The sequence below is a fragment of the Acipenser ruthenus genome, chromosome 9 (assembly GCF_902713425.1).
Source record: "Acipenser ruthenus chromosome 9, fAciRut3.2 maternal haplotype, whole genome shotgun sequence".
NCBI classification, from domain to species: domain Eukaryota; kingdom Metazoa; phylum Chordata; class Actinopteri; order Acipenseriformes; family Acipenseridae; genus Acipenser; species Acipenser ruthenus.
Window position 1 is genome coordinate 16,402,818 of NC_081197.1, and position 144,179 is coordinate 16,546,996.

The window sequence follows — 144,179 nt, forward strand, 5'->3', positions numbered from 1 at the left end:
TTTAGACTTGACTGCACCAATAACACCTAGTTGTCGACAGCATTTTGCTGTCGTTCAGATTTATTATTAGCAGGTTGACCAATTAAAAGTTTATGCTAATGAGGTATTCGTTAACCTTTATCTCAATTTGTTTAAAATATTCCTTCCGGAAGAAATATGCTTGGAGCTTAACGACACATGTCAGTTGTCCCATATGAATAGCAATGGACATTAAATAAGTGGCTATGATTGTTACCCCTTTATGAATAGACCCCATTGAAACTAAATAAACAAATACAATAAACATGTACAATATTATAATATTCAAATTACTCAAGGTGTATATAAGACAAGCATTAACTGCCATTATATTACATTTGGATATCCATTAGATCATTTTCTCTCAGAAAGATATCCAGGCTGGTGGCATGCACCCACACATTATAACCTTTTCAGTGCTTTTGACGAGAGGTCACTTAATTTTACTATCTCCCCTAATTGCTAAACAACAGTGGAACACTTCCTACATAAAAAAATAAAAATAAGTGCGGTCTCTTTAAAAACACACTGCCTCGAACTGGCCACGTGGGGTCCCTTTTTGATCATTTTGGGAAGTTGAAACCTCAAGAGGTGTCATAGCCAACCATGTTTTACGGAGATTTTAAATACAAATGCGCAAAGTAACAGCCATGGCACATCTGAAGATTATTTTTCAGCAATCTATTTACAGGTATAGCTCTTAGAAATATATAAAACACATAATAGAAATTATCTTTCTAAAAATGTCTTTTGCTAAATACATATTTGTAAGTGTGCAGGATTTGACATAGCTGTTTCTTAAACACACGCCATAATAGACTCACAAGTTGCTACAGATTTCTGATTTTCTGTCCGTTTCTATGTATTATCTCTGTACCAGAGCCTTTTGTGTTAGTAGAACACTTGTAATATAACAAACGTTCAGGAAAAAAAAAAAAATCCAATGTAAAAAGACAAGGTCAAAGCAATTAACTGCAGAACCTTCATGTTCAATATTTCACTGAAATATAATTCCTTTTTTACTTTTTTCTTCCATTGCCTACTGTGCACTTGTAATCACTGGTCTTAGTCATACTATACTTATAGGTACCTTTAAGAGCAGAGCTCTCTGTTAGCTGTACAGATCAAATTGCCAGGCATGATGAATTGACTTGCCTGCAGCCCCTGAAACCATTGAGCAATATGACAAGTGTGAAATTAAATCAAGGAGACAGGTATGCTGTTAATATATTATTCTTTAACAAGTGTTTTCAAATGTTTTCAAGTTGAGAAAGACTTCTCGTTAGTCAAAGCATCTAATAAGTTTTAGTAACTTACTACATTTACTACTGGCATACGAGCCCAGCTGCTCCACACAGTTTATTAGAAATGACTGTTATTTAAGGCAACAACTGTAATGGTTTTGAGATAGGATATCTCAATCCTTTGAGATAGGATATTTCTTATCCTTTTAACCGTAAAATAAAAAAGAACAGTACCTGGTTGTTTAAGAATTGTATATATTAAACATATTGGGCTCTTTTCTGATTAAGTGCAATTGCAAACGCATTGGTTAAAGTCAATCACGTTTGACCCACAGGGAGTGGCTTCTCCAAAAGTGTGTTTCTGATGAAATTAAAAACCCTGCACAAGCGCGTTTAGTGGCGCACTGACAGCATCCAGCCAATCAATGCTGAGTAGGCTGGGGAATCTGCTATCCAATCAGGGCCAGGCAACAATCCCTTTAAGAGACAGAATGCGCGATCTTAATGATACCACGCCGCAAAACTTATGCTGACCCATGGCGATGGGGCAGGCGCTCTATAACGGCACAAGACATGTCTTCAAAATAGCGTTTCAGCGCAGTGTTTTTATTTTTGTTTTTGTTTTGTTTTTTTACGTCTTCGCTTCATTTATGCACCACAGTATTGGAGGCAAGCTTCGGTCACACTTGCACTCAGAATATAGTCCACTATGATTGGAGTGGAATGTACAGGTATTTGTTCTCAATAATCACTCTGCTGTTGTTGTGACTTTTGACATTACAGCCTTATCATTATGAATGTCCCTACAGTTGTAGTTGGTGTTTTGTCTGGGATACAACTCTGTAGTTGTGACCTCAACTACTGAAAGGGAATTGGAAACTTCACAAACATACATTGTATCCCTGCATTCTTTTTATAAGTGCTTCAACGTTTAGATTTGCTGATGGTGATACAGATGATGAATATAAACCATCTTCCTGTGTGTTTTCCAGTGGAACTTTGCTTATTAATTTTGTGCAGTCACATATTAAAGATAACTGCTTTCTCTCTGTGGCTGCACTTCAAAGAACCTGTTTATCTGTGACACATCACAATGCACATTCCTGTGATTTTACTGGCACTGGTTTACTGCACACGAATTATGTACTTTATGAATGAAAGTAATCCAATGTTTCATTTCATGTTTTTTATTTATTTATTTATTTAAATCTGACTGAGAAACCTGCTTCTGAGGATACTTTTATTTTAGCTGTCGTCCGGTCCGTATGCACTGCTTGCCGTATGTTTTAAATTGAGTTAAATACAGGGTTTAGATATGTTACAAACACTCTTGCGGGTATTTGGTATGTAAATGGAATCCCAGGCATGAATTCTGTAATCCCAGACATGAAAGCTGCACCACCCTATTCCAGGTCCGTTTCAATCACAGTGTTCAAAACAGCAGAACTGACCCACTCTGCTTGATGGCTGCTTGTGAGTGTGTATCCAAGACTGCACAAGTTATTTTTTTCAGAAAAGTAATGACCATTTTGGGGAATAGACTTTGTCACAAATTTCTCTGCCAACTTCTCTGATGGAATTAAAAGCAGAGTCTGGTCCAATAGAAACAAACATAGCCTTAATTATTTTAAAATACAAAAATGACAGTACATTAAAGAAACATAAACCCATGGCAACGATTAAGTGTGAGAGGTTAAGAAACAATACTGAAAAGAGATTCTGGTTGTGCTCCTTGTTTAGTTTTTCTCATACCTCCTAACTGTCACATCTTGCTTACAAACATGATACACAATAAGGTGTTTGGAATTCTACTACTGTTGTTGCACCAGTATGTGCTCAGAAAGAATATGATTGAACAATCTCGACATTCTTATTAACTTTCCTTCAGCTGCAAAAAACACACTTGCCTTCAAACCATTACTACACATTTTGTCCCTTTGGGTCAAATGATGTCGTCCTTTTCCTTAATGTTGGTCTTATGGGGTTGAAAATGTAGGTAATTTTATAACTTAACCACTTCAACTCCAGATGTAAAAATGAAACCCCTTCCCAGGTACAAGATTTTGAAAACAAAAATAATAATGTTTTCAAACCTGTAATTGCTATAAAATGTTAACATATGAATAAAACACAAATAAATGACCTAAACTGTGTTTTTCATGAACCCTTTATGCTCATGTGTACTACATATCCATGTTCAATATAGAGATAAAAAAAAGTTTATTTTTTATTTTATTTTTTTATTTTTTGTTTTAACAATGAAAACAAAAATGCTGCTAATAACAATTATAATCAGTAAACAGTAATTATCAAATAAAAATCAAACAACATAAAAACGTGTGCCATTATCGACTTGCTCTGTGCCATTTATTGAAATGTTCAATATAACAGAACCCGGGGTTGCCTTCGCAACCACTGCACATTTTTCTTGTGTCCTTTGTTTTGTTTTAATTTTCATAGCAGACCCTGCACCTTTTTTGCGGTCTCTGTTTCCTTTGTGTTGGAGGGACAATCACAAATGCGTGTACAGGGCTACTTTGTGCAGGCATTGTGATGGATCTAGCTGCCGCCGACACCTGCTTCATTGCCTTGTACCCAGCGCTGTGTTTTGATAGTATTTCGTCACAGCACTGCCATTTCAAACCAAACACCTTCCTGTTTGCAGCTGGCTTACCTGTGAAGCAGCTGCATGCTCTTTTGTTTGTACAGTCACAAAGGTAAGTGATTAGCTTTTTGGGAACAAAAGCCAAAAAGCACTCCAATGGAGAACACAAACTCTCAAGTTCCACGGCAGGGTGCACATGTGTGGAGGCATCAAATGATGGAGGACTGGCATCATAGTAGGGATCAGTAATAAACACCCAGTCCCCTGCTGCTCTTGGCTCCACATCCTCTTCATCATCATCGCTGAGTGATAAGTCAGCATCACTGTCGCTGTTATCGAAATCCTCCGAACCAACTTCGAAATCTTCATCACTCCTGTTGTCGCTCTCCACGTATGTTGCCATGTTTAGCTTGTGCTAAAAACTATATAAACTACAACTAAACAAGTAAAACTAATAATAAAACTATATATATATATATATACTTGTAAAAGTTCTATGGCTTCCCGCAATATATCTCAGTCTTCTAAATGCCCACAGGTAGATTGGAATCGCTACATAACACGCAATTGGATACAAATGTCACCTGACCCTCCCCTGACTTTCATTGCACATTCCACAGTATTAGCACTGCCTTAGGGAATGAAACCTGAAACGTTAGACTGAGAAACCGCTCATAGAAAAGAATGGGAAACTTGACGTACGCATGGTACTGTAAGTGGGTTTTCATTTGATGTACATGCGTATATCATGGTGTTGAAGTGGTTAAGCACTAATAAATATATACTGAATAACTGCATTTACATACAGGCCCAACATAACTGTGGAAATGAAAATACTTACTATTCACCTAATAGAGCTTATTGGACTGCCAGGTTAGCATTATTCTTCTTTTTAGAAGGAAAGAAGCTACAGCAATATTTACTAGTTTTGCTTTGCTGAGTGGCACTTCACAATTTCTAATGATTTAAAGGTTGCACAATGTCAAATGTCACATTTAGTGAAGGGGATAAAGCCAGAGGTTTCTTCTCATGTGGGGGTTTTCCTTTTCAGCAATAACTGCTAATGCAAGACAATTACAGTCACTTAGAAGATCAAGACTTTAAACACTTGTATTGAGGTGCTGGCTTGGAATTACATTTGAAAATGTGCACATGTTACATAGCAATTACTACTGCAAGTAATGATTTAGTACCTACAGTGTAAATACTGATTAATAAATACTTACATGGATGCAGTTTGTTGCAGGCTCTGTGGAGCTTACATTTGTGTGACATGATTTGGGCCACCAATGTTTTAATAATGCCTAAAACTCCTGCCATAATGTGTTGTCTCATAATGTTAGATTAGATGCACCAGTTTAAGTTAGTAGCTAAATTAGTCCACAGGTCATGGTTTTCAAGGCATCTATTTGTTTATCTTCTTGTGTGGGCCTAAACTGTAAACCGAGTAGAGAAATCTGATATATTTAGATCAAAGGCAAAGCCAACTGTACTGTACTAAATCTTGGCTCTTGTTTGAAAAATGTGGGGGTTTGACATTTTCCATTTTCAGACTTCCTAGTCTTTCATTTAGGCAATAGGGTTGCACATAGCTTTTTTACAGCTTAATTTGATTCATTTGTTAATTAATTTTGCTAAAAATTCATTCAAGTACATTGGACTACAATAAAAATACAATTGCTTTGTCCTTAGGAAAAGGGGAAAAAAAGGCTCTTACACTATAATGGTACAATGGTAAAATGTTCTTAATCCATAATAAGGATTATGGAACCATATCAGAACGATTAGGGGAAGGTTTTATCATATTGTTTCTTGAAAACTATTCTACACAAATAAAGGCAGTGGAAGATATGAATTCCGAGGTCAACCAATGGATTCCAGGGGCAGCAGTGTGGAGTAGTGGTTAGGACTCTGGTCTCTTGACCACAGAGTTGTATGTTCAATCCCAGGTGGGGGATATTGCTGCTGTACCCTTGAGCAAGGTACTTTACCTAGATTGCACCAGTAAAAACCCAACTGTATAAATGGGTAATTGTATGTAAAAATAATATGATATCTTATAACAATTGTAAGTTGCCCTGGATAAGAGCTTCTGCTAAGAAATTAATAATAATAATAATGAGAAGTGCTTGGGATTAAAACTAAGAAGGGTTAATGAATAAATTTGTAAATGATAATTGTGTATTAAAGGAAATTAAAAGTTTGGTTTAAAATAAATATTATTGTGGAGGAATAATACTTGGGGCCTTTGGACTCTGCAGAAGTTACTGGAATCAGGGTTGACTCCATTCTGAGTTAATTGTTTGTCTTCATGTTTTGGTAATTATTCAGTGGTGTAATTGGTTATGTTTTAAATGACATGTGTATGTGGGGGTTTAAGGAGAGGGGGTTGTACGCGTTTGTTTGGTGAGTTGGAGAGCAAGCCAGTGGAATAATAATTATTATTGTTGTGCAAACTGGAAAATGAAATGTAAAAGGTATTTGGATAAAGAGATCGGATTACGATTTGGTTTTGGAAATGAGGTAACAGGCTTAGCCTGCCTCGTAATTAGAGAATAACAGTTCTGTTCAGATAGGACCCGACACCAGGTTAGGTTTTGTTTTGTTCATTTTGTTTTTTTGCTGTAAACAATAGTACACTACGCCGTTTTCTGGCATCCTGGTCTCAAATTGTTTATTTGAAGGAGGGAAAACTGTGACAAAGAGCCAATCTGTCACAATGATTGATATATGTATATTAATCAATTAACTGATGTTTGTATTGTTATTGTTGTAACTATAGGTTCAGTTATTAATGTTAAATGGTGAAAAAATCCCTTTGGTTTATTTTAAAAAAGCGTTCTTGTTGAAAAAATAACTCCTAAAGGTAGAATATAATTAAAAATAAAAACACTTACATTTTTCTTTTATTTTGTGCATATTTTATGATCTTACAAAAAAAAAAAAAAGTTTTGTCAGGTTAAAATGTAGTGATGTTTTCTGACAAGGGTCTGGAAATAAAAATACAAATAAATTCACTCTACTGTTTCTTATAGGCTTTTTATAGCACTTTAAAGATAGTTTGGTAAAAACTGTCATAAAATGCTTGGCTATGGAGTCACACTTGTGGCAAAAATGGTTGGCAGTAAAGGGGTTAAAGAAAAGCAGAGCTGGAGAAGCACCCCGGGGAGGAAGGCGTTTGAAGATTGGCATCATCAGAACCCTGGGGGACTGGGCCAGCCGGAGCGGGCACAGCGGGGTCAGCGGAGGCTGAGGCAGCAGGTCCAGTGGTGGCAAGGGTAGATGAATAATGTGGCGGGTGAGTAACCATTTTAAATTAAATTAAGTACCTTTAAAAATAAGGACTTGATTAGAATCTGCAGAGCTGTGTAGCAAGACACAAACTAAAAAGCAAGACAGACAATAAGGGCGTGACCTGGGGTTTAAATGTTGGCGGGACAGAACATGGGGGAGGAGCCCTAGCTACTGCCCCCTGAACCACTTTTCTAGGTAACAATAAGATATGAGCTTGACCTTTTACTGGCATTAAATGTATATGTAGATGCTCCTGGATTCACGGAAGTTCCCAGATGCCTTATTCTTTAAATGAAAAGTAATATACTTTGCCCCTGAGATTTCATTAACATACCAGATGTTTGCTGTAATATGTGTAAAATTACTTATGAGACATGTAGCAAATGAAAATGCTTGACAGGTAAGATGTATTTTCTTTACTAGAACTTCTTTAAATGTCTGTTGTTTTGGTTTGGTAACTCAACAAAAAAACTGGCAAATGATGCTTTGGTTAGAGACTCTTGCCCTAAATATCTCCATTCTGGAATCTGTTGTTTATTTTGTATTTTTGTTAATCCTGATTCCACAATTCTCTGCTGAAATAAGCCATCTGCTCATTTTGAGGCCAGGATGGGTGAAAGTGAAATGGAAATACTGAGGCACTGAGTTAAATAGAGTTCTTCAATTTCCCTCTCTTGACAGATGGTATACATTTTAATTTCCCAGAAACAGACTATAATTGCCTGCATGTGGCAATGGAAAAATATATCAAGGGGAAACTGTGAACGTAGTGAAAGACCTTTTGAAAAATGATGGGAGGCCTCTTCATGGAGAGATGCCTGGTTTTCATTTCTGTAATCAGGTTACACATGTGAAAGCATATGAAAACAAAATGTGGACGTTCTTTAAACACTACAATGACATTTTGAATCAATTACTTGAAAGCTTAACACAGCTTTGCTGTATAGTATGTGGTTTCACGAAACCAAGTCAGTCAGTATAGTGGACCAGAAAATAGAAGTTTAGGCTTAGGGTGGTGAATGACCAGCATCCCCTTCCATACTGATCCACATTCAATGTTTCTCAGCAGAGCCTGCCAAAGCGTGTGCTTGTTAATTAAAATCCACAAACTGTACCCCCCTAAGGATACACAGTAACTCAGCATAAAAGAATATGGAATACAAAATAAATCTACAGTTCCTCTTTAAAGATGAATAAACTTAATTTTTCCAATAAGGGCTTTATTTCTAATAAACTTGCAACATTTTTTTCCCTCTGTTTCACGATTATACAAGTAACCTTTTAACTGCCACGCAAATTGAACATTTAAAAAAGTAGATAGAAATGACATTTTGCACTATTAAAATCTTTGTTAAAGTACTTTACATACTGTGGCAGTGGGGCAGGGTGAAAGCCCTGCCAGTGAACATGTGTGTGTGGAATATTGGGTGGCAGGGAGTAGAATTCCTCCCTGCAGAAGCCACAGATGATCACGGGTGTTGGAGTGGAATAGTGATAGTGATGGTGATGGTGAAGGTGCTGTGCGGTGTGGTTTGTTGTTTTTGTATTTGTGTGCAAGAGCTCTTCAACTGCAGCTTTCTGGTCTCTGAGTCTCATTGCTGATGCTACCCGATCACACATACACAAAACATCACATTGTTAATGGAATCTAACATATGAAACACATCCGCTGCAGTGATAACATATAGATTTGGATGAGAAACTGGAAATCTGTTACAAGCAGAGAGTTTTCACAAACAGAGCTGTCAAATAGTCACTAACACATACTGTACGTTCATAACAAATTACATTGTGTGAAAGTTGATTTGCAATGTGTTTTATTTCTTTTTTAGGGTTATACTTACCGTTTTAAATCATTTCTTAAGTAGCTTGCTGTAAAAAAGTTATTGCAGAACCAACATATCTGTATCTTAAGCCTGCCTCCATTAAACCTGGTGTTATTTTTTTGTAGGTTGCACACTGTTACAACTTTTGTGTTTAACAATATTTTTATGACAAGGGCTCTTGACAATGGCACATTGACAGTACGATGACTAGACCTCTCATCAAAGGCACTGAAAAGGTTTAGCAAATCTCTTGTCAAATGAGTTTTGAAATAATTTTTTGAAAGGCAGAAATATTGAGGTGGAATTCTCTTCCATATGGTATGGTGTCGCTTGAATACTCACTGAAACCTGACTGACAAAAGTTTCTGCTTATGGTTGGTTGTTCAGAATTAGTTGTACCGTATATCCATGCAGTATATTTCAATCTAACATAGTATGCATACAGATACTGTATCTCATGCTAGCTTTCATAATTTGATAAGACATTTTCTACAGTCATACATTGAAATGTAAAACTAAACACAAGACTCAGTCATCTTGTTGGTAACCATCTCTAAATGATTTTATTAGAAATAAGCTTAGTGGATTCTTGTTTGGGTTACAAACATAACTGTAAAATCTTAAAAAGCTGGATTGGTATTGCCATGAATAAAGGAACTAGCTGGATAACCATTGCAGCCTCTTTACAGCCTGGAACTCGCCGGGTCCCTGGCCAGTAGGAGCCGCTGTAGCACAGTGAGGTAACTCAGTCCCTGCTTTTAATACTACAGTGATATATCTGCAATTAGAGCATAGCCTGCTGTCCTTTACTTGAATTATCTGTAGATGGAACCAAATGGCATCATTTCAGCAGTGGTATTAGCATGCTACAAATAATAAGCAGTTTTTTTACTGTACAGTATTTTTTTCCATGTGGAAAACCACTTATTTTCAACTGACCCCATTGTGTCAATTTAACAAGCAAATTAGGGAGCATTTGACTCTGTTAGGGCTCTAAGTATTATGCTGCTTGGAGCTTACAGAGATCACAGAGACATAGACTTATTAAACTGGAAATGTATGCTGCAGTGTTCTGAAGGGAAAGGGAGGTAGTTGGCAGCCCTGAATAACAACCCTAATAAGCAACTTACATCAGCCTGATGAAAAAAAACACTTTGGAAGCTCCAGGAAGGGAACAAGCAAATGAAGGTACAGTTATTTTAACTTTATACTTTGCTTTTTCTTGCATCCGTCTCATGACTAGATTTGCTTGAGGCCTGATTCCGTTTTTTTTTTTTTTTTTCCTCAGGAACTGTCTGAGGTCACTACATGCTTTTCGAAGGGTACTATGAATATCCAAACCTTATGCACTGCTTAAGCTTTTCATCAATGAACCACAGGATACAGCGCAATTGGCACTGGGCACCACTGGGCTAAGGATTGTAGGACATTACTAAATGCTCCCTCGTCCCATAAGATGGAGGTTTTTCGTATGTAAGCTTTAGGCTTGCTCTTTGTACAATGCCGTGTATAACTAAAACACTCAAGAGCAGAAGCCAGTACAGTTTTTATAAATTCAAATTATTGTAGCTGTGCTCATCTTCAAAGTGTTTCAAAAGACACAATATCATCGGTGAAATTGATATTTCCTGTCAGAGCATGTCAAATGTACTTGAATGAATTAACCTGGATACCACAATGAGTAGTGCTGGAATTCTGTCTATAATTATGCAACCCTTTCAGAAAGTTGTAGGGCTTCCACTCTGCAAGCTATTTAAATTGTACTAGTGGTATACATAACTGTCTTTGTGAAACCAAAAATGGTAACAATGCAAGGGAAATGTAATGGTTTGTAACTAAACCATTACAATGCTACAATGGTATGTACCATTGGTTGATAAAATCATTACCAGTGTGCTGCCGCATGGACCACTGTGCAGTTTTGTTTCAAATCCATTGTGTTGCTATAATGCTGTGTTGTGCTAATGGTTCTGCTAAGGTTTATTTTGTGTAATACACTGGTAACCCAATTATTTTTAACATTTTCTCTGAGGGGGTGTTGGTCCACAATACCAATATTTAGTAGGTGTGTTAAAACAGAATTTATTTACAAATGTGGTAAAATAAAAACATACATTTACACAAAAAAATGTGTATGCTAATAATATACAATATACATTATCATACACCAACAGTAAACTAAACATACTGATAGACTTTACCGCCCTCTCTTTAGGACTCTACAGTCCATAGTGGCCCTCTACATTCCAATACACTGGTACTGCACTTGAGATCTCAGATTATTGCGCTTTATAGTTAAGGCAAGAAAAAAAGAATACTTTGCTCCACAAGAACAAGGAAACATTGGTATTATTTCTGTTGATGTTGTTGCACAAACTACTACTTGACACCACAGACAGTGAAGAAATTAGTTAAAATATGGATACAATACAAGGATATGAACTACTTAAGAAATTGGTCCTTTAAAACGACTTTTAAGAAGAAGCTATAACTCTGTGCACATACTTTATTTATAAATGACCATTGACATCTGCAGGCTATGTGGCATTCCAACTTGGTGTCTAATGTCCTGGTTCAACGCAAAGTCCATTGGACCTCTTTTTTGTGGCAAGCCAGCCCATGTCTGTAAATTCAAGATGAGTCCCATAAAGGGGTTGCCAGGCAACCCGTTTTCTTAGCCTAGGCCTTCTTCATTGTTGGGTCTTGCTGACTTTTCAGACTTTAGTAGGGGTAGTGTTTCTGCTTCTTGCCAGCAAAACATGCCAGCCATGTGCAAATTAACATTGCAGCAGCTGCTCCACCGCCAGTGCAGTAATAAGCCCAGCCAATCTGACAAGTACCTAAAAGACAGTGAACAAGGTAGGTCAGTAAAATACATATTCCCCTGCCAAGGGTATACTATAAATAACTAATTACATCTGTCAGTACCATGATGAAGCTGGACGTGACAAACAAATGATTTTCATTTTTGTTGTTTTATATACGGGTATGCCACTTGCCTAAGTTTTTGAGCTACAATTTATTTCATTTAAAAGGAAATATGCAAATCTATAAAAAAAAACTCAGTTGAATACAGCCTGAGGCAGTCATTAAAGGGTACATAAGCACCTTTTTATTTTATTGTGTTACATATTCCCATGTATTACTACAACTGTTTACGTAAGGTGTGAGTATTGTTTTAATTATTATTTTTTTTTTTTTACATTTTGACCACTTTTATAAACTTTTAAATTGCATTCCCTGCCTCAAGATGCCTTCCCATGAACCGACATGGACTTCTCAGAACTACATTTCCCATCATCCTCCTGCTCACATATTTAACTGAGATGGATTTACCAGTGAGCATAGGCTAAAGTGGTTTAGAGTGCAAATGTTCTTGTACAGAATATCCAACTAAAGAATCAATATTCCATTATTTTGTAACTTGATACAGCACTGTGGCAATGTGCCCCGTCCCTGTGTGCATTTGTGTATGTTGCGTGTGTAAATGTTGGTGTATAGATTGGTACACGGGATATAAACGGGTCTGTGTTTCACGTGTATTTAAAGTGTAGATTTGTATTTAGGCACGAGGAGAGCACAAATCACTTCACGTGCTGGTTAAATGTAATATGTGAGCACGGGGTTGCACAGAATTAATTCACGTGCTGGGATTCAAGTGAATAATTAATTAGTAATTGAATCCCAGCACAATAGTATATATAGACGCACATTTCTTGCACTCAGGGTTAGGTGTTCAGTGAGTGGAGAACGGGATTGGAGACGGAGGTAATAATAATAAGAATAGTAACGTGTTTTCACTCACCGTGTTTGTTTGTCTCCGTGCACCGTTTGTCTGTGTAGTCCGTTTTGTTTGTCTATTTATTTTGGCGTGTAGTGCCGTGTCCTGTGTTTTGTATTCCGTTGTTTTCAAACCTTTTATTTGTTAATAAACGCTGAGTGCAGCCATTGCACTCAGCTCATCACAACCACTGTCTGTGTGTTTGAATTCCTGTCTGGTCTGACGCAACCCACTCTGGCCGTCTTTGTGACACGTGGTGTCCTGCGTGGGATCGACAGCGCCTCCAGGACTCAGGCCAGAGCAGGAACCGCAGTTTTGGAAAAAATAAATAAATAAATAAATAAAAAAAAAAAAATGGCAGAAGACGCCATCAAAGTGCGGGACTGGATGCTGGAAAATGCTGGGCTGGAGGCCCAGTCTATACCAGTAGTCGTCCAGTTCCTGCAGTTTATGGACAGAGAGCGATGGGAGGCTTATGCAAGGGAGCAGACCGTAAGCACCTGGGAGGAAGGTGTGGGTTTGGTCCTCAGCTACCTGGAGGCAATTATAAGTGGAACAGCAGCCCAGGTAGCAGTCCCACCAGCAGAGGAAGAATGCCTGCTGTCCCCGTCTCCACCAGCAGAGGAAGAATTCCTGCTGGTTTTGCCTCCACAGCCCAAACGGGAGGAGCTTGAGTGTCCACAGCCCAAGCGGGAGGAGCCCGAACGTCCTACGCCTGAGTGGGAGGAGCCCGAACGTCCTACGCCTGAGTGGGAGGAGCCCGAACGTCCTACGCCTGAGTGGGAGGAGCCCGAACGTCCTACGCCTGAGTGGGAGGAGCCCGAACGTCCACAGCCCAACGGGGAGGAGTCGGTGCGTCCACAGCCCAACGGGGAGGAGTCGGTGCGTCCACAGCCCAACGGGGAGGAGTCGGTGCGTCCACAGCCCAACAGGGAGGAGTCGGGGCGTCCACAGCCCAAAAGGGAGGAGTCGGTGCGTCCACAGCCCGAAGAGAGGGAAGACGGGGCTTCCACAGCCCTAGGACCCAAGCTGCCAGCAGAGGGTGAATACCTGCTGGTCCCACCTCCACCAGCAGAGGGTGAATGCCTGCTGGTTCCACCTCCACCGCAGTGGGAGGACTGCTTGCCCCTCCCACCTCCACCAGCAGAGGGTGAATACCTGCTGGTTCCACCTTCACCACAGTGGGAGGACTGCTTGCCCCTCCCACCTCCACCAGCAGAGGGTGAATACCTGCTGGTTCCACCTTCACCACAGTGGGAGGACTGCTTGCCCCTCCCACCTCCACCAGCAGAGGGTGAATACCTGCTGGTTCCACCACCTCCAGGAGCAGAGGAGCAGGAGCTGCCTCTGCCTCCGCCACCACCACCGCAAGGAGCAGAGGAGCAGGAGCTGCCTCTGCCTCCGCCACCACCACCGGAAAGAGCAGAGGAGCAGGAGCTGCCTCTGCCACTTCCAGGAGCAGAGGAGCAGGAGCTGCCTCTGCCTCCACCACCGCCAGAAGCAGAACAGCAGGAGCTGTCTCTGCTTCCCGTACTTCCACCACGGGGAGTACGGTGGCCGGAGCCCCAGAAAGGGGAGCTGTCGGCCACGAAGAAGGGGGAGGAGGTCTGGAGACCACCAACCCCAGCAGCAGTTTCGCTGCCGGAGATCGTGGGGGAGGTCCGGAGACCTGCTCCCACTGCAGCAGTTTCGCTGCCGGAGATCGTGGGGGAGGTCCGGAGACCTGCTCCCACTGCAGCAGTTTCGCTGCCGGAGATCGTGGGGGAGGTCCGGAGACCTGCTCCCACTGCAGCACTTGTGCTGCAGAAGAGACTGTGGCCGGAGCCCCGGAAGAGGGAGCTGCCGGCTACGAAGAAGAGGGGAGGTCAGGAGACCATCCCCCAAGCAGCCTTTCCGCTGCCAGGACTGCCCCTGCTGAAGGAGTCAGTCTGGGAGCTGTCGGCACGTCTGCTGACAGCATGGCCAGTAGCAGCCTGGCTACTGGCAACATTGCCACCTGTGGGCCCCTGGAAGCCTCCCTTCCCAGCCCGAGACTTTGTCCTGGACTGCTGGATTTTTAAGGGGGGAGGTGGCCGTTGAGGCCATGTGTGCTGCGCACAAGGGGGGGTATATGTGGCAATGTGCCCCGTCCCTGTGTGCATTTGTGTATGTTGCGTGTGTAAATGTTGGTGTATAGATTGGTACACGGGATATAAACGGGTCTGTGTTTCACGTGTATTTAAAGTGTAGATTTGTATTTAGGCACGAGGAGAGCACAAATCACTTCACGTGCTGGTTAAATGTAATATGTGAGCACGGGGTTGCACAGAATTAATTCACGTGCTGGGATTCAAGTGAATAATTAATTAGTAATTGAATCCCAGCACAATAGTATATATAGACGCACATTTCTTGCACTCAGGGTTAGGTGTTCAGTGAGTGGAGAACGGGATTGGAGACGGAGGTAATAATAATAAGAATAGTAACGTGTTTTCACTCACCGTGTTTGTTTGTCTCCGTGCACCGTTTGTCTGTGTAGTCCGTTTTGTTTGTCTATTTATTTTGGCGTGTAGTGCCGTGTCCTGTGTTTTGTATTCCGTTGTTTTCAAACCTTTTATTTGTTAATAAACGCTGAGTGCAGCCATTGCACTCAGCTCATCACAACCACTGTCTGTGTGTTTGAATTCCTGTCTGGTCTGACGCAACCCACTCTGGCCGTCTTTGTGACAAGCACCCAATAATCTAATTCTTCTTTTAAAATAAGATTAGGCTCTCTCTCCAACATTTTTACTTTGTTTACATTCCACTTACTTGCTTCAACAGGGTCTGTTAATGTATGCACATAACTCACATCGTCTTACTGGTTCTGAATAAGAATGCCTCTACTGGTTGCTGTGTTGGATACATTACAACACAGGCAACTGCATTTGACAAGTGCCTGAGACATTACAGGTAAGTGGTATCTAGAATAACAAACACAGCAGATCTGCTCAAAAAGGTACTTTGCCCCTTTTTCGACTCTTCCTAAGCTGCAGTTAAAGTGCTGAATTAAATCTCACAAATCAGCTTAATATCGAGCAAGCATTTTACTTTAGCATGTGGTATTTAAGTTGGGTCTTCATATTGGATCATATTAGAGCTATATTTTGTACAGGTCAAAAGTGAATAGCTATTTGAAACGAAATATATATATATATATATATATATATATATATATATATATATATATATATATATATATATATATATAAAAACAATAATATATTGTATTACTACCTTTAAAATAAAGCTGAATTGAATCAATCTTTAAGAAGAGTACATTCAGGTTTTATAAGTGATAGAACGCTAACAGTTTATGAATACATTGTTGTAATCCTTACCCAATTGAAACTGGTCTGAGAGGTTACTGCAGGTCTGCCTGACTTCTTCACTGTCCCAGCCCAGAGGATAGAGAGCACAACCAGAGCCAATCAGCAAACCTGCAAGACCAAGAACACAACATCTTTATTCCTGTATACCAGTTGTCTGTGTGATTTGAGCACAAATTCCATATGACTTCTTCTTTCCATCAATCACATTCCTCACATAACACTTGGAAAAGAAATGTCCATGTTAAACACAGCTGTGCTTAGCAATGGCCTGCTGTGCCACCTTACTGACCCACACACTAACGCACAAACACATTCCAGTGTTTGGTTGAAATTGTTCCTACTTTAATCATAGTTACAGGAATGACTGATATATCAAAAGTATGTGAAACAAAAACTTGGTACTGTACTGTAATTATTAACCAAAGCAGAGTAGTCAATGCAGAAGTTTTCCAAGCTCTGCAGTAACCAGCCAACAAACATGCTTGTTAATTAATTTGTTTATTTAGCAGACGCCTTTATCCAAGGCGACTTACAGAGACTAGGGTGTGTGAACTATGCATCAGCTGCAGAGTCACTTACAATTACGTCTCACCCGAAAGACAGAGCACAAGGAGGTTAAGTGGCTTGCTCAGGGTCACAAAATGAGGCAGTGGCTGAGGTGGGATTTGAACCAGGGACCTCCTGGTTACAAGCCCTTTTCTTTAACCACTGGACCACACAGCCTATTGTTTTTAATGAATGCATTTTTTATTTTTAGCCCGGTACAGTGGGGTTCTACAATATGAACCAAGTTTGGATGAGCAATAAGAGTGACATTATTAAGGTGTCATCAGCAATGGCTGTGGGTGAGACATGTATTGTCCCTTTTTTCCCCCACATACCCCTTACTTATAGTACTAAATATATTGGTATCCCTGGATAGCTAATCATCTTCTCTTATATATATATATATATGTGCAAAAGATGTTAATGGAAAGTGCAGTGTTACACCAAAATGTTATCTTTTTGAGGAATGTAAAATCACTAAGGGTGGGGCCCCTTGCTTACTAAATATCTTAGTATCCCTGAATAAATAATTGGAAAATATGTTTATTAAAAATCTATAGGTGTAGTGGTACCCCAAATATTATCAATTTACTGCCAATGCAGAATGACTGTGGTCTGCAATGGTCAATGGTCAAGAATTAAATCACATTGACTTTTGCTTGCAAGGTTTTCAGGCAGGAAATCTATAGTATCATTAATACAGTTCCTAGTACATTAAGTACAACTGTACATTAAGATACAGTTAAGCAGTATCTATCACAAGAATGTAGCAGTTATAATTGTTTTCACCTTTCCCCAAACAATGTGGTGACATGCCTGTAGTAAAAATCCATACAACATTAAACAGGATATTAGAATATTTTGTTAATTTGCCGGATGGTTTTGGGTGAAGCAAAAGAATATGAGATGCCTTTCGTCATGAATGGAATAGTTTTCCATTACATACTGTATTAATCCCACACACTACTAGAGAATTTGTATAGATCAAATAGGGATATGAAATACAACTGTTCATCTTAACATTTGGATTACATTTACCATTTTTGAGGCCTACATCTGAACTTCAACCCACCATCAACCATACCTTTCAAGTGCAGAAATAGGTTATATATATATATATATATATATATATATATATATATATATATATATATATATATATATATATATATTGTGATGATGTGTATGTACCAGACAGTAATTTGGAGGCTTTAGGACCATGGGGGGGTAGCCACACACTGTGTTGAAACAAATGTAACAAGTGTTTAATTGTATAATTAATCGGCAAATGCTGATCAGATGGAAGTGATCAGGTTGGGGTTAAAAAGGGTTTCAGTTTGTGTGTTCGGGGAGAGGGTTGAAGTGGTGAAACAAGCGTGTTGGACAAAAGGTTTTCTTGTAACAAAATAAAGGTACGGCGATCCTTGACAACGAAGTTCTGGACGGTGATTTGGCTGAGGTGATTCTGGGAATTAGTTTAAACAGGGGAACAGGCTTACCCTGCCCTGCATTAGTTAGCTTTTCTGTTTCTCAGTTTAGTTAGCGCCTGAAGAAAGGCTAGGTTTTGTTTTGTGTGTTTTTGTTTGAACAGTTTGCTAAATAAACGTACGCCACGGCGTTTAAAGAGCACTACCCTTGTTTCGTGTATAATTAAAGTGACAAACACCTGTTGGAAAGAACAAAGTACTTCACAATATATATATATATATATATATATATATATATATATATATATATATTTTAACTGTATATCACCTTTAAAGCAACTGCAGTCAAAATACCACAATTATAACGAAATAGTATTTTCATAATACATTTGTATGATTGTTCAAGAGCATAAATAAAGAGGTGTACTGGTGGAATTATTATTTGACCATCACAAACTCTTCAGTGTTGCTGTGTGTAATTAAGTAAGCTGACTTGATTGTCTTATAGGTCTATAGGACTGCCACATGTTAACACTAACAGAGGATTTTAATGGGAACACACTATTAAAATAATACTTTAATCATATTATGACAGGGTGCCCCGCCCCTGTGTGTATTTTATGTTTTATATTGTATGTGGTGTGTTATTGTTGGTGTGCATATATTGGTGCATGGGGTATACATTGGGCTATGTAGCACAAGTGATTTAAAATGTATATTTGTATTTAGGCACAGGGATTGCACAATCACTTCACGTGCAGAAAAAATGTGTATTAGTATTTGGGCATGGGTGTGTCACAAAGTAGTTCACGTGCAGACTGTGCTGAGATTCAACTGAATGATTGATTAGCAATCGAGTCTCGGCACAGCTGCATAACAGAGTCAGTGTTTCACACACACAGGGTTGGGTGTACAGGACGAAAGGACGGGAGAGAGACGAGAGTAAAATCTATAAACTAAAGCAATTGCTACTCGTACTGACATAGCTCAGCACCATACTAGTTTGTTTAGTGTTCGCCGTGTTTTGTTTGTTTGTCTGTTTTGGCCATCATGCCTTTTGTTTTGAATGTTTGTTTTGTCTAAATATTTACTTTGGTTATTTAATAAATTCGTGCACCAGCGCTTCAATCCCTGCACTGTTGTCTGTCTACTTCCTGGCCTGACGTCACCACACGAGCCAGCCTGTTCACACATATTTAAATATTAAATAAGCTTATTGGTAATTCAAGAGTTCATAGAAAATAACACCAAACAGCTGCTAATAAGCCTTGTGTATTTCTATGATCTTATCATAAACCCTGATAGAAATGCTATATAGAGGCTTGAATACAGTTAAACCATTATTGGGTTTAATCTCTGTTATGAATATTTGAGATAGCAACTCTGTTGTCCCTGTGTCAGCTCTGCAATCCGATCTAATAAGTCACTCAACACTGAGAACCCATTCTGGAACACGTCCAAAAGGTCTGCTGGTAAGTGGCATTATGGCCACACAAGCTTAATCCCTTTCAATTTGCTTTCCCTTGCTATTTTACATGGAAGTGAGAGCTGATAGCACTGCTGCAGGAGTAGATTATTTCTGGTCACTGGTTATCACATTAAACATTACACAGATAAGGTAGAGAGTTAATCCATTCTGTCAATATGTGGAATCTCAAAGCTACCAGACATGTCCATCTCTATGCTTTTGATGCTTGGCCTTTCTATGGAAAGATGGGCGTAGATATAAATAATAATGCATTTTGTACCTACAGTGCAAATATATTGATGAAACTGCAAGGAAACTAGGTACACTACTGTTTCAGCTACAGCATTTATCTTCCTCAGTGTTTTTTTTAAGGCAAAAATAGAAATGTGCTCACCTAAACTTCATTAACAAGCCAGCACATCCTTTTTCACTGCTGAACTGGTTGTTATCCAGTGTTAACAGGAAATAACTGTCTTTGTCACTGCATTGTATAACACAACTGGTGAATTTCAATCTTGTTTAAAGTTACAGTATGGATGTTCTGGTGTTGATTATTTTACGTCTATGTTGAAAGCTAAGCAGCAAAGCCTGTTTTTAAAGTTGCAGTATTAACAGTACTCATGATGGGATGGTAAAATGTAGTTTGCAACAAGGCTTGGAGTTACCACAAGTGATTATAGGGGGTGCAAACACGACTATACTAACCTGCGACTGGTATTGACTTTTAATGGTAACACGGGGCTAAACAACAACTTTTACCACTAAATAAATACTTTTGATAATATATCTTGTTGATTTGTCCTACTAATCTCTTAATCACCCTGAACATATAGTACAGTATATAATTCTTCAGGTTTTCTTAAAGGAATATTGGAATTTGCTTTATATATAAAAATCCTAATCGTTCACTGATTTATATGAATTTCTCCCCAACTGAACCTAATTATGTCTTTTCAAATAATACACGGTAATACATATTTGTTCCCTTGCGTTATAACCTGAAAAAACTGTTTTTCTCTCTCTCACTCAGCACAGCAGACCTGCTCATATTTTCCATCTGCTAATTTCTGGCTTATATTTAAGAACATCTGTCCCAGAAGAATGGACAAATAAACACTGGGGCTCTATGCAATGTTTAAAAAAGGCCAGGAAGCCTGGTTACACTACAGATGTTCCCTGTTGTGGCTTTTCTCAAGTACAAACTGCTATCAGCATTAGCTGGAAATAATTAAAGACCCACATGGATCTAGATTCAGAATGAATAATTCATTTTTTTTTTAAATGACAGAGCAGCTTACTTTATAAAGGATTGGAATATTTGAGAAGTTCCTTAATGAATACTGTTATGAAAGAAGAAACCCATCTCTGCTGTTTACACAACTACCACAGAAACATCAGTCTTAATAAACTTCAGATTGTAACTTTTTATGTGTTTTTTCAAATTCATTTTTTGTATGCCTTCAATAATAACGTAGTAACATTTGAAGCTCAAGATCAGCTTCAATGGTACAATACTTTAGTAGAGTGGTAACACTGGCTTTCAAAATAGGTTTTATTTTTATTTTAAACAGAATCATTTTATTCTATAATCAAGGCAAATTATTCTTAAATGGGTCTGGAAGTTGAATGGTCTTACTGCTGCCAACAAGCAAATCTATGTCTGGTACTAAAATGATCTAATGGGACAGAAATGCCAAGAACAATGTCCATTTGTGTGTTAATAACTGTTAGTATAATGAAGGTCCCCATGCTGTAATTTGAATCCATAGATTTGCCAACCAAATGACCATTTCAAGATACATAAAGTTGATTCTGATACCCTTAAGAACTTGCTTAGGCAAAAAATAAATAAACTTGGTGATATTCATTCCCTTCAGAGAAAAAGGGGCTAAATACATGGGGCAATCATCTGAACCCTGCCTTTGCACATCCTCTTAACCAAAATAAGTGGGGGGAACTTTCCAGCAACTAATCTTTCCTTTGTTCCTGTACATTTAGACATCAATCTGGGTATAGTAAAAGCAAAGTCAACCTACCCTGTATGCATAAAATACGACACCATTAGAGCACCTTGTCCATCAAATAGAAACCCTGCTGTTCTATTCACTGCTTGATGAAAAGAGAAACTGAAATCAAGTCTAAGTGCAGACTGACCATGACTAACTGTCAGTCTGCTGTCACCTTTATGACATGAAGTCAGCATAATTAAAGACTGGGTACTCAGTGTTGGATCATACTGTCAATGTTTCTTTCCTGTTGGGTACTTCAACAGTTTGTAATACTTAACATGTTACAGATGTGGTATATGTGGGTACATGAATAAGGTCAATAACAGCAACAACAAGGATTATGTAAAAAAAAAAGCAATAAGAATAACCCTTCCAGGCCTACAATATACAGGGACCTCCAATCACGCATGCCAGTTCATATCAAAACTAAGGATGTGAAAAGAAATGAGCATTTAAAAGCGATTTAAAAATTCTAACAGTCTGACAGGACCCTTGCAGAATACCTTGCCTTCACCTGAGCTTGAAGTTAAAATAAAGCCTGGAAAACGACATGATGTACAAAAATGCTGAGGGGCTTGTTATTGTGTTAAGGTACTGTAAGAACAGGATGTATAATGGCTTAGTGAATATAAGAGTCGGTTAAATAAATTGGTACTGCAACCAGAATATGCAAATAGCCATGACTAGTTTACACTTCAAGTATTTTGATTCCAATTTGTTTATTGGTTTATAACTATACCTTAAAAAACCTTGTTTACAATAACTGGTTACAGTTATACCTTAAAACCCCCTTACTAGACTTCCCTGGTAACTCTTTAAAAAGTAGCAAGTCCAGAACAGGCGATATTTATTTTTTATTTTTTTTTAAATTTAGTCGTCGCCAATTATTTTTACCCCGGTTTTCACCCCAATTTAGCATGCCCAATTATTATCTGTATCCCCGGCTCACCGCTCGCAACCCCCCCGCCGACTCGGGAAACGGAGGCTGGAACACGCGTCCTCCGAAACGTGCTCCTTCCAAGCCGTCATTTTTCGCGCTGCAGATCCACAGCAATGCCACAAGACCTATAGTGCCGGAGGACAACACAGATCTGGCGGCTCCGCTGCAGAGACACAGGCGCCCTATCGGCCACAGGGGTCGCTGATGCGCGGTGAGCCGTGGATTCCCCTGCCGACCTAAGCCCTCCCTACCCGGGCAGCGCTCAGCCAATTGTGCGCCGCCCCCTAGGAACTCTCGGTCACGGTCAGCTGTGACATAGCCTGGATTCGAACCTGCGATCTCCAGGCTATAGGGCACATCCTGCGAGGAGCGCCTTTACTGGATGCGCCACTCGGGAGCCCCCAACAGGCGATATTTTCAATTCTATTTGATTGAATTCTGTCAGCATAATTTTACCCAACAAGAAGTTGAGACCAGACGCTGGTCTTAATATTTTCAGGAAAGCATTATTTATTTTTGACATTGTGAAAAACGCACTGCAATCTACAATAGTGTAAATAATCTTAAAATGTTACAAACTGTTGACAATGATACTTAAAGACAATATTCTGTTGCTTTCCAGCCAGCTCAAGCCTGAATTGCTATGAAATCCTTTATTACAATTTCTTCCTTACACGCTATCTGATGCTAGGGTGTCACCAACAAAATGCACTGAGTTCTGCTCAGCTACCTAATAGACTGGTACAAAAGTACCAGGACTGGTATTTAACAAATAGATACAGGCTTATAATAAATACAGATATTATATGCAGCCTATTATAAATTATATGCACCTGGCATGCTTAATAGGAATTGTACTTATTATACTTGTATGAAGTGAACTACTTTAAATAGCGGTCAATCCTGTAATATATTGGATAGTTCAAAATACATTAGGAAGTTTGAATGAATGCAAAAACCTGACAAAAGTTTTGTGTTTCTGTACTACACACTACATGTATTTCGCCCCATAAAAAGGTTGCAATTTAGTTTGAGTTATATAATCTTACAGCATACTTGCAATTACAATTTGTATCTGCAAAGCCTCTGGGGACTGCTGCTAGTGTAATATATTCATGCTGAATATTAAATGAAATAAAGAATTCTCTTTCATGTTCCAAGTTAGAGTGGAAGATAAAGAAGCATATAATTGGGTAAAACATGAATAAGGCATAGGATTCCACAGTGCGGTTACATATTTAGGAAGTTTGTTACCTTATAAGCCAATGTTGAACTTATCACCTCAATAGCATGTTTATTTCTGTTTTGCTTGCTAAGCTAATACCTATTTGGGTCACAGAGTAATAGGGTCAAGCTTGTGCCCCTGATCCACAAGATGTGCTTTCTGAAAAAAATACACAGGAGAATAAAATATCACATACTATGCAGGATTGTGAGTCACTGAAGCTTTAAACAAATAATTAATAAGGCTCATCAAAACTCTAATGACAGAGTAGAAAACGATAGGGTTGCGGATGCAACCCCGGGTTCCCTGAAAGAGAAAATAACTATCAATGTATGGGATATTGCCGTCAGGCAGGAGGGATTGGCTGAGCTGTATAGCAAAGCTGCCGATAGGCCTCCGCACGAGCCGCCGTATAAGCCCGCCCCCCTGGGAGCTTACAATACGCTGCGCGTGGAGACTCACTTCCTCTTTTGCTTCAGGCTGTGAAGGCTTCCGAAGCGACCTCGCAGCTTGATGGTTATTTTCTCTTTCAGGGAACCGGGGTTGCATCCGCAACCTATCGTTCCCTTTCAAGTCGAAAATAACCAAATCGCGAGGGAGCATTCTCGGCAGTAGGACAGACTTACGCCATAACGCAACTGCGTAGGCAACACATCTACACACATGCGGAGCTGCGCCTCAGCGTCTATGCTCGCAATGACACCTGTCCTAAGGTGGAATAGTCACACCATATTGACAACCACTCTATATGTCCGCAACCTGAGGCGTCATAGAGTGTAACACAGATGCTCCAAATGACGGAGCAGAGGATTCCAGTACATTCAACCGGTAGAACCTCGTAAAAGTATGCGGTGTAACCCAACTGGCTGCAGCGCAAATGTCAGACACCGGCACCCCTCTAAAGAGGGCCCAGGATGTTGCCATACCCCTAGTGGAATGTGCCTTCAACTGCCCTGGTGGCGGAAGGCCCATAGAATCATATGCTAACTTAATAGCATCCACTATCCAATGGGAAAGGCGTTGCTTAGACAATGGCTGACCCAAAGTCTTCGAACCATGGCATATGAACAGCTGTTCAGTTTGCCTCACAGTCCTTGTGCGGTCAATATAACAGCTCAATGCCCGCACAGGGCACAGCATGTGTAACCGCTCTTCCTCTGGGGAAGAAAAAGGAGGAGGATGGAACGCCATCAACTAGACTGGTTGGTTCATATGAAACGGGGATATGACCTTGGGTAAAAAGGCCGGATTTGGACGCATGGAGACCTTAGAACCGTCTCCTGCGAAACGAATACATGATGAATGCACCGAAAGTGCATGTAACTCGCCCACGCGTTTTGCTGATACCACTGATAGCAAAAACGCAGTCTTCATAGACATATCCACACTGTGGAGAGGCTCGAACGGTGCCTTGGTAAGGGCTTCTAAAACCACATCAAGGCTCCATGACGGTAAACTGGTCGTCCTTGGAGGCCGTAAGCGTCTTGCGCCTTTCAGGAACTGAGATGCCAGAAAATGCGTACATGGCAAGCCGATATGGCGGCTAAATACACTTTAAGTGTAGAGGGAGATTTCCCTTCATCTAGCAGCTTCTGCAGAAACTGTAATATCACTGCCATAGGGCAGGAGACAGGGTCATGGCCCTCAGCCAGACACCAACTCTGAAACAATTGCCACTTATACACATACTGCGACCTAGTAGAGGGCGCTCTCGCACTCTGAATGGTCGATATAACTGCCGTCGAAAGCCCTAAGGCTGACAAGCGCTCCCGCTCAGGGGCCAAGCCCATAACTGCATGAGTTTGGGGTTAGGATGCCATAGTCCTCCTTGGGCTTGGGACAACAGGTCCGCTCGCAGAGGGAGGTCCCTCGGGCGACCGTGCAACAACTGCAACAGACTCGGGAACCATATTCTCCGAGGCCACCGAGGAGTGATCAGAATCACTGTCGCTTGCTCTACCCTGACCTTCTCCAAGAAGGCAGGGAGCATCGGAATCGGTGGAAATGCATACAGGAGCCCTGGCGGCCATTCGTGAGCCAGTGCATCGACTCCTAGGGGGCTGTCGAGATCCTTCACCGAGAACCATAGGGGACAGTGCGTGGTCTCTCGCGAAGCGAAGAGATCGACTTACGCTGTGCCGAACCATTCCCAAATGCACTCTACCACCCGAGGGTGAAGACGCCATTCGCCTGCAAGATCTGGAGATCCGCTGCGTAATTGACTCTGCTCAGTAGGTGAACCGCACGCAGAGAGGCTAAACGCGGTTGTGCCCAAAGCAACAGCCGTGTTACCATCCGGTGAAGACCGGGGGACCGCAAGCCGCCCTGGCGGTCGATATACGCCACTTCCGTGGTGTTGTCTGACCGCACTAACACCTGCTTGCCTAGAAGCACTGGCAAGAAGTGCCGAAGGGCGAGGTCCACCGCTCTGAGTTCCAGAGCATTGATGTGGGCTGACCTCCAGGGTCCTGACCACACTCCACGTGTCCCTGTCCCGTTCCAGACTGCTCCCCAACCCTGGTTGGAAGCGTCGGTTGTGATGACTTCCCTTCGGAAGATGGGACCCAAGCGCACGCCCTGGCGGATGTTCGAAGGAACTTTCCACCAGCGTAGCGCTTCCCAGCAGGTTCGGGATACCCTCAACCTGTGACGCTTGTCTCTCCGCGGATGCAACGCGAAGGCATTGAACCAGGCCTGCAGTGGTCTCTGGTGTAGTAAGCCCAAGGGAAGGGCTTGTGAGGCGGCCGCCATCAACCCCAGCATGCGCTGACACAGCTCCATGCTGACTGTTTCTCTCAACCTGAATAGAGAGAGGCAACTCTTTGTGTCGACAGGGTCGCTTCCATAGACACTGAGTCCAGATGCAGACCCAAGAAATCGGTCTGAGGCGGCTCTTCTCTGAATTCACCTTCAGACCTAGCCGCTGGAGATGGTCTGTAACCATCACTGTGTGCTGTGCCAACTGCTCCTTTGACTGCACGCAGACGAGCCAGTCGTCCAGATAGTTCAGTAGTCGGACGCCTTGAGCCCGCAAGGGAGCTAAAATGGCATCCATACACTTCTAAAAGGTTCGAGGAGCCAGAGACAGGCCGAATGGCAGGACACAAAACTCGTAGACCCTGCTCTGAAATGCGAACCGCAGATACTTCCTGTGACCTGGACAGATGGGAACGTGAAAGTCCACGGTGGTGAACCAGTCGCTGTGTCGGACTGACTGGATGATGTGCCTGTGCGTTAGCATCTTGAACGATAACACCCGCAGGTATTTGTTCAGTACACGCAGATCTAAAATAGGACGGAGCCCGCCGTCCTTCTTGGGCACCAGGAAGTACTTGGAGTAGAACCCCTGGTCGATCAGAGCAGGGTCTACTTGTTGAATAGCATGCTTCCTGAGCAATGCCTGTATTTCCACATTCAGAGCAGACGACTGAACCGAGTCCTTCACTGCAGTTACCGCCACACCTCGAAAAGGTGGGTGGTTTTAACCGGAACTGAAGGGTGTACCCAGTGAATATAGTTTTGTGCACCCAGATGTCGTCGGTGCAATGTTGCCAGAACTGGAGCTGTGGGACAGTGTAAGGGTGGGTCAACAGCTGCCTGGGTTCCTCAGGGCTGCTTTGGCTGTGCTCGTCCAGAGCCCCGAGGACACTGTCTGCCACCTCCTCTAGGGCGCCACCCTGTGCGCTGCGGCCTCCCAATTGGGAACTGGCCGCGCGCTGCTGTACTCGCCGGGGAGGTCTTAGTACCCCCTGGGCGCGGCTGGTGCTGCGGTGGTGTCCTACGCCACTGATGCTCTTGTGGGCGCTTGGGCTGGAAAGGCCTATGCGGCCACATCTTAACCAACTGCTATGATGCTTCTCGAGCCTTAGCCGTGCGTTGCAGCATCTCCTCCACCGCTGGGCCAAATGTGTGCCCCGGTGTAATAGGAGCATCTAACAAGGGAGCTTTGTCAGGCTCCTGGACTCTCGCCTGCGAGAGCCAGAGCTGTCGCCTGGCCACTACCAGGGACGCAATGCTCCTGCCCTGAGCCCGTGCGTTGAGCTGGGCTAGCTTAACCAAGAGCTGAGCAATTAGCCCCAACTTTCACCAGCGTAGCTTGATAAACGGAGAGGAGGCTGGCCACATTGGACAGACTAACCGCCTCTGTAGCCGCCGAATAGCCCTTCCTGAGGTGCACCTCAGTGATCCTGCACTGCTTGTTAGGGCACGCAGGATCCCTTGTCAGTCCGGAGAGCGTTGGTGTCTTCACCAAGGCTGCGAATGCAGCGCCAACTGGTGGAAAAGACGCCAGACCAGCCTTGCTCGCTCCCTGCATAGTAAAGGCGGAAGCCTTACGCGAAGTTGCCGAGGCGGATGCCGGAGTCCCCCAAGTGGACTGCACCTCCTTGATAAAATCGGGGAAGGCCGGGAGCACCCTGGACACCCTGGCACCGAGCGTCGAGGTGCGTGCACCGAGGCACCGAGCACCGAGCGTCGAGGTATATGGGAAAAAAACGTCTTTTTTATTTATTTATTTATTTTTTTTAAGGACTGCAGCAGCACTACATAACAAGCTGTAAATGGGCGAAAACCCTACAGCGAGTAGCTGCAACAGCAGACTACACACTGGGTCTAGCAGCAGGCAAGACCGAGGCTGCAAGGAGTTGCGCGGCCTAAGCCAACGCGCAACGCGTCCTCTAAACTCTATTCTAAACTAAAACAGGAAGAATAGACAATACAAAAAACCCAAAATATGCACCAACAATATTAAATATAATAATAATAAAGAAGACGGGCACGAAGACGCCAGGAGAACGCAATGCCGTAGCAAAGCGAGAGGAAAAATATATATATCAAAAAATGAAAATATATACTTTTGTAATGCTCAACAGAGCGAACACTGAAATAAACTCGGAGAAGGGGCAGTAGCCAGCTTCTCAAGCTCAAGGCTGAGGAGTACAATCAGTGAATATAATTTCTCAGAGAGAAAAAACTTACCAGCTCAATCCTACGAGGCTGAAGCAAAAGAGGAAGTGAGTCTCCACGCGCGGTGTATTATAAGCTCCCAGGGGGGCGGGCTGGGACTCTGGACAGCTGGACTCGAACCGGCAATGTCCAGGCTATAGAGCGCATCCTGCACTCTAGCGAGTGCTTTTACTGGATGCCCCACTCGGGAGCCCACAGTATTCATGTATTTGACCTTTTTTTCTGCTTGATGAAATTAAAACACCGTTCTAGTATATAACATGCCCTCTGAATGGTGTCTGTCAATGTGGACTAAGTCTGCTTTTTCAATGTCCTATACATTCAGTCTGTCTATTTAAATTTAGTATAGCACATAACATTGTTAACAGCAATTAACAGCATGAGGCAGTCCTTACCAGACTAGAGCCCTTTTCTTTAGGTTCTATTGCTTAAATCTCATCTTGGTATAAACTAAGATGGTGTTTAGAAACACTCTTAAAACATTGTTATCTGATGTTTCAGCTGAAAACCATTGTTGTAACTGCTGCTAAGCTGCAGTAAAGGAGCTCCAATCATAGCCAATACAAAAACCTTCTAGCCAATCATGGATCCATGAGGTTTTCAATGTGTGTTTTAATGTCAGTTACATACCATCATCAAGTCCACTTCTTCCCATATTGTTTCTTATATTATTAGACATTCAATGTCACGTTAATGTTCCTGTGTACTGGTGCAGTGATATCTTGCTGAACAGTTCTCTAGTCTAACTAATATGATTTTGTATTTGCCTTTTCTGGAAACCCAGACATGGAAATGCATTTCTATAGACTCACGATGAATTTAATTTTATTAAAACTTCCTCTAGGATACAGTATGTCACATCAGAGTAATTATCCATGCAGTGTTATTTACCCTGCAAATGTTTTTACACCAGCATTAAGAAGCAAGAATCATCTCCTGTCCATCCACTGACTGACTTCCCCGAATGCTTACAAACAGGGTGTGGAGATTTAAAGCTAAAGCAGTCCAGTAACAAATCACTATGAATTACTATCAGTTTGTTGTTGTTGGTTTTTATTTGTTAACACTTTTATCTCAGCGCTGGTCCAAATGATGAGGAATTGGAAGCAATGTTAACACTGTCAACAGGGTGATGAGGTGGGGAAGGGCTGTGCAATCTGCAGCAAAGCCTGTTCTCAGGATACCCTTTTCCTAGGGTTCATTCCCTGCCCTATCTTTGAAGTTACAGATCTTAACCCTGAGAATGACGATAGTTCAGAGTTGTTTTTTGAACAATTGTTCAATTGCCTGCAGTGGCTATTTATGAAATGTTAAGTTGATCCTAGTGCAGAGGTAGATAATGTGTGGTAGTTCTATGCTTGAACTGATGTTCCTTGCAACACTGTGCTGTCAGAGTGTTTTTGAGTCTATCCATTATAAAAGTTTACCACAGTAAATTTGTGCAGTCATTTTTCAATTTTCCCATGCCTTTGCCATAGGTATGCTTTCCATTTATCCCAGGTCTGTTAGGTTTTTTAACATACTTTACCATACCTCTCTGTGCATCACAGTACTTACTTATGCAATACAATGCTTTCACTATGCTTTATTCCACTTTGCTATTCCATAAGTATGGTCATTTTTTATAAGGGAAGGTAGGAGACTGGGCATTCAGCTACTAGCGCTCCAAAACTTTAGAATCCTTTTCCAGTAGGGATTCAACCTGGCTTGTTGTTATTATTGAACGTGTTTTTAAATTCCCTGGCAAGATATTTTAAGAATTTCAGTAAAAGTATGAAGGAATTTATAGGGTACAAGAAATATATGGTGAACAAGGGCAATTAGCTAGGGATGTATGGTTGCTATGGGTTGCTAAGGGCCTCTCTTTTTATCTAGGAAATAATGTTGCTGTGGGTTGCTAAGGGCCTCTCTTCTTATCTAGGAATGTAGGGGCTGTAGGAGGCAAGTAGGGGGTGGGAGTGTATATGTAGTGTTATAATGTTAACTCAGCACAGTTGGAAGACGGAGGAGAAAAGCTATCATCGCCAACTTTCCGGAGCTAGCAGCTATTGGGAAGTATTAACCTGTTATCTGTTATTCTGTATTAGGGCTAGTTCATATACTCTAGTAGTTCATATACTCTAGTAGTATGTGCATTTCTCTGTTTAACTATTTACTTGTATGTGTTAATAAAACCTGATTACTCTGACTTGAAGTTGTGTGTGGTGACTGGTGCTTTCACTCTCAGTGTCTCAAGAATTATTAAGGAAACAATAGTTTCCTTAATAACAATAGTTGTCCCTGTAGGCCATGTTTTCTTACAACTAGTAGACACCATTTCATCTGGTTTGCACTTGAGATTTCTCTTTCCACTCTAAAATCTTTTTTATTCACACTACAGCAAAGAACTGTCAGCCAATAGCTAATAAGTGATTACAGGTGGATTCACAGCTTCTTGAAAATCATCATTTAAGGTTATTGCATCAATGTCTGGCAGCAGTAGGAAAGTGGGAAGGTCCACATATTTTGTTCCTTTCTCACGCTGATAATATGTTTAACTCTGTTTTCACTTTATTATAATAACATTCTCAAAAAACTGTAGCATATTTTTATCGTGGGATTGCTTTGCCTGAGTTTCTCTAGAAGCTGTGTGAAATGTTACTGTCCACCCATATTTTATGTAAATTCAAGTATATTAATACTTCTGAAGCATCAATATATTAATAAGTGTGTTTATGCAAAATTGCAGTTGAAAAACAATGTATGTTTATTGGGTTAGGCTGCATCTGGCAGTAGTTTTATAAAGAGAAAGCAATGCACTGTTGCATATTGTATTGCTAGTCTGCAATACTATAATATACAATATACAGGGTGCCCCATAAGCCAGGCATCATAGGCATCATTGTTAATATTGCTTGTTTGAAATACCATTGCCCAATAACTTTATAAATCTGTTTCTATCATGGGCCCCATTCCTCTGCAATTGTACTGTATTTAGTAATGTAACAGTGCTGTCAATAAATCATCTAGTTGGTTACCATAACAACCATAATAACATATGAATTGTTTACAGAAACACTGTGACTGATAGTGGGCAACTCATGGTTTTGTATTTGACCAAGTGTGCGAGTGAAGTTATACAGACGTGCTCAAATTTGTTGGTACCCCTCCACAAAAAACGAAGAATGCACAATTTTCTCTGAAATAACTTGAAACTGACAAAAGTAATTGGCATCCGCCATTGTTTATTCCATATGTAATAGAAATCAGACTTTGCTTTTGATTTTTTATTCAACATAATATTGTAAATAAGAAAACAAATGAAAATGGCATGGACAAAAATGATGGGACCGCTAACCTAATATTTTGTTGCACAACCTTTAGAGGCAATCACTGCAATCAAATGTTTTCTGTAGCTCTCAATGAGACTTCTGCACCTGTTAACAGGTAGTTTGGCCCACTCTTCCTGAGCAAACTGCTCCAGCTGTCTCAGGTTTGATGGGTGCCTTCTCCAGACTGCAAGTTTCAGCTCTTTCCATAGATGTTCGATAGGATTCAGATCAGGACTCATAGAAGGCCACTTCAGAATAGTCCAATGTTTTGTTCTTATCCATTCTTGGGTGCTTTTAGCTGTGTGTTTTGGGTCATTATCCTGTTGGAGGACCCATGACCTGCAACTGAGACAGAGCTTTCTGACACTGGGCAGTACGTTTCGCTCTAGAATGCCTTGATAGTCTTGATAGATTTCATTGTGCCCTGCACAGATTCAAGGCACCCTGTGCCAGGCGCAGCAAAGCAGCCCCAAAACATAACCGAGCCTCCTCCATGTTTCACTGTAGGTATGGTGTTCTCTTCTTTGAAAGCTTCATTTTTTCATCTGTGAACATAGAGCTGATGTGACTTGCCAAAAAGCTCCAGTTTTGACTCATCTGTCCAAAGGACATTCTCCCAGAAGGATTGTGGCTTGTCAATATGCATTTTAGCAAATTCCAGTCTGGCTTTTTTATGTTTTTCTTTCAAAACTGGAGTCCTCCTGGGTCTTCTTCCATGGAGCCCACTTTCGCTCAAAAAGCGACGGATGGTGCGATCAGAAACTGACGTACCTTCACCTTGGAGTTCAGCTTGTATCTCTTTGGCAGTTATCCTTGGTTCTTTTTCTACCATTAGCACTATCCTTCTGTTCACTCTGGGGTCGATTTTCCTCTTGCGGCCGCGCCCAGGGAGGTTGGCTACAGTTCCATGGACCTTAAACTTCTTAATAATATTTGCAACTGTTGTCACAGGAACATCAAGCTGCTTGGAGATGGTCTTGTAGCCTTTACCTTTACCATGCTCGTCTATTATTTTCTTTCTGATCTCCTCAGACAACTCTCTCCTTTGCTTTCTCTGGTCCATGTTCAGTGTGGTGCACACAATGGTACCAAACAGCACAGTGACTACTTTTCTCCATTTAAATAGGCTGAATGACTGATTACAAGATTGGAGACATGTGTGATACTAATTAAAGAAACTAATTAGTTTGAAATATCGCTATAATCCAATTATTTATTATCTTTTCTAAGGGGTACCAACAAATGTGTCCAGGCCATTTTAGAATATCTTTGTAGAATAAGCAATAATTCATCTCTTTTCACAGCTTCTTTGCTTTATTCTATGACATACCAAAGGCATGCAAGTATACATGATAAAATAGCTTTTAATTTCATCACTTTTCAGGAGGAATGAAGCATTATTTCAATGAGCTGTAAGGGTACCAACAAATTTGAGCACGTCTGTATAATTTATAAAGCAAGGGATTAAAATCTGAGGTTTTGATAGGGTCACACATAGAAGCATGATATGGTTGGCACTTGCACGTTGCAAACATATTTTCTAGAACTTAAAACTCTTAAGAATGTTTATATATGTATTCACTATGTTAGTTTAAAATTGTACTCTTAAAAAGTTTATATAGAATGTTTACAAACACTTTAAAAAATTTATGAAATGGGCTGCTTTTATGTGGTTCATATAATGTGAAACATACATCATATACATATTCCAAAAAGCAATTGCTTTCCCACGTGAGATTACCGTACAGACAAAAAAAGATAGTAACAATACTTTTATTCTGTAAATACTCATCCTGACTTTCAATACACACAATAGCCTTTAGTATGTGAAATGCCTTGACCATTCCAAACAGTTTTGCCGGTTGAGGCCTGTAATGCAATACTTTACTATATATATATATATAGCCTTTCATGACATTCAGGTGGTCCAGTTTATAATTCAAAAGTAGAATGGAACTTGAATAAGGAACTGTGTCTTTATAAACTTAGTGAAGGTCAAAGATCGGCAATAGACCACTGAAGAGTAGACTCTATTGACTGCATTCTAGCTCTGTGAAGTGGTAGCATACACCCCACAACAGCAACAATATGAAATCTCAGTCACAGTGTGCCTCATTGGACAAAAGCATGACAAAAGGTTCTTCTTGGGAATTTGAGTGAAGGAGGAGGTAGGGTTTTCTTAACTTTTTTGCAAGTGCAAAGTTTGCACCAGTTTTTCTAATATATTCAATAGTTTTTTAGTCTTCTGATTGACTGTCCACTATATGCTCAACAGTCACTGAAGATATCATTTATCCATTGAGAGATACCACTGATTTAGAGGGATACATGTTCAATGCATTTACTCCAGTCTATGAATACATACATTTTTTAAATGTCAGTATGTGAAACTGAGAACTGTGCTGAATACACATTGAATGATATTACTGGTAAGAGTTGATTAAACTGGAGTAAACATGGCCCATCCATTAGTTTAGTAAATAAAAATGACTGTTGCAAAAATTATAACTAGGCAAACATATTCCACTGTCAACTTGGATTTAACAGGAAAATGAAACTAAGTTATTTGAATTGGGCTTTCCAAAAATGTATAGATTTGCAAGAGGTCGGAGGTAATGTCATTCCCTTGCAAACACTACGCTGTAACAGAAGACCAAATCTGAATAGGTCAGCACTCCCAACGTACTGTCTATGAAACATTCACCCAGATTCAACCAACAAATAAAAAAGCCTCTGGTCCTCAGTTAAATCTGCTGACTCATGGCAAAAGCCAGTGATGCTTGGAGAAGTGACAGTTTATTAATTAAACAGTGCAGAAGCTCATATCAGGTCAGGCTTGCCCAGGCTCTGACTGCAATCTCTCACATTTTTAATAATGCTTATCTGTACTGCTGATCCACATGAGTCTTTCCTTTGTGTTGCTCCCCAGCTGCACATACCCCTTAGCAACTATCTTCCCGGCTCTCATTAGGGATTTCAGTCAAAAACTTAAGACTACAACGTCTGCTCCAACCGATATTACATTATAGTCACAGTAAAATTCAACAGCTGTGATTTTTTTTCTTTCATTTTAATACTGTTGACACAAAATTCCTCAGAAAGCTTACTCCATAGTGAGCTTATTGACTGAACATTTAAGCTAATCCTGTAGGACTGTGCGGGATCTGAGTGCCCTGCAAGAGGATGTGATGCTGGAGGGGGTACAATCCCACTTTTAAACCTCTTCGACATAAACCTCAATACCACTTCTTAAACTGGCTTTAAACGAAGCCGATAATATTCTGATTCTAATAAATCAAGAGAAATGAATCATAGGCACAAGGTGAAAAAAAAATACCCCATTTAAGATACTGGTAAAGCTAATCTACTGCTAGACTCTTATTATTATTATTAGTGCAACAAATGTATATTGGGTTATACATTAAAAAAGAACATTCTATAACATAAGGTGGTTGTGATTATTTTATGAGGCCTCATATCATCATCATGATCATCATCTTCAGCCTTTTTCAATCCACTGCTGGATGAAGGCCTCCCCAAGATTCTTCCACAAAAGCCTGTCTGCTGTGTCTCTCATTCACATTGCTCCGGTGTCGCTTTATATCTCTTGGGATCCAGTCTAGTATCTCCTTGGTCCAGCGATGGTCTGTTCTTCTTGCTACATGTCCGGCCCAATGCCATTTTAGTTTTTTCGCTCTTATAATAACATTGCATACTTTTGTTTGTGCTCTTATCCATTCCTTCCTTTTCCTGTCTCTTCTTGTTATTCCCAGCATGCATCTTTCCATTTTTGCATTGGGGGTCCAGGTTTTGCATCCGTAAGTTAGCACTGGCAGCACGCATTGGTTGAAGACTTTCCTCTTGAGGCATAAGGGTAGTTTCCCTTTCAGAACCATGCTCAATCTTCCAAAGACACTCCAGCCCATTTTTGCACTTCTGTCGATTTCGCACATTTGGTTCTCCATTGCCAAAACTAACTGTCCTAGCTATACGTAGTTATTAATGTATTTAAGCTTGATCCCATTGACTTCAACTGCCTGTGGAGTGGTATATTTATTGAACATGACTTGAGTCTTCTTCAGGTTCATTTTCAAACCCACTTTGATGCTAGCCTTGTGTAGTTCTTGTATTCTTGTTTGTAATTCTTCTTGGCACGTTGTAAATATGAGGAGGTGATTCAAGTAGGCTCCATTGATCTTCAGCCCCTTATTTTCTCAATCCAGTGTTTTGAAAATGTATTCTAGGGTGGCCATGAAGAGCTTTGGGGAAATCGTATCTCCTTGATGAACTCCTTTTTTAATCTTGATAATGTATTTGTTTTAATGGAGTCTTACTGTGGATGTTGCATTCTTGTATATGGTGCTGATCAAGTCTCTGTACGTTTTCTAAATTCCTTGTTTTTTCAGAGAGCTTAATACAGATCTTGTGTAAACAGAGTCAAAGGCTTTTTCATAGTCGATGAATCCCAAGCAAATTTTTAGTTCGTACTCGTTGCTGGATCACTTGACGTACAACTTAAAGATGATCCATTGTGCTAAATCCACTCCTGAATCCTGCTTGCTCATTTGATTGTGTCGAGTCAAATTTATCTTGAAGTCTGTTGGTGAGTATCTTTCCATCAAACAGTAGGAAGGTCACTCTTGAAATCAGGACTTAAAGGATGTTTTGCAGTAAGAATACCTCTGTTAAGAAAGGGGAACAAGACTAAAAGGCTAAAATATGCATAATAACACAGAAATTAGACTATGGAACAATGGTCAAAGGTGCTTTGGACTGTTGACGGATGGACAATGACACCTGTGCCTTCTGACAGTTCTGTTGTCAATTCAACGCTTGTCTTCTTTCTATTCCTTAAGGATATTACCTTCAAGTATTGCTCATCCTTGTCAGACAGCTTTTTGGGTCTTCCAGTCCTGGGTTTGCAAATTACAGATGATGTTTCTCTGTACTTGTTGATTATGCTTTGGATACCACACCTTGAAAATCAAGTGAGGTGTGCTATTTCACTCAGTGTTTTTCCTTCTTTATGCAAGTCACGGTTGCTGCTCATAATGCATGTGAGTAGTAAAATGCAACATGTCTAAGATTTTTGCACAGCAGTATGTGTGTGTGTGTGTGTTTTTTTTATTTTTGTTCACGTGACTTTACGTGAATTACTAAACAAAGTCGCTTCTTTTTACCTTGATGTCCTGATTGACTTGCTGATTCTGTTTCACCTTCTTAATTATTCGAACACAAGAGCAAGCAATGGCATTAATCACTTCCCCCAGATGCTAATTTAACTTGCTTTTCGTTCTCACACTTGCCTGGGAACTAGCTAGCTTCCAATGTGTCTGTTTCGTGTTGTGTTGTTCTTTAACTCTATTTTAACAGAATGTTCTCATAATTAGGATGTAGCGGCTTAAGACTTAAAGGCAAATCTTAAAAGGAAAATAAACACTGCAAAATTCAAGCCATACTTATAGGAGTATGAAAACAATGTGTGCGGTAATCGAAAAATATCTTATGCTTATACTGGTGTTGGTTTCAGGATGCAATTAATCAACACGTACCTGAAAGGCAGACACAGGCATTGAAATTTGCAAAGGATTTAAAACATTTTGTGTGACCTGAGATAGGCAAGCATTAATTACTTTCACAAAATAATTTGTTTTGTAAATGTTATTAAATTACATATTTCCTTTTGTTCATATTACATCTTCTGGCTTTTACAGTGTATGTAAGACATACATCATTACAGGAAAGCATGTCAGAGACAAATAGAAAATTCATAAGTTATGGGCCCTCTTAAGAGACCACCTGTGTTAAGAGGCCACTATTAGACTGTCCCTTGAGTGGTCTCTTAACACAGGTTTGGCTGTACCTTTATGTTACTGAACCCGGTCAGCTTCCAGACAGAGTTCATTACAAAGTACAAGTAGTAAACTGCATTATTGTCAGGGTGTTGAGTGCTCAGGAGAATCCATTGTGACATCTTTCCTATGTTATGCTGGATAGACATATGCGTGTGTGTGTGTGTGTTTTGCAAAGTAAGCTATACCCATAAATAAAACCATAATAGGTGACCTTGCTCATTACCGGTCCTGCTCATCAAATATTTAAACTGGTCATTAATGGTAACAGAATATACCGGAAACTATGGACTATAAAAGACACAGGGGAGTAGAACAAGGTTATCTAAATACCAGACTGGCACCCTCTCAGCCTTTTAAATGTGCTCTTGTTGAATCGATACCGCTGTGGAACCTCCTCAAACAGATCAGCCTTTGCCCTTTTCACTTTGTGCTCAGTAGGGATCTTTTTAACTACAACATAGCTGTTGCTGTACGGGATACAGGCCAGGCAGGCAGGCAGGTGGTGGGTTATGGTCCACAGCACATCATCTAACCAGTAGCTCTATCAGATTTTGACCTATTTGTGAAGCAAACAAGCAAATCAGAAAGGAGAAGGGGGCGGGGGGGCGGGGGGTGTTGCAGCTGGCAGACACCCTCACACTTCTTCCCAGCACACTCTGCCACCTGCCTCCCTGGAGAGTCCTGATGGCTAAATGGACTCAGGCCCCCAGGGAGCCCTATAATATACAGAAGATTCGAAGAACTGCGGCTGTTATTTCCATCAGTTAAATTACTAGATTATAAGAGCTGTGCATACAAGTATACTTAAGTGTGTGTAGGCTTTGCTGTGGGGTGTAAGTGAGTGTGTTGTAGTTTTGTGAATGGGGGGGTACACAGTGTCGACAATTGCATGTATGAAGGATGAGAAAGGTGTTATTCGCTTATTTTTTATTAATATGTTAAACCTCATGGGAAAGCCATACATTAAAATGTTCGAACTTGCCTTTTGGCGTATGGATCCAAATTGCTTTATAGTGGCCACATGTACAGTAGTCTGTACTGTACCATTATTATTTGTTTATTTAGCAGACGCCTTTATCCAAGGCGACTTACAGAGACTAGGGTGTGTGAACTATGCATCAGCTGCAGAGTCACTTACAACTACGTCTCACCCGAAAGACGGAGCACAAGGAGGTTAAGTGACTTGCTCAGGGTCACACAATGAGTCAGTGGCTGAGGTGGGATTTGAACCGGGGACCTTCTGGTTACAAGCCCTTTTCTTTAACCACTGGACCACATAGCCTCCATGGTCTACATTTTGTGTTGGGTTTAAGGAATGGACTGCATTGTTAAGATAATATCATATCTGTACATAACCTACAACAGAAAAGAGTCCTTTTAGAAGTGTTATTCAGTTTTATTGCCTATGGTGTTCATTTTCCCTAATTACAACTTGATATTAAGACATGTACCTGTATATGTGGATATTCTGTTTTTGTGAGCTTTGTCTTATAATGTTTTCCCACAGTAAACACATGTAAAGTGTGATAAAGCTTAGTTAAAGCATGGTAAAGCATAGGGAAGCATTGTATTAAAGAGTATTATAAACTATAGTAAATGCTTAATATAACCATGCAAAAATACTGAAAAAAAATACTGCAAAAAGTACTGTCAGCCACGCCCCCTTGGTTAGCGAGTGCAATCGCATTCTCTCCAATCCGCGATTGCCACATCGCTTCCCGTCTGGGGTGATGACTTGGTGTACCATGGCTCCGCCCCCTTTCCAGATAGCCGACTTCCACCTTTCCCTGGAATGAATTGTCAGACCATCCAGTCTGGGGCACACTGTTCCTGTTCCACAGTGTCATCACCGGTCGGGAGGGAGATTTGTAACCAAGGTTCACTTTCTCTGTCACAGTGTCCAATGCAGAAAATGGGTTTTAAAATATGTAGGCAGAACATTAGGGCTATGAATACATTACACTGTCAGGGAAATGTTGCAGATTGGTGAATAATACCGCAGATTGGATTATAGAATACAGATGGAACCGACGGCAGTCCCAGTTTGACATTGGAACGAGATGAGACTAGGATTTGAGACTGGCTTCATGGTGCAAGTGTAAATTTGGCATTAAACCACCCTATTTGATCTATGTGGTTATTTATAACCTTTCTTTAGGCAAATAACTCTGTTTCATCAAATCTGAGATTCGCACAGTTGCCCAGAGTTTCCAACTTCTACAATTATTAAACAGGGAATTCTGGAAGCCTCTGCAGTGACAAGCAACTGTGTCTCCGTTACGTGTGGTCCATGAGGTGCTGTGTATTCCTGGGCATGCCATGAGACGTCTCACTATTCCATCTGTTAAACTGAAAGGCTTTTTTCATTTTACTTGTATTCACCTGAACTGGATTTCCTTTTGAGAGCAATCTAACCAAAAACATATTTGCTTGGCTGAAGACTGTAAGCCAAGAGATTGTGCAACAAAATTCCTGTTCAACTATGTGAACCTGACCATGCACCATCACCGTTTCTGTATGTTGTTTGTTTCCCCCCCAAGATATACAACTGAAAGCAAGAAGATCTCATGTGGCATCCAAACTTGGCAAATCTGAGTTAAAAAGGATCTTGCACAGAAAGCATATACATCTTTTTTGTCTTACTGAACTGTACTCTCACACAGAAGACATCCGAGTAAGATAAGACCTGAACTCGTCACTTACGATAGCCCCCTGTTCGCAGGACAATCACATTGAGAGAGGCTGATGCGACTTTGCTTGCCATAACACACTGAAACCTCATGAATTGTGAATGATAGAAGGTTGTTTTGAGAAATGTCTTTTTTTCTATTCATAGTCATTCAAAACATCCACAGCTGATTTTTAAAAATAAAACTGTGCTATAACTCAAGCTCCTGTGGTTCACCACACATTGTAAGGAAGAGTACAATTATAACCGCCCAAGTTATAACACAGCACTGTAAACATCTATCACCCAGTTAGCATGGCTTTGGCTAGCACCCTCTTTTTATAAATCAACTTCTGGCAGAATCGCCCAATAGCTTCCCATGAATGATGTCATTGGGAAGCGCATGTTCCAACAGAGAAACATGAAAGAAGTTTCTGATAGTGGTTGATATAAGTTTCTGATAGTGGTTCAAAAAGAGAAATTAAAAGCTTATGTGCTCCAGTGCTGTTATTCCATTCTCTATGTGTACCCACAAACCCCTGTGATACTTGTGTGGCTCAGTGGTGAGAGCTCTAGGTTGTTAAGCAGAAAGTCAGTAACAGGTCTAGTAATGATACAATTCATACATAATTCTGGAATTCTGCAGCTTTGGTTTTGTTTGGACGCCACTGGCTTCCAGGAAACTACTGTAGTGTGAGTGCGACTCGTCCTTTTTTAGATTCTGGTTAGGGCCCAGTGTACATTTGCTGCGTTTACACTGGCACCTCGAAGCCGACTCAGGTCCAACTGATCGCGGAGATTCTTATTTTTCACTAGCGTTGACTCATCTTAAATATATACTACTTGCAGTCTATGAGAAAAATGGTTATTCGTTTAGGCAGTGTTTGACACAACATAACGGTTCCTGACCCATTTGTTATGTGAAGGATTTCACCTTGAGTAAGAAGTAAATGTGCTGTTTATTACTGTAATAATAAAGACCCTTTTGTTTTCAAAAGAACTTTATTCTGTTTCTTCACCAATATTATCTCACCTTGTATATATACATAATTGTATGACGCATAAGTCCTTTATTTTTAGTTAAAATAAAAGTAGCCACAGGAATACCGGAGAAAAAACATTTACTGTATACAATTGCAGTTAAATTTTATTTTTTCAAATGAGCCTTGTTACAAATACTACTACTGCAAATGAATAAATAATAATAATAATAATAATAATAATAATAATAATAATAATAATAATGTTATATAAGTACACTATCTAAATTGTTTGTAATTAATATTTTTTTAATATATATATATATTTTTAATAAAGCTTTCCTACATACTAAAATTCTGAAGTAGAGTAGTTGTCACACACAACTTGTCACATGCCAGAAGGCCATTCTGTAGAAAAGCTTTACACAAAGCTGCATTGTAATCAGGCTCTGAATGTACAGACATAATTCAGTCCTAGACAGATTGAAGAAGTGCCAAGTTGACCATTTAGAAGTTTACTCGCCAAATACAAAATGCTATCGGGATATAAAGCAAACAGCAAACCACTGCTAGAATATTGAGCAATTGTTAGTACAGTACATTTTTTGTATTTATTATTTATTTCTGTTCTATAAAAGGTTTCTCACTTCTTTGTCCCAAACCACACAATTCAGCCAGATGGCACACTATTATAATCAAAATACTACAGTATGCATCTTATCAATAATTAAATTATTTTTTTCACTACGTAAGATTAGATAATTTTGCCATATGTGAAGTATACAGCAATTGCAATAAAGCGTACAACCAAAAGGAATAAATATATGTCAGCAGTTGACACTAATAGACTGATTGTTACTTTATAGGTCCCTCTACTACAGCGTCTTGCAACCTGTGCTCCGTGGACCACTGGTGGTCCATGAGTAAACTCTAGATGGTCCGCAAACAACTCCCAAAATTTGGTTATAAGAACATAAGAACATAAGAAAGTTTACAAACGAGAGGAGGCCATTCAGCCCATCTTGCTCGTTTGGTTGTTAGTAGCTTATTGATCCCAGAATCTCATCAAGCAGCTTCTTGAAAGATCCCAGGGTGTCAGCTTCAACAACATTACTGGGGAGTTGGTTCCAGACCCTCACAATTCTCTGTGTAAAAAAGTGCCTCCTATTTTCTGTTCTGAATGCCCCTTTATCTAATCTCCATTTATGACCCCTGGTCCTTTTTTCTTTTTTCAAGTCAAAGAAGTCCCCCGGGTTGACATTGTCTATACCTTTTAGGATTTTGAATGTTTGAATCAGATCGCTGCGTAGTCTTCTTTGTTCAAGACTGAATAGATTCAATTCTTTTAGCCTGTCTGCATACAACATGCCTTTTAAACCCGGGATAATTCTGGTTGCTCTTCTTTGCACTCTTTCTAGAGCAGCAATATCCTTTTTGTAACGAGGTGACCAGAACTGAACACAATATTCTAGGTGAGGTTATGCAGTTGAGCAGCACAACAAACAGCTTGTGATCGCGTAAACACGATCATACTGAAGTGTCATTCTGGGCCTGTGATCGGGTAAACACGATAAACTTGTTTCTGCCGAGCAAGTCAAAGAAATGAAGTTAACGCATATCATTGGATAGTGAAGGAATTACATTTTGCTGCCTGCTTGTTTGTTTTTTTGTGTGACACACCATTATCACGTATAAAGAGAATAAACGTGTATTATGTCATTGCAGTCACTCAGGTGAAACAATGTCTTGTAATCTGCCCAAACATCAGTATTTTTCAACAAAACTTTCAGGAAGTTTAATGTTGCTCTAGTCATAGAATAACCCATTTTTATACATTTATCTCTAAGAATACATAAAAAAAAAATACTTAATTAAAAAAAGAACACAAAATATCATGTTGAAAAAAGAAAAGCAAAAAGTTTATATGGTTTCTGAAGTACTTTATAGTGTTCTGAAAACAAAGGACACCAATTCCAAGATGCTGTTGTTTTGTTTTGTTTTTGTGAATTTTTCTAGGAAGAAACCCGGTCCTAGGGGAGCATCCCATTAAAAAACACTTGGTCCTTAAAGGGTTAACCACATTATATATCATTATACGATATGTATGTAGTCTGCATGTTTCCCCTTTATCTGTTTTTTTTTTATTACGGGTGTGTTTATAAATTAATATATTACAGCTCCCTTTGATGCAATACCAAGCATTGGCTTCAAAGCAGCCAGTAAAATTACAGACCTATTTTTAGTCAGCATTATTTAAAAAAAAAAAATCTTCACCTAGCATTCATGTAATTGCACATCTTTGCTCATTCACTGCTTGTGTTCACTGTTCAGGAAGTATAAAAGCAGCACAATGCATTGAATATTCCTAACACGATTGGAATTACTAAATTAAACAAACAAACAAAACCATTCAAAACCACACAGTTTTAGTACTTTTTGTTTTCAATAATATAAAATATGTGCTTCAGTGTTGCCAGGGATATAGGAATATCAGTATTTCCATATTATATGTTTTTAGAGAGGTTGCTGCATATAGTAAAAGTGAATGTGAATCAAAAATAGGCTATATTTGTTGCTTGACTTGTGAACTGTACTGTGGTGTGAATGATCGATTTCAGCTCCATGTTATTATATGGGTTTATTCAGCCAGATTTAATATCTCACAAGACTATATGCCAAAATGAAAAGCTTATTGATAGGAAATAGTGTACAGTCTGTTCTGATGCTGTCATATTTAGCCAAAATGCTATAAATCCTATCGACTGTACACCACCAATCCCATTCAATTTACACATCACAGCCCACCAGAAGTGGTAAGTAACGTACACTTTCCAGTCATTTAAGAAAAAATTTAATTGCTTTCCACCCACCTCGTCTTTGTATTCCGGTGTGTTTTTTTATATGTACATCGAGCAAAGCTGGCGACTCAGTGAGTGTAATAAGTAGCGTTACAAATAGATAAATTAATTTGCTACACAAAGTAACGGTTGCGGGGACCAGCGCTGGTATTAACATTTACTGGATCCGATGACGAACCAAACCCTAGTGCATTAGTTTCAAAAATTTGAAATAAATTAAAACAGGAACTTTGCCATCAGCAACTTTCAATGCATAAAATGACAACATTTATTGATGGTAGCAAAGATTCAAGCCCAGGAATCTCATTAAGTTAGGTACATTATATAAATACTTTACTTTCTTCATGTACTTATACATATACAAATTAGTTTCAAAATGCTGTTGTGAAGAAATGCGTGGCAAGTGGACTGTGGGAAAAATCCAAACACCAAGGTGGTCCCTACATTGAATAAAGGTTAGGAACCACTGCTCTACTAGCTCAAACCTCTGAACGCTACCGCTTGTCTGATAGGTCTGTCAAATACGGTACCACAAGCATTCTGATCTGAATGCACCGCAGTAGCTAATTCTGTATTACACCTACACAGGACACAAAGAAGCGAGTGTATGCGTGTGGTACTCAAGATAATAAAAAGGTTTTCTTCAGAAGTCGGGCAAGCTTTCAATGAACCTGTAGCTACATGTTTACTTCCTAGAAGATTGTAAACCATTGAAAAGCAGTGGCCTGAAAAAAAAAAAAAAATGAATACATGCAATCCTTAATATGATGTGAATGAATCACAGAAGCATTGTGTGACACTGTTAAAGGAAACTAAAATGTGGAAATAAAAGATGAAGCTTTTATATATCATAGAATACATGTCAGGGATTCTCTGCATGACAAATTCATCATTCACACAAGGGATTGGTCCATGTGCACAGAACTCAGTGTGCTTCTGTTACAGGCTAGGCATGAACTGGTGACCACGTGCATCTTAACCATTATGAAATAGAGACAGGCTTGTCTGCATATGGAGTTCTTTTAACCATGTCATACTGACAGGGGTAGAATCCGTAACAGCATCACATTTCCTATATAATAATTACAGTTGTAAGTTCTACAAGACTATTACAGCAACAATTCAAGATGGTGCTCATTGCATGTCCCCTATCCCACCAATGCTCTGTATGTGATTGCCCCTCAAATGCTGATGAAGTACAGCAACACCAATCTCTCTTCAGCAGTTAAAAGAATACAAAAGGGGGTTCAATGGTGATGACAAATTACTCAGTTACTTAAAACATTATCCTAAACAAACCACATATATAAAAAATAGTAGGAGATCAATACCCAAATTAAACAAAAATGTATTTAAATTTGCATGGGTAACACATGAGACAAAAATGTTAGAGGCCAATGTTCTTATATAAAAAAGCCCACATAAATAGAAAAAAAATATATAAGGGCAGAAAAATGTACACTTGCAACTTATGCCCTTTAAAATGGATTTCTCGGTTTAAAATTTAAAACAGTCCTTGCATTTCCATTGTGAATTAGAGTGGGGCGCTATACTCATGTCAACAAAAATTTTCATCACAGGTTTACTGATCTGGAGACGCTGTGCTTGTGGAAAGTAACAAAATAATTGTAATGTTCAAACTGCAACCAAAAAGCTAAGCATTACAATACATTATATATATATATATATATATATATATATATATATAGTAACCCGGCCAGCACTCACGGTCGTTCGTTTGCCCCTTTTAAAAGGGGACCCAGGACACAGGAAATGGAGGTTGCACTATTTTTAATAAACAAACAAAACACAAACAAAAATAAACACCTAGCTCTGTGTTGGAGCACTGACTATACAGTCAGGACCCTGACTAGCTCGCAGGACCACTAAGCCGTTTACCTGCCAAAAAAACACACCAAACAGGTTTAAGACAAAACAAAAAGGTTTTTACACTACCTTTTCTTCTTATACACTTGAGCGTACTATCAAGCAGGCTTCTAAACACACCAGCAGCCCTGAACAGACTGGCTGCTTCCTTTACATACCCTGCACCTGGCTCTAATTTACAATGATCACTGAATCTCTCTCTCTCTCTCTCTCTCTCTCTCTCTCTCTCTCTCTCTCTCTCTATATATATATATATATATATAGATATTCACTTTAAGTATTGTATGTAAGCCTCAGTAACAGTATTCTGTCACATTAGAGTTCAGTTTCATGACAATATTATACCAGTTTTATGCCTCTCGTAAAAATGATAGAAGAGATTTCAGGCAGTAACCTCTATGTGCATGAAGGGTGATTACTAGCCATGCACAGCTCACTTGATTTGGGTTTGATTTTTGCATTTCTTTTAATCATTAATTTTCTCCAGCAGCAATCACTGCTTACTGTTTTGGAAGAAGTCACAAGCCACGATAAGTATCAAACATTCAAATTGGTAAGAAATGGCTTTTGAATCTTGCTGACCACATGAGACAGGCACGACTCATTTATTCAAATCTTGTTCTCATTCATTTTACCATAAGCACATTAAATTCCTTATGGTTGCTCCTGTCTTGAAAGCACCATGTTTAAGTACGAGGACTAACTGAACCCTTTGCAAATTGCCTGTGAAAAACCTCCCAATCTTCCAGTTTTGCTTTATAGCCAAAAGTAAAAGAGCTGCGACCGGCCAAAGCTCAAAGAGTTTTATCAAAGAGAAAGCCCATTTAGCATCTCACTGAGAGAATGCTCACGAGCCTCAAGTAAAATCTCATTTTGTTTTCTGCCTCTTAATTGCCAGTGGTTCAGGGCAAGTAGATTTCAACATGCTTTGTATTATTGTGTGAATTTGTAAACAGAATGTATGCCATCCATTACAGTGGAAACAGCCTCCATTTATAATTCGCTTAAAATCAACTCTCAAGACCCACTTGTTCTCTCTTGCTTTCCATGCTCTTTAAGCCTGATATCTGCTATTAGCTGCTGTGTTGCTGCTACTATTTCATGTATTATGTTACTATCATGTATTATGCACTTTCCACTGTATTTAATGTATTATGCATTTTTTTTTTAAACTGTATATCGTGTATTATGCATTTCTCTGTATTTAATGTATTATGGATTTTCTTGTTGTTACTGCATCTTGTAAAGCGCTTTGTGATGGTGGTCCACTATGAAAGGCGCTATATAAAATAAAGATTGATTGATTGATTGATTGATTGATTGATAACAGCAAAGCCAAGGAGCTGACAGCCAACCCAAGGTGGCAATGGTTCAAAGTCACTGAAAGGTAGTGAGGGGATCTGTGTAAAATGAGTTCTGCACAATACATATTAAGAGGGTGTGTTGCAAAATGGTTACAACGAACTAGTGATTTGTGGTTCAGCCACTGTATGTGTTCTCCTCCATGTCAGATGCAACACTGTGTTACGCAGTCCTGTAAATAAATAATAACCTGTAAATGCTGGACAAGTTCATCCCCCAGGGCCTCAATCAACTCAATTTTCAAAAAAGAAGCCTGACAGCTAAGCAAGGCCAATCGTCACTAAAAGAAGAAAAGTAATTCCACCAATTACCTCCTTTGTGGACCATAAGTGGACACTAGTTAACCTTTTGAAGAAGGGTTAAAGTCAAGGGTTAATGCAAGCAGATTCCTTGCATGCCACAGCAAGAGTGGACGTGAGTTTTCACAGGCCCTATTTTAAAGCAAGTGCAAAGGCAAAGTAACATCTTCAAAGAGGAGGAAATTAGCAATAACTAGGAATGAGAAGAAATGTATTGTTCTAAGAAGTTTACTGCTAGTTTTATATACTGTTAAAAATATCTTTTTAACCTTAAATGGTAGCATTTAAGGTTAAATGCACCTTAAGTGCTTGATAATTAGTGCCTGATAATTAGTTCAATTGAGACCAATAGCCTGATGCTTGTAAGTTTACCATATTTCCAGCAATAATCATTTTTCTTACTTACGGTAATATACTGAACATATTAATCAGCAAGGTTTTAGGAATAATTTCAAGTAAAAAAAAAACTGCATTCAAACAGGTGTGGCGTTATTTTCCGGGATGTGTTAAAACGTGGTCCACCGTGTACTGCGCTTGCCCGGGCATGCACAAATGATTTTGGCTCAGAAATGGGCTTTTTAATATCAAATGGGTTCTTTTTAATATCATTTTTTTTCATACTTCAGCAAATCTATGTGACTTTAACTGATGAGCAACACATTGGGCTGTCTAAAATTGTAAACATATACGATTTTGCGGGTGGACTACAGTTTGTCTTGTTCATAGTGATTTGTGCAGTAGTCAATCACAGCACTTCCGAATCAATTTGCCCTTAATTAGAGCCTTGTATGGCTGGAGATCTAATTTGGTCACAGCGATAACTCTGAGCAGTACAGCCCTGTGTTAGCTAGTTAATAAATGCTTTTCATGCCATTTTTCTTGACTGTTCTACCCACCGCCCCTGCATGTCTTGGATGGTATCAACAAAGGTATTTATTTTTATTGTTTATTTAATTTACTTGAAAAATAACAGCATTTTACACATTTTACTATTACTATTTTTGAAATTGTTTGTAATTTTAAATAATGGTAATTAGCTTTTCTCTATTCATGGCATGCTGTTTTTATTCTGATGAGGAGACTCTCTAAGCCTATTTCTTGCAAACGGCACGTAGTAGCGTAGTTCCCAGCAATTCTCCAGGTGGAGTCCAGAGGTGTTTTTTTTTTGGTTTTTGTTTGTTTGTTTTCTCATAGGGATGCAGTACAGTATACTGTAGTTGCACAAACATTTTAATATTCTGTATATATTTAAAGCAAACATACATCAGTAGCCTATTCAATACTTTCGCTATCAGTGTATATATTGAAAAACCAAAAAAAAAAAAGTGGTACATAAACTTGCACATGCATTAAAAGACTTGAAATATAAACGTACCACCTTTTGACAGCATACCATTTTCTGACCTTACACAGATCATGTTTTGGTATGCGTACCACATTCTGACAATGTATCACTTTCTGGCCCTACACCGACTTGTATTTGACTGGCTAGAGTGACTGCTTTTATACAGCTCTTTCCATACCACTCCATACCTTATGCTAGTGAACAATTGAATACAGTCAGCTAATTACAAATCAAGGAACACATGTTTTGCTGAGTGCAATACCATCATGAGAAGCACTGCCTGTGTGGAGCTGAAGGTTAGATACATGACTAACTTTGTATACCTTATCAGAACCTCATAATCCTTGCCGGTTTTTTTCACATCACATTCAACAGGAATGTGTTTTCTTTATAGCAGAACCTGTTAAAATTTTAAAATGAGAAACATTGACGTTACCATGACAATAAATTGGAAGCCCATGTTGCCAGGTCCCAAGGACTCGACTGTATTTCCCAAGGGGTTAAAAGTTAGCAAAACAGGAAGTTATATTGGCTTGTGTTTTATTGTATTGGATACCAGACAATGACTGTGTTCAGAGTAGTAACTTTCATGCACAGTAACAACATCTGGAAACATTTGGGCATAAAAAAAAACTTAAATGTCTACACCTGTGAAGACACTGAAATATAAACAGGAACCTGATAAATTTTTATTTTTTTCCCTATGGACACTTATCACTTATCGCTTTACTTGCTCTTATCTGCCCCCTATTTTACTGCATTTAATCCTGTACTTTAGAGTACTGTAATCTGTCGCAAGTGTTATTTAATCTGTAGTATTTTCTATTTGATTATATTCTGATGTAACTATCACTGACACTGTTATCTGCTCCGTTATTGAATGGTATTTTGTTATACTTGTACTTGCTAGAACCAAAGTCATTGTATTTTTATCTTGCTCCTAACTGTATTATTACTTGTACTGTGATTCTTGAAATGTATTTTTGTTTATGACTGTAAGTCGCCCTGGATAAGGGCGTCTGCTAAGAAATAAATAATAATACTATGACACTATAGCCTGAATGTGACAAGTCTGCCATGCTTGAAATCTTGATCGATAGTATTTATCTCGGTTTATGACAATTCTCTAAATATATCGGATATATATTTTTTAAAAGACTTTTCTTCAGAGCATTAAACGTAACAGAATGCATTACTCATGGTCATGACACCCACAAAGATGAGTTTAGTCTTAATACATTTCTATCTGACAGGATGTGGCAAACTGGATGCGAGGCTCTCAAAGCAGCCTGCTTTGAACCAGAGGATCGTAGTCAACACTTGTGGGCTGGATGTTTGCTGAGCACACATGAGACTGAAGGCAGATGTTTTGTAGCTTCAGTATAAAAACAAGGTTGTCAACAGTGGTTACTAATACAGATCTATTGTAGACTGAATCTTGTTTCACAGATTTTTTTTTATTATTAGAGGTATACAGAATTTATAGGCCTCACACATCATCCATTTCTTTCTTTTTTTTTTAAATTTCCAACCAACTCGTATTTACAGTCTATTATGATATGAATAGTTTTTATTTATTTTTTTGTAAATGAGGCACATAAAATGATTGATAATAGCCATAATCATGTTGGTTACCGTCAACTAACAGTATCGTAATGCAGAATAACCAAACTTGCATTACTTATTTAGCTGACAAACATATCTGATATCTTTAACGTCTATCTGTTCATTGGATGGCCCTTCTAAACTTTCATTTTGGTGTAAAAACCATTTCTATAATATACGCCTACTTATCTATTTGATTCAACCATAGTCTAATGGTGCTTTATTATTTTTAAAACATTTATGAGTTGGATAAAAGATTAATAACAAGTCCAAGGTATCAGGATCCAATTAAAAATGACCGTCTTGCCTCCTCTTTCTGATAACATCTATCTTCTGATGTGGGGTGAGTCGCTGCAAACACAAAGAATTACAGCAGATTCACTGAAGAGACATGAAAGGGGCTGGGAGACTTAATGGCAAACATAATGAAAAACATGAAAATATAGAGAGAATACATAAGGGGTTCTTCTTGTAGTATATGGCTTTTATCCCAAGGGTGAGGGGGGGCACTGAAAACTCACAGAAGGAAGGCACAAGTACGATATCAAAGGGTACTCCCACATGGCAAAAAAGTAAAGATCCTCTGGATTCATAGCATTTTCATGTTTCTCGTTCCATTTGCAGTTAAATCTCCCAGCCTCTTTCATGTCTCTTCAGTGCCTGGCTGCCAGGCTTCTGGAGTTGTTGTCATTCTTTGTGTTTGCAGAGCTTCATCCCACATCAGAAGATAGATGTTATCAGAGAGATGAGGCAAGTTACTAAAAAAAAATAAAAAATCCCCAAATTTGCTTATTTGAAAACACATGCAAAGGTCACGCTCTTGACAGGCTTTGACAGTGTATCATTTGCTGGGTACATTCATCGTAGCAGTTACAATCTGAAAATGACTATAATATCAGTAGCAGAATGTTGCACTCATGTAACTGGGCCAAAGGCCTTACATGCACAGTTTCAGGACAGCAAAAGTGCCATTTGTGTTTGTAGTTGTTAGCTATATTATACATGTATAGCATGTATGTAACACTTCATTATTAAGCTTTTAAAATCCAAATAGAACTCCCTCCCCAATACACAATTTGTTTATAATTAATTGTTCGGTGAATCTTCTAATCATGCATTTTCTCCGGTATTCTTTGCTCGCTTCCATGATAAATAAACTCAACATGATTAGAAGAAGCCACCAAACACTTACAGTATTATAAGAACATTTGATATGCATACAAACGTGTGAAGGTGAAAGTGTACATAAAGTGTGGGGGGAGTCTGACAACATTAAATACGTTTAGGCAAAATCCATGTCAATGATCTCGATCACATTCCTAGGGGTCTGTGTGCCCTGTATGCCTGTTCTTCGTTCTTGTGTGGATGAGACACAGGTGATAAATGTCAAAGACGCATTGCAAATCTGCAATCACCTAAGTAAACTTTATTGTAATATCTGATATGCTGTTTTCTATACCAAGATTTCAGTTATATAATTCAAATAAAATCTACAGTAGAGGTCAGCTGTCATATAATGTACGTTTGCAGAATTCAAATAGGCTACATTGTATTTATTGGTAGTAACATTATACTTTGTGCAAATAACGGTATATCATTTTAGCAATACCACATAGTTCTGTAAGGTTATAAATGGTTAAAACAAGTGAATACATTTCCTTCATAACCACAAGTATAGAAAAGGCAAAAATATTTTCATAACTACATAACTAGGTTGTCTGTAAGAAATTAGTCCTGTACACTCTCTCTCTCTCTCTCTCTCTCTCTCTCTCTCTCTCTCTCTCTCTCTCTCTCTCTCTGTATCATCAGCTGTTAATTAAACCCCCGCTTTTCCAAGTGCAAATGAACTTCTGATAAATTAACACGGATTTGCTTTTAAATTCCCATGCAAACAAAAGAAATAGTCACAAGAAGCACTGCTCGTTAAGATATTAACATTATTTCGTAAATCAACATAATTTCAGAAATCACATTAGGACGATTATTTAATAACGAAATAGGCATAACGACTGATTGAAAATGCCAAAATCAATGCTGCATACCGAGTTCCTGATTTACACTGGAGTTATCATTTACGGCCTTTTGATCCTGCCCCATGTGTCTTAGCTTAAGGCTTATTAAGTTATATAAGACTCCTTTAGGGGGTCCATTTTAAATAATTGATTCCATGTGCCTGATTAAAAAATAATAAGTTTTATCAAACCCTGATCTTCAATCCTGTCTAAATCATCCAACTCTTTGAGAGTACCCCATGTGGAATAATCTGGGATCATTTTCACATATGCATTCCCATTGTTAACACAGCTGCAGCAATGATTCCTTCTCAGCGGTGAACTTTGCCTTTCTTATTATTACTTCTCTTTCAAACTGCCATACGCTGTTCTCACAGAAGTGAAGCAATTATGTATGAATGTATGCGCCGCATACTAAGTATAGTCTATACAGACAAGTGAAATACATACTTACCCTGCTAAGTAGTTTTGTGTTTTTTTCAGGTGCTGCTTTTAGAGAATATCAAAATATTAAACAGAACTTTCAAGCTGAAAACGTGTGTACCTTCATTGTATGGCCTATACATAGAAAATAACCTTTGCTATCAGAAAATTAACTAATTTGAAATAAAGGTGCACTGAATTGATTTTATAACTGAATAAATTGAAATTCTACAAAAATGCTGAACGATAAAACTTCATTTTTTGTGCCAACAGCAGTAAGGGTTGGTAATAAAAGCAGCATGGGTTTTAAGAATAGACCAGAATATCCTGTCTGGCAGTGTTCCTGGGGTTATACAATTTAATTTTCTGAAAATTGCATTGGGCACAAAAAAAAAAGTTTCTAGGTTTTAAATTGCTGACACACACAGTGCAGTGTATTTAATGTACTATTTCATGTATTATGTTACTATCATGTATTATGCACTTTCCACTGTATTTAATGTATTATGCATTTTTTTTTCCTGTATATCATGTATTATGCATTTCTCTGTATTTAAAGTATTATGGATTTCTTGTTGTTACTGCATCTTGTAAAGCACTTTGTGGTGGTCCACTATGACAGGCGCTATATAAAATAAAGATTGACTGATTGATTGACTGTAAATAGAAACATCTGCATGTGTTGTAATGTGTTGTAATGTGTAATGTGTTGTTAACATGCATACAGTATCTCTGACGGGTGATACTGGACCACAAAATAGGTTACCATGACTTACTTTCACAGCATGTAGAACAGCTTCTCATTGTCATTGACTACAGTTTTCTAGATTTTGTAAATGCGCGTTACAAGCGTGGAGCGCCTGGATGGGGTAGGCCCGTGTCCGTTTGGCATGATTAGCATCGTTCCATGGGTATAAATGCATCAAATTCAAGAGACACAATGAAGAATCGTCATCTTACTGAAACAGACATACATCTCCTTATCTCCTGTTGTCCCTTGGCAAATCTCATGTTACGAAATGTACCTCGTACTACATCAAAACACATAACGTGAGGGCCAATGAAACTCTTTATACTTAAAATGTGTATACATATAAATTATAAAATCAATATATAAGTTGATATACAGTAAATATCTCCAGACAGTGGCTGATAAACCACTGAAATCTCAACAATGACCTGAGCTTTCAGTTTAGATCAATCAATAAACCCTTTGTTTACAGTCCTTAAAAAGTAGTTGGGTTCCGAAAAATACAGCGTTACACATCCCCACGTGTTGCTACAACTGTTTAAATTACGTACCTGTAATTTTTCTTTTCATTGTTAACATCCTGACAACTTTTTACACTTATAACTTTAAAGTCTGTTTCAAAGCTTTTTTCAAAATGGCCGTATAACGCTATATTTTTCAGAATCCCGCTACTCTTTAAAATCATACTATTAAATCACACACTTGGACAATATTTTAATACAAAACACTTCTCTTAAAATAAGTATAGTAGTTATAGACTTTATTTAAAGCAAGTATTAACTTATGCATTCATTTTTTGTACAAATTAATTGAATTAGTAGTCCTATTTATACACCTGCTTGGAGGACTACTGGAGAAAAAAATTGATGGGTGAATAACACATTTTAACACACAAACAGTAAAAATGCTGTAAATTAAATGTTCTAATTTAAAATGGAACCAAAATAAACCGTGCAGAGCACACCATTCAGAGCCCACTGGTCAACAAAGACCATCATGTCGCTAGCGGACTCTGCATGAGCGTGCGCTACAAGGACCTGGGACCAGACCAGTAGCATATTGTTACAACTTCAGCACAGAACTTTAAGGAAACCCTTCAGCGAATCTTAATTGAAACATTTAACAATTTATTACATTTAAACATCCTTGGAGCTTAAAAAAAACAAAACAGAGATGACCAGTAGAATGCTCCACATAGTACACCTTACATACCTAGTAAAATTGGAAAGTTTCTGTAATATCATTCTAAAATCTTACAGTTGTTGTAGACACACTTTCTAATGCAATGCGTGTTTAATTAGTGGTAAGTTCTTATGATGCATGTTATATTAAATATTAGCCTACTCACGCCTTAATTTCCATAAAATGACACCCACTGGTGGGGCACTTAGAAGTTTGTTGTAAACTCTTGTCAAAATAAAAAAGGACAGGGTCAAGGGAATAATAGCGTGACAAGCATAGCGTGCTACCTCTATTTTCGTTCTAAATTTAGCCATCGATTCCTCTCAAAAAGAAACTAATACAATATTTCTTGCATAAAATGAAAGACTTCAGAGTGTAGAATTTGTCTACTTTTAATATTATACAGTGTCAAGAAAAAGTTTGTTAACCCCAATGATAATTATGGAATTTCCATAGTTTTACTCAATAAGGTTCATATTAACCAATTCCATGTCTTTTGAAACAAAATGATGTATGAATTAGACAAACAATGAGTAATTGAGATTCAGGGTATGTGAAAAAGTAAGTGAACCCCTGGTTTTATCAGCTCAATTAAGGGGATAATTAGAATCAGGTGTTTAAATAATTAGGTAGATCTTCAGGGGTGAGTTTGGAAGGCCCCACCCTATGAAGATCAGAAAAGTTTGCCAAAGAGCACATAGATGATCCACAAGACTTCTGGAACAATGCTCTCTGGACAGACGAGTCAAAGGTAGAACTTTTTGGCCTCAATGAGAAACGTTATGTTTGCCGAAAACCAAACACTGCTTTTGAACACAAGAACCCCATCCCAACCGTCAAGCATGGTGTTGGGAGTGTGATGGTTTGGGGCTGCTTTGCTGCCTCAGGACCTGGATGGCTTGCCATCATTGACACCATGAACCATGAATTCTGCATTGTATCAGAAGATTCTAGAGGAGAATGTCAGGCCATCCATCTGTGAGCTGAAGCTGAACCGAAAGTGGGTCATGCAGCAAGACAATGATCCTAAACATACAAGCAGATCTACAAAAGAATGGCTGCAGAAGAAGAAATTCTGCATTTTAGGATGGCCTAGTCAAAGTCCGGACCTAAATCCCATCGAAATGTTGTGGCAGGACCTGAAGCGAGCTGTCCATGCAAGGAAGCCCTCAAATGTCACCGAGTTGAAGCAGTTCTGTAAGGAGGAATGGGACAGAATTCCTCAAAACCGATGTGAGAGACTGACCAACAGTTACAGGAAACGCTTAGTTGAAGTCATTGCTGCTCAAGGGGGTGCCACCAGTTACTGAATCTAAAGGTTCACATATTTTTTCACACATGGATATTGAATGTTAAATCATTTGTGGAAAAATAAATGTTGAAAAAGTATCATGGTTTTGTGCCATTTGTTTAATCAAGTTATATTTTATCTATTATTAGGACATAGATTAAGATCTTATAAAATTTTAGGTTTGAAATATGTGAAAATCCTAAGGGGTTCACAAACTTTTTCTCAGCACTGTACATCTTTTTACCTCTTCTGACTACAATCCCTTAAAGACAAAACTCCTCTCTTCTAAGAATGAATCCTTTGATTAGAGAAATCTGCATACTGTAACTAGTAAAATGTCCATTGTTATGAGTCTTTGGTTCCTTATCTTTGTACTGCATGTTAATGTGAAGCTTTTCTGGGGACATCTCTAAAAGAGGAAGTACAAGCTGTTCCAGAAGTACTCCAGCTGTGTTTACAAGAGGCATTCCTTTGTAAGAGAGTTTATTGTTTGTAATTCCTTATGCTTTAAGTGGTAAAGGTGTGCCCTTGACAGAAATGTACTGCAGTAGCACAACATGTCGCAGTCCACAGGTGTACTTTAAATTATAGTGATTTACCCTCTCAGATATGATTGATTGGGTAAACATAATAAGGATTTACGTTTTAGACAAACTTGTCAAAACCACAAAAGAACATCACAACCACTTAAGTTCCCCAAAAGTTAACGGCAGCAATTATAAACACAAATGCTCCTGGCAAACACATTTCTCAAGACGTATGCCAGGCAAAGATTAGAATTATTAATCAGGCATTTTAGTGCAGTTACACAGTGTTTTATTAATAAGGTCCACATTACAATTTGATGTCTATCATTTTTATTTATGGCTTTTAAATGAGAATTCTGCATCACGGCACACCATTTTGTAGTCAATTGAAATAATCCGCCTCCCTAATATTTAACAAAAAAGTTATTCAGTTCAAGGTCTCCTCAGATGTGTTTTGAATGTCTCCCTGTTCTCACAGTTCTCATTCACCAATAACTTTCAAGACTGCTCTGTTTTAAGATATCAAATGATTGTCCAGGTCAGACTTCCAAAGAAGACAGGAAGTTCCAGTTAAAGATACTGCTACTGATACAAAACAGTCTTTGTTACATAGAATGCCCTTTAATCTCTTTTTTTAATAATTTGAAAAATTCTCTTTTCATTGTCTCACAATAACAACTCAATTCTTTGTCACTCAGACTACCCTTTCATCATTTACACCATGAATTTGAAAAAGAGTGTAGCCCAATTGTTCCAGATTGTAAAACAGAAGACCGAAGTGTGGATCCCCCCCTCCCCCTGCCCCTGCCCCCCCACTATGTTAAAGCACAGACAGGCAGGCCTCCCTGACTGAGCTCTGCAGAGTGCTTCAAAGCCAGCACAAGGTAAAATGAAGGGTTGAACATTTTGTAAACAAAAATATGGGTCCAAGTTAAGCAACTGGCTTTCATCTGAGGAGGTGCTTGAATTATTAAGGATCAAAGGCCAGACCGATTGTGTATTTCTCAAGCCTCAGCGTGGCAGAGGATGTTCACGCAGGATCGGCCCAAAGAGAACAACACGTTTCTCTTAGCAACTTTGGTAATGTGATAATTAGAATACTTCAATAACTTCAATACTTATGAAGAAAAAAAGCTGAAACATCTCAAATTTACAAACCGCTGCTTTTAATTATTTTGTTGACAGAAAACAAGACAGATGGCAGATGGGATGCTAAGACAAGCAGATACGCAGTGATAACTGAGAGTGGGCATGTGGCAGTCTGGCTCGCAGTGGTGAGGGTGATGACGTCACGGACCAGGAAGTAACTGAATCACAACAGTGGATGGCGGGTGAAGCTGAGTGCAGTAGCACTCAGCGTATTTATTAACAAACAAAATATTAAACAAACCAACAAAACACAAAACAAAAGGGCACGAGGGCCAAACGAATGAACAAACAAACAAGTAAGTGACGTGCTGGGTAATCCAGCACGTTTTAGCAATTGTTTTCCAAATGTGGCTTTCTCTCCTCTCTCCGCTCTCCCGTACTCTCCTCTACACTCTCAACCCCAAATGCAGAGAGCTGCAGGTTTATATACTCTGGCCGAGGGATTAACTAGTTGGTAATTATCTTATTATCCCCCGGCCAGAGTCTGCACGCGTTTGGTAAGGATGCATGACTGTCAGCTATTTAAATAATCAGTAGCTGATCAGCCATGCATCCTCACGGGGTTTTTAAATAATAATAAAAGACGCGGCGCTTTTACCCGCGCCGCAAACAAAAATACAAATAATAATAAATAGGGGCGGGACACTCCGCCACACATGCCCCCCCTTGTGCGCAGCACACATGGCCCCAACGGCCACCTCCCCCCTCAGTCTTAAAGTCCCGGAAGAGGGGGAAGCAAGTTACTTCTGGGGGGTGGCCATGGTGGAATCTCTGGCACCCCCCCATTCTTTGTGGCCGGCAGCTCCCTCTTCCGGGGCTCCCGCCACACTCTATCCTGCCGCGAAAGTGCGGCTGGGGGAGCTAGTCTCCTGACCTCTCCCCCCTTCTTCATGGCCGGCAGTTCCCCTCCGTGGGGCTCCGACCACATGATCTCCAGCCGCGAAAGTGCGGCTGGGGGAGCTGGTCTCCTGACCTCCCCCTCTTTCTTCATTTCTGGCAGCTCCCTTTCATGGAGCTCCGGCCATCGTGTAGCGACCCCAGGCGAAGCAGGATCCCTGGCGACCCCAGGTGAAGCCGGACCCTCGACGACCCCAGGCGAAGCAGGATCCCTGGCGACCCCAGGCAAAGCAGGATCCCCGGCGACCCTAGGCGAAGCCGGACCCTCGACGACCCCAGGCGAAGCAGGATCCCTGGCGACCCCAGGCGACGGCAGCAGCAGCGGACCCTCGGAAGGCGACGGCAGCAGCAGCGGACCCTCGGAAGGCGACGGCAGCAGCAGCGGACCCTCGGAAGGCGACGGCAGCCGCAGCGGACCCTCGGAAGGCGACGGCAGCCGCAGCGGACCCTCGGGAGGCGAACTCGGGAGGGGAGCCCCTGGCCATGGAGGCGGCAGCGGGAGCTCCACTTCTCCCTCGTACCCTGTGTCCTGTAGAGAACAAAAGGCAGCCCCAGGCGATGCAGAACAGCCATCCCCAGGCAATGGCGATGGTGGGAGGGGAAAGCAGTCCTCCCACAGCGGCTGAGACGGAACCAGCAGGTATTCACCCTCTGCTGGTGGAGCTGGGAGTGGCAAGCAGTCCTCCCACGGCGGCTGAGGCGGAACCAGCAGGTATTCACCCTCTGCTGGTGGAGGTGGGAGGGGCAAGCAGTCCTCCCACGACGGTTGAGGCAGAACCAGCAGGCATTCACCCTCTGCTGGTGGAGGTGGGAGGGGCAAGCAGTCCTCCCACGACGGTGGAGGCGGAACCAGCAGGCATTCACCCTCTGCTGGTGGAGGTGGGAGGGGCAAGCAGTCCTCCCACGACGGTGGATGTGGAACCAGCAGGCATTCACCCTCTGCTGGTGGAGGTGGCGGAGGCAGAGGCAGCTCTTGCTGCTCTGCTCCTGGTGATGGTGGAGACAGAAGCAGCTCCTGCTGCTCTGCTCCTGGTGGTGGTGGAGACAGAGGCAGCTCCTGCTGCTCTGCTCCTGGTGGTGGTGGAGGCAGAGGCGATGGGGCGGATGCTGGCCACTCAGAGGGAGGCTGTGGCGGTGCTGGCTCCCTCTGCTGTGGCGGCTGGGCTGGTGTGTGCCGTGCTCCCTTCAGCAGCATAAATAGAGGCTGCTGGGGAACACCAGCATCCTGCCCTTCTCCCCCCCAGAAAAATTCAGGGGGTTGAGCCTGTAACTCCTCCCCTTCTGGCTCTTGGGACTGCAGCTTGGGTCCTAAGGCTGTGGAAGCGCAGACTTCCACCTCTTGGGCTATGGACGCACCGACTCCCCCCTCTTTGGGCTGTGGATGCACCGACTCCTCCCTCTTGGGCTGTGGACGCACCGACTCCTCCCTCTTGGGCTGTGGACGCACCGACTCCCCCCTCTTGGGCGTAGGACGTTCGGGCTCCCCCCCCTCGGGCGTAGGACGTTCGGGCTCCTCCCACTCGGGCGTAGGACGTTCGGGCTCCTCCCACTCGGGCGTAGGACGTTCGGGCTCCTCCCACTCGGGCGTAGGACGTTCGGGCTCCTCCCACTCGGGCGTAGGACGTTCGGGCTCCTCCCACTCGGGCGTAGGACGTTCGGGCTCCTCCCACTCGGGCGTAGGACGTTCGGGCTCCTCCTCCTCAGGCTGTGGAGGCGAAACCAGCAGGCATTCTCCCTCTGCTGGTGGAGACGGTAGCGATGGCTCCTCTCCCTCTGATGCTGGAGACGGTAGCGATGGCTCCTCTCCCTCTGCTGGTGGAGACGGCAGCCATGGCTCCTCTCCCTCTGGCGCTGGAGACGGCAGCGATGGCTCCTCTCCCTCTGGCGCTGGAGACGGCAGCGATGGCTCCTCTCCCTCTGGCGCTGGAGACGGCAGCGATGGCTCCTCTCCCTCTGGCGCTGGAGACGGCAGCGATGGCTCCTCTCCCTCTGGCGCTGGAGACGGCAGCGATGGCTCCTCTCCCTCTGGCGCTGGAGACGGCAGCGATGGCTCCTCTCCCTCTGGCGCTGGAGACGGCAGCGATGGCTCCTCTCCCTCTGGCGCTGGAGACGGCAGCGATGGCTCCTCTCCCTCTGGCGCTGGAGACGGCAGCGATGGCTCCTCTCCCTCTGCTGGTGGAGACGGTAGCGATGGCTCCTCTCCCTCTGCTGGTGGAGACGGTAGCGATGGCTCCTCTCCCTCTGCTGGTGGAGACGGTAGCGATGGCTCCTCTCCCTTTGGTGCTGGAGATGGCAGCAGCAGGGTCTCTCCCATATCCGCAGCCAGGTAGTTGAGCACCATGGCTGCGATGTCTGGGAGGGATGCTGGGTGGTGTTGCTGTTCCCAGGCCTCCCAGCGCTCCCCATCTCTTGCCCACAGGAGGTTGATCACTGCAGGGAGGGCTTCCTCATAATCCCTCCCCGGCTCCACCAGCCAGTCCCAGACTCCCTCAGAGGAGAGTGCATTCGTCCTCTTTGGAGGATGCAGGTCCTCCCTCACTGGATGCTCTGGCTCCTCTTTCTCCTGCCATGGAGGGGGTTGGTCAGGTGCTATGTGACCCACCTCCCCAACAGCGAAGCACCACTCCTCACCTTTCAAGCAGGTGGGGCAGACGTCCAGCATGGTTGAGCTACAGTGGGACCTGCGACCGGCCCCACGCTGCTGTAGCTGCTGCTTCCTCCGTCCGCTTCTTCCCATATTTTCTTTTTTTTTTTTTTTTTTTTCCCAAAAAACACACAAAAACACTTTGAAAAAAAAACGAACAAAAAAAACGAGCTTTTCTTTCCTGGTCCGGCTATTGGAGGCGTTTGTTTTGTCCCACGCAGGACACCATATGTGACAGTCTGGCTCGCAGTGGTGAGGGTGATGACGTCACGGACCAGGAAGTAACTGAATCACAACAGTGGATGGCGGGTGAAGCTGAGTGCAGTAGCACTCAGCGTATTTATTAACAAACAAAATATTAAACAAACCAACAAAACACAAAACAAAAGGGCACGAGGGCCAAACGAATGAACAAACAAACAAGTAAGTGACGTGCTGGGTAATCCAGCACGTTTTAGCAATTGTTTTCCAAATGTGGCTTTCTCTCCTCTCTCCGCTCTCCCGTACTCTCCTCTACACTCTCAACCCCAAATGCAGAGAGCTGCAGGTTTATATACTCTGGCCGAGGGATTAACTAGTTGGTAATTATCTTATTATCCCCCGGCCAGAGTCTGCACGCGTTTGGTAAGGATGCATGACTGTCAGCTATTTAAATAATCAGTAGCTGATCAGCCATGCATCCTCACGGGGTTTTTAAATAATAATAAAAGACGCGGCGCTTTTACCCGCGCCGCAAACAAAAATACAAATAATAATAAATAGGGGCGGGACACTCCGCCACAGGGCAATATTTAAGCCTTTATTTCCTGAGACCGAAGAGACCAGAAAGACCCAAACAATGTGATTTCTCTTCACCTCCCTTTTTTCTGGAATGAGTTCCTTTTGTTCAGTCGAATCTGTTTCTATTTCGGGTCTGTGCGTTTCACGAAAAAACACGTGTGTAGCAAGCACTACGTGAACAGTGCTTTTTTTGCCTTGACAATTCTGTTTCCTGATAAATACACATTCTCCCACCATTCGAGAACTGTCTGTTTATATACCTGCAAGTTTCATCACTGATAAAAGTCTGTATTCCAGTCCGCTCTCCATACTTTATAGCACACAATGCGCAAAGCATATTTAAAATGTCTAACAGGTAACTTTTTACAAACTCTCCCTTATAATCTAGAAATAACCACCATAACTTGATCTGCTTTGCTGTTTTTTTTTAAATTTATTCCTAGTTGACTTTTTTAGCAGTATTTCTGGAGCTCTGCCTGCTGCAACAGCAGACCTTTGTCTCTCTTTAGTTAGAACATTATTTTACAAAGTAAAACAAAGAAGTCAAGTAGGCAAATGTTTTGGCTAATGCCACCATTAGAGCACTTACTCCTTTACTCTAAGTGTACAGTAACTGCGCCAAAAAGCAACTTTTCTTGTCCTTAAAGGACAGCTCTTACTGTAACTGTGCCACAGCTCAGCCCTCTCTCTCTTGCTTTATTGTTCTGCAGGTGTCCAACAATACTCTACACCTCTCAACAGGATTCAACAAGATATTTCCTCATGCCAGTGCTTCTTCCCTGTGACCAGATGGCAGGTGCTTCCACACTGATTATTTATAGGTGGCAGTTTGTTCATATTCTACCTACCTAGCAGTAAAAGCAGGTCCTGAGAGTATCACATTGCAGAGCTAGGATCCTATCCAACACCCCCTTTACTTAACACAACAGTGATTATTAGGCACATCCCTAAACAACTGCAAGTAGTTTGATTGAATGCTGTTGTGACAATCCTCTGTGATATAACCTTCGATAGCCCCCCAGATCAGCAGAACTGATCTTTTAATTTTGGTTTGGTTTGGCTTGGTTAACAGCCAGAAATTAATTTCCAGTCCTAATAATAAGTCTGTCCATACTTTGAAGTCTCCTTCTTACCATAATCATACTGAACACTGTATGCCAAACTTAGACATGAACATCTTCCAAAAAGTCAAGTTTAGTAGCTAAACCGAGTCTACACCATGGATGAGTAACAATGATCTAATGTTTCCCTTTATAATAGTATAAGAGATTTATAACAAATTAGAGAAACATGCCCTAAAAAACATGCTTTTTAAAATATAAATCAAGGGAAGAAACTACTGCGAACAATTCAACTTCTTCCTACGATTAGTTGTTCTTGCTAGTTTTGTACCATTACAATTCTGTAATTCTTCTATGAAAATACTGCCTTTTTGTATGTTAAATTACAAGTTGCTTATATTTATCTTTTCGACAAACTGGTTATGTGGTGGTATAATAGAGAGGGATTTCTGGTTGCACTATTAACAGCTGTGGCAACAAAATACATTAATCGGTGAAGGTGATCACTGCTACCCTTTTTTATTAATTATTATTTATTACACATTGGTTGGTCCTCATTTACAATCTTGGTGCACCATGTGCATAACAGCCAAGGTGTGATATTTCATGCTGCATCAAATGCGTGTTTGTCACTTCAGGTTCAATACCAGCCCACATCAAGCATCTGTTCAACCAACTGTGCCTAGGAACATTTTTAGAGGTTTCAACCGAGTCAAGACAGGAGCCAAGGAAAGTCTGACAATCTACTTGTCTAACCAAGAAAATCTTCTTCTTCTTCTTCTTCTTCTTCTTCTTCTTCTTCTTGGACTGAGACAAATGGTAAAAAAGAGAAACTAGTAATTTCACCAGCAACAATTTTTACAACAGGCTTCTTTGGATCAGGAGCCAGTGGGTTTAATCCACGTTCCAAGGCAGACCTGTGGTTCTCAACTGCAATACTTTGCTTCAACTTGGACTTGCTTCAACTTTTTTACTGTGTAGAAAACGGATGAGCAGTTTAGTATAATGTTGGTAGAAAAAAAACAGAGCCTCAATCAAATGCTATAAATTAGGGCATCAAAGCATTGTCATTGCATAATAATTTACAAACTCCTGTTGGCTCAGCTTATTTATTGACCTCCTTTCTTTACTACAAATCTGTTTTCATTGAAAGTTGCCAGGGTAAGGCCGCCACCTGCGTTATGGACTATCCAATAGCGTAGTTCCTGTTAAGTCTGTTTTTTTTCTCTGTCTGTGAGTTGTATTTTCTGTACATTGTTCTGCCAAGACTCATAAACAGGGTTAGAATACAATTATATATCTAGAATAAGCTTGCTCTTATACATGTATTCAGATTTAAATGCTGTCTTTTGTCAACGTTGGAATCTAATGTTTATATATGAAACCTGAAGACCTAAAAAAAAGCAGGATGTTAATCAAATTCTTGTTGTCACATATTTTATTGTATTAGCTGCTTTTTTAGGAGGTCTTTAGGTTTCATATTGTGGGCAGGTCCCTGTGTTCAAAGTATGATTAAATAAAACAAATACTTTTTCACAATTGCTTCTGATACTATAGATAGAAAGGAAACAACAAGCCAAACTAACTGGCAATATTGCTACAGTACTGCTATAAGCTAAAGGTTTCTTTGAGGGGAACATGTTTGTGTGAGAGGGAAAACAGTAAGAGTGATTAGTCATGCTTCCATTTCTAAGATAACAGCTTGATTTATCAGTAGTGTCTTTCCGTCGCTTACTGGTGGCAAGCTCAGGAAATGGTTCTGTCGCGTGTGGTTGGATTGGTGTGGAGTACCATTTCATCTTCTAGGAAACTGAGCAGCCCTGTCAGCATTGCTCCAGAGATTGATGAGGGCTGTTCAAGCATCTTGCCCCTCGGCCTGTTCATCAGCTCAGAAAAGCACAGTCAGCAGGTGCTTCGGCGCACACTCTTTCTGAGACCTCATTATGCGCATGGGAGAGTCTTCTCAATCTTGTCCTCCCATCAGATTTGGAGAAATGGCAACAGCAGTGGCAACACTATCCTCCTTGGGCCTTGATCATCTTTCCAAGAGCCCCTTGAAAGTCGTTGTCTATGGCAACAGGAAAGCTTTAATCAGAATACCAGTCATTTTACTACTAACTCTCCATTTATCATTTATTAAAATTAGATTGGTTTGTGTTCCCTTTGTGTATTTAACTCAGTACCCCATACTGTTACTGCAAAGTGTTGATCAAATGGATTAACAAGGCTTTGACAGAAGAAGGACCACCAAATTAGTTATGCTGTAAATTCCCAGCTGGGGATGAGCCCAATCTCTCTGCCCCCCCAGAATGAGTATGACAATTTGAACCTATATAACATGCATCCAATATGCAACTTGTGTCAGAAAACTTACCAAAAATATAAAAAATGTATTGGAATCTGGAATCTAGCAAATTCAAATTAAATAGAAAATATAATTAAATGTGATACTCTGACCTATATAAACATGATTAGAAAAATGACTGACGAAATACCAATGAGATGTAGGTTTAAGGAATCTCCTCTTTTTAAGGTAATCGGCTATAGATATTTGTTTTATTATTAATTTATATATTTAGTGTGTCCAATTATAATTCTTGCCCCGATTCTCTAACAATTTAGAATGCCCAATCGTTTATCTCCTCATCGCAGCAATTCCCCACATGGCTCAGAAGACCTGAGGATTCAGTGGGCGTCCTCCGATCCCATGACCAAGCCAGCTTCCTTTTTTTACCAGGACCTCAAGAGTGGATGTCAGAGAGTTACCAAGCTACCAAGGCCAGCCCAACAAAGACCGGCGTACTTCGCACAGCCAGGATGTGAACCTGCGCTGGATGACTCACCCTGCTCCGCACAGCCAGGATGTGAACCTGCGCTGTACGACTCACCCTGCGCACCCCACGGCTGCGTTTCTACCAGGTGAGCCACTCACGGTCCCCTGGCTGTAGATCATTTTAATCTACAGTATGTAAGTCTTGCTCAAGGGCAAGAGATTCAAGCCTTGAACAACAAGCCTTGAACAATTACCGTATCACTTTCTGTGCTAGTGTGGTAAACTGACCATACTCTTATTTAGAGTGTCTGTGTTGTTCATGGTGAGGTGATGTACAATGTGTAACTGCCAACAGATCATCACTGAAAAGGTGGATGTTTACCAAGTGGGTTTTTATCGATATAAATCTTTTGAAATGGTTATAAATCTGTTGGCCTCCTTTACTTACTTTGTTATCTTTTTAGCCCATCTTGGCCCATTAATAATTAAAAATTCCACGCCTCCAGGTCTACACTACAAACTCAACTTGAGAAAAGCTCAGATTTGACAACATTTAATCCAACTGCATTAATATTTCACAGCAGGTGGGAAGATACTTGGTCATAATTAACATCAAGCCTTTACAGGTGTTACAGTTATCATAAGCTGCTGCAGGGCTGCTGGCTTCTTAGGACTCCCAACTGAGGGCTGACAAGTCTAGTGGAGGAAACTGACTAAATAATTAACTAAATCCTGTTTGATACTTTAATCCTGCTTATTTTCTTTCTTATTTAATCAAGATTGGTAAAGTCTGGTTATTGTGTTGGTTTATCATTTTTAGGACTGCACTCTTTTTAACCCTTTACAACAAAAATTTTTTGACACACCATACCCATTCCACCCAAGCATTCATTAATTGCATCTTGCATGGTATAAATTATTAATTTGACTCAGTATCTCATTTTTAGAATGACATATCATCTACAACTAGCTTTCCAGGTGGTGGTAATGATATTCAATGATAGTGGCATTGCAACGGCAATGTAATGGTTCTGTACTAAAGGGAAAATGGTAACACTTATGAAGCTATAATTGTATGAACCATTGGTAGAATTATATCATAGTGGTATCATGACACCAATAAGTACTAGAGTATAATATTGAATTAGTATATAATAATAATAATAATAATAATAATAATAATAATAATAATAATAATAATAATAATAATAATAATAATTTTGGACAACTGTTTCTTGTGGCATTTTTTTGTTTGGTGTTTATGGGGGAATTGTTTTTAAACTTTGTAACTCTGAGGCCTATGGTAATCACTGTGTTGTCTGTAGAAAAATAATTCACAGCTTGCTTGCTGCAGTGAGCTGCCAAGAAAAAGGATATAAAGTTAATTAAATCTGGGTACGCAAGGCTGATATTTAAACATTGTCTCCTTTCAGATACAAAACACTATTTTATACCTGTAAATACAATACCGGCGCAGGCGTCTGCTCCTGCAGTTGGCATTCCCTCAGCCAAATAGGTGGCTCCAGCACAGAGGTATGGATTGTTTTCAGATGTGGAGGAGTGAAGGGGTGCCTTGGACCTGTTTGTTTTGGGCAGATATCCACAGGAGCCAAGCAAGCTGATCAAACGAGTTGACTGAAGGACTATAGAGCTTTGGACTGTGGTGGGCATGAGCTTCCAAAAGCTTGGGCTCAGATTCAAACCCAGCTTGTTATTATTATTGTTGGCTGAAGAAGTTCTTTTTAAAGCTTGTATCTCCCTGTCTCTGTCTAAAGCCCAATTTTCCAGACACTCACTAAATTAGTTTCTTCACATTGGCAGAGCAGGTTCAGAGCTTCTTTCGCATTCCCATATTTTTAACACAGATCAAATTAATTAAATGTGTCATACACATAATATATTTTACAGGACAAGACAATAGAAAAGATGTCACTGGCTCAATACGTTTAAGATGTGGACAACCCATTAGTTAGCTTCCTCACACAGTTCTACAAACTGTTTAATATATCGGGAATCCAGGAAGTGACAATCGACTCCAGGATATGTTGTTACCACCCACTGCTTAGCTAAGAAAATTGGACCTTCCCATATTGGGAGGTCAGTGGAAACACACCAGCACTGTACCTGTTGAAAACAGTGAATTTACTGACAGTTTCTTTTTCAACCAGCATGACCAGGTTGGTGTTGAATTTCCCCCCCGGGTTTTGTTGCCCGTGACGATGTAGAATTTTTGAATTTACAGGCTTACCACCCTATACGTAAGGGAGCCGAGACTGTGCACTTAATATATTAAATACCTGTCTGGAAACCAGCCCTATCTGTATATGTTTGTGTCTCAGTTCACTGTCCATATGTGTGTGTGTGCCTCACTTACCTTCTTTACAATGCTCTATAAAACGTTACACTTAACAGCAAACATGTAATTTATATGATATGTTGTTTCATAATAGGTCAATCCAATCTGAACAGATGTCAAAAGCCTGCCAACTTATTGTTTATACACCCTGTCCCTTTAGAAGCACCGCATACAAAGTATGCAAGCGATGGAGCAAAGTCAGACATTACAGTCTCCAGATAATATCACACTGAAAGTACTAAGGAATGTGCCACATTCCATTGGGTTGCTGTAGGCTTTGGTTGTAACCAAACAAGTCACAAATAAAGACAAACACAAATGCATACATGCCAACAGTCCCTATATGGTCGGGACAGTCCCAATTTCCTAGTAAATGCCCCACGTCCCAATGCATAGGAAGAAAGTCCCGATATTTACCCATAGAAAACAAATCATTTATTCTGCACAGTAGAGTTAGTGAAAACCACATGCTGTGCTCTTCGTGCGGCTGACACATCTGCTGATCACTAACTTACACAAATGTAAGAATGCTTCATTTTGTCTATTTTTACTGTCATGATGGTTGTGTGGTGTTGAGTTGGGAGGATACGTCTATTATATGATAATGAGTGTTTTTTGCCCCCTCCCATTAGTAACATTGCAAAGTGTGGTGGAGCAAAAGATCAGTAAATATTGATAGACAAAGTGAACATGGGTTCATTTTCCATGCTGTAACTGCAGTTTAGTCCATAGGAATTTCCTAGAATCTAAACTAAGGGATTTAACACATAAGCTGTTTTGATGTGAAACCAGTCTTGGGTGCTCGAGATCTGTCCTTGGCGTCGAGGCCAGCTCGAGGACATTTTTTCAGGTCTCGTCCTTGACCTTGGCCTCGGGGGTGTGGCCTTGGGTGTCCTTGGTCCGAGGACTGCGAGGACTTGGGTGTTTCAAACTGGTCATGTGTAATTTCTCATAATGATTGCTAATTTAACTTGAAAAAAGTTAAATTAATGTGTGAGGGGGTTAATTACATTTAATTTATCAGTTTTGTTTCAAAGTGTTTGGTAGTGTACTGCAACACGCACAAGCTTTGCTCACTGTAGCTAATCAGCGCACGGTATTTAGAAAAAAATGGTGATTGACACTGGGCATAACCAATGAACTTAAACCTTTAATTTTGTGGCAGAAAAAAATATATGGTACTACATTCATGTAAAAATATTTGTATTCCCACTATGGAGATGCCACACTGGACTCGAGGACGCCTGTGGTATAAAGTGTCACAGTTATTTTTATTATTTATTTTTTGATAATGTCCACTGAAACCAAAACTGTTAAATTTGCGTATTCAAAATAATCTCAAGTGAAGTAAACAGATGGAGTGCAACATGTGTAAAATGCAAGGAGAAGATAGCTGAGACCAAAGGGACTACGTCTGGATTAAATAAGTAAGTATTTTGTTTAATCTCCCTTTATATAAAATGTATATGGCTTCAATAAGTAGTCAATGACCTGTGCAGCATAAAAAAGTGAATAGCTACTTGTGTAGTATCCCAGTTTTAAGTAAATGAGTTACTATTGTTCATACAGTGACTCCCATCATACTAACTTATTGCTTATAAGTTTTATTAGTTTTACATTAGATTTTAGGACTTTATAAAGTTGCAGATGAACTATCTTTGAAAACGTACTGCTAGGAATCTGCATCAGTATAGTTAAACTTTTACTGATGGAGTAAAGTGTTTACAGTTACTGTGTTTTTCTGACTCTTTTCCAGGATATAATTGAAAAACTGTTTTTGTTGCCAGTAACACATAAACTGAAATTGTTTTAACTTTTGAGTACCATTCTAATAGAGTATATTCTGTACAAGATGCAAGCCTTATCTTAGTGTTGACCAGAAATGGACTGTCCTTTTTGGAAAACAGCTCTTTCACAATTTACAATTTACAATTGTAAGAGTTTGATAAAAACTGTCTACATTTACCCCAACTTATCCCAATTAATAAAACTGCATGTTTGACTGTAGACTTGTCTTTTGAAATGCTTGTCATTGACCTTGACTGGGCTTGACTTTAAAGGCTCCCGGCCTAGACTGGCCTCGACCTAAAAAGGCTCCAGCCTTAGCCTTGGCTTGGCTTTGTGCTCCTGGCCACGACTTCAGCCTTGACCTTGTGAGTCCCGGCCTTGAATCCAAGACTGTGTGAAACAGAGGATTAGGTTTCAGACTTGTATTAGCTCACTTTTTTTTTACTTTTAGTACTTGCCCTACAAACACGGGAACCTTTTCTTTTGGAATGGACACCCCCTGTGTTCTATTGTGCTAAATAGCAATTAAATAGTTGTTGTTGTTTTGCTTACAAGAGGTAACAGTGGCTTTTAGTTTGAACACAATGCTAGCAAGTTGTAAGTTTACAAAGCCAGTTAAGCTTATGTACCTGCCTGATTTGGTTGCTGTAAGATGACAGGTGTGTGTAATTAGGAATAAACTAGCATGTTTGAGAGATTCTGGTTTCTGTTACATTCCAACCCAAACCCATCTTGTTCTTTTTTTTTTCTCAGGGGATTCATTTTGTTGCTGTTTCCTGTCTGTAATGGTTGTCAATAAATTAAGACGCCCAGACCTAACAGTAGATAACTACATATTGTCTCTTGACCAATGTGCGCATTGGAAAGCATGGTATCCAATATCGGGCAACCACCACACAGACTTCTCTCAGCTGTGAACCTCAGTTACTGTATATACCATCTTGTACCTGTTTCAGAATAGTTTAAAATACATTATCAGGTCACAAAAGACAAGTATCCATTTATGACTGTAATTTCATATAATCTATATAATCAATGAAAAAAATAACCTGGAAACATTCCAAAATAATAATTCAGCAAAAAAGCTAAATAAAAGCAAACGCAAACATCACCATAAGTCACGAAAGAACCCAATCAAGTGCTGACATGTGGGATTAACAATGATCTACCCTGGAGAATCAAAATAAGATACTGTAGAAGAGAAACAGAGAGAAACTCTGATCTGTTTTCAATCTGAATCCAGTTCCTGAGGTACTTTGAATTTCTGAATAATAGATGAAAGCCTTCTCATGAATGATTAAAAGCCACATTATCAGCCCATGTAACTTAGTTGGGATGAGCGCTCAATACTACATGCCTGTTGGCATCAATTATATACAGACCCCCAGTCGGAAACACTCACACAGACGCCTTTCAATATAATCATCCTTTTATTAATTTTACTATAAATAGTGTGTCTCTTTGGTTGACACCATCGAGGACATACAGATTAAAAAAACATTTTGTTCTGTATAGAGTAATGCCCTCAGCTGTCCCAGTAACAGCTGTAATACTCACACACAACAAAGGAACATTTTTAAGTGACACCATATCATCATGATGACCCATCAAAACTTTTTTAAAAAATAAAATACATACTTATTTTTTCATCTTTAAATTCTGCATCGACTTGGTAGTGGTAATTGGTATATAAAAATGTGGGTATGAACATTTGTCAGTTTCTGACATACAAATGGTAACAATAGAATGAAACAATAAACACTGATAATACCTCAGTTCCTGACATGGTCTGCTAATGGCTGTGATAACATTTCTTTAGGTTAATTCTGAAGTGTACGCCCCACATTTTGTCCAGTCGGTCAACAGAAACACAAAACGCAGACTGAGCTAGCAACCAGTCTCCACCCAGAAGTCTTTCCTGATAGCAAGTACACAATACCAGGGGTGTTCTGATTGTAGGGTTTGGTCAGATGTAAATAATCTGTAATTATTATGGGGTTTAGGACCCACTCCAGTAAAAATAACCCAAGCTACATGACTGCAATTTACTATATGTGTTCCATAAATTATTCAATAAAATTATGAACACTAGAAAGACTGAACACTAGAAAGAATGAACATGTTGTTTTCTGACAGGGTAGGTCAGATAAACCCTGCTAAGTACAAGAATCGACCCGGCCATTGGTTAGGCCTTTGTTCTCTTTTTGAACCCAGCTGTATTCATCAGCTGCAAATTAACATGGACTGACAATAGACATTATTCTTCCGTCAGTTATTTTTTACAAAGCTCTGATATTTGCCTAATATCCACCTGGAGGGGGAGGGGGGCGAGCAAGTAGTAATTCACAAATTACCATCAATAGAGAGATGAGAGATGAGAAGAGGCACTGCTGTTACAGTCATTGCTGTGTTCTATGTTATAAAAACTCTTCCTTTACTGCAGACATCAAAGCAACGACAGTGTTGTGCTCTTTTTTTATATATCTGATATGATTGTTTTTATTGAAGTCACTCTGTTTGCAGATACCCCCTTAGAATAAGTGGTATATGGTTTTGGAATTCTACAGCATATGAACTTCCATTACTTATTATTGAAAAGTGTAATGATTTAGTCAGTGCATCGATTCGCATGCACTTTTCCGAATACAATTTATTTCCAGGTAATTGAATTAGGCCCCTCTTTGTTTGTTTTTAGTTTTTAGTTTAATTAGGAATACTGTGGCGTAATGGTACATGCTACCTCATCCCTTCTAGTGGTGTCGGTCAGCCTCTCATCCATGGTCAGGACCAGATCATGAAAGTGAGGCTCTTAACACCAGTGGTGTATAGTGTTGTATTTAAAATATTCCAAATAAAGTTAATAATAATAATAATAATAATAATAATAATAATAATAATAATAATAATAATAATAATAATAATAATAATAAAACAAGAACATCTTCATATGAACAGTGACATTGTTGCTAATGTTTATAAGAAGTAAGATTTTGGAAGCAGAGGTTGATAAAAGATCACTTTTTTATTAAAATAAGGAATAATTTCCTTAAAAACTAGACTAAGTAATATAGACTTAGTAATAAAAATAACAGAGTTAAATCACTCCTTAAAAGAGCTGTCCCTTCCCCTGATAATTAAACAGAGTTCTGCTCATCAGCCATGATCATCTCATGTCTTATCCCTTTGCGCCATCATGGCCCAGGCTGATCAAAAAGAGCCTGAATCCCAGATTCCAGGGATGAAGCACTCCCTCCTCCTAAGTGAAGGAGAGGTCCCTCAGGAGAACTGTTGAGAAACATTAATGGCAGTCAAGTGTGGGAAAAGCTTGTCCTTGCACTTGGTGATACATTTTACCAGCCCTGTATCACACTTGTTTTTAAAGTTTACATTTCTAAATTAATCACAGAGCAATCAACGATGAAAGTATGTACAGTGTGAAAATATCTCTACCTAACACAGAGAAATGTGCACAGCAAATAAAGATGTCAATAAAGAGGAGGTCATTGTTCAGAGGTTTTAATGTGCTAAGGCTTTTATTTTCCTGGGATAATAAAGACCTTCCCCTTCGATCTAATTCACAATGAATGAAAAAAACTGGAAGTCAAACATTTACAGGTCACTGCAAGGTCAGCTGCAGAGGTGTGACACAATGTGATCTTTCACCAGCCTTGATGTCAAGTAGTGAAATGGCCACCAGTGTGTATTTTTTTATATTAGTTACTGCAAACTTTAGATAATGAAGCGTTTATATAGCAATAAACCACAGGAAGCGTAGTCAAAACATAAAAGTTATTTCTAAGTACTTCACAAATATGTCAGTAACAAACATTTCATAGAACTATTTCAATGTGAACTGTCAAATACAGAAATGATCTAAGACTTCAACAGCAATGATTATAATATGATTATGTGTGATGTGGGCCCACTACAAACACATACCCCTCTCAACTATTTTATATTTCATTGCATTCATGTGTATTCATAAACAGCTACAGTCTTCCCCATCTCTACCCTTTTTACTAGCACTTGGTTCAACACATTTTCCAACACAAAATGAGAGGCTCTCAATTGCTTCATCCAATTGCCAGGCAACAGCCCCTTAGACAAGCGGGTTGGTAACCAAGCTTGTAATGCAACTTATGAATTCAATTCAGGGTTCTCCTAAACTACTAAATGTAAACTTATATATAGAGTAACTTATACAGTACACTTGGCATCTTGAAGTTACAATTTAAAGATGCAATCAGTGTTATAAATACAGTTATACATGACTGATTTTGTATTTTACCAAGACCTTGAAGAGGCACCTCTGAAGAGCAGCCAAATGATTCAAACAACCACAGTGGCCTAGTCCATTTGATAATGTATGTAGATTCTAGTGCTGCACGTGCACTTAAAGGAACTTCTTAGTCCAGGAGACAAATGTAATACGTGGTGAAAGGATGACCTGGGAGCGACACTCACACCAAAAAGGTGTGAAGCCGACTGCAACAATAGAAGTGACGATCCCTTGAGAAAAACAACAGTATATCAAACAGCTGATTAAATATTTGGAATCCTGAAACAAAAATGTGAATAAAATGGGAGACTGCCTTGCCAAAGTACACCGGAGAGTCAGTGTAATTCCACTCGTTCTGCTCTCCACGGTAAACAGCAAGCCTTTGTTCTCTCGTTTTACAGCAGCCAGTCCAGCTCTCATGGTAACTTGTGTTTTGGCTCGGTCACTGGCATGCATCTTTTTACAATGGATAGCAGAAAAACGAGGGCCAAGGCACTAACTCTCCTGTGATCAATGGCACAAGACACTGGCTACACAAAATAGCTGCCAGAGCAGGGGCAGAGACTCATTGAGAATGGGTTAAGCTATGGCCTTCTGTGTCTCAAAACCTCATATGTAAATTCACTGAGCATGTTACATTATGATTGACCCTCTTTTTTGAATATTTTTAAATATATTTTATAACAATATTTTGTTTAATCAAAAAACAAGTAGGTTCAGCCAATACACGAATTGTAATGTCAATGGCTGATGATAGCTTCAAAAGTAAAAATGTCAAAATAGGTAAACATTTATAGGCAAACTATTTTCTAAATACTATGCCTTCTTTGCCTTTATAATACCGTAGTCCATCTTGTATCCGACTGCGGTGGGACCAGATTAAGTGTGGATATGTAAAAAGTCGGATAAATGAATCCTGTTTTAAATCCCATTATACACAGCTGTAACAATTACTAGGCCTATATTCACACAATTATTGTTTTGAGATTCAACTTTTATTAGGGCGCTTCCCTAAATCCCTTGTTTAGAAATCGTATTAATGCTTGTGACAGGGTAGCCATCTGCCGTGTGGGTGCATGCACTTAATGAAGGTTCTGAGTGATGAGATGATGAGGCAGGAGATTGAGACGGAGGTTGAACTTGATACGCCCCGCAGGCGAACAAGATTTATTTGAATATCAACACACTGAACAGCTCACGTGACACTACCAGCAATGGTAGCACACGGAGTACATACAACACAGTGTACAAAAACATTGCTCTTATCTACAATCTCTGAACTAATCTTCTTAGTTCAATAATAAACGAACTCTGGCTACTCGCCAGGCTGTTGGTGGTTTTGACTTGCTTACTCACTCTTCGGTATTCAACCATGGTTATGGTTCTCTCTCACTCACTTACTCACCCTCACTCTTACACATACACACACACACACACACACACTGTGCTGAAGATCATGGCGGATAAACGGTTAAACCGGATATGTGACAGACAGATACACAACGGATTACAGTAATTAGAATTAGAATGAAAAATGTGCAAGATTGATGTTCAAGGACCTTCTGGGGTTTTTAAGGTTAACAGAATAATGCAGTATGTGTGAGTGAAAAATAAAGAGCCAATGTTACACAGCTAGAAATCTAGTATGTCTCTACTTGTGTGCTTTCCAAGCACAACACATGGTGACCTGGGTGCTTTACGCCATTCAGTCCTGGGCCTCTCTCAAGCAGAGACTAGCAATTGTGCCAAACTGCGCAGTGGTTTTGTGGCATTGAATAACGACCACTGCAGAGAGCTAAACAGGCCCCCAAACTCATTTAGTTTGTGATTTCAGTTGGGATTCAAAGCCATGCCTTGTCCAAGGATGAAAGATGTGAGAGGCTAGTGAATTAGACTGTTGAACCTGTGACTAATCTACAAGAGTCGTACAAAAAAATAACAGTAATAACAATTCAGCTGCTTTTAAAAGTGTAATGGGCTGTATAGGGGCACCCTTGGTTAAAATAACATATTGTTGCCTGACAAGGAGCACTACATCTTAAAATGCCTGTGTCGAAATGGGTGAGTACAGTACACCAGCCTGCATTCCTTATGGTTACATGATTCCCCAGACAGACAGGCAGGCAGGCTCTCAATGCAAACCGAGAACCCTGGTTCACTTTTATTAAATTGTTCCATTTCATTTTGGAGACATGAAGTCTGCTTCCAGGAGCTGCCCCTATCTGCCAGGCTTATTTAGAATGGGACCATTTGCCCCTTTGAAGCAGGTCAACTGAAATGGGCTTATTTCCAAACACTGTACGGTAACTATTTTCTGTTGGGGGCCAGCACTAAAGGAATAATTGTACTTTGAGATGTAACTAGGAGTTTGTACTCTAGGAGGGTAATTACAAAATGACAGCCCAATAGCTTCAGAGCAGCCCTTTAAAAGCCATTACTTGAATAGCCACCATAGTGAAGAAAGGTGCAAACCAGGGAAACCATCCTCCTTGAACTGAAGCAAGCTTAACTAATCCTGGGAAGGTCAGGAATAGCATGCTCTGAAGCGATTTCCTGTACAAACAAATGTATGCCACATGTGGCATCAAAGTCTGTAGAATATTATGTTGGTGCCTGCTTAAAATCCATCCATGTTAAACAAGTTTTCAATGAAAATAATTTAAGTTAGGAAAAATGATTAGGGGAAAGAGGGGTTTGTTCAATGAGAGAATTTGAAGCAATGTACATTTGAACAGAATTAACAAATCTATATTTTAATTCTCCCAATTTTTTTTTTCATGAAACATCTACACTGATTGGACCAACCTGCAGCTGAATCCCACAATGCATTGAAATTTAAGCAAATGTAGCATGTTTGTTACTTGTCACAATAGGTTGCACACATATGCAGGCTGAATTCGTCATGAGTTGTGCTTTCCGGTGGTGTTTTTCTGCAAACGTTGCCAGTCCGGGAACACCCGGGATACTGCCTTGATGTGCACGTTGGTCAATGCAGTCACTGCACATTAAGGGACGAGCCAGTTGCAAGCCTTTTGTGACTGAAATCTTTCTTATGATTATTTCTGATAAATCACTAATATTAGTATTTCTGAGTGAACCACTGGTAAACTGCATTTAACACAACAAATCATAAATCATTGCATATAATCTGTGATCTCAAAGCAACTGGTTGCTAGTGTTTTTACAGCCTTCCTGCTATTCCTCTGTGTTTGCAATGCCTTGTAATGCCTATCAGTTACTTGTAAACAAAGTGACAGGCTGGTATTGAATACTCTTGATGTGTGAATGTAACACTTTGTTACTCATTGTGCTCCAGTTGGGAAAATCTACCAACATAAGACAGAACAAGCACCATCGATTACAGGAGCAGCACTGCATTAGATGTGCAACTCAATGCCCCTTGGTTTTGCACAGCTAAGTAATTTGGTGTTATACTGTTGGGAATAAACTAAGGTAGTCAATCATTATTTAATTATAAGCAGTGACAGACATTGTTTATTCATCAACTTGTGAATACAATGCTAGTCTATGCTTTATGAAGGACAGTCATAATACCCATTGCTTAAACACACACAGGTTTGAAAACAGGTACAACTGCAATGTACAAAAATAAAAATAAAAAATTGTTTAGGACAAAAACTACAAAGCTGAAAAGGGCTGTTGTCCGAAACGTCCTGAAATAAATTATTTTTTAATCATTTAAACCTTTGTTTTCAAACACCTTTTCATCCAAAAAAGAACTTCTGATACTCTTTTTGTCACAATTTGATTAGTGGTTCACTAGATATATAAACATTTAACACATTGTGTTCTCCAGATACATTATTGTAGAAAGTGTGAAAAACAAAGTATCTAATAAAACAAAATGTAATGGATATATTTATTTGTCGTAACACTGATAAAGTATTTGAGGTACAATGTTACACTGCTGACAGATATACGTTTTGTATTAAAAAAACAATAAACTGCCTCATCTGGTTCATATCTTGACTTGCAATGAAATCTGTTGATTTATAGGCTACATCACATTGCCTTGGCATCTCAAATAGCATGTACAAAATACCCTGGAGAGCAATGTAATAGTCAGGAGAGACCTAATAACACAAGAGCAAGCATGCCCAGTGCTAATGAACTAATTCCAGTGATAATGAAATAAAATGAAATGCAATAACTAGTTGACTCAAAATAATTGTGTTACTTTAAATACATTTTGTATTGCATTGTTATGTTGTTATTGAATGGGTTTTTATTATATTAAACACAACAAGAGACAAGAGGGTTCTCTGAGTAATAATTGAGTCATGCACCAGCTCCACTATATCACTGGAATAATGAGTATTTGTGTCAAACAGGCCATCCAGTCGAGTAGGAATTAAAGATGGGTTGGATTTAATTTCCTCTTTAAAGAAACATTCTATTTTAAAATAACAAAACACATACAATGTGCCAATTACTGTTTAAATCTAAGGTAGACAAAACAGATTAATGGGGATCTGCATTTGCCACAATGCTTGTTTGTCTTCTGTCTGGTGACTATAAAGGTTTGTTTTGAGCACACATTTACAGAAGATAATGGATAATGCACGTTTCATTGATTGTTATAATTCTCACCCATTTCTTGCTACCTCACTTCCTTATATCCCCCTGCATAAAGGCCAACCCCAGTGCTGATATTTTAAAGGTGTAGCTCACATTTCAAACACAGAGTAACTGATACAAATGTCATTTTATGTCCTAAATAACTATCACAGAGACATTTGTACCTGGTCTAGCACGTCAGTTCTAGATAAACTACTGGAAAATATGCTTTCTTACTATCCCTTTACATAAACAGTTTTTTTTTTTTTTTTTAATAGACAGCTGTTTTACACACATTAGCATTGTCTGGAAGTGAAGCAAGCCCAGTCAAATGCAAACAAAATATGCCACTAACTGCTGTGAAACCTAATAAAACAGAACAGTTTTCCTGGACTGAGCTGCCAGTCTTCATTTTAAACAGAAGGCCTGCATTGGCAACACCAGCCAAGCGTGGGAGGGAATGATAAAACAACAGGCCTGCTTCACTAAGTAAAGAGCAAAACATTTTTTACGCACGGAATTACTGTATAAAAACAAAAATAACTTCTATTCCTCCTCCAGACTTCCTGTTTTGGCAGTAAAAAAAAAAAACCTGATGATCCTCCGCCTTCCAATCCCTGCTTCCTGCAATCTCTGGTTTGGATTTGGATTTTGTTCTGGCCCAATAAACACAGCAGCTGAAACCAACCAACTTCACTCTGACCCAGCCAACGACAAACCCGCGGCGAGCTCACTCGCTGTGAAAACACATTCCATCGGACATCTGACATCCTATCAGCATATACTGTTCGTGCAGACTTGGGGGAAGCTGCATTGTCATTCGTAGGGGTTATGTAATGTAAGGAGGCTGTGTGGTCCAGTGGTTAAAGAAAAGGGCTTGTAACCAGGAGGTCCCCCGTTCAAATCTCACCTCAGCCACTGACTCGTGTGATCCTGAGCAAATCAACCTTGTGCTCAGTCTTTTGGGTGAGACGTAGTTGTAAGTGACTCTGTAGCTGATGCATAGTTCACACACCCTAGTCTCTGTAAGTCGCCTTGGATAAAGGCGTCTGCTAAATAAACAAATAATAAATAATAATAAGTTAGAAGTCAAGATATTTAATTAATAACAGGTATCTCATAAATAATGAATTACTGTGAAATGCCAGTAGTGGCATCCTTCTTACTAATTTTAATTGAATTGAATTGTAATTGTTAGTATTTTTTATTTCTTTTAACTAATGTTTGATATTATTGTTTTATTTTTGCTTATTTTGTAAAGCGCTTTGGGATGGCTTGCCATGAAAGGCGCTATATAAAAATAAATTGATTGATTGATTGATTAATGCAATATTTAGCATTTTGTGTACATATTGTACTTGTGGATTAAAATGAATAAATAATGAATTGTGGTGGATATCCCTCTGTTATAGTGCTGTTCTGTATTGTGAATTTTTACAACGTTTAGGGTTTTGTAATACATTTTCCCATTCATACAGAACCCAAACCTGGGCTGCCAGTGCTCTAGAGTGAATGTTCAGAAGACGAGAACTCATACATTAGTAGATCACCATGACCTAGATTCTGATGCCTACATGAACTGCTAATGAATGCCTGTAGTTTCATCACAAATGGATGGCTGTTTTTTACCTAAAATTGTAAGTGTGACACATATTTGGTTGCCTGATTATTGACTAGATATCCTAATATTTTTTCTGTCTAAAACAATGAGAAGAAGTATGGTACTGCACTTTTATAAGGGAGTCTCCTGGGCCCCCTTGAGAAGCATATGCCCTGGGAAAGTTTCCCTGGCCTCCCTGCCCTCTGGGCTTAGCTCAGGGACATGCAAAATAAAAGGTAGTCATGCATTCATACATTTGTGCCATTTTTTTTCAAGGCATAGAACAAACAGGAAACCATAAGTACATTTTGGAGAGGATTATAATTACACTACATTAACAAAATAACAGACTTTCTGGTTCCCTGCATGACATACCATACTATTGACACAGACTTCAGCACTTCCTGTCTGACATTCTATTGCTGGTGTTATACTGAGAAATTCATTATATCAGAATTTCAGACAGAACTGACTCACTGTGACCTTGGCTCGCTTGACCCCCTCGTGCTTCAGTCCCAATCAGCAGCACAACTGAAGCAGAAGCAGAAGAGGACTGCTATTTGCAAATGAGACATTTTACCCCAGATTCTATATACATCCTCTGTTAAACTGTGATGACACATGGCTCCTTTTCATAATCCTGACAGACAGCCGCACCAAAATATAAACAGCATTACAATTATATTAAGCGATTTTCATATCAGAAAAACTAAACCTTGGGGCAACTTTAAATGTATAATGTTTTAAGTAATGCCAGTGGTACTAGCAAAGTTATGAAATATAAGGGTGTACTCTACTGACCCTTGACAGCCAGGAGAAATTGAGTTAAAAGCAACTATTGTAGATAGTTCTACTGTGGATAAAACCAGACAGAAAGGCGTCAATATGCCCCCAGTTAAACTGGTATTACTTGGGTATCCAGACTTCCAAAATACTCAGCTCTACTCCTCTACTGTACATTAGATCTGTTTGCTATGCCATTTGCTGGATAAAGTACAATAGGCTCATCCTGCATGTTTAAGAGTGGTTCAGAAAAATTTTCAGCAGGGTTTAATAATTATTATATTGTAGAGAGCCAAGGGATACCGTACCCCCTTACAAAGAATACAGCTAAAGGGATCAGGGTGCTTTGGTTGCAATTACAGTAATCCCAGATGCATACAGCGAAAAAACAGAACATTAATGCAATCATTTTGTTGTTATTGTATACAAATGGTCATGTTAAAAAAACTTTCATAAAAAATATGTGTGTGGACATTTTTTTTTTAAGTCATGATGGTAATAAGTGCTCTTGTGCCATAACTACATGTCTATCTAAGGACAATGGAAGAAGACATGATCATTTAAACAAAGTGTGGTGGGTTCCTGATGGCTGGCTGTTTGCTCTCATGCTCCAGTGACAGAGATTGGAACTTAGGCCTTGTTTCCACTGCGGGCCGGGACTGGTGCTGGCCGGCCCTGACCAGCCCAGCCCAACATGGCCAAACTCGGAAGTTCTTGTCCTGCATCATCAGGTCACGGGGGGATTGTGGGAAAGTATTGTGCTGCGTTTTAAAGAACCCCGTAGTAGTAGAAGTTCAGAAAAAAAAGCCTGATCCATGGATGCTGTAATTGAAAACAGTTTCGTCGCTATTTTTATTTTCGTGCTTTACGCGATTGCAGACAGCGTTCTCAAGACCCAATTTTCTGAACCAAAAAGAAGACGGATTGAAAGCGAATCCGATCGCTCTGACGGGAGCCATTGTAAAGGGTTCAATGTTTTTCTGTTCCCGTCAGCTTCCTAAACAAGCACACGGCTCCCTGCTACGTGATAACGTAGTTCCTCTGTCAGCAGTCTGGCCACATCGGGTACGATAACGCAAAACAGACCAGTAAAACCGCCCGCGGCCGGCCAGGGCTGTTGTGGCCGTCAGTGGAAACGAGGCATTAAGCCTGGGACACACATGAGCGACACAGCACCGCATGGAAAAGGCAGCATTTTACTGTGCATATCGCTCCCCATTTATTTCAATGAGCCTGAACTCACATTGACAAAAAATACCGTAGCGGAAAGGTTTCGCAGCAGCAGAATTTTAGAATGGCAAAATATCAATATTTTGCAGCAGAGACATTTTCCTGCAGCTGCAACTCTAACTCTAACCAATCAGATGGGTGGTTTGGGATTACATGCTACATCATATCCGGATGGATACGTCAGCATATCCATCAATACGATTTGTGTGATTACTTTATACTACTTCATCGCACACATAAGTAACAAGACATGTTAATCCCAAACTACATTCAAAACATTTTGGCCTGGTTTTATTTGGTGCCTGTTAGGGGTAATATTGATATTTAATTCTGTAAGAACATAAAGTTAAGGGGGTAAAATGAAGCATAATGAAGGGTTGCCCTACTAAATGAACACCTCTTTCATTGCTGTTTATTTAAAATGAAACTAAGAAATCTCAAACACAGCGTGAAGCAACATGTACATTTCAATTTTGTACCCTTTAAATAAGATCACTATTCATGAATGAAGGTAGCGTTGAGATGATGGGAAAAGATGTAGGGACATGCATCCGCTGTTTTATGTGTGTCCACCAATTCTGCAGTATAGCCCCTCTCCACTCCCCGCTTGCGGTGTCGCACCTCTCATGTGTGTCCCAGCATTTAGACCAGTGGTCTCCAACTCCGGTCCTGGAGAGCTACTGGTTCTGCTGGTTTTTATTTCAACCAAGCTCCCAGTTACTTAACTACACCAATTATTGGCTTAATTAGTCAAGATTAACAGGTATTCCAGATCTTTAGCCACTGATGATGTAAAGACACCTATAAAACCTGCAGGATAGGGGCTCTCTAGGACCAGGATTGGAGACCACTGCTTTAGACAGTCAAAACTACATGGCAGTGAGGAGCACTGACCTGTCAGCCGATTACTCCTAACTACATCACCAGCATATAGCTCTTTACTCTTTGGTAAGACCACCATGCTGAATTTACCTAAATAACATGGTTGGATTTTTTTTTTTTTGTCGGTCCATAAACTATTCCAGAAGTTCACAGTCTGTTGGGAACCTGTGGTTTTGGGAATCACTATTGGCCGATGTGCAAATTCTAGGTTTTCTCTGAACAAAATACATGTTTGTAAAGGGTTTGTTTTTCGTAGTATAATTCATGTTGGTCCCTAATTTATAGGAACCACGTAACAAACTACATAACGGGTTGTTTTTGTTTATTTATTTATTTACATGTACATGTATGGGATTACACCCTAATACCCAAGCCAGTCCGTACTGCAAGCAACTGTTTACGCTACTGCCAGCACGTGCGCCCTCTTGGGGCTAAAGCATGCATGGTAGCAAAACAGTGAACATTCCCCAAAACAAAACTGGCTACTGGCACTGTGGAAGCAGTTATTTTGTACGTGGTGCACAGACATCACAGCACAGCGAAGAGCAGCTATAAAGCTTTAAGACGGTGATCCGTTAAAGAACGCGTCGCTAAAGCATGCACAGTCTGTGACAACAGAAATCAGTGTTTTGGCAATGCAGCGACTTATCATTGACTGCCTAATGTTAGTGTGGTAAACCACAATGTAAGCTTGGACCTGATAAAAGGGCAGGCGAACAAAAATGGTATGCTTAGTGTTGTAACTCAGAAGCGTTTTCAGCACTCCATGTAAAAATGATCTATTGACCTTGCATGTCATAAATTATTAATTGTTCAAACCATTAGCGCTACGCATCGTCTTTCGTTCTTAGGAAACATTTAATACAAAGCCATTAGTCACCCAGACCAAATACAGTATATAATACGACTATATACAGTATAGCAAACCCATGACAATGTACACGTATATCAAAATACATCACCCGTAACCACCAGCATTTGTTCTGTGTATAGTCTGTCAGTTTTTAAACGGTTAAAAAGCCGGGATAAAATGTCACTTCATAGAAAGAAAAAAAGAAAAATAAATAAACAAGAAAGAAAGAAAGAAAGAAAGAAAGAAAGAAAGAAAGAAAGAAAAATTAAAACAAGAAAGAAAGAAAGACAAAGTTTTTTTCTTACCTCCAACGAACTGCATTCCACCCGCTACTCTGCCAATTGTCCTGGAAATGAGTTCTGTGACACAGCAGCCCATGATGGCAGTAAGCGCCACCAGGAGAAGCAGCCCGCAGCCCACCCCGGTAACTATGGTACAGATCTTCCACTCCAGGCTCGGTATGCCCTGGAAAGATGCATACCTGCCACACTGCTCCACCATTATCGTCAGTTGCCTGGTCTCATCCCTTACTGGGTACGAGCACCTCCGGAAAGTGCCAAAGGACACCGGCTTATCCATTTGTGACCCCAAAAGCCAGTAGGGCATAAAAAATCCAACACAAGATGCCGCTGCACATAGAAGTGAAAGGAGTGCCCATATGATCCCCGCGCACGTCAAGCTGGATGCCATCTTCTTGCTTTCTTTAAATGTATAAGAGTATTAGTGGCAGGTGTTAATGTAATCCTTTTGAATCCTCGCGTTGAACTTTAACTTGTGTATCCCGGTATCTACCATGAAACGCACACCAAGCTCTTTGATGTGTGATAATCCCTGTAAAATGAATGCAATATTACTACAGGCAGAGTATTATCTTTTGCTCTTTGTGTCAGCGAACCAAGGCAAGCTGTGCATGTTTTGTTAATACTGTACATGCTTTTAAAAAGTAATTGATGTATCCTGTCAATAAACATCGTAAAGACTGTAGCCAGCTGCATGGTACATGATTAGTTGTTGAAAATAGTCTGCACCCACTTGAGTTAGAATATGACAATACGATTCTTGATTATCAAAGTCCCACTCTAAAAATGATTCTTCAAATATTATTAAGTGACTGATCTTTTCAATTGATTGATCCCAATAGGTTTTCATTATCTCGTCTAGACTCATTATCATCAGTATCATAGTGACCCTAAGCAACAACACCCACATTGCCCGTAACTTTTAATGAATAAGAAAGTTTAAAGAATAGACTAAATGGTTATTTAGAGAAGTGGCTTTGTTAAGAGGCATCATATTGATATAGGTTTAAATGATAATTCATTGTCCATTTGGTTCAACTGCAGTTCCAATTTCAGACAGGATTTGTCTGGTAAGAACTGCAGAATCTAAATTCACGTAGAGCTGTAAAACGTATCCAATTGCTAACGAGAGAAAAACAAATTTACTGTGTATACACTAAGTACGATACCAGTGGTTCCGTGGCTGGAGTCAAGTAAGTCACCGGTATACAGCAGAGTAGTATTAGGACTTTACCAATACATTAATAAAACTATGGCTAAACATTTCACACAATCATCAGTTAGACTCGAAACTGGATGTATTTTCTGTACTTACATGTTTAATCTCCTAGATACACTGGTGAAAATAATCCGTTACTCGTCTATTCTCCGGCAAAAAAGACCACTACAGTAATCCAAAATGTTCCAAATCCACACTCTTGAAAAATTGTCAATACGGCATCATTCAAATAAAAAAAAAGAGTGAAGTTTAGCTCTTCCAAGCGAGATATTGCTGTGTAGGAGACCTCAGACGACAATCAAACTGTAAATGTAATTATCCAAAGGCAGACAGTGGGCGAGAAACCCCTCCTCTCAAAACGACCCTCTGGAGAAAATGTTGTAACACATTCCTTGAGATGAGATATTCGAGAATCTGAAAGCTGAAATGAGAATCCGTCCCACACTCACAGGGGGCCCATCAATCACTGAATTCTCCACCCAGGCACCGCCTACCCTGAGTGAGTCCCACTACGCTCCCAAATATCACGAAGAGGGATTCCCTTAACTGTGCAGCCAGCCAGGAAATACCTTGTACCAGTACCATGTATCTCTTCTTCAACCTGGACTGCCATCCCGTTTTTCTATAGTAAAAAATACAGATAACCAGGAATTAAACAAAAATATATTTATTAAGCAACTTTACATTGTACATTAAACTACGGGTTTTTTCTGGACTAGCTAATATCAGACTTTACAGATACGCAAATATGACTATTACTGATAATAATAATAATAATAATAATAATAATAATAATAATAATAATAATAATAATAATAATACAATCCCCTTTGAATCTTCAGCTCAGGATTCCATGCCTATATGCCTGACCGACCAGATGTATGTATGTCGGTATCTCTGTCTCTCTATACACTAATTCATTTTAATAACTTCAGTATTTTATTTTTTTTGGTTTCCGATTTTATTAATTTAAGAAAAACGGTATACAACAACAACAACAACAACAACAACAACAACAACAACAACAATAATAATAATAATAATAATAATAATAATAATAATAATAATAATAATAATAATAATAATAATAATAAATAGTATAGTGGCTCTATAAATATTTTGGCAGCATGTGCCATTCCAATACACAGTAACACTGCGATAAGCTGTGGTGTACTGCAGTAAGTTGGATATTTACTGTATTCTCATTCTTAATAATATTAACATAGGAAGTTATAAATATAAACCCCCACCACCAGAAGACCGCACTTTTTTCAAAATACCTGGAATTTAAACAGCATTGTTTGATTTATTGGTTGCGCAAGTAATACCATTAGTAAAGTCCTATTATTGGGTGTCATTTTCAAAACAGTTTGTGAAACCTTAGTCTTAAAACTGTTTCCAGCAGAAAATGTTATTTTTCTACTGAATTGATAATGAAGCTATAATGGTAATACTGTAGTTAATAATATTAAATACTGTAGTAAATAATATTTTTAACCCCTTAAAAACCATTTGGATCCTGGAACTAACAAAAACTTACAATATATATTTTGTTTTATTTCCATTATGTTTATATTTCTGGGAAATTATGTTTGCCAGATTCCCCTCTCACTACCCAAAATCAATATAATGAAACAAACACAGAAAAACATCTCAGAGAAAGGCTTTGACAAATGAACACATTACATTCAACAGATTGTATCAGTGAATAAGATAATGCCTAGGATACACAAGGCACTTGTAACTGATGAAATATGAGATAAGAAGCACACTTTCATTAACCACAGCCCATTGGAAGCTTGATTTCTCGAAGGGCTCCCCAGAAAACTGCAAATCAGAAATACACACTTTCCCTATAAGATACAATATAAACAAATGGATCAGTTAAATTATCTTTGTATCTGGGGAGAAAACACACTCAATACACCCAAAAAAAGACATTCCAAAAACATAAATTCAATGTAAACCCTTTACAGGTATTGCCATTTTATACATAACATTATTTGACAGAAAAATGTATCAGGATATATTTAAAATATTTCATATTTATTATTAAAACCCTGTAGATAAATGGCTGTGTCCTGGTACCTGCTGTACGTCTGATTGCAATTGTACCATTGGGATGAGGTTGAACTACAACCGCACGTGATTACCAACCAGGAAGCAGCAGCCAACTTTTCATTTTGTCTTTGTTATATATCTGGATATCATACCCTCCAAGATCCTCACAACTTGATAGTGTGTACCGCACTTTGAAACGCGCTTATATCCCCAGTAGGCTGACAGTGACTATGCTTGTTGTGATACAACTCATCAAAAACATATTTTAAAACGAACTGTGCCTAGATTCGTCTGTCAAATGTTGGAGGTTATGGCATATCCAGAATTAAAGTATAAACAGCAAGCAAAGAACCAAAATTTTGTATTACATGAAGTGATAATGTTGCAAGTGTAATATAAAAAGCTTATGCATTTGTCCTCCCTATTATGTAAACATAGACACAAATATTTACCTAATATTTTTTGGCTGATAGTTTTCTAAATATAGTACAGAAGTATACAGTATATCTTTTGTTTCTAATTTGGGACCTTTTCAATTTCAATAATTTCTGTGCAACTCATAATTAGGCCAACATACCAGCATTATGGTTTCACTTCATGTCATGGGATAATGTCATTGTGCTGGTATTTTGAAGTTGTTACTGAAAAAAAAAAACTGTGAAACTGTGTGCTCAGACCAGTTAATTTTTTAGTCTTACTAACCATCTTAAATAGAATATTAATAGTTATTATCTTCCCTGTGCTACATCAAATCAAAGATCCATTCTTAACTGTTTAGTACTGCAAACAGAAACATCATAGAGTCGGTGTTGCTACTGCATGCATTTCCTCAGATTCTTAGTTAACAATGCCTAGGGAGCACATAAAGGGCCCTGCTATGACCCAACTGATAAGTGTTATATGTCCCATTCTATTTATATTTTTATTTTTAAAAAAAAATATTATCTTACCTGTACGTTATCTTGCTAATTAATTATCTTAATCAAAGTTTAGCCTTGGGTTTTAACAAACTGCTTTGTTGAACTTTAGCCATGTTTTTGTCTTTAATTTAATTGAAGGGAATCTGTGCTCGTTTAAAGTAACAGTTATAACATAGTGAGTGCGGCATAGTCAACTATAATAATAATAATAATAATAATAATAATAATAATAATAATAATAATAATAATAATAATAATAATAATAATACTATTTGCTCACTCACATGCATTGATTTAGTCACAAGCAGGTTTACTACCAAATGCTTGGTAAATCTGGCTCAATGGGTCCTGTTTCATATAGTTGTATTTACTACAAACAATAAACAGAAGCAGGATAATGAAGGACAATGTGCTACTTATTTAATAAGAAGAGAGGGAACAAGAACATAACAACAACCTAAAAAGATTAATTCTCAAACTGAACGCAGTAGGGATTCAAGGAAATGCATGCACATGGATTAGGGAGTGGTTAACATGTAGAAAACAGAAAGTACTGATTAGAGAAGAAACCTCAAAATGGAGCAAGGTAATCAGTGGTGTACCACAGGGATCAGTATTAGGTCCTCTGCTATTCCTAATCTACATTAATGACTTAGATTCTGGTATAGTAAGCAAACTTGTTAAATTTGCAGACGACACAAAAATAGGAGGAGTGGCAAACACTGTTGCAGCAGCAAAGGTCATTCAAAATGATCTAGACAGCATTCAGAACTGGGCAGACACATGGCAAATGAAATTTAATAGATAAAAGTGTAAAGTATTGCATGCAGGCAATAAAAATGTGCATTATAAATATCATATGGGAGATACTGAAATTCAAGAAGGGAACTATGATAAAGACCTAGGAGTTTATGTTGACTCAGAAATGTCTTCATCTAGACAATGTGGGGAAGCTATAAAAAAGGCCAACAAGATGCTCTGATATATTGTGAGAAGTGTTGAATTTAAATCAAGGGAAGTAATGTTAAAACTTTACAATGTATTAGGAAGACCTCACCTAGAATATTGTGTTCAGTTCTGGTCACCTCGTTACAAAAAGGATATTGCTGCTCTAGAAAGAGTGCAAAGAAGAGCAACCAGAATTATCCCGGGTTTAAAAGGCATGTCGTATGCAGACAGGCTAAAAGAATTGAATCTATTCAGTCTTGAACAAAGAAGACTACGCGGCGATCTGATTCAAACATTCAAAATCCTAAAAGGTATAGATGTCGACCCAGGGGACTTCTTTGACCTGAAAAAAGAAACAAGGACCAGGGGTCACAAATGGATAAAGGGGCATTCAGAACAGAAAATAGGAGGCACTTTTTTACACAGAGAATTGTGAGGGTCTGGAACCAACTCCCCAGTAATGTTGTTGAAGCTGACACCCTGGGATCCTTCAAGAAGCTGCTTGATGAGATTCTGGGATCAATAAGCTACTAACAACCAAACGAGCAAGATGGGCTGAATGGCCTCCTCTCGTTTGTAAACTTTCTTATGTTCTTATGTTCTGTGTTCTAAAGCAGTTAGAGATACGGAACTCAATTGCTTAGTTGCGTGTTTCCAGTCGGAGTTCAAAATGTAGTTCCTTCCTAAGTAGACGTGTTTTGTTTTCAAGATGGCTGACATTAAAGCAGAGATTCCCTCAGATACTTCAAATGTCAGTAATAACACCAGCAATGCGACGTCTCAGCAAAACAACCCTTTATCCAGGAAACTCAATAAAATATTGGATACGCGACTGGACAATGATAAGGTAGGAGACTGCTGCGAGATGTGGTCCAGCTCAAATTGAATGACACACCTGCCACTCACAACGCTCCTTAGCAGATTATATTGATTGCATTACTTTAGTGTTTATTTTATTATCTAATGTGCATATTTAAAATGTAATTTAAAATGCACTTGTGTGATGTATATACTGTATATTTCCGCAGCTGTCACACCTACACTATCCTGCACCGCTGCAGGAAGCTTTTGAGAGACATGGCTCTTTACATTTTGCATGGCAAACTACGACTGTACTAGTGACACGTGTTTACTCAGGCAACTGTGTTCAGGTTGATTTATTTTTTTGATAGTTTTTTTTTTTTTTTTAAGTGACAGAAATAAGATGAATATTATTATTTGTACACCGCACGAACATTTTCTGAAATGGGTTGACCAATGCCAGGATTTACGTAATTCATCGTTCTATATTTCTCGTCCTAAAAGTAAAACATGACAAGTAATTGAAAATGCCTGGCACATTCGTACTACGTTTTAGTTAGAATTATATCAATTCAGACTGGAATTGTCATAGTGGAGTGCAAGATTGTAATCACATTTACCCCGAAACACCTTTTATAAAGGTTTATCACGGTATCTTTGCAGTTTAACCATGCTTTTGCATTGATTTTTACCCTGGTGTTCCATGTTTCTTTTAAATGCTTTAACCTTGCTATTCTTTACAATGCTTACCTATGCATTACCATGCTTTTACTATGCTTTATTACAGTTTGCTATGCTTTTAGTAGGAGACATTTTCTATAACGGACCCCAACACCCTGAATATGCATGTAAATAGATTTAGTATAGTTTTAGCAAAAATTACGAACAAATATATATATACACACACACACACCCATCTACAGTTTATTGCAGCGTTCCACATACTTTATATTTGAATCCGGTAACTTGTTCTCATTTATTCAGTATAGCCAACCCATTTTTATTCTTATTGACATGCAGTGTGGTTGCCATAAAATGGGTGCAAATAAATTAAGGGTCTGGCATCTCTTGCTTAATTTAAATGCGCTACAAAATACAATATTGTGATAGATAGATAATAGATACGTTTCAGAGTCAATGAGAAGCTCCACTATGTGGTGTAAAGAAAGTAACCTGTAAATATGCTTTTTTTTTTTTTTTTTTTTACAGGAAATGTTGGAAGCTCTCAAAGCCCTCTCTGTCTTCTTTACTGAAAACAGTTTACGAACAAGAAGAAACTTACGAGGAGACATAGAAAGGCGCAGTTTATCCATTAATGAAGAATTTGTTCGAATATTTAAAGATGTCAAAGAGGTAACTAAATGTTTTTTTAACACAACCTTAAACAATGGCCATGGCCTTTTGAAGATGGTGGGGTTATAGTCCATATCATTACCTATTATAGTAGCAACATTATCATTGGTCATCTTTTAATCTATTGTTCAGCTAGGTTATTTACAGGTTAGAGGGCTGAGAGTGAATGTTGTGTGTTGGGGACTGTCTTTCCTCAAGGACTCCTCAGGGTCGATTTTAGAAAGCATTTTACTGTGGACTGTAGCGCACAGTTGACTGTGTTCCCTTTAAGACTTTCATTTAGTTAGCCACTGTGGCTAACGTAACTTAGCATTTTTTAACAACACCAAAGAACAGTAAAGTAAACTGTAAAACTGTTTTATTGTACACAATACAATAAACATATTGACTATAACTGTGTCCAATAACCCTCTCCCCTAAACACCACACTCACCACAGGTTTCCCTAAACACAAATAATATAGGTGAGCTTTTCAGCTTCCAATGCCAGCCTGAATGACATACAAACAACACTCTGTCACTGGGAGAATTCATAATATAGGTACTGTCTGCCTTTTACAACTTCACAAGGCCAAAATAATAGTTTTACTACATGATTTTTGTGGGCATTTGTTTACATTATTGTTAAGTATAAACATTTTGTATAAACTGGTTATAAACATACTGTTTCAGCAGGACAAAAAAGGTGTATTTTATTTTTAAACACGTAGATATTTAAATGTCAGACCCTACCCTTTACTTACACATAAACAGTATATTTAAACTGTATTAAAAAATATGCACTATAACTCTGATTCCCATTTAATCAATACCAAGCTTAAGTCACACATGAAAAATGTACTTGCAGATTTCCTGAATTCAGAATTGGTTTGCAGAGATATTCATGTACTGCACCTTTACATTATTTTGACAGTGTCGCAGTTTTCTTTCCACTGCAGAACGATAAAGCGAAACTGCCAGTAGACAGTGCTATAAGTGTATGGTAATATAAATGCCTCCCTGACCAAATGCAGCTCTAGTTACACAAGCTTGTAATATTAAGTTGGATTGTACAGCTACGACTGTTTAAAAAACAGTTTTTTGTTTACAGTGTTTTTTCACCTGGGACTACTGACAGTAATGTTACACCGATTCCAACATTAAAACTCAATAAATCACAGTCAGATGAATCCTTCTTTTTCATTTATAATTATTAATTGTTCCTCTTCCGAATGTTCTTGGAACCATTCTGTTACTATTTCCAAACTATATTTCAATATATTTTTATATTTTAAAGAGATCGCAAACAGTGACTGTGACTATCACAGTCATATTTTTGTTTCTAATTTAGAACCTCTGTCCTGCCAAACAACGTTGGTGCGTATTTACATAATCAAGCTAAATGGCTTTCATTGGGCAAAATGAAACAAAACAGTGTGTATTGATTCGTCTACCAGCACACGTTCAAAGTAATCATGCTGGCATAGTCTTACACGAGTACATTTTTCAAAGCCTTCGCCACCATGGCGACCTTGGTGAAAACATGCTGCTTGTGGTGACGTGGCGAGCGGCTAGAGGGAATGTAGGTTGTTGGATTGTGTGGTGAAGTCTAGTTCAACGCGCATGGTTCCTCACCTCACAGAATATCAGCCTCTGTTCAAAGAAGCTTTTTTTTCTGAAACACACATCAAGAACACTTGCATTGGTTTAGGTTACCATTGGCTGTAATTGAGTGCTGGAGTGCTCATTTTTCATGTACAGTGAAACCTTCCTTAAAGGCTACCTACAGTAGGCTGCAATTAGTGTCATATATTTACAGTCCCAGTTCTATTAACTTCAATATTTGGGTGACCCCACTAATAAGGCCACATTGTGTTGGTCCTTTGACTGGCCTTAATAGTGATTTCACCGAATTTCAAGAAGAAATGATTATATATTCAGGGTTACAGAGATATTTAGTAAGAAATGGGCCATAGTGAGTTTCTCCATTTTTTTACTGTAATATGAAATTCAGTGCACTTAAAGCCTTAGAAAATCCAGCATTCCATACAAAAATATTCTATTCAAAAAATGCCTTTTGAAAATCGCCATTTTGTTCATGCAATACCGGTATGGTATTCTATGATGTAGTCTCCGCCATATTCAGTTTCTAATTCTTTTTATTTAAAATGTCCTGATTTAAAACATAATTTTATCTGTTAAGAAAATATCATTACCTTCTTGAAATTATTCTTGTTAATATTGTTCTGAAGCTGCATGCACAGCCTGGTACTGAACATGATGCTGATTTTATTTTAAATCAGAATTATTTCGGTAAAGGAAGTTGTATGAGTTTGCTAACCCACTGCCTCCACACCTACTACTACAGTGCTAATATCTATCTCATAAATCATTTAAACTGGCAACTTTGTATTTTCAATGCTGTGGAAACTTTGCCTGCACAATCTAACAGCACCATTTACTTTGACCTCATACCTAAGGTGGCTGCAATATTGGACTCATATGACTTTTTGGTTTTCAGATGATAAAGATCTAATGCTTCGAGATCCTGGCTTCATACTTGGTACACATATGTATTCTGTGATGACTTAGGTCAAGCAATTCAGTGAACCCAATCCTTTCACTGCCGCATTGCTTACACCCCTTATAAAAGTTCACCACAGTATTGTTGCAGTTTTCAGAGGTTGTGTTAACGCAAAATTTTGCGTCCCAGACGCAGAATAAATCCATTGGACTGAAAAATATTTTGTCTTGCGTTCACTGGACGCACAGAATGGAAAGGGACGCAGACATGCATATTCGTGGTAATGCGTACCATCCAGAGTGTAGTCCTGCCTTGCGCCCTGTGTCTGCCGGGTTAGGCTCCGGCTCACCGCAACCCTCTATAGGATTAAGCGGTTGCAGATAATAGATGGATGGATGGATGTTTTATAATTAAACTAATTAAAAGCTGTTAATTGCAAAACAATCTTTGCTTTTACCTTCATATCTTGCCTGAGCCTAATTCTGGTCCCTTTAATTTTATTTCAAACAGAGCTGACAAATTATGTGAATTGTTCACCCCCGATCCTACTTCTAACTCACATTTCATTTTTGCAGTCGCCTAATTTAACGTTGTGCTTGTGTTATTTTCCGCACTAATTTAACAGGAAAGCCCTTACAGATGTTTATTTTTGTTTTTTTGCTAAGCAGTCAGCATCTTCAGGGGATTTTCATGAAGAAGATTGCTCATCTGCATCTCAGCCATCTACTTCTGACTGTACGAGTACTACAGTGACCAAAGCAGTTGCAAGCAGTAGTAATGCACAAAAAAGCAAATGAAAAATCTGTTATTATAATTTTGAATGGGACATGAAGTATCCATGGCTTGTTTATCGAGACAGCAAGATGTACTGTGTGTGAAAGAGCTGCTGGGCAAAACAAAAAAAAAAAAATATATACTTTTTCAAGATTCTTCATTTAAAAGACACGGCGATGTTGTTGCTGTTATTGGAATGCAGAAAAATATTAAAACACACGTAGATGAAGGCAACAAACAGTGCTTAGAATCCCGTCTCGTTGTCATGCGGTCTACTGTTAATATATAACAAAGAAAAAAGTGTGTCTGTGTTCATATGTATATCTATACACAGACAGATATTTTTTTTTTTACCTATGCTTTATTACACTTTGCTATCTTTTTACTATGGTAAACTTGTGTAAGTGGCATACCATATATACTGTGGACCACAGGCTTTGACATAGTGTCTTATAGTTTGTCCACAGTTGATTCTCTCAACAGAGTTCCATTACAGGTGTACCCCACCTTTTCTGTTTCAGTGACAAATTCTTTTAACCTTTTTCACATTTCCATTTTATTTAATGTTAAATTTGATATTGCAGTGCAATGGGGTTTGAGATCACTGCAGGAAGAGCGATTTAAAAAAAAAAAATAATAAAAAAATTACCATAACAAGTGAACTGGCTTTTCTTTTCCGTACCACTTGGGGATGTGTAACGCTGTATTTTCCAGGACCCCGCCACTTGCTCTTTAAGAGATGTTAAATGATATTACTTAAGTTGTTTAGTTCTAGTTTTGTAAATTGAAAAAGTGTTTGTGACGAACACAAGGGATTTTTATTTTTTCTTTAATTAAAACTTTAAACTTTAAATCTTGTATAAAGGGCCCCAAAGGACATTATAAGATTGACTGGTGAAATATCATCGTCATCCTATTGCTGCAAGGTGAGCTGAAAAAAATAAATCCCACAAATAAAAAAACCTTTTTGACCAAGGAGAGAAATGTAGGTTAACTTTAAAAATCGGTACCTCGGATATGCAAGTCTGGCAAGCTGGAAAGCAAGATAGTGTTTCTCAAAGGAAAAGATTTTGGTTTAAAAACAACAGAGGTTAACTGTTGGTTTAGCACAAACACTGTCCCTTTCTTAACTGTGGTGTCAGGTGGCCTTTGCCTTTCTCTTATTTCTCAGGAGCTTGAGAGTGTGCACGAAGATGTCCAGGCCATGAGCAACTGCTGTGAGGATATGACAAACCGTCTAAAGGTAAGAATGGTGGAGACCTTAGTCCTGGAGGAACTGCATGCTTGCCTGCCTGCCTGCCTGCACACACAGTGAGACTGATAAGGCTAGGCGCCCAGTAACACTACCCTCTAGTCCCACATGGCATTCACATTGACTGCTTTTCTGGCACAGCTTATGTTACAGACTGAGATTAAGATAAACAATAATTGGGTTTTTCAGTTTCCCTTCTTCAATGTTGTAATATTTTGTAGTGATGAGGCTTCTTATTATTCATGCTGTGCTCCAGTTTATTTGGCAGATAGTCTACACCTTTTTCAGGGTTTTTATTTTTCAGCAGTACATATCTGGATTTATTACTGAAGGTCTGGATATGAATCCGGCGTAAAGGTATTATGTAGAATCAACCTAAGCTTCAGAATCCTCAACAGCTGCTCAGGTCAGGGTTGAGGTGCATTGGTAGCTTTTCTCTTCAGGTTTGCCTATTGCCAGTGCTGCTAGCGCTTCCTTTAAAAGCACTATTACAACAACAACTGCAGTGACCCTACATGGGCAACTATTTAGCTTATGCATACAGCCAAATTAATAAGCCAAATAACATGTATAATATAGAAAGCAATTAAGAAATGCTTGTACAAAATACAAAACAAGGTTAGTATTTGCAAACCAGCAGAACTAGCATGCACCATTTTTAGGTTTAGGCTTGTATTGGAATGTAATACAGAAGAGGGGTGGTAAACTGCAAGTATTATCATTTCAAGTTATTAGCAGAAGACACTGCCCAGACATTAATTGTCTGGGCAGTGTTCCACGGCACATTCCTAAGTGTGCTGCTCATTTTTAGAAAATATGGCTAACACTTTGGAAAGTAAGCCTGTTGTCCTGTGTATCAGTTTATTCTGGGGGTACATTTCCACACAAATTAAATTACTATGGAAAGGGACTCAGGCTGTTACTGCTTGGCATTTTACGGACAGGGTTAAACTTGAAGCGTTGTGAATCTTGCATGATTAAAGGTTAGAGACTTACAGCTGAAACGTTTGGATTATCTAAGTGAATCCAGCTGCACCCAGAGCCAGTGAAATAATTTGATTGAAGTAAAAGTACACAGCTTGGAAGAAATCTAAGAGGCCTGTTCCAACTTCCTTTAGAGAATATACTCTAATCCATCCGCCAGATTGAAAAACTTTTCATTATAAAAGTCACAGATCATTATCAGCAATAAAGATATTGAGGAGAGCAACATTTTTCATGTCATTTCAAATCAGGTCCAGGACAAGGTCAAGGATAAGGAATCATTACCTGATTGTGGCACCAAGTTTTAATAGACACAAATCAAGGCTGCAGAAGCTCTTCTAAAGTTGCCGTGTCTGCTTTTTGCAAGGTACATTATTCCCAGTAAGACCGAATCCATAACCCATTGAAGGTAACAAAGACTCCCATTGCTTATTGTGACAGTGTAGCGTCATGGCCCAGGCTGGCTACCGGCAGGAATTAGACCCAGAGACAGAAAGCTGCAGTTTAAGTGCGTATGCGCATGTTTATTAAACACAAAAAGGAACAGGAACAAACAAAACACGGCACATGTGCCAAAATAAAAGGTTTACACAAAAGAACACCACACTTGTAAAACAATACAAAAATCATAGCACAAACATTCAACCAACAAACAAAGGATTTCTGGTTCCTCCAACGAACGGCTCTGGAGATGCCAGTGGCTCCTCCCCTTTTGGCTCTCGGGATGACAGCGGCTCCTCCCCCTTTGGCTCTGGAGACGGCAGTTGCTCCTCCCTCTCTGGCACTCGGGCAGGCAGCACCTCCCTTTCTGGCACGGGCAGGCAGCACCTCCCTCCATGGTGCTGGAGATGGCACTGGCTCCTTTCCTCGCCTCCGGGAACAGCCTCTCCTCCCCTTCTTTCGTTTTGGGGCAGGCAGTTTGGACTTCTCCAGCCTTCGGACAGGCAGCTTCTCGTCTTTCTCTTGGAATACCACCACGTGCCCGAACTCCACGAAAGCATCTAGCTTGTTCCTTGAGGCCACTGAGGTCCTCCAGTCTGCCATCCCACTGGGTTTGGGATGCGTCGGGGTTCCAACAAATCCAGTGATCCGTTTTAAACTGCAGTCCTGCTCTGGGTCAATATTCCATGTGGGTAGCGTCACAGCCCAGGCCAAAATCAAAGGTTTAAACAAAAGAATAACACACTTGTAGGCTGGGCGTTAGCCTTCACTACCACGTTGCAAAACAATACAAAAATCACAGCACAAACACTCGCCCATTACCTAATTGGGGAATGGCTGTGATTGCTGGCAGGGACAGATTTAACCCCATCCCTGCCAACCTTACATTCCAACACACACACACTATATACATTAAGGGCTTTTGCACTGCCACTTTTATTAATGTGAGTCATTGCAGGCTTTCCATTGTGCTTTATTTAAAAGTGAATAGTTTATGGTGTTTAAAATGCAATGTGATTGTATTTGACAAGTAAACAATGCTCTAGAAGCTTTTTAAAGCCTTGTTCAAAACGTTCATCTGTAAATTCTGCATGCAGAATTTTCCATTGCCTCTGTCCCACTTAATCCTTTCGCTTTTTGGCAGTTCCTGTCACAGTATGTTAAGGATTCTGCTGAGTTTTCCTTATCAGCAGCAAAATTCCATCCTTACAAAAAAGTGCTTTCAGCGCTGAACATTCAGCTAGTTTCTACCACCCGGTTGCAGTAGGGTTTTTTTGTTGCTAACTTTGCTTTGAAGTAAAAGTACAACATCATCATTTGTATTTCAGCAAGACAGAATTAACATATAAGATTAATTTTCAGACTATAACAATTATATTTATCTGGGTCTTTCAAAATTGTGCCCAACACCATTTTTGACACCATTTACTGAAAATTCATAGTAGCTTAGCAGTTGAGGAAAAACTCACTTTCACAGCAATAGTCACATGTTTGTTTACTGACTCCAGTCTCTTTGTATTTTAAGGCTGCAAAAGAACAAACTCAAGATCTGATGGTGAAAACCACCAAGCTTCAGGGTGAAAAGTAAGTTATGCAAGTGCAGTGGCACGCTAACTCTACATATTTTTTCCATAGCATGGATGCTAGAAAGGCTGCTCAGTTAAATTCCAGTGATAGTAAGTATAACTATGGTGGCCCTGAAGTGCAAAACACAAATGCAAACATTTTTTGATTTTGTGTATTTTAATTTGCATTTGTGTTTTGCACGGCAGGACCACCATATATAACCCCTTTAAAGCGCAACTTGGTATTGGGTATAAAATATAACAGTTATCTGCTGCGGAGTCACTTACAATAGAACCTCAGTTTTACGTCTCCAAAGGACGGAGCACAAGGAGGTTAAGTGACTTGCTCGGCGTCACACACAGTGAGTCTGTGACTGAGCTGGGATTGAACATGGAACTGCTTGGTAACAAGCTCCATTCTTTAACCACTGGAGTCTGGGTACTATTCAGGTGTCTTTGGATTTCTCAACTGCTCCCATCCTTAGGATCCCAGTAGATTTGGTTTCCACTTTATCTGGCAGTTTTTGTAGCATGAGGAATTCTATTTTGCAAGTCAGCCTTTCTGATGGTAGTTATTTCTTCTAGAACAATCAACTATTGTTTGCTACAGTGTTTTTTTCACATGTTTTCCATGATCCCTCCATGCTAACTGTCAATTAACAAATTAGTATTCGTTCTTCCGTTCAGTTTCATGTCAGTGCTATAGATTCGTATTTATATTTTGATTTCAAACCTCAGTCTTTGATTTTACATGTTTGTTTGTATTCACCTGATGTTATCAGAACTGTGTGACGTGTGAGACATTATGCATTTGACGTGGGTGACTTTTCATTAGCCAACTACTTGACACTGTAGTTCTTTTAAAGGTAACAATCTTTAAAGTGTGCCCACCTGTTGTGAATAAACTGCGTTTCTGTTGCTTTTTTCTATGACTTTAGTCCGGCGCTTGTTGTTGGTGTGGAAAGCAAACTCATTATAGAACAGACAACTATTTTTTTTACATGTGGGACTAGACCAGTTCAGATTCACAAAATGCACTGAACTACTCCCAAGTGAACTTGCGCCATATGGCCTGTCGTTGTACGGACAAATCATACATTATTATGTTCACTGATGTATGAATCCCCCAATAAGAAAGGGTGATATTAATATGATCATTTATTCCCTGCTTGCTAGCAATGGAAAACACATTCAGCATTATTCATATTATTTACATTTTTTGTGTTAATTTAGGTTTTGTTTTCTTTTTTTTTCTAAATTCCGTTTGTTTGACGGAATCATTTATTTCCAGTTTTTTTTTTATCCATTTAAGTTTCCGGTTTTGTTAACGATTATAACGCTGGTGATTAGCCCCTCATGTTTTAGCCATTAGCTTATTCGTTTTTTTGGGGGGTGGTATTAGACTTTTTTGTTCCGTTTTCTGTTACGTTTAAATGGGAACTTCTTGCAATCTAATACCCAACATTAAAAAGCCTGAAAGCATCATGTTTGCTTTTTAGAGTTTATTATTACTCAGATATGTTGTACTGTATTAAGAAGAAAGGGCTGGATTTGCTGAAATTGCTGCAGCACAAATATTGTGAGGGTATTATTACATTCGGTAAACTGAAAGCAAAAGAAACTTAGCAGTGATTACTAAATAAGTAGGCTAAATGACCGCAATTTAAGATATTAATTACCCTATTGATCACAATTACCATATTGATGAGGTGAGGTTGTAGCACCTTTTAGAACTGACCGCACATTCATGACAGCCACATAGATAGGAGCTGTTTCACATGCACAGGGGTTTAGTAAACACTGTATGGTTGCGTTTAGGGTCAAACTTTGCTCCCAAAAAACAGTTGCCTCCCAAACGATAGTAAAATCCAACCCAGTGTTTGTACACAAGATGCAATCTAGGGAAAAGGGTGCAATGAAATGAAAAAAGCCTGGCATCCAAAGTGTTAAAGAACCCATGGGTCTGCTTTGAAGTGTGGTGTGTACTGCCAGAGTAAACTCTGATCTCTAAGAGCACAATAAACCCTTTATCTATTAGGCTTGAAAACAGCTTTTTGCTGTGTGTTGATTTTAAGGGATATTTTAAGGGACAAAATGAATTTGATTACCTGGGAAATATGTTTTGTGACCAGTGCCCTTCCTGTAACATTGTTATGTCTTTAACATCAAAGTTCTGTTTTATCCATGTGCAACACAAAGCACACAGGCTGAAACACGCCACAGACACAAACATTGCTGGTGCTTGATTGGCAGTAACATAGCTATGTTTATAATAGCACCCGAGGACATTAGGTTGTGTGCTGGGGTTTATTGAAGCATCTCATCAAACATAAAGGAGATAAAAAAAAAAAAAAACCTTCCTGAGACGCAGCAGGAGACCAGACAGGCGCCTCTGGCAGCTTAGGCCCACTGAAGTTCTGTGTAAGATGTGTGTCTAAGTCTTGATGCCATGAAATGGTGTGGGAAATAGATAGGCGACATACAGTAGGCAAGATAGAATAAGATTAATTTCTCTGTTGTGTCCCTGACACTGACACAGAGGTATGTACTGTACTCCTTATGAAAACTTTTAAATTATATTTGTCATAAAGACAACATGCACTGGCTCTTACACAGTGCATAGACACAAACTCATGCAGACCCCACCAGAAGCTGGTGGATTTGTGGCTGGCATATTGGCTAATGAGGATGGCTTTCAGCAGAATAGTCTCTTTTGTGGATTGGAAATGGGAGCCTGGGGATCAAAGGTTGCTGATCCCTTTTCTTGTTTCCATTTTTTTTTTTTACTAGACCAAGCTTTATTTAGCTGTCAGCATGTAATTAGGATGAGCACAGGGTGAGTTTTCGCAATAAATTTGTATTAGAATTACCTCACTTCTAGAATAGAAAAGGTATATAACCGATAAAGCTTCTGTAAATATTTTTATTTGTCAAATCATGTGCTGCAAAGATACCAACAGCCAACAAGAAATGCAATAATGAAGCACACAAAGCTAAGACAGGCAGCTGTTACAACATTTTTGCTAGAAAATTTATTTTCCAACCCTCACTACAATAACTACTGTTGTTCCCAGAGGTCTTATTTAGATTAAGAAAAAAAACCCTAAATATATTAAAAAATAAATTTAAAAATCGGCAATTTATAATGTTGTCATTTTCTGTGGAGCTGCCTAACATTTGACTCGCTTGGGCTTGTACAAAGTAATATTACAAAGGCAGCACTTAAAGATAAATTGTTAAATGGAGAATACGTTACTTCAAAGAAGCAATTAAAATACCGCCTAAGAAAAATGTACAAAGCAACCCAGAATAATAAACATCAAAGCATTTTGTGAAATTTAAAAAGAAAAAAATGTCTTGCAGACATTGAACATCTCTCTTATAGTTCAACATCATTGTGTTCCGTCCTATAACCATTCATATTGGGATGCATCAGCTTTTGTATATTAATACAGGCTCTTGAATACAAAACATATCTGTTAGTAGCAGATCTTAGAAAAATTTCATACTGTAAATGGATATCATGCCACAAGTGCAATGAGAGCAAAAAACATATTTGAAACTCTGAGCAACAATGATCTTTTTCCTAATAGGTTTTTTTTTCTTTCTACGAGTTATAAGTTTCATTTCACCTTATTCCTTTTTTTTTGATCCTGTGCTGAGTTTCACTGAAATTTCTGTAGCAGAAATTGGGTATTTTATTTCTTAAAGTATGTGTTTTTGCATTGCAGTACAGTACAATACAGTACAGTAAGAATATCGGGCTATACATGTTTTGTTTGAGCACACCATTCTGTATAAATGGTCTAAAAATGTCGTTTCAATAAGATCATCCATTGCTTTACAGAAAGTATGGGGATCCATGAATTAATTTGACGAAGGAGTTGGTGGAAATTGAAGCATGAGGTCATTAAACATTTTTATTAAAATGTAGTCACGGATTGCAGATCAGATTTTATATTATTATTATTATTTATTTCTTAGCAGACGCCCTTATCCAGGGCGACTTACAGTCGCAAGCAAATACATTCAAGTGTTACAATACAAGTAATACAATAAGAGCAAGAAATACAATAATTTTTGTTCAAGTGTGACAAACCACAATTCAATAATACAGCAGATAATAGTGATAGTTACATCAGGATATGATTAAATAGTGATAGTTACATCAGGATATGATTAAGTACAAAATACTACAGGTTAAACACTTGGCAGATTACAATATTCTGAAGTACAGGATTAAATGCAGTAAAATAGGGGGCAGATAAGAGCAAAATAAAGCACATTTAAATGAAGGGTGATAGTGTCCCAGGATACAACAGAGGAGTTCTACAGGTGCTGTTTGAAGAGGTGAGTCTTAAGGAGGCGCCGGAATGTGGTCAGGGACTGGGCAGTCCTGACATCTGTAGGATGGTCGTTCCACCACTGCGGAGCAAGGGTGGAGAAGGGCGGGCTCGGGAGGCAGGGGAGCGTAGCAGAGGTAGAGCCAGTCTTCTAGTGCAGGCGGAGCGGAGAGGTCGAGTGGGGGTGTAGGGAGAGATGAGGGTCACGAGGTAGCTGGGTGCAGTCTGGTCAACATAATTAACATTCTGTGTATTTTGTTGAATTCAGAAATAGTGTGCTATTTATTTAAATTCAAGTGATCCCCTTTTAAATTGTTATTTTAAGTAAATCAGCAAGTTGCCCTTTTTCATGTTTATACATTTTTTTTTTTTTTTTTTTTAAATAACAAAAGCTTGGTATTGTTGAGCCCTTTCAGCTTAGGACCATTTACTGCTAAATAAATACATAAAGAAATAACAAAAACAGATGATATAAATCAATGAACTAAATGGGAATTATGTTGACTGGGTAGATATTATGTTCCTTTTGATTTCGTAGTAGAAATGGTTGTATTGTTGAAAAAACACAGGAAGGTATAGCATTTAACTGTACAGTAGTCATTTCACTTTAACAAAAAAAACTGTAAGTGATCCGTTCAGTCACCTTATTTATTCTCTATAAACAATTACTAAATCGAATAACTGTAATTAAGTTGTATAGACACATGCTGTAATTTTCCACTATAAAATAATTGAATGCCATTGGAATTCACGCTTCAGATCTCTTTGCCATCTTCATGCTTTATGCAATAAAGCAGGGACACCCTGTGTAATGAATGCATAACACATTAAGCTTTTAGCATTCAAATTATGGAGCTAATTGATGTCATGATAAAAAGGCTTGGTAATTTGCAGTGCCACGCTTGATGAAACAGATAGTCAACATTACTATAGATGGTTTGCTTTTAGCGGCTTTTGTTTTTTGACCTTGAAGAGGCTTCAGATGGGCAGTATTGGCAGATGGATTATGACAGCTGTGATGTACAGTTGGTGATTCCATGCTCCGATGGCACTCTGCAACCTCATGATGATGATAAGGTGATGAGAAAGGCAAGTCTTGCAGAGAAGCAAGAAGAGAGCAGGGCTTTTTTTTATCCCCGTTATTAAACTGAACAGGATTTTTGTACGAATGGTAATATAATGTATAATTTTTTTTTACACAAATGCAAATCGCTGTGCCATCGGTGAGGTTTTAGTGAAATTGCGGTGATGACATTAGTCACCTTGATAAACGCTCCTAGTAAATGACAGATGGAAGTTCCATGTTTTTGACCTAGTGACCACATGCACATTAAGTTGAAGCAAAGTGTACAGGAAAAACAACTGACTGCAGAGATTAAATCTATAGAGACAGAACCATAGTTGTATATCTGTGATGATAGTGCAAAAAAAAAAAAAAAGGATATGTTGTCCACAATTTATTTATCCGGCTGCATATTTGAATGCATTTTTGCTTTTTTTTCATACTGTAGCACCTTCATATCTTTATGGATCTGCATCAATCAGCATTTAAATTAACTATATGATACCAGTACTAGATTTGTAAGCACAAAAGCCATATATTAAGGCAATGCTGTATTATAATATTAGTGGGGATTAGTTAGACATGGTGTAACTTGCATGTAGGTGTCACCAAATCCCTCTTTGCTTGTACAGGTGCTCAATCAGTCAGCAACATTGTTCCATTTTAATATCTCTACCTGTATGTTAAGAAAAGCTATGGATCTGAAAAATTGGTTTGGCAAAACAAAACCCTACAGATGGTCGTGTTACTGTTCTTCTGAAAGAAGCCCTGAAAAGTAAAAGGAGCCTCATTTCCATCTGCAGGTAGTACTATAAATGCTGTTCACAAAACTCCATTACACTGCCATCAGTTGTGCTTTCCCTATCAAGCGATAATGCAAGCTTGTGCAGTGAGGTCTGTCTAGTGTCAGTGTTGCGGAAAAGCTATGACACATTTAGGAGATAAGCATGGATGACTTTGTTATTGTTTTTTAGTGCTTCCTGAGAACCCAAAATAGAAAGGTGCCCATGTTAATTTTGCTTTATTTTTTATTTTTTCTCTCAGCAATTAAGGGATCCGGCAGATTGTCGCTCTCCGAATTACAGTACAAAAGCAACATGCGTGTACAGTAAACATTTGGTCAGCTACTTAAATATGGAGGTGCATTTACTTGGAAATCACTTTATTGATGTCTTCCACCAACCTGAATCCTTTTGTGTAAATTATTTGCTCATTTAACCACCATTTGTTGATGTTTTTTTATGTTTGACATTTTTGACAATGCTGACCATTAAACAAACTGATTCTTTATTGATTACTGATTAACTCAATTGCTGTGGAACGTGCAACCATTTACATATTTTTGAGGAAGAGGTGTGTGAGGAATGCAGTGAAGCATGTTATCAGTGATTTCTTTTTCACATTTGGGCGTGTTTCCCATGCGCAACATTCGCAGGAGCGCAGACACGTACAGTTCTGTGTGTTTCCAGAGCACAGTGGAGATGAAAACAGACTACTAGTCTAGTTTTTTTTTTTTTTTTTTTTTTTTTTTTTTAAGGGCATCAAAGTTTATATTTAATGACTTGCAGAATACTGTATGCTTTAAAGAGCATGTGAATTAAATTAGAGAACAATGTTTTTCTTTAGATTGGCTTTCATTTAGCTATTTTAACAAAATATTAAAGAGCAAAATTACAGTATGCTATAGGTTGAACATGCCAGAAAGTTTAGTACTTCATTTTGCTGTTGATACTGCTTTAAAGCTCTCTTTACCTGCAAAGAGAAAGTCTCATTTATATTGCTGTTAACCTGGATTTTGCTCCACTAGCTATGGTCAATGGGTATAATTTGATCCTCACATAGTTGCAGAAAAACATTTTTAAACTCGGATCTAGGGCTTTGAATCTATTAGAAGGAAACTAAATTAGATTAAACATGTTTGTTTGATCACAGTTCGTGCCCACACAGGTTTTAGGAATGAATGAAAATGATCTGCGCTGTCTTTCCTATGCAGTCTTACTTGATATGCAGTACACTTATAATTGATCCTTAAAAGCCAAAATGGAACTTCCCCTTTGACAGTAGCATCCAGCTGTGGAATGCATTGTACATGAAGATCTGCAAAAAAAACTACTAGATAAAGAAGTTTTATTTAAACGTCACTCTGTGTGGCAGTATATCAGTTCACGAGGTGGAGCAAGGCCATCTGATGTAGTTTAAAGACATGGAGTTAGTAATATATAAAACATGTAGAGAGAGGGGCTCCGCCTCTACAAGACCCAACATACAGAAGGGGAGTTCTGTCGCTGAGGAGACCCGACAAACAGGAGAGGGGTCATCGTCTCTGAGGAGACCCTGACTCATGGAGAACCCTCCGCTACGAGGTCAATAAAGCGAAGCTTAACAAAGGGTTGGAGGAATTGGAATCACTAACCCTCCAGAGGAGACCGATGCAAAGGCAGTTGAGATTCTGGAGGAGGGGGAGGAAACGAAAAAACACAAGACAGCTAGGTAGGGGTGACTAATGGTTAAATAGAGTAGATTTAATTGACGAAAGGAGATGATAGGATGCAGAGGTGCCTAGCTCCACCCCCCAAACCACACGAATAGGTTAACATATGTCAGAAGTCATCCTCTTGACGCTGGCAAGAGTGCCGTGTCAGACAGGGCTAGTCAGCATTCAGCTACTGAATCCATTGGCTAGACAAGCCAACGTTCAAGTCCTATTTACCCTCACTGACAGATCTGTAGAGACAACTGGCCTTTTTGTCAATTTTACTGGTTTTATTTCCTTCCCCTTCTCCAGGGTGTTCTGTCAGGGCACAGTTTGTTTAAATAGGAGCACTAGACCATGTTTAGAGGCAGTGCGTCCTAAAGCTTTGTGGAGCTCAGAGGTCAGGTCACCAGTCATCGACCATGTGATGGGATTTAAATACCTTCCATTGACCAAGACCTACATCAAAGATTAAATCGTGTGAGGCATCCCGTTGATTCTGTCAACTCCAATGGGGTGTTCTCACATCCACAGCATGTGAAATGCCATTTTCAGTTGAAAAAAGCTTGTTTGTTTTGGGCTCATTAGTTTCATATAGTTTCCAGTGTGCTGGTCCACAATTTGAATATTTACTTTTAGCATTTATCTCTTAGTTCGTGACAGCAATACATAGCTATTTTTGGATGAAACATTGAGTATATTAGATTTTGATTAAAAGGTGCTTTCCTGCCCAACATTTTCTGTTTATGCTGAATCAGCCTAGAAAAGCAAACCCATATAATGTTTGTGTTACATTCTACCATTAAAAAGGCATATATGATAGCTAATGGCAACAAATAGTTAGTTCTGTAATACCGTATGAACACTTGTTTGGTAGGATCTGAGCCAAGGACAAGAAGTAATTTCGCAGTCATCGTCATAGGCCCTGACAGTCATTAGATTGAAATGACTTTTGATCACCTGCAGTCAGCAGCTGAAATTAGAGTAATATCCAGTAACCGAGAGGTTAAAGGTTTCGAATCTCATTCCAAATCTACTGTGCCATCCAGCAGCAGAGGGGAGAACTGCAGCATTTCAATTATTATTGTATTTGTTTTTTACCGAGCAGATTATTTTCTCTCAGTGGCATTATCAGCCACTTAATGAGATAGAACAGTTGTCAGAGTGGCTTCACTGATAAGAGCCCACGTAACAGTCAGACTTTCCTTATCTCACTGCCTTAATATATCTAGATCCGACAGCAGTATCATAAAAATGGAAACTCATTTTTAAATCATTAGATACGTCTTATCTTCTAATTTAATCATGTATACGTCGCCGTCCCAGCTGTCACAATACAGTCACTGTAAGCTCCACTTGAAATGCTTTTAAAATATATATACTTTTGAGCAAAAATGAACGAGAACATGTGTTTTTTTTTTAAAGCCTATGTTAAGCCATGCTATATCCTGTTCTGGTTTGTTTGAAAGATATTAATAATAAATGTAGTATATTGTAAATGGCTTACAATCAGACTCCTTTGTTCTGTATATATAGGCATGCACCAAATGTTTCAGAATTCAAGCTCAAGGACACACACTGAAACCTCACAAGTGCACATGTGAACATCCACAGTTACGACAGTTGCCTTAGCAGTCTTAACTAGCTTATTGGTCTCCCAGTTCGTGGCCTGTTATTGACAGAGTGTGTCTGGTTATACCGTCTCGCCAGGTTTGAAATTGCTGGCTGTGAGCACCCAAGACGACGAGCCACAGTACGCTGCCTTAGTCCAGCCTCCAGCATGCCGATTGCACGAAGGTGCTGCTCTCTTGACACACGTGGCATATTGGTTTTTTTCTGTGATTTTCTTTATTGCTTTTATTCAAGCTTGCAGTTCAACAGCTAAAATCACTCCATGTCCAGTGTCCAATCAACTGTCTCACTAATTAGGTGATTAAGTGCATGTGCTTCAGTCATAGTCACTCAAGAGTGTCATGGTCAAGGATGAATGATTGAGTGATTAAAAAGAAACCAAAAACATTTCGTCAATGTCCATAATTTATATACCTTATTTTTTTCGAAAATAAATGTGTTGTAATAGTCTCTTTTGATGATCTGTATATAATTGGATAACATCATAACAAAGAAATCTAAAAATATCTTGAACACACCATTTTATCACTAAGTACACAATCAGGTTTCAACTAGTGTACAGGATATGAGACCTGTTTTCACTTTGATGGAATAATCCAAGGTTAGGCTATCTAAACTTCCTCTTTCTCTTTAGCTTTCTAATCCGATGTTTTGTCCTATTATATTCTGAACTGGCGCTTGACAGACATTAGACAGCTGAGTCATCATGACAGTAATGGAAAGGGGCTTTAGCTGACCTAATAGGAGCTCATTATGTACTAGTAATCACACTTGCCGCAGTGAGGCGACTTAATGGCAAAGAAAATTATCCATGTTTGTGTGATTATTATTTTTTTTCTTTCTTTCATGCAGCCCATAGCAGCACTGTGAATACATAGAGGGATCAAGAGCTTACAGCTATGCACTTGTAAAGTATATCTTTTTTATTTTATAATAAAGGTGCTGCATTTGTAGCACTGACAATCTTTGTGTTTATCCATAATGCAGGGATATCAAAGGTCTTGTGTCGTGGAGCCTCCACGCACTTAGGTGAGGGAGCATTTCAATATCCCTGCTTAACCATGATGTGGATGCTCTTTTTGTTGCTGACGTTATACTATACATACGCATGGCTGACTGTGTCATTTATTTTGGTAATTCTGTGATGTGGAATAATGTGGGCCCAGTTGAGACAAGCAAATCACAAGTAGATTATCACAAATTGCTACGAACAAGACTATTCTACTTGAACAGTATATACACTACTGTATAGGCCTATATGAGTAACAATGATCTCCTTATTATATACTGTATATGATTTTAAACTATTTATAACTCTGTGTGTGCATAAATAGAATCATGTACTGTCTAGTATGTGTCAGAATTAGCTGTGTAATGACTTGTGATTACAATACTAAAAGCATTACATAGCTCATTGGCAAATGGTTCTTGAATGACCATTAAGTGTTTTATAGTTATGAATACCTACTCCTCTAATATACATTTTTGTCTTAACAAAATAGGCCTTAAATGTGATTCTAATATTTTGTCCCATATGTTATTTTATATAGTCCTTAAAATACAGTAGACACAGTGTAGGTTATGAGCAATGTTTTGTATTTGCTTTAAAACTACAGTATATGCTTGCCCATCTTGTATGGTCAGCAAAAGAATGTGATGTACCTTGCAGTAAAGATAAATATATTTGTTTGGCTTTAGAATGGTCAGTTCATTCATCTTTGCCAAATGTTTCATCGGAGCTTTCCATCCAAGGCCAAGAATGTGATTGTCATGCCTTCATGCTTCTTCCAGGCAACTTAAAATCCCTTTTTATCAAAGTGTACAATTTCAGTGAATTGGCAGACAATTTTAGTTTTAAATGAATCCGAAACAGTTATCCAATTTTAAGACCTTCATAATCCCTAAAGCTATTTGAAGTATATTTCTTTTTTGTGACTGCTGTTACTACTTTAGATCTATATTATTGATAACTGTCCCAAATTCACCTACAGTGGTGGTTTATAAATCTGAAAATATATGTGAGCCCTTCTACACAAGATCTATAGTATGTCTACCTTTTTCTACACTTGAATTTATAGAACACAAGTGACAGATTGCTAAACTCGGGGGGGGGGGGGGGGGGGGGTGGGAGGAATAACCATGTGAAAATATTTTATTCTGTTTTTGCCAGGGCTAAAAAGACACTTCATGACAATAAACTAGGATAGAGTCGGTTCATCTTTTGAAGTTAACTGATAATTTAGACATTCGAAGGACAGCTAGTTTGCCTGCTCGGCATTTTATTTAAATAACTGAAGCAGTGTGTTGGTTCAATTTGAATTCAAGTTCTACACTGAGTCCCAGAACATTCAAAACTGTACCTTCATAATTGAAAATGATGCAGACTTCTGAAAGATAGACTGTGTCATTTACTTTTATTTTTGGTTGATTACAAGAGAACATTGAAGTAGGTTGAGAGCACTGAGCTGAAAGTACAGTAGCAGCTGTATGAAACCTTTAGTAGCATCCTTGCTGAATCTCTGTCATTTTGCCTTTAGAACCGAACATCTTATTTTGTTGTGCGAATGGACAGCTTTGGCACATTGTCAAACAAAGCAGCATGGCTGTTGCCACTATAATTTTGAAAGCCATCATAAATGGATATTATGCTGAAGTAAAACTTCTGGTACTATAAATATATTTAAACACAGCTGGAAATACATGTGTGCGCATGTTTTTGCTACAGTATAATCAAGTTAACGAGATTGTGGCTGCAAACATGCACACGTCAGGCTTGTGCATCATCTTTCCTATCCAAGATCCTTGTCACAAGGGCACAATAATCAAAGATGCAGCATATCAAAATATATGTATAGATTTGTTTGACAGATGCTGATTGTTGCAGTGTAAAAGGTATCACCCAGAGTAGTGTAGAGAGTATGTCTTTAAATGTGTAGCATTAATCTGTAGTTTTAATATTAGGCGCCTTAAAGCAAAAAATATAACAAATACAACAAATATCAAGTGCATCTGAGAGAGAAATGTCAAGCTGTTACACTATGTTACACTCATAGTCAGGATTCAGTCAATGACGACATAAATAACCATTTCGAGATTTTGAGCATTGTCAGATTTATCAAAGAAATAGATTTTTCTCAAATTGCGAAGTGGAAAATATCAAACAAGCAAACAACGAAACACAAAAGAAGAGACAGCTTCTTTGGTCTTTGAGTAAAGCGTTATAATCAAATTATAGGGCAGCAGTGTGGAGTAGTGGTTAGGGCTCTGTACTCTTGACCGGAGGGTCATGGGTTCAATCCCCAGTGGGGACACTGCTGCTGTACCCTTGAGCAAGGTACTTTACCTAGATTGCTCCAGTAAAAACCCAACTGTATAAATGGGTAATTGTATGTAAAAAAAATAATGTGATATCTTGTAACAATTGTAAGTCGCCCTGGATAAGGGCGTCAGCTAAGAAAGAAATTATTATTAATTATTAAATTGCAAAATGTGCTTTGAGTAAATGTAGAGTTCCCGAACAGATTTAAAGATGATGCTAAATCTACGAATAGCAATTAATTGCGGGGTGTTAAAAATAGGCATCAAGTGAAATAAAAATGTTTTAATACAATATGTTTTTTATTGAATGAACATAAAGTCAGTAAATTATATTTATAAGAGACACGTCATTGATTCATTATTTATGTATTTATGTATGAGACCGTGGCCTCATTTGCAAGGGGGTCGTGTTAAGCAATGTAGGAGGATAGTAATCTCAAACATTAAACTTCAAGCGAGTTTGAAATAATGTTTGCAATGTTCTCGCCTTATTTAGAAAATGCCGTTTTAGAGGGAAAAAACTAACACAATTAAAAATGTATTGTTTTATTCATATTATAAGACTACTGTATACACAGTATGTAAACTGCAAAATGAAATGTCAATCACGTTTGTCTAATCACTGTTAAGCGAAAGAAAGAAAAAAGAAAAGTATGCTTATTAAACATTTATAATATTCTCAAAAGTTATAGGAAGGGGTGAACTACCACTTTTTAGAAAACAGGTTTAGCAGACCCGGTCAGCACCAGACGGTGGCGCGCCTCTGGAATGAAAATGGAGACAACAAAAAATGCCGCCTTAAATGTTTTCAAAGCTTTTTCAAATTAAATTTGTGCTAGATATAGCAGGGCAGGAGGTTAGAATTCCCTCCCTGTCTAATTGAAATGAATGTGCAGCACTGAGCCATTGTTTGACCAGCTTTTGTTTGAGCTGTTTCCCCAACTTTGTTTGTTTTGTTTTTGCATTTTTGTATAATTTTCATGTACACGTGTGTATGTCCTCCCGCAGTAGGGCTACTATTGCTGGTACCCTAGTGGCGGCCATCTACCACTGCAACAGCTTGTTAATTGTTTAATAAAACCTGGATGCCTGACCAGCATTTCAGTGGTTTTAAAATGATTTTAATAAAACACAGCAGTTCCCAAATGGTTCAACTTTACAATAATGTAAAATGTCATTTACTAAAGCATATTGTTCAACAATGTCTTGCACATCTGACAGTTGTAGTTACAATATATATATATATATATATATATATATATATATATATATATATATATATATATATATATATATATATATATATATAGTATACATATATTTTTTCTTTTATCTCGGTATGATGTCTAGAACATGTTTCACAGACAAAGCACAAAAGTCTACAACAGTTTGCCATTACTATATATTACAGGTTTACTGCATCACTTTACTCCATTGAAAGTGTGATGTGACTGTGCTGTTGCATACGGGGGTATGTTTGCATTCAGCAGCTGCGTGACGTGTTTAGCGCGTGAGCCACCAGTAATTTAGGGAGTTGAGAACTGCGACAGAGTTCATCAAACGTATTCTTGTTCTTGAATACCTGTTATTAAATACAACAGTTACATTCAATACCAGATTTGTGTCTTTTATTTAAAGAAGAACTGCACACATTGGAGGGATGTATTAAAATGGATGTGTGTTTGGCCGAATCCGAACCCTGCTCAAAAAGTAGGTATTCGGGCCGATCTGTGTACCGTGCATCCCTAGTAAAGATAGAAAGCTGGTGGATTATTTGGACATTTCATTATATATTTCTCCAGTGACTTTATGGGGCAGTTTGGATCATCAGGGCACTCATACATTTAATGATCATACTTTTAAATGACCCCTATGCGTTTTATTGCAGTACAGACAATCAACTGGCGGTTTACAGAGAGATTTTGCGATTTTGCTATTTTATTAAAACAATGCCACACATTCTAAGGGCATATACTAGGGATTAGTACTATAGATTAACATGTATAACAGGTTAGAGCAAACAAACTTTTTAAAACATTATTTAAAATAAATCCATGTGTGGATGGAGTTGAGGTTTAGTCAAGGGTTACGTTTTTTAAAATAGTGGAATTCCCATACTCTGAGCAGTTGAAACTAAGCACCTTCTAGATTAAGGAGACATGCAAGGAATGTGTTCATGATTTTGTAGAGTAAGTAATAATGCTTTCTGAACTTTCTGTTTGTGTGAGGAGCAGGTCGCCCCTTTGTAGTTATAACAGGTAAGGGTCAAGCCATTGCATTTAAAGGATGTTAATCCTTTAAAATGTCTGCTAGAATTAGATAGAATACATCGCAGAGTGGATTTTTTTGTGGAAGTGAAGTTTTACAAATAGCAGGGTTTTTTTTTTCCTTACTAATTTAAAAGGGGCTGACCTCCAGATTTACATCTCTGCGTGTAATGTTTTTCACTTGGACTGTACGGTACATTGTTTATTCTGAACATGATTATTATTATTTTATGTTTTGGCAAGAAACTGAAACTGAACAGCTGCATGTGATCCCTACAATTTTGAGGGCCTCTCTTAAACTTAAAAGTGGCATATGTTTGGCTTATACTCTACGAAAAGCATTGCTTGAGCCTATGCAGTGACTAATTCTACTGTCTATATAGTGTCATCCCTTTTATAATTGGTTTCCATGGCAAAGTGAATAATGTCGACCCATGAAGAGAAATGTAATATGCCAACCAATTTGCTAGTTTACCTTGGAAAACATGTGGGTGTTTCTTTGCATTATTTAGCAGTCGTCCAGCTGTGTTCAAATGTAAGCTTTCTGAGGCAAAATATGTTTTTAATTATCCTTGATTGTATTTACCTGGAAGGCAGATTAGAGATTCATCTATACTCAGAACACAGTATTGGTGAAATTAGCTGCTTAAAATGGTGTCTGTTATATCTGAAAGGGCATGGATATAGTCTTCTAGGCTACAGGGATCTTTTAAAGGACATAAAGCTCATAAATTAAGTTAGTAAATCTTGCTTTGAATACAGTGCTATTCACTAGGCTTCCCTTGGATCCTTTTTTTGTAAATTAACCTTTGTATAGATTTTTTGGATACAATACAAATTAAATAAATAATAATATTAATAGTAATACAACTCTTGGTGCCGAGTGTTTAGGATAATCTCTGTAGAGTTATACCCGTCCTTACGGGGATTCCTGGTTGTAGTTATTATTATTATTTATTTCTTCGCAGACGCCCTTATCCAGGGCGACTTACAATTGTTACAAGATATCACATTATTCACATTATACAGATATCACATTATTTTTACATACAATTACCCATTTATACAGTTGGGTTTTTGCTGGAGCAATCTAGGTAAAGTACCTTGCTCAAGGGTACAACAGCAGTGTCCCCCACTGGGGATTGAACCCACAACCCTCTGGTCAAGAGTCCAGAGCCCTAACCACTACTCCACACTGCTGCCCCGTAGTATTACTAGTTGTCCAGTAGTAATGTCATTACCAGGGATCCTAGGAATCCGTTTGCTGCAGAATAACATGGAAAAACACAGATTTTCAATGCTGTCAGAGAATTTTTTGTTTTGTACTCGAGGCGGGGCAAAAAAATATGCAAGGTTTTTTTTTGTTTGTTTGATAACCAAATCAATACATTTATCATGTATAACCATCAACACAGGCAATTTTGCTTTACATTTACGTAAACATTCTTGTTGAATAAAACTGTGTCTGGTGTACAGAGGTCAAGGTTGAATGAGGCGCACTGTCACATTCAAGTTGAGAAGTGGCTTGCCGTTTACTTCAGTATCCAGACGAGTGTTGTTGTTGTTACTGAACACGCTGTTTAAAGATTCCGAAAACAATAAAAATCACCCCAAAAGATCGGGTCAATAAGTCTGGCAATAGCCATTTTAGCCTTTTATTTTAATTCTGGAATAACGCGGATTTTAATTATTTATTTTTCTATTGTAGAAAACTAGGATCCCTGATCATCGCTATTCCCTTTGTATTACCTTGGTTTCTTGCTTAAGAAATAAATCCACCTTCTACGTGAAGTGTGTGTGTATATGTATGTATGTATGTATGTATGTATGCATGTGTGTGTGTATGTGTGTGTGTGTGTGTGTGTGTGTATATATATATATATATATATATATATATATACAGTGCCTTGCAAAAGTATTCAGACCCCTGACCAATTCTCTCATATTACTGAATTACAAATGGTACATTGAAATTTCGTTCTGTTTGATATTTTATTTTAAAACACTGAAACTCAAAATCAATTATTGTAAGGTGACATTGGTTTTATGTTGGGAAATATTTTTAAGAAAAATAAAAAACTGAAATATCTTGCTTGCATAAGTATTCAACCCCTGTGCTGTGGAAGCTCCCAGTTTAAACCGATGAAAGAAATTGCCCTAACGAGGACACAATTACCTTACCATTGGCCTCCACCTGTGAACCATTAAAGTTGCTGTCACATTTTCTGGATAAAAACCCCACTGTTGAAGGATCATTGGTCAGGCTGTGAATCTGAAGGAAAATGAAGACCAAAGAGCATTCTACAGAAATTAGAGATAAAGTAGTACAAATGCATAGATTAGGGAAAGGGTACAGAATAATATCCAAGTGTTTGGATATCCCAGTGAGCACAGTTGGATCAATAATCAGGAAGTGGAAGCTGCATCAGAACCACCCAGGCACTGCCAAGAAAAGGCTGTCCCTCAAAACTCAGCGCTCAAACAAGAAGGAGACTTGTGAGAGAAGCCACAGAGAGGCCAACAATCACTTTGAAGGAGCTACAGAGTTCAGTGGCTGGGAGTGGAGTAATGGTGCACCAGTCAACCATATCAAGAGCTCTGCATAACACTGGCCTGTATGGGAGGGTGGCAAGAAAGAAGCCGTTACTCAAAAAGTGCCATCTGAAAGCATGTCTGGAGTTTGCCAGAAAGCATGAGAGTGACCCAGCTGCGATGTGGGAAAAGGTTTTGTGGTCAGATGAGACCAAGATAGAGCTTTTTGGCCAAAACTCAAAGCACTATGTGTGGCACAAACCTAACACTGCCCATGCCTCAGACACACCATCCCTACAGTGAAGTATTGTGGTGGCAGCATCATGCTGTGGGGATGCTTCTCATCAGCAGGGACTGGGCATCTTGTTAAAATTGAAGGAAGAATGGATGGAGCAAAATACAGGGAAATACTGCAAGAGAACCTGCTTCAGTCTGCTAAAAAACTGAAGCTTGGGAGGAAATTCACCTTTCAGCAGGACAATGATCCCAAGCACAAGGCCAAAGCAACATTGGAGTGGCTCAAGAACAAAAAGGTGAATGTCCTACAGTGGCCCAGTCAAAGTCCTGATCTCAATCCCATTGAGAATCTGTGGCACTATTTGAAAATTGTCCACAACCTGGAGCAAATCTGCCAAGAAAAATGGGCCAAAATCACTCCGACACTGTGTGCAAAGCTGGTACATACATACCCCAAAAGACTTAAAGCTGTTATTGCAGCGAAAGGTGGCTCTACCAAATATTAATGTGTGGGGGTTGAATACTTATGCAGCAAGATATTTCAGTTTTTTATTTTTCTTAAAAATATTTCCCAACATAAAACCAATGTCACCTTACAATAATTGATTTTGAGTTTCAGTGTTTTAAAATAAAATATCAAACAGAACAAAATTTCAATGTACCATTTGTAATTCAGTAATATGAGAGAATTGGTCAGAGGTCTGAATACTTTTGCAAGGCACTGTGTATATACACTACCGGTCAAAAGTTTTAGAACACCCCCATTTTTCCAGTTTTTATTGAAATTTAAGCAGTTCAAGTCCAGTGAATAACCTGAAATGGTACAAAGGTAAGCGGTAAACTGCCAGAGGAAGTAAATTAAGCCTTGAAAGTTGATGCTAACAATTCCTACAGGTGTCCCAACTTTTGTTGATTACTTACAAACCCTCTGTCTGTATAAAAGCAGTGTTGGAACAGACTGTGTTACTACACCCTCTTAAGCATTATTTGGACAGTACTGTACTGCAGGAAGTAGTATATTGCTCTCATAATGGCGCGAAAAAGGCAATTAACAAAGGAAGACAGACAGACCATTATAACCCTTAAAAGTGTAGGTCTTTCCTTTAGAGAAATTGCAAAGAAAGCCAAGGTGTCAGTGAGTACAGTTTCCTACACCATCAAAAGGCACTTGGAAACTGGAGGAAACTCTGACAGGAAGAGGTCTGGCAGACCCAAAGCCACAACAGAATCAGAAGACAAGTTTCTGAGTCAACAGCTTGCGTGATAGGCGGCTCACAGGACAACAGCTTCAAGCACAGCTTAACACTGGTCGAAGTAAGCAAGTCTCAGTTTCAACTGTGAAGAGAAGACTTCGAGCTGCAGGTTTGACAGGTCAAGTGGCAGTAAGAAAGCCATTGCTAAGATGGCAAAATAAGAAAAAGAGGCCTGCCTGGGCCATGAAGCACCGCCAGTGGACTACTGAAGACTGGAAGAAGGTCTTATGGACCGATGAATCAAAATTTGAAATCTTCGGTTCATCATGCAGGGTTTTTGTACGCCGTCGAGTAGGCGAAAGGATGCTTCCTCGGTGTGTGACACCAACTGTCAAACATGGAGGAGGAAGCGTGATGGTCTGGGGCTCTTTTGCTGGATCCAGAGTCGGCGACTTGCACAGAGTGAGTGGCACCCTGAACCAAAACTACTACCACAGCATTTTGCAGCGCCATGCAATACCCTCTGGTATACGCCTAGTTGGTCAGGGGTTCATCCTACAGCAAGATAATGACCCAAAACATACCTCCAGGCTATGTCAGAACTACCTTAGAAGAAAAGAACAAGACGGTAGGCTTCAAATCATGGAATGGCCAGCACAGTCTCCAGACTTAAACCCCATCAAGCTGGTTTGGGATGAACTGGACAGACGGGTGAAAGCAAAGCAACCTACAAGTGCAACACATTTGTGGGAACTTCTGCAACAGTGTTGGGAAGAACTTTCCGAACAATATTTAATTTCCATTGTAGAAAGAATGCCACGAGTGTGTTTGGCTGTTATATCTGCAAAAGGTGGCTACTTTGATGAGTCAAAAATTTAGATTAAATTTTGTTAAACAAAACGATTCCATGATTTCTTTTTTATCTCCAATTGTTTATTTGTTCTATGCTTTAATTTCAGAGTACATTGAGACATTAAACTGTGTAAATTTCAATAAAAACTGGAAAAATGAAGGTGTTCTAAAACTTTTGACCGGTAGTGTGTGTGTATATATATATATATATATATATATATATATATATATATATATATATATATATATATATATATATATATATATAATACACATACATACATGAGTTACTTGCTTGTGATTCCTTTGTATGCTAGTTCTAGAGCTAGAAAGAAAGTTCAGAAGGCAGGTGACATTGCAGCTTTTATAAAAATTTGGTTTTCTTTCAGGTTTAATTTTTTTTTTTTTTTTACTGTAACAAACTTGAATATGTTTCAATTGCCATTATTCCTTTATTTTAATTTTCTTATTTTTACCACAATGAAACCAAAATGATGTGAAACACTTTTCAACATTGTATTACTGTGTTTATTATCATTTATTTTGTCCATCCCATGACAGATAAGTTTATATTTTTTCAGTTCATTCATAAGTGTAACACACCGCCTCTGCATTTTGTATGTTACACGCGGGAACAATATTTTTAGTTTAGCTTATGTTAAACTGTGTAAAATATGAACTATTAAGATTAAACAAAATGGCATAAAAGCCAGTGCCTTCAGCGCCAGGAGCTATGTCCTCGCAGGCTCGAATCGAGGCTGCTGGTTGCTGGGCCGACGGGCTGTCCAGCAGCAGTTCAATTGGCCGCATTGCCGATGGGGAGGTTGAACTTCATGGTCAGGGATCATGCCGCCTCTCTGTGCACGGCTGCCCCCTGTCTGCCAAGCACTGAATTTCTCTGTCTGCGGTCTCGGTGATGACAGCTGTGCTCCTCCAAACAGTGCAATTGTCATCGGAAGAGATCGTGCGCAGGAGCTCAGAGTAAAAAAGATAGCTTCCATGGAGGAGCGGGCAGAGGAACTGGTTATTATAAACAGTCCATAAAACACTACAGAGGCAGCTGTTTTACAAAAATGTCTTTCCTGACCCTGTGGGCACAAAAGAGCCTCAAGTCAGTAAGCCAGTAAGCCAGTAGCCCCACAGAATCTGAGCATGCAAGAATTATGCAAATATGAATTGACTCTAAACATTTTTAATTATTGTGTTGCGAGTCTCAAATTGTTATGAGTGAGATACTTGATACCTGCTTGGAGCATATGAGGCTTTGAACCACCTAAAACCCAGGATAGAATTCATTATATAAAAAAAAAAAACTTTGCTAAAAAAAAAATAGTTATGGTTTAAGCTTGAAGCCACAAAAAGTCAGGACATTCCTTACAAAAGAATGGAAATTACATTGATTGCAATGGTGCAGCTTGAAGCCGCAAGCATCAGGAAATGCCGTACCACCCATAACTCTGGGTTAGGCTTTTAGCATAGCTATTGAGATATGCTGGGCAGAAAAGTTCCACTAAACAATGTTAAGGGGAGCAGTGAAAATCTATTTCCATTTCCATTATCACTGCTCCCCTGGTCATCTTCTGTTGAACATTGTTAATATGTTTAATTAAAGGTGGTTTTAAACTGTGTTTTGCTATCACATTAGCTTCAGTAACATTTGTATTTACACTTCTTCCTGCGCCTGTATGTTTGTTTTAATTACAGTATATTTAGAGAATCGCTCACTCAGTTTTTATGAAACTTGGTATGGGTATTGGCAAAAGTGCTTGGGGCTGTACAAATCTGACTTGCTTTTGCTAATGAAGGCTGCAGAACCATTTGCCCAAATCTGGTCACTTGTTACAAGAAGTTATTCCATACTGTGTGAGTGTAGCTCATGCTGACATACTTTTTCAAACTACTACCTGATTGGCTGAGTTATTGAAAGCTATATCTTGGAAACTGCTTGACAGAGTTTAATTTAACTTTGCAAAGGCAATTATTATGATATATTCTACTGTACATGCCTTCTTGTTAATTATACCAAGACTTGTAATTTGTTATTTACATTCTTGATAGGCATACATTATTATTATTATTATTATTATTATTATTATTATTATTATTATTATTATTATTATTTATTTCTTAGCAGACGCTCTTATCCAGGGCGATTTACAGTCGTAAACAAATACATTTAAAGAATCACAGTACAAGTAATAATACAATTAAGAACAAGATAAATACAATGACTTTGGTTCTAGCAAGTACAAGTATGACAAAATACGATTCAATAATGGAGCAGATAACAGTGTCAGTGACAGTTGCATCAGGATATAATTAAATACAAAATACTACAGATTAAATAACACTTGACAGATTACAGTAATCTAAAGTACAGGATTAAATGCAGTAAAATAGGGAGCAGATAAGAGCAAGTAAAGCGCATTAAGGAAGAGTGATAAGGATACATGGTCATTCTTGCTTAGTTGAACTTTTCATTGTGTTGCTAAAGAATTATTATTTTTTTTTTTTAAGTTCACTGCTCTCCTTATCATTGTTTAAGGCAGGGCTTCTCAAACTCGGTCCTGGGGACCCCCTGTGTCTGCTGGTTTTCATTCCAACCGAGCTCTAAATTGCTTAACTAGACCCTTAACTGAACACAACTGTTTAAGAGCTGAGAACAAGTAAAAATGTCTAATTAAGCAAATTATCAGTGCAATTAAGGGTCTAGTTAAGGTAATTTGTTATATAGGTAATTTGTTATATAACTTTACCTTTTTCAAAATCATAGAAGATCATTTGATCTCATCATTCTCTCATATTGTAGGATGTTTGCCACTAAACAAGGATCCACAACAGCAATATTCCATCATTTATGAAGGGCCTTTCACACTCAAAGCTTCCTCAAGGCACTGTCTACTGAACAGAAAACCTAGCATCTTTGTGGGCAAAGCATGCAACAGGACACTGGGGAAAATAGGACTTGTTTCACTGAGGTCTGCTACAGTATAAACTTATTTTGGTGGGTGTAAAAAAATGACGTGGTATTGCAACGTGCACTACTGGTACATATATAAACAGGAATGCTTTCATGATTGGCTACTACCTTTAGTACTGCACTACATAACCCCTATGTTCCTTGATCCTTAATCAGACCTTTAATAGACTTTGGGAACAGAGTAGAAAAGAAAGTCAATGTCAAAACCTCATTGTGGTCATGGGCTTTTTTTGCGGTGGAAGACTTCTAAGTGTTGTTCAAGTGAAGCAAACAAGCATTTTTGTGATAGAGGTCAGTACTCCTTTCACTGCCTGACAGGGAGGGAGGTGGGGGGTGTCTGGGGATAATCCCAGTAAACAGTACATTTTCATATGAAGATGGAAGTAAGAAAAGAGGGGCCTAATGTTCCCAGGGACTTTGACACAGTGCTCTCAATAGTGGAATTCTGTTGCCATGGTGATCATTATTACCAATCAGCCACGCCTCCTCTGGCTCCCCCTGAGAGCAGAAAGTTGGCCAACGCTGGATCTTTTCTCTCAGTGTGGAGGTGGCATTAGTGCCTTTTGGTTCCCATGTTCTTTACATTTTGCCTGCACATGCTGAGCTGACTACTGAAAGGGGGTTTTGTCTGCCTGTGTCAATCGGTCTGCTTTTATTACAAGATCTGCTTGAACTACTCATCCGTTCTATAATAGTTTTTGTTGTTGCTAATAGGAATGCCATTTTCTCTGGTTTAGTTGTTTTTTATATTGAAAATGTGAATCAGTAGCTTGAGACTTACAGTAGCATTTCTGGTATTGTGAGAATTGTCCTTTTATAAAAGACAAGAGGCTTTTCTGTTAAATTGCTGTAAAGATGCCAAATTGCTGTAAAGATTGCTTTGTCGATCCCTAAAAAGTAATAATTGCAGGTCCTCCTTAATCTTCATGCATGTTGCACATGAGGCCAACAATGACTTGTACCACTTTCATCTTTGCTATGTTATTGTCCCGCTGGTCCCCGAGTTCTTTGTCTTCTGGTGCAGTATTTTATTATTTGATAAGATGTTTCATAGAGCAGATCAGTGACTTGTTGCCAAGACAACACTGTAACCCTAAAACTGGATAGGTAGTTCAGAGATGCAGCAGATACGTTTGTATTCGACTTCTGTACCGGCTGTAATCTGACATTCATACAGTAGTTGAGATATTTAATAAGTCAACAAAGATGTTTTTAAACATCAGCCATGCTTAACTCTATGACATCTGTTGAGATTGGACTATAATAAGACAGTTGGCATTGACACGTGTCAAGACACTCATTTTCTTAGGATTAAGTGCATTATCCTCAACCAATGACTATTGTAATGCACTGCACATTTTTCGTTTTCGTAGAAATTGGTTGTGATTTATTTTAAGCTATGTTGATGAGTAAACTGGCAGTAATTCTCATTTTAAATGACAGAGGACTAAACAGTTTACAGTGCAGTGCATCTCTCTACATTGTTTGCAAATAGAGCCACTGTTTTCATGTTATTCTAAGACCCTTATATTTTATACATGACTTGAAGTTACATGGTCGTTACTTTTGACATTTTCCAGGCTAGTTTATTAACCATCTTTTTACTGGGAGGTCACTTCTATGGGTTTTTGTTCTCCCTGTTTCAAGTGTTGGTGTGCAAACACAAAGCAAGTGGTATCTGCCTCTGCTGCGTTCCAGAGAGTGCTGCTGCCCCCTAGTGGACATATTGAGAAACTGAAGTTGGTTTTCAGCATTAATAATGTCAACATAAGATTACAAAACACGGGTGAGAGGACATTACAGTCCCTGAGAATCTGTCTAAAGAATCTTCTTAATTTCACTTCCCGTAAACCCTTCATCTTCTACCTTCTATATCAATAAGCCCTTTTAACAGTATATTTAGCAAAACTTGTGGCCACCACACTGAGCGGAGATACTTGCATTTTATCAAGCAGCATGCAAAGTAAGAGAAAACGAGAAATGTATTTTTGGGAGTAGTGTTTGTCATCCTATAGAAGGTAGTGGGTGAGCTGCTATACATCTAAGCAGTGTGATGCAGGTGAAACATCACCAGTAACAATTGCAATGCAATGTAAATCTTTAAATTAAAGCATGAATCACAAGCTAACAATTTCTTTTTACAGCCACCAGCTGGAAATCAGAGCACAAGTTGCCAATGCTTTCCTGGCCAAGTTCCAGTTGACTCCGGAGGAAATGAACACTCTGCGGGGAGCCAGAGATGGACCAATCACTGAGGTATTCAAGTGTTATTTGTTTCTATTACATACTTAGATAGAACCAATGTAAAGGGTGTCCCAATTGAAAAGCACAGAATTAAAAACACTGTGCTCTAATTATGAAGCAAGTATAAAGGCATTCTTCTGAGTAAAATAATTATGTTGCAACTAGCAAAAAAAAAAACAACAGAAGGGACGGTTACTGTCGTAGTTTCTTGCTATTTTATACAATTGAAATGAATGTTTTTCATGTACTGTAATGGTCATCATGATAGGTAAGGTTATTGAAGTGTGATACCAAATAAAGGATTATTACACTTTGAAACACTTGACCATTGTATCTGAATAGTTGGAGGTGCCATGATACCTCAAAACTGCCAGTTCACAGCCAGACTTTACTGTATTCATTTGAACTTTACACCGTTGCTTTCATGAAGCTTCTGAACAATTTTTCTGGGTAAAGCGCTAGATTGGTGGGTAATTACAGGCTAACCCAAGGGCAGTCATTGACACAAACACTTTATTTTCCTCTAAGGACTTTTTCAAAGCGCTGGGACGAGTGAAGCAGATCCACAGCGATGTCAAAATCCTGCTGCGAACCAACCAGCAGACAGCAGGGTGAGTGCGGCCCACATCTATTACATCAGCGCCTCTTGGCTCTTCTGCAGTGCTGCACAAAAGCTGTCTGGAAGCACCGACCAGCTATCCATATGTAAAGGGCAGTGTTGTGTGATGCTGCACTGTTATGGAATCTGACCCCTGTCGTGAGATGAGGTTCAAGAACGAGATGTGCAGAGGAAGCCTAGCTTATTTGTATAGTGGTTTTAAGATGCTGTCTTGCTGTGTGTGTGGGTGCCAGTTCGCTCCCAGCTTCCGTCCTGTTACACGTAGTACATGTATCTTTGTAGAGAATTTGGTAGAGAATGATAAGCCAGATCTGAGGTGGTATGTCTGTAAATCTTTCCTTTTAATGTTCGTGAAAGGTTTTTGCTCAATTCGTTCCAGACAACTGCACCCTTCTCAACATGCTGGCTTTTTTGTAAATACAGTGAAAAAATTGGGTAATACAGCCAGAAGCATGATAAAACTAAACAAAAATTAAACAAATGCTGTTGAATATTTATTATTAGTTTATTACTATTTGTGTTTTTACAGCCTTGAAATTATGGAACAGATGGCACTTCTCCAGGAGACCTCTTATGAACAGCTTTATCGATGGGCACAAAGTAAGTTTAAAGAGTAACTAGTGGGGTTCTGAAAAATACAGCGTTATACATCCCCACTTGTTACTACAGCTATTTAAATAAAGCACTGCTAAATAAAGTAACTATTTAAATAAAGTCATTTTTATTTTTGTTAACATCCTGACAACTTTTTACAATTATACATTTAAAGTCTGTCTCAAAGGAGTGCTTAGTGCACTTGTGGTTTCAACTGAGAGTGCTGTGGTTGGAATAAACTGACAGGCTGTGAGGCTGCAGTGATTCCGGCATGGAGATTTAAAGCACAGAGGGAGAGGAAGGTGAGAGAGTAGACAAGACAGGGAGAATATATATACTCTTCAAAAAAAGAAACGCATAGGTGTTTTGAATGTACTTTTTATAGCATTGGTATGGCAGTTTGCATAGTAAAATAGACAGTTCCAAAGAACCTTAACCTGTACAGAAATCATTAAGACATTTAATAAAGTCATTTTCAAAGGTCAAACAAAGTTCAAGGTCAACAGAAATCAGTAACGGGTATGCCCACCATTGGCATCGATGACGGCCTGACATCTCCTGCCCATGGATCGAATCAGAGCCTGGATAACATGCTGGGGAATGGCAACCCACTTTTGCTCAAGTGCCTGAAAAAGTCCTTGTAACGTCTGTGGCTCGGGGTGACGTCGTCGCACATGTCAATCAAGCTCATCCCACAAATGTTCAATGGGGTTCAGATCTGGTGATCGAGATGGCCAGGGAAGCACTTGAACATTGTTCTAAGTGAGGAAAGTTGTGGTGGCCTGGGCTGTGTGCAGTCGTGGAAAATGACATTCTGATGGTTCATGAATGGGATCACATGAGGCCGTATGATCTCATGACAATAGCGCTGAGCTGTCAGGTTGCCTTGAACATGAACAAGGTTGGTTCTGCCACTGTCTGAGATTGCCACCTACACCATGACACTCCCACCACCACCACCAAATCTGTCAACCTGTCGCACACAGTTGGCCGCAAAACATTAACGACGTTGCCTGTATACCTGGGCTCTTCCATCTGCACTTCGAAGCAGAAATCTGGATTCATCACTGAACACCACGTTTCTCTATCTTTGTATGGGCCATACTCTGTGATTATGACACAACTGAAGTCGTAGTCGACGATGTTGCAGCATAAGAATCACTCCTCTAACTGGCCGTCTTGCTCGGATACCTGCCTCCCGTAGGCGGTTTCTGACAGTCTGGTCGGAAATTCTATGCATTCCTGGTACTGCAGATGTTGTAGAGGTTGCAGTGGTGAACCTGTCATGTAAGTGACGTAGGCATATAAATCTGTCCTGGGCTGCCGTCGTCACACGTGGTCTACCGGATCTTGGGCGGTCAAGCTGAGAACCCTCCATTTTTATAGCCACATCTTGGCATGTTGCACGTGCGGTGAATGCACATGAATATTGCAAGTCTTAAGCAAATGGTGTTAATTTTGGGAATATCTATGTGTTTTGTTGTTTTGGCGTACTTCACATCAAGTTTTATTGCAATTTTTAAGAGATTGAAGAAGTTTCTTTCTTTTTTAAGGGTATATAAATACAGTTCATTTTTACCTCGGAATCTAATATTGTTACAGTGACATTTTGTTATTTATTTTATTTTATAATATAATAGATAGATCTAAGATATGTATTTTATTGTAATTTTCAAACTTATCCAATATTCTTTCTCAAGACAATATTTTAGGACAAACATTATGTACATACCAATCGGATTACTTTACCCAAAGCTCATCCGAAGAAGATCTACTTTTGTACTTTTTTAAATTTTAAATAAATAAATAAATCAGATGGTTTGATAATTTTGTTTGAAAGCATAGGTCTGCAATGTATTTAGTAGGCTACTGCGTTAACATTTTTTTCTTCAAATAGTTTGACACAATTGGGGCTACCCTTGAGAATAATTCCAACTAGTCTTGTTTTTACATGAACGGATGAAAACGAAATAAACATGGTCTGTGGGTAGAATTGTACACAGTTTTTTTTTAATAGTTTTACCGATGTAAGATTTATAATTGTTTGAAGTTGTGGATGAACATATGCTAAATACAGTGTTCCTTTCTTAGTAAGTTACTATTCGCTTTAGTTTCTCTTCATACAGGATTGTCTTCAGTTTTATACAATATTAATACATATGTCATGGTATGGGCATTATTTGTCTCAAGTCATTGATCTTCTAGGCCATGGTTCTGGTCACTGATTGGTTGCATGCTATATTTGTAGTACTTCTTGCTCATGTTTCATGTAATACCTTGTTATCTAAATGGTGGTATGTTTCAAAATGTATTCACATCTATTCATAAAACCTCAGTTCTGCCTTCTAACAAATGCATAAGTCATTATGACTGTTGAAATTGTTCTGTTCTCGAGGTTTTTCCAATGGTTTCAGAAAATCATACAAAATATAGGCGTATTCAGTTTATATAACAAGAAAAAAATCATAATTCTGTAGCACTGAATCATTTAAAACAATTGTCGACTGTATACGGTTCTAAAGAAAATGTGAACTGCCACAGAATAATAGGCTAATTAATGTATGGAACTCTCATTCAAAGACGATCTACATTTAAGCCATTCTACTTGAAATAGATCAAGGGGAGTTGCTCAACCACTTTCAGTGATTTGCATAGTTGTATTTATTTATTTATTATTTTTGAAAAGCCTTGAAAAAAGCTTTAACATTATACTAACTGTATTTGTTATGCTACTCCCTTACATGTTTTGTCTTTCATGTAAGACATGAATTAAGCAGCTTGTTTTTATATCATCAACCACAAACCGAGGAAACTCCTCCCCAGAAATTGGGCCACTTCAGCTGAATGACCCCATTGCCTTTGCACATTTTCTGACCACTAATGAAGTATCATAGAAGTTAATTTTAAGTTATCCAAAATGGCCTGTCATTAGATAAATAGCACATACTGTCTATGATATTCTCAAGTTCAAAGTGCTGGTTTGAAGATAATCAATTGATCCTTTATTCTTCACAGATGAATGCCGAGCACTGACCCAAGAGTCATGTGACATCGCTCCAGTGCTGACCCAGGCCCTGGAGGCACTACAGGACAGGCCGGTCTTGTACAAGTGAGTACCACAGCAGCAGCAACAGCAGCTGCCAAGATTCTATATGACTGAGCACTGTGTTCCAGCCCTCGTTCAGTGGTTTTGATCACAGGGAGCTGTTGTTCTGTGTAACAGTCCTACACATCTGGGGCTGGGGAGCAAGCGATATGGGAATCAGTAATGAAAAAAAGCTTCTTCCCTAGCTTTCACTTAGGGGGGCCCTGCTGTAGTCTTTTAGTTTTTATCTTTTTTTCTTCATTCAAGCATTTATTTGTTAAACTTGCTAAAAAGAAATGCTTTTTTATAACTGGTTACAGAAATGAAGCACCTTATTCTCATGGTCATCTTGAAGCACATTCATCTATAATTGGTTGTAGCATTAGCTGTGGTTAGTGGAAGGGTTATATAAATAATATGGGATGGTTTTAGAAAGATCCTGTACTGGCATTATAATGTTTCCATATTCAGGAGAGCAGACTTTCCAGTTTCTACTGCTGATTTGTTAAAAGCATCATCGTGAGAGCTCTCTCCTGAAGAATCAGGGGCACGTTCTGTTAGCCATTGACATGACCTCCACAGGGGCTAAGTGGAGAGAGGGGGTGAGAGTGTCAAACATTTCAGAGCAACACACAAGAACTGGAAATTGGTCCATGAAAATGGATCACCAAAAAAAGCATGGGTTTCAGTAATACTGGCATTGGGGAGAATTTTACATATTTGCTTTGATGCTCGAAAACATGAACACATCCTGGTAGACATTTTTGGAAAGCCGTCAGAAAGCAACAACTCACAGTAGATGAATGCTAAAAAATACAAAAAATATATATTATTATGGCTTTGGTCCCAGTGGAAGAAAAGTTTCATACTGCAGGTTCAAAGAAGAGGGCAGGCAAACTGTCTGGTGGGCCCCTTTATTTCTCTTATTGCTCTCACAAACACACTTACTCCAGCCCTGTTCGGCAGACATCACCCTACTATGTGCACTTTTGTTGTTAAGCTAGTTCTCTCATCTTGGGTTAAGACAGATATCAAAGAGGGAAATCGTTGCTGGCTTTTTGCTGTGACCAATGATATTCCTGTCATCCAGACGCAGCATAGTAACCAATGTTTTCTAAAGAGTTGGGAAGCAGGGAACAAATGCTGTTCATTCTTGTGGCCACAAGATGGCACAAAACCCACGTTTCTTTTTTTTTTTATTTAAGGTGTAGTCTGCTGTGACAACAGCACCCGTTATTCAGTGTCTTTCCACAACGTACTGTTTTGTAGGCTACACACAGTATTCCGTGTTATAGATTCTGCTGTGGTTAAACTTGGAAAGAGCAATATCACTAGGGTTGGATCTGCTTGGAACACAGACAGAGAGAAATTGCTCTGGCCCATTTGCTTTGCTGGTGGAAATATCCAAAAGCAAATAATGTACAGTGACATAGGGCTAGCTAGACAAATTAAAATCCCAACATTAAAAAAAAATATGTATCGGAGCCTTAATATTGAACCTGGTGACTAAAAGTTCAGATGGAAACTAGACATTAGCACTTTAGGGACGGGCCTCTCTGAAAACACTGAGATTCCCACTGTTTAAAATAAGGGTAACAACTGCAGATGTTACTGAACAACACTGTGCATGAACTGAGAATGCTGACGTGGTAGAAATTGGTTTGAAAACTTCCAGTCTCTTCATCTTTATCGCATGCTATGTACGACTAGTTAAATTATAAATAGAAGTCACATGGACATTATTAATGGCTTATCATGTTATTTAAAACAACATCTGGGAACAACATCAATATGTACTTGTATAGATATGGGAATTCTGACAATTTGTTTTCATTTTAGCTGTTTATATCTAAAAAACAAGTTATATTAAATTAGCTGTTCATAAACCACATATGGAGAATTTGTAAGATAAATACATACATATATGATTAAATGACCTGTATTATGAACTGTATACCATACCATAATTGTTTTTTTGTAGTTTTTTTTAAATGATACAAGGAAGATTAAAGGGAATAGTTCTGTGCTTGGTGTCCTTTAAAATCTCTAACCTTTGCAAATGTAACCAGCTGTGGGAAACCGACTTCAAATATCTTGAGATCTTTGAAGGTTTGTGTTAGTCTGGACAGTGTCTAACCTTCAACAAGAAGCACTGAGAACTTGAGTTCCCATAAAATGAAAAGCATATTATATATATATATATATATATATATATATATACAGTACTGTGCAAAAGTTTTAGGCAGGTGTGAAAAAATGCTGTAAAGTAAGAATGCTTTCAAAAATAGACATGTTAATAGATTATATTTATCAATTGACTAAATGCAAAGTGAGTGAACAGAAGAAAAATCTAAATCAAATCCATATTTGGTGTGACCACCCTTTGCCTTCAAAACAGCATCAATTCTTCTAGGTACACTTGCACAAAGTCAGGAATTTTGTAGGCATATAGTCAGGTGTATGATTAAACAATTATACCAAACAGGTGCTAATGATCATCAACTCAATATGTAGGTTGAAACACAATCATTAACTGAAACAGAAACAGCTGTGTAGGAGGAATAAAACTGGGTGAGGAACAGCCAAACTCAGCTAACAAGGTGAGATTGCTGAAGACAGTTTACTGTCGAGTCATACACCATGGCAAGACTGAGCACAGCAACAAGACACAAGGTAGTTATACTGCATCAGCAAGGTCTCTCCCAGGCAGAAATTTCAAGGCAGACAGGGGTTTCCAGATGTGCTGTCCAAGCTCTTTTGAAGAAGCACAAAGAAACGGGCAACGTTGAGGACCGTAGACGCAGTGGTCGGCCAAGGAAACTTACTGCAGCAGATGAAAGACACATCATGCTTAGTTCCCTTCGCAATCGGAAGATGTCCAGCAGTGCCATCAGCTCAGAATTGGCAGAAAACAGTGGGACCCTGGTACACCCATCTACTGTCCGAAGAAGTCTGGTCAGAAGTGGCCTTCATGGAAGACCAAAAAGCCATACCTCCGACGTGGAAACAAGGCCAAGCGACTCAACTATGTACGAAAACACAGGAACTGGGGTGCAGAAAAATGGCAGCAGGTGCTCCTGGACTGATGAGTCAAAATTTGAAATATTTGGCTGTAGCAGAAGGCAGTTTGTTCGCCGAAGGGCTGGAGAGCGGTACACGAATGAGTGTCTGCAGGCAACAGTGAAGCATGGTGGAGGTTCCTTGCAAGTTTGGGGCTGCATTTCTGCAAATGGAGTTGGGGATTTGGTCAGAATTAATGGTCTCCTCAGTGCTGAGAAGTACAGGCAGATACTTATCCATTATGCAATACCATCAGGGAGGCATCTGATTGGCCCCAAATTTATTCTGCAGCATGGCAACGACCCCAAACATACAGCGAAAGTCATTAAGAACTATCTTCAGCGTAAAGAAGAACAAGGAGTCCTGGAAGTGATGGTATGGCCCCCACAGAGCCCTGATCTCAATATCATCGAGTCTGTCTGGGATTACATGAAGAGAGAGAAGCAACTGAGGCTGCCTAAATCCACAAAAGAACTGTGGTTAGTTCTCCAAGATGTTTGGGCCAACCTACCTGCCGCGTTCCTTCAAAAACTGTGTGCAAGTGTACCTAGAAGAATTGATGCTGTTTTGAAGGCAAAGGGTGGTCACACCAAATATTGATTTGATGTAGATTTTTCTTCTGTTCACTCACTTTGCATTTTGTTAATTGATAAATATAAACTATTAACATGTCTATTTTTGAAAGCATTCTTACTTTACAGCATTTTTTCACACCTACCTAAAACTTTTGCACAGTACTGTATATATATATATATATATATATATATATATATATATATATATATATATATATATATATATGTGTGTGTTGACACAGCAAGAGTTCTGTGTGTAAATAAAGTCTGGGTGATGTTTGTGTTTTTGTGGTGGTTGGCAGGGACGGGGTTAATTCCTGTCCCTGCCAAAAACATGTGAGAATGTGGCTGTTCCCAAACGAGGTAATTGGTGTCAATTGGGAACAGCCACATATTATAAAAAGAGAGCTTCCAGCTCATTAAGGGGAGATCACCAGGGAGCTGGTTTATGAAGAGAAGTGTTGTGTTAAAGAAAGGTATTGTGTAAAGTTACACGTGTACGTGTGTGTGAAAAGTATTTGTAAAAGTTTTTTGTGACTGGTAAATGGCTTAGCCATCCAGTCTGTTAGTTAGGGACTGTTGAAAGTGCAGTTAGGCTCTACGTTTGAGCTGTGGTTTTTGTTTTGTTTTGTTTATTTTTGTTTTGTCAAAATAAAAGTGCACGAAAGTGCTTCATTGTGCAGTTCTTGTGTCTGGGTGTTTTAAAGGGAAAGCGAGCAGAGTATGGAGAGGCTACGTTACTATATATATATATATATATATATATATATATATATATATATATATATATATATATATATTTAAGATATATAATATTTAAGATATATAATATTTAATATATATATATGTATATGTACAAGCTTTATTTTATTTCAGCTCATATTTGGTTCAATTGTTTGACCTCTTTGTACCTCATTTACTATCAGTTGGGCAAAATAAACACATTTATTATGTGAAATCAAACATTATTGAGCTGCAAAGATGTAATCGCCTATTGAAGATACACCCACACCTACTCCTGTTTCATTCCAGTGTATTTAGTTTAAGGAGCGAAGCGGCTTTATCCTACTGTATGTGATTACAGTCTCATTTGTTTAGTATTACTGGTATCCCAGCTTCAACTTGAAATTACTATGTAAACTGCCCTGACTGGCTTTAAGGGATGGCTTAATAAATATATTCTGCCTAAAATTGTCAGCACATATCCAGTTTTCAGGCACCAAGATCCACTCGTAAATCAACTAACCATCAGTTTGAATATGTTCTATTTGTTTGAACAGTTTTATGTAAGCTAATACGGATGATCAGAGCAGCAGTGAAAATGCATAAAAATAAAGTCTGATGCTACAGTATTTAAAGCTGTATCGCTTTTGTTTAGCATGTTGTCTTATAGGTATTAATGTTTTAATGATGTTTTATATGATAAAGGAATGTATTTGCAATTTTTTTTTTTTTTTTTTTCTTCAAATAGGTGGTAAATGGCAGTAAGTGAGTCTGTATGTATAGCAAAAGTGTTTTCATTGGAGGAAATCCACTCTTATCTACAGTACCAGATGGCAGTAAATGAGTGGTGGTAAAACGAATGTCAAAAGGAGAGTGGTAAACTAAAGTGAAGCTTGTACAGGTTTAAATTTCACCTTTAGAACTTTAGAAAAAATAAATCGATTCAATGAATTCATTTAGTTATTCCTTGAAACCCACACAGTTTGTTTTTACACATTTCCCAGAAGGCTAATTAAGGGCAATTATTTGTATTGACTCATACTAATAGTCAAGGACATGCTCTGATGTGAGCCTTTCAAGTACTCGCATAAGCACTGATACTAAACTTGTCTTTGTTTAGTCTCGCCATGGAATGTAAGCTCTGTTTAATTCAGTGTATTCTGAAGATTGGTTCATGTCTTTGCAGGTACACCTTGGATGAGTTTGGCACTGCCAGGCGGTGCGCTGTGGTCCGTGGGTTTATCGATGCCCTGACCAGAGGAGGTCCTGGAGGAACACCCCGTCCCATTGAGATGCACTCACATGACCCAATGAGGTACAGCAACAGAACATAATTATACCAATTTTAGCAGATCGGAAATATGTAACCATGGCAAGACAGTCCCACTATTAAGTTTGGAGCTCTGGTCCTACTTGGTCTTTAGTCTTAATGTTCGATGCAAAATGGGTTCGTCTGTATTTTAAACTGGAGTTTGTTAGTAAAAATCTTGCACTAAGCTGTGTGTTTCAATGACTGTAGTAGGCAATCATAGCAGCCTTTTAGATATTAAAAGGATACCCTCTACATTTTCAAAATACTTCATTTCTTGCCTGTTAACGTCTTTTATATATGTGTTATGTACAGTTACTGTTTCTGCTTAAATCATTATTTACTGGTCTTACGAATTATGTGAGGTAGTTTTAGAAATGACCACAAGGAATGTGCAAATTGAAGTGTTTTCCGAGAGGCTTTTCAGAACAGACTCGGTGGTTGTACAGGGACATTTTGCATGGTAAATAATGATAAATAGCAGACATAATGTTAAGAAGTAAGTAAGACATTTCAAAAGATAGTCAGTTTATTGAGCATCATGTATTCCTATTTGGAGAAGCATCTTTCTTTTAATAGATCACATTTAGTACATTTATAGCATGTCAGCTGTATGAGTTGATTCTTAAATGTGTCTACTAGGAAGCTTGCTCTAACAGGTAATGTTTGTTCTGCAAAAACAACCTAACATCCAGGGCTTTAATGTAATTCTAGTGAATCCGGCACAAACCTAACTGGATATATGTGCTTTTACCGCTGTTAATGGAATTAAAATAAAGCAGCTGTTGTTGTTCTTGGAACTATATGGAGCTTAGTCAAATTAGAAAGTGTTATATGGCTGCCTGTTAAGTATCTCTCAGCACATGAGCACTAAATTAAACTTTGCGGGAAGTCAAACCCATTTCCTACCACTAGCATACTGCAATTGATATACTGTAGATTCAGCCATGAATCTTTTTGCAGGTATGTTGGTGATATGCTGGCTTGGTTACATCAAGCGACTGCCTCAGAAAAGGAACACCTAGAAGCTCTATTGAAGCAGGTTACTATGCAAGGTAGAAAATAATAATAATAATAATAATAATAATAATAATAATAATAATTGCTAGTTTTTAGTAGTAAAATCACTTTAATGGTGGATTAGTGGGTGCATTCTTAATGTTTCATTTAGGGTGTCACATTCAAAACAAGGTTGTGGAATCAAGGGATTGGAAAAGGTCCTGTCTTTGTAATAAGGGTGTTAAAAGCTGGAGTGGGAGATATTACTACTGTGCAATGACATTATATGTAATTTTAAGACACCGATCCTGTTTTCTGATTCAATTATGGAGTAGTCCAAAACTATTTTAGAATTGATAGTAATGGATGATAAAACTAAAATCCACCTTCAATAAAGTATAGCAACAAGAAGCCAAATCCTGGGGTCTTGCTGGAGCAATGGTAAGAACCAGTATAACACAACCCTCGCTTTGTTGGGTCTAGTGCTTGATTACATTACATTACATTACATTACCCTCAACCTCCCCTTCCCCAAGGGATGCCAAGCCCCTGAAACAGGGATATAACGAACTTGGATATACACCATACACAACAGCAATACAATTTGCGATGGACATCAGCACAAAATAGTGATAATATCAAAATCTGGGGGTATATTGAGGTTATGTTTGTATGTCATGCTTGCAATACATTTTTACATACAGTATATCTAGAAACTATTCAGATTTACCTTAATAAGCACAGGTTATTAGGTTATCAATCTGTTGGTATATGTTGTCTGTCTTTCTAAGGACATTTTATGTCGCGTTATCTCAGAATCTGAGGGTATTATGATAATAAATACAGCATCCTGTCCGCATATTTGTGTTGCACTGCATTTTTACATATAGTTTATTAAAACTTAAGTATATGTTAGCTAGAATTTGGATGAGTATTTAGTCCTGAGGGCAAAGGTTTGATACAGTAAGAACAGCTGAACAAGTCTTTCTTTTGATGTAAATTATTAGGCATCCTGGTGTTAGTAAATCCACCATGGCACGCCTCAACACTTCAGAAGCCACGCAGACTATGAAAATCCTTTGTGCACATATTAGCAAAGTTGTAGTATTTCACTGTGCCACCGGGCTTTGTTTTTGTTCGAAAAGCCCTAATCACTAGTGTTAAGTACGTAATTATCTGGTAGTGAATCAAATAAAACTGAATGTGTTAACAATGCTATGTATTTCATGCCTCAGGTGTGGAGGAAAATATGCAGGAGGTGGTTGGGCACATCACAGAAGGAGTGTGCAGGCCTCTCAGGGTAAGTGGTTGGCATTGGACATAAGTGGGAATTCAACGTCTATGTTACGGTAAAAGTCGTCGACATTTCCCATTTCCCAAGTAAAGCGGTAAATGTCCCAAATAAACATGATAACGATTTACTTTGGACATTCACTGGTAAATCTCAAGAATAAACAAGTGCCTTTGGCTAATGACCGAATGAATATCTTTACAAAATAGCCACAAGAGTCTACCATGCTGCAATACGTAAGTAAATATATCTATTCACTGCCTGACTTTGTGACGTTTTGTGTCATAACCAAAGTGTGATTTTCTGTTGAAAAAACAAAGTTCTTAAATGATTTAATTTGCATTTAACATAATGTTATTTTCCATCAAACTACTATGTATTTTGAGTACAATATCCTTCAACACCATTGTGAATTGTTTTATATGCAAGTCTACCAGAATGTTGGTTGTTGTACATAAGTGGCTCACAATATTGTTCAGTACCACGTTGAACCTCTTTAAATTGCTCAATTGTGCATTACTGTAAGCTCATTGATTATTTTGCTAATGGAAAATGTGTATGCAGAAATATATATTTATATTTGTTCGACATATTTTATTAATTGACAATTTATATGCAGGAATAAATACATTATTTGATGATATACCTGCATTTACCTATAAGCTTCGGTAAATCATAAGATTAACTGGTAAATGTCCGAAAAGCAATGTATTTCTTCATAATTATAGACATTTACCACCTTATTTGGTAAATGTTAACCTTTACTGGTAAAATCTAAGATTGACCAGATTCAGACTTTTATCGTAACATATTTAAATATAGGAAAATGTGTTTTTCAATCAATAACTACCTTTCTGTAAAGGAAATAAGTAATAAAAAAGTGAATTTACATTTATAGCAAACAACTTTTTAAAAATCATCACAGGACAGTCTGCAGTGATATTAAATACACACATAAAATAATAAATACATTGATAACTCTTGAAAGCTGTAAAACTAACCTGCTCTGCAATAGACCACCCTGTTTAAGGAGATGACATGCAGTATAGGTTTTTATTCCCTAAAAATCCCTGCAGTTTGTAATCAAATAACACATGGAAGAAGCCCACTGTATTTTGAGTGCTGTACATTAGAATCACAGTCTTTCTTGTGGTGTTGGGTGTATGTTTAATTTGTTTTTGATTTCATAATGTTGTGTTTTCACATTTTATTGCAATTGTGATTTAACAGGTCCGAATTGAGCAGGTGATAGTGGCTGAACCAGGTGCTGTCTTGCTATACAAATTGTCCAATCTGCTCAAGTTTTACCACCACACTATCAGGTAAAATAAAATAAATGTTGCATTAAATATGTAAATAATGAGAAGTAGGGACGGATCGAAAAAGCTATTTTGCAGAAATAGTAAACATATGATATTAAAATTGTTTTAATTAAGGGGTGATGCATAAAATACCACTGCAGAATTGTTGAGCACGGATAAAGGCCTGAGCCAAAATGTTTTTTTTTGTTTGTTTTTTTTTTTCCTGAGAATTAGGAGAGAATATTAAAAACAACTTGCAGCAAATGGAAATGATTCCAACTCAAACCATGTTTCCATTTGTGAATGTTGTATTGGGCAGCAGTGTGGAGTAGTGGTTAGGGCACTGGACTCTTGACCGGAGGGTCGTGGGTTCAATCCCCGGTGGGGGACACTGCTGATGTACCCTTGAGCAAGGTACTTTACCTAGATTGCTCCAGTAAAAACCCAACTTTATAAATGGGTAATTGTATGTAAAAATAATGTGATATCTTGTAACAATTGTAAGTCGCCCTGGATGAGGGCGCCTGCTAAGAAACAAGTAATAATAAATAATAATATTTAATAGTATGAACTGATACAAGATTTCCTCTTGCCATATAGATTATTATTATTCTCTGGTGGGTGGTATATTGTGGTTTAAGAAAGAAGTGCACATTTGTTAAGGGACATAGAAAAATAAAGTCTTGTGCAGAAACACTACAACAAAACACTATGGGATTTTGTGGCAAAGTGGTACATGCAGGTACAGTGCAGTAATCCAATAAGAAACGGACAAACAAAGTACGGGTGAAAAGGTTTCTGTTTATTTTAATCTGGGGGTCTGATGACCAAACAGAGACAAACAATGATGGCTGGCAATAACACAACGATGTGTATTGCAAAGTAAATGATGATGGGTTGCAGTCTCGTTTACAATAAACAGTTATCCCACAAGAACAGTAATCCCAATGCAAATACACAAACACAAACACGGTCACCTCTCCCAGTGAGTGCTGTAGTGCTGGTCGTGAATTTACAATGTTATTTATTGAACAGTCACTACGTTGTTGTCCGGGTTTTGTGCTGGCCGTGGGCGACAGCTCCGGATCGTGCTTAGCACAGAAATACCGGTTCTTTCGATTCAGTTTCTAAACCACAACAAAGGAACAGATTATGATTCTCTGTCCCCTTTTTATGCTATTACACATGACCCCTTGGTAAATGAGTGCAACCGCCTCTCCAATCTGCGGCTGCCACGTCGTTTACCTTCCGAGTCAATGTGTTTGTGCAACGGAGTCTCGCCTTCATCCAGACTGGCCGACTTCCCGACCCTGGGAAAGAACTGTCAGACCAGCCCATCCAAAGAACTCTGTTCTCGCTGCCTAGCGCCATCTCAGGTCAGGAGGGAAATTTACAACCAAGAATCATTGTCTTTCTGTCACAGACTTCCATTGTGATATCTTCTGAGATACTTGCGCCAGGAATCGATTTGAAATGTTCTAAGAGATCTAAATGTACACATGTAGGATAGTTCACAGCAGGAAATTAAACAAACAAGGCATTTTTTCGCAATATATGACCCACATAGAGAATAGTAATGGATTACAGGCAACTCATACCAATATATTTTCTTGGCTTCATGAACTTTAATTAAACTTGATGGTTAACACTCACATTTTTAATGTACACTGTAGCTAATGTTTCAAAAAGGACATGCTGAACCAAGTGTTTTTCAATTGATTTATTTCAGTGGGATTGTAGGCACCAGTGCAGCGACTCTTCTAACAACTATTGAAGAAATGCACATCCTGAGCAAGAAGATGTTCTTCAATAGCCTGGGCCTTCATGCTAGCAAATTAATGGACAAGGTAGGTAAAAAGAACTGTAATACTACTTCTGCAGTCTGTAATGCTAAATGTGCATTTTGAATATCCTCACACTTTTATTTGTACAAATTCTTTGTTCTTGTAAATTTAATGGCAATATAAAAATAATGTTGTGAACACATTTTAGTACATACTGGTGATAACTTAGGTGGCATTTATAAGGAACGTTTTTTAATTGTTAAAAGCAGATTTAATAAAACATTAAGGACTGCACCAGTCTATATATATATATAATATTAGAGGCAGATACTTGCAGGGTTGAAAGCACTGGTGCGCGCAGATTTATTTAAACAAAAACAACACTCACAGAGCAAAAATAAAGGTTTAAACAAAACAGTCTTGAACACAAATAAAAATACCTCCACCAAACAAGTACCGCGCTGGTCCCTCCAGCACGAGCAGTAATTATAATTCTTTTTACTCTGTTTCGTTTTTCTCCCGTCTCTCCCGCACACACACGTTCCTCCTCCTTGAACACCCACCCCAATCAGCACAAACCGCAGGTTTTTATACGTGACCATCTCCGAATTAACAATAAATGAATCAATTCAGAGATGGTCACATTCCACACGAGTTTAGTGGGATGGGACTTTAACTGCTGCCAACCAATAACAAACAAAAACATTGCGTTTTAAATAAACACAAAACCAATACATTTTAAGTCATATTACAACAATAACAATAAACCAATTACTTCATCATAATACATCATGTTTTTAACTAAATACAAAATACATTTAAATCAACAAATCATAGTAAACACACCCCACAATACATTTACTTAAAAGCAGGGCTTTGCCCGGCCCCCTCTAATTACGTGCAGGGCTCTCCTCTACCCTGCTAGCTCACAACACTCGATTTTCAATGTGTGGTATCCGAAGCATAATCAACAAGTACAGAGAAACGTCATCTGTAATTGACAAACCCAGGATTGGAAGACCCAAAAAGCTGTCAAGGATAAGCAATACTTGAAGATAATATCCATAAGGAATACAAAGAAGACAAGCGTCGAATTGACAACAGAGCAGTCCAAAGCACCTTTGACCATTGTTCCATAGTCCCAAGTTCTGTGTTCTTGTGCATATTTTAGCCTTTTAGTCTTGTTCCCCTTTCTTAACAGAGGTATTCTTACTGCAACACATCCTTTAACCCTTTGAGTAGTGAGTTCTAAAATGCAATGTCAGTCCTACGGCATGCGCTTGATTATTACGAGTACAGCGTACAAACAAGCTGAAAGGTATATGTTTGTATGTATGTAATGAATACTGATGAAATAGACAAATCATTTTTACTGTAAATAAATAAAACAAATAAATGTTTTTTTATTTAGTCATAGGAAAAGGTTTTGACTAAAAAATAACATGTAGGCAATTAAACAATAAACTATGGGGTGGAACAACTACAACAACACGTCCTAACAAAAAAAAAAAACAGACCCAGATCACAGGATTCCCCTTACTTTTATCTATGGCTTAATCAGCCTCAGGTGTTTCTCACTGATGACCCAAGTGTCTCTTGGGTAATGTAGTCCTGATTCCCCCTGATTAGGATTCTGGACTACATTTTCCCCTGCCGACAGTTAACATGGAAATTCTAGCACGTATGTACCTTCCAGCCACGATTTCACCTTGTGCTTCACCACAATATACATATATATGATACTTGCAGTTAGTGCATATCCTCAGTGGGTCACCTCTGCCTTAAATAATAGACTAATAAAACATTATTTATAAAAACCTCTGTTATCCAAACTAAAAAAGGATAATTTTTTTTTTTTCTATAAAATTCTTAATGCAACATTCCCAAATATATACTGTAGTGTTTATTGTCTCTCTGAATAGTCAGTTTAATTATAACACAATGGGTATGTAAAATGCTACCTACTCGAGGTGGCTGCCTTATGGGGAGCCACATGTCTTGAAGAGTAGATGTTGGTGGCCAGACCTTACCCTCAGTGCAAAGACAACATTTGTCAGTAAAATGTTAAAAGTGGTTCACCGGGGCTCCCGAGTGGCGCATTCAGTAAAGGCGCTCTGCATGGAGTGCAGGATGTGCCCTATAGCCTGGAGATCGCAAGTTCGAATCCAGGCTATGTCACAGCCGACCATGACCGGGAGTTCCTAGAGGGCGGCGCACAATTGGCTGAGCACTGCCCGGGTAGGGAGGGCTTAGGTCGGCAGGGGAATCCACGGCTCACTGCGCATCAGCAACTCCTGTGGCCAATAAGGCGCCTGTGGTTCTGCAGTGGAGCTGCCAGATCTGTGTTGTCCTCCGGCACTATAGGTCTGGTGGCATCGCTGTGGATCCGCAGTGCGAAAAATGACGGCTTGGCAGGAGCACGTTTCGGAGGACGTGTGCTCCAGCTGCCGTTTCCCGAGTCGGCGGGGGGGTTGCAAGCGGTGAGCCGAGGATGCAGATAATAATAAACAGGCATACTAAATTGGTGAGAAAACGGGGGTAAAAAAAATTGACGACGACTAAATTAAAAAAAAAAAAAAAAAAAAAAAAAAGTGGTTCACCAAATATGGTAAAGGGAAACATTTTTTATTTTTAATAAATTATATCTTGCATCAAACTAGGTTAAAGAAAGCTGTTAGTTTGGATTCCTTACTTTCATATACTGAAGATGGTTACTGTTACACTTTCTATGCATGTTAGTCATTAAGGGGAGCAGCTGGTTGGTTAATGACAGGAATGAATGTGTGGAAACAATCACAATTTAAAATAACAATTCTTGCTTGCATTAGCATGTGTGTCTTTCAAAACTCCACATGTTAAACTTACATAGCAAATGGAAGTGCGTGGCAGGTAGCCTATTTTTGTTAGCTTCATGTAGCCACTTCAAGCACATATCTTTGGATAATCTATTACTATTTTTTTTTTTTCAACATTCTCCGTTCCTGGTTTCCTGAAGATGTTGCTCATTCTGTTGTGGTTAATTTATAGCCTATATCATTTATAACAGTAACTTAATGCAGAATGTTAGAGGTTATGAACAGACTGCCAGTTACATTTGCCTGCAAGATTCATCTGGGATCTGCAAGTTTGCAAGTCTGAAAGGTCATCTGGCACCCGAGCCTGGCTTTGGTCTTAGTATGGAGAGTAATCCCTTAACAGTATATCGATCTCAGGCATAACTCTTTACAGCAATGACAATTCATTAAGTTAAGACAGACCACCATTTAGAAACTTTATACAAACCGCTTCTAAATGTAAGTTTAACATTGAAGATTCTAGTGTGGAAAAAGTAAATAATCTTGGTGGCATCAATATATTTGAAGGCAAAAACAAATGTAAATTCTCCTGTATGCAATTAGTCTGGCATAGCCTACTGCATAATAATCCAGAATACCAGCCACTGAGAACGGAAACCTAAGCAGTGAGATTCACTGCAAGGCTTTTATGTTCTAAATAAATCATGTTTTACTGGACTTCTCTGTTGTGAAAAATGGTAAACTGCCTTTAAAAGAAGAAAAAAATGAAGCTAGATTAGCCAGTTAACATCTTGAAGATGTGTCGTTTAAATGTTCAAACTTGGCTTGGAATGAAAAACAGCATCAATCTCCCAGGCCCAAATTGGTGCCAAAATATTCCTGAACACGACCCAGTATAGATCCATGTACAGCCTGTTCAGTGGACAATCAATACCGGTAACTAGCCAAGAAGGACTTCATTCACTGCTGCAGAAAAAACAAATTGTCTCCAATGTGTGGTGCTAATCAATTTGGAGGAGTTTAAAACAGTATGCATCACTTTCTGGCAGAGCTAAAAAATAATACTCTGAACACAGGCTTCTTA

General features: G+C 38.9%; 2 protein-coding genes across 3 annotated transcripts in view; one reads left to right on the top strand and one right to left on the bottom strand.

Moving 5' to 3' along the window:
- Positions 1–11,044: 11,044 nt before the first annotated feature.
- Positions 11,045–86,648, bottom strand: LOC131738061 (LHFPL tetraspan subfamily member 6 protein). The gene is made up of 4 exons (XM_059031257.1): positions 86,322–86,648; positions 85,013–85,538; positions 16,128–16,226; positions 11,045–11,827 (listed from the first exon to the last, which is right to left on the bottom strand). Exons 2-4 carry the CDS (start codon positions 85,395–85,397, stop codon positions 11,709–11,711), a joined length of 603 nt encoding a protein of 200 aa, XP_058887240.1. The 5' UTR covers positions 85,398–85,538; positions 86,322–86,648; the 3' UTR covers positions 11,045–11,708.
- A 4,163-nt stretch (positions 86,649–90,811) lies between these two features.
- The window catches only part of LOC117406479 (conserved oligomeric Golgi complex subunit 6), a 67,357-nt gene continuing 13,989 nt past the window's right edge, over positions 90,812–144,179 (top strand). The window contains exons 1-13 of one of the 2 annotated variants that reach the window (XM_034010547.3): positions 90,812–91,001; positions 92,165–92,308; positions 96,756–96,827; positions 99,787–99,845; positions 124,861–124,972; positions 125,489–125,571; positions 126,109–126,179; positions 129,189–129,282; positions 134,803–134,931; positions 135,889–135,980; positions 137,160–137,224; positions 138,446–138,537; positions 140,246–140,363. In XM_034010547.3, the coding sequence (XP_033866438.3) occupies positions 90,864–91,001; positions 92,165–92,308; positions 96,756–96,827; positions 99,787–99,845; positions 124,861–124,972; positions 125,489–125,571; positions 126,109–126,179; positions 129,189–129,282; positions 134,803–134,931; positions 135,889–135,980; positions 137,160–137,224; positions 138,446–138,537; positions 140,246–140,363 (1,269 nt within the window). In that variant the 5' untranslated portion in view covers positions 90,812–90,863. Of the gene's footprint in view, positions 91,002–92,164; positions 92,309–96,755; positions 96,828–98,071; positions 98,188–99,786; positions 99,846–124,860; positions 124,973–125,488; positions 125,572–126,108; positions 126,180–129,188; positions 129,283–134,802; positions 134,932–135,888; positions 135,981–137,159; positions 137,225–138,445; positions 138,538–140,245; positions 140,364–144,179 lie in introns of those variants that run through there. The other variant, XM_059031258.1, reaches the window with a different exon arrangement.

Bases quoted from the DNA above. Each gene is read 5' to 3' on its own strand.
- LOC131738061 (XM_059031257.1), bottom strand. From the start codon at position 85,397: ATGGCATCCAGCTTGACGTGCGCGGGGATCATATGGGCACTCCTTTCA. The intron at 16,227-85,012 runs GTAAGAAAAAAA...TTGGTCTTGCAG, and splicing joins TGGAATGCAGTTCGTTGGAG to GTTTGCTGATTGGCTCTGGT. The intron at 11,828-16,127 runs GTAAGGATTACA...ACTGTCTTTTAG, and splicing joins CTCAGACCAGTTTCAATTGG to GTACTTGTCAGATTGGCTGG.